Source organism: Oncorhynchus clarkii, chromosome 23 (assembly GCF_045791955.1).
Source record: "Oncorhynchus clarkii lewisi isolate Uvic-CL-2024 chromosome 23, UVic_Ocla_1.0, whole genome shotgun sequence".
NCBI lineage: Eukaryota > Metazoa > Chordata > Actinopteri > Salmoniformes > Salmonidae > Oncorhynchus > Oncorhynchus clarkii.
In genome coordinates, this window is record NC_092169.1 from 7,299,063 (window position 1) to 7,443,090 (window position 144,028).

The 144,028-nt window shown below is 43.1% G+C and overlaps 5 protein-coding genes and 1 long non-coding RNA gene across 9 annotated transcripts; 2 read left to right on the forward strand and 4 right to left on the reverse strand.

Moving 5' to 3' along the window:
• The first annotated feature begins 443 nt into the window (after positions 1-443).
• Positions 444-18,855, forward strand: LOC139381853 (protein delta homolog 2-like). Its single transcript, XM_071125669.1, has 6 exons — positions 444-534; positions 5,283-5,375; positions 16,274-16,331; positions 16,921-17,051; positions 17,150-17,297; positions 18,033-18,855. Exons 1-6 carry the CDS (start codon positions 444-446, stop codon positions 18,853-18,855), a joined length of 1,344 nt encoding a protein of 447 aa, XP_070981770.1.
• Positions 18,856-28,701: 9,846 nt separating this feature from the next.
• LOC139381919 (uncharacterized) lies at positions 28,702-29,709 on the reverse strand. Its single transcript, XR_011628596.1, has 3 exons — positions 29,625-29,709; positions 29,384-29,469; positions 28,702-29,212 (listed from the first exon to the last, which is right to left on the reverse strand). It is a non-coding gene; the product is annotated as an uncharacterized lncRNA (long non-coding RNA).
• A 5,896-nt stretch (positions 29,710-35,605) lies between these two features.
• LOC139381921 (male-enhanced antigen 1-like) lies at positions 35,606-38,353 on the forward strand. Its single transcript, XM_071125782.1, has 4 exons — positions 35,606-36,636; positions 36,965-37,256; positions 37,402-37,498; positions 37,664-38,353. Exons 2-4 carry the CDS (start codon positions 36,993-36,995, stop codon positions 37,825-37,827), a joined length of 525 nt encoding a protein of 174 aa, XP_070981883.1. The 5' UTR covers positions 35,606-36,636; positions 36,965-36,992; the 3' UTR covers positions 37,828-38,353.
• An 809-nt stretch (positions 38,354-39,162) lies between these two features.
• On the reverse strand, positions 39,163-91,315 carry LOC139381920 (serine/threonine-protein phosphatase 2A 56 kDa regulatory subunit delta isoform). Of its 3 annotated transcripts, XM_071125781.1 has the most exons (18): positions 91,017-91,267; positions 88,959-89,042; positions 83,535-83,656; positions 71,686-71,863; positions 55,427-55,626; positions 49,767-49,877; positions 49,562-49,654; positions 48,008-48,138; positions 47,600-47,659; positions 47,390-47,498; positions 47,216-47,269; positions 46,931-47,101; positions 46,530-46,657; positions 46,109-46,210; positions 45,855-45,927; positions 43,513-43,551; positions 43,270-43,386; positions 39,167-42,852 (listed from the first exon to the last, which is right to left on the reverse strand). In XM_071125781.1, exons 5-18 carry the CDS (start codon positions 55,493-55,495, stop codon positions 42,715-42,717), a joined length of 1,395 nt encoding a protein of 464 aa, XP_070981882.1. In that variant the 5' UTR covers positions 55,496-55,626; positions 71,686-71,863; positions 83,535-83,656; positions 88,959-89,042; positions 91,017-91,267; the 3' UTR covers positions 39,167-42,714. The 3 variants fall into 3 exon arrangements, with proteins under 3 accessions (XP_070981880.1, XP_070981882.1, XP_070981881.1); XM_071125779.1 differs by lacking the exon at positions 83,535-83,656 and having other exon boundaries at positions 39,163-42,852; positions 91,017-91,315; XM_071125780.1 differs by lacking the exons at positions 39,167-42,852; positions 43,270-43,386; positions 43,513-43,551; positions 83,535-83,656 and adding an exon at positions 45,293-45,430 and having other exon boundaries at positions 91,017-91,125.
• An 11,813-nt stretch (positions 91,316-103,128) lies between these two features.
• LOC139381947 (zinc finger protein 318-like) lies at positions 103,129-117,659 on the reverse strand. 2 transcript variants are annotated; one of them, XM_071125828.1, is made up of 11 exons: positions 117,187-117,659; positions 115,972-116,799; positions 114,576-115,785; positions 112,311-112,393; positions 112,104-112,203; positions 111,677-111,996; positions 108,839-108,868; positions 108,502-108,684; positions 107,628-107,727; positions 107,097-107,215; positions 103,129-106,359 (listed from the first exon to the last, which is right to left on the reverse strand). In XM_071125828.1, the coding sequence occupies exons 1-11, from the start codon at positions 117,448-117,450 to the stop codon at positions 104,389-104,391; spliced, it is 5,208 nt and encodes a 1,735-aa protein (XP_070981929.1). In that variant the 5' UTR covers positions 117,451-117,659; the 3' UTR covers positions 103,129-104,388. The 2 variants fall into 2 exon arrangements, with proteins under 2 accessions (XP_070981929.1, XP_070981930.1); XM_071125829.1 differs by lacking the exon at positions 108,839-108,868.
• Positions 117,660-124,973: 7,314 nt separating this feature from the next.
• Positions 124,974-138,367, reverse strand: LOC139381946 (uncharacterized). Its single transcript, XM_071125827.1, has 18 exons — positions 137,504-138,367; positions 137,261-137,293; positions 135,405-135,577; positions 135,220-135,265; positions 135,000-135,125; positions 134,776-134,880; positions 134,361-134,579; positions 133,937-134,074; positions 133,630-133,734; positions 133,387-133,512; positions 133,057-133,263; positions 132,771-132,911; positions 131,930-132,034; positions 131,713-131,801; positions 130,831-131,539; positions 128,753-130,615; positions 128,301-128,385; positions 124,974-126,956 (listed from the first exon to the last, which is right to left on the reverse strand). Exons 1-18 carry the CDS (start codon positions 138,062-138,064, stop codon positions 126,325-126,327), a joined length of 5,463 nt encoding a protein of 1,820 aa, XP_070981928.1. The 5' UTR covers positions 138,065-138,367; the 3' UTR covers positions 124,974-126,324.
• Between the last annotated feature and the right edge of the window lie 5,661 nt (positions 138,368-144,028).

Below are 144,028 nucleotides of genomic sequence, written 5' to 3' on the forward strand. Positions count from 1 at the left end.
ACAGCAACAGGCATCCACTGACTAGCTCCACATTTCTAGGAGGTACAGAATACCAAGAAGCACACACAAGGGAGCTTGCTCGACACTCATCTCAAATGTGTTTCTCTAGTCTAGGAGGTTGAGATTCTGAGAAACAGCGACAGAAATCGATCACTCAATCTATGCTTGTGAGTCCATTGTCGAGTAGAAAGAAAGGTGATTATTAGACGTGATGGCTGTCTAATGGATGTAGACATTAATGGTGCCTGTCTCTTTAAGAGTTGGTCCTTGGCAGGTCTGTGCTGATAAGTGGGGAGGTGGATCCCTGCCTGTCTTTATTCTGCCTCTTGTTTCTCTGACAGGCTTTTTGATCAACAAACTCCTCCGTGCTGCCTGCTCCTGAACGTGCAGCCTGCTCCTGAAAGTGCTGCCTGCTCCTGAACGTGTGTCTGTGTAGCTCTAACATGTGTTTTTTACTGTTTGTGAGAGCACGTGTACCTACTCGCTCTATCCGAGGACTCTTATTCAGTGGTGAGGTGACCACCTTCAGCACAGGTGTGTAACATTCGTACAGTGTGTGTGTGTGTGTGTCTATACAATTCTAGGTAATTTTAACCTTCTTTAGGCAATATATTGTATCGTTTAGCAAATAAACCAGAATCAGAATTGCTGATTAGGGTTGTGGCATACAGTACATGAAAATGTGTGTGGGCACCTTGGTGAGTTATCTAATCTTGGTTAGATGGTGATTTTATGTTTATGCTAAATTGTGGCCTGCAATTTGCATATTTAAATTACATCTAGTTATCTTCTTGTTGTACTTAAAACTGGATTAAAAACATGTTTGCCACAAACCTACATGGAAAAGGCACATTTTAAGTACAGTAATGTAATAAGTAAGATCGCAATGACTGAATGAAACAAAACCAAGTGCATCCTTGTTTTGATTCGACGCCAATTTTGATTGAATTCGACACAAAGTGGTGGAGAAGTCAATGACTGTTAGCCTCTGAACATCAACCTCGATGGTCTTGTTATGATTCAATTTACCATGTACGCAATATGGTCAACAATTATCAGTGTTGGATTTGCAGTCAGTATTCTGAATACTGTGAGAGAGGTTCTTTCTGGATGTTTTATCCTAGACACTCCATTGGTGGTTCAGTGACATAAGGACGTACTTCCAAATAACCTATCCCAAATAGCACTTCCAATAAAAGGTTAATTGTGAAGAAAAAATAGGATGGTGACAAGAATATCACAGGAGATCCTGAACTCACACCTCGGTGATTTCCTACAGACCCACCGTAAAGACAATCAGTCATTTACAGTCACCACAGCGATAGAGCAACATTTACCTAAGAATACTATATAGTGAGAACAGGAGCGGGTGAGGTGAAGTACGGGTAAAGTGTTTTGGATTCCTGTGATCGGAAAAATATAATTTAATTCAGCAGTTGATCACAAAACATTTATGTTGTAGCCAAAGGAGAAAAAGGGACAGAAGGTAGGTCTTTATCAAGATAGCTGCACTCAAGTATCTACTTCAAGCAGGTAACAGAGTAATCTTGTGGAAGGTCTATTGAAGTCGGACCTGTATCTGATTGATGAAGAGCCAGGCTGAGACGTGCTGCCTGCTGTTAGAATGTGTCCCCTGCTCTAGCTGTGAGCCCACAGGAAATACCCTCACATCTCTCTGCCAGACTCTATCAATATACTGAGAGAGATGGGCCCTATCCAAATCCCTGTGGGGAAACACATAGGGGACATGTAAAATGCATCTTCAGAAAGGAGAGCAAGTGAGAAATGGAAGGATGGAAGGATCTAATTGTCATAGATGTAGATGTTGTGTCAGAAAGGCCAGTACATGTTACATTTGACGTACACTACCGGTCAAAAGTTTTAGGACACCTACTCATTCAAGGGTTTTTCTTTATTTTTTACTATTTTCCACATTGTAGAATAATAGTGAAGACATCAAAACTATGAAATAACACATACAGAATCATGTAGTAACCAAAGAAGTTTTAAACAAATCAAAATATATTTTATATTAGCCACCCTTTTCCTTGATGACTGCTTTGCACACAATTGGCATTCTCTCAACCAGCTTTATGAGGTAGTCACCTGGAATGCATTTTAATTAACAGGTGTGCCTTCTTAAAAGTTAATTTATGGAATTTATTTTCTTCTTAATGTGTTTGAGCCAATCAGTTGTGTTGTGACAAGGTAGGGTGGTATACAGAAGATAGCCCTATTTGCTAAAGACCAAGTCAATACTATGGCAAGAACAGCTCAAATAAGCAAAGAGAAATCTGTCATTTCATCAATCTGTCATTTCCATCATTATAAGACTTGAAGGTCGGTCAATACGGAACTTTTCTAGAACTTTGAAAAAACCATGAAGTGCTATGATGAAACTGGCTCTCATGAGGACCGCCACAAGAAAGGAAGACCCAGAGTTACCTCTGCTGCAGAGGATAAGTTCATTAGAGTTACACTGCCTGTGATTTATTTAGAATTCAAGGCACACTTAACCAGCATGGCTACCACAGCATTCTGCAGCGATACGCCATCCCATCTGGTTTGGGCTTAGTGGGACTATAATTTGTTTTTCAACAGGACAATGACCCAACACACCTCCAGGCTGTGTAAGGGCTATTTTACCAAGAAGGAGAGTGATGGAGTGCTGTATCAGATGACCTGGCCTCCACAATACCCCAACCTCAACCAAATTGAAATGGTTTGGGATGAGTCTGACCACATAGTGAAGGAAAAGCAGCCAACAAGTGCTCAGCATATGTGGGAACTTCTTCAAGACTGTTGGAAAAGCATTCCAGGTGAAGCTGATTGAGAGAATGCCAAGAGTGTGCAAAGCTGTCATCAATGCAAAAGGTGGCAACTTTGAAGAATCTCAAATATAAAATATATTTTGATTTGTTTAACACTTTTTTGGTTACTACATGATTCCATATGTGTTATTTCATTGTTTTGATGTCTTCACTATTATTTTACAATATATAAAATAGTCAAAATACAGAAAAATACTTGAAAGAGTAGGTGTTCTAAAACTTTTGATCGTTAGTTTAGTCGGTGAGATTTTTGTGAGTGTGGGAAACAAATCCATACGATTCAGTTGTTGGGTTTATATTTACATTTATCACATTCTTGTCAAGACTTGAGCCAGAAGAGACAGCGTACTTGATCATTTACATGGAATCCAGCGCATCAAAGACAATGGACTGTGGCTATTTAATATGGCATGGGGAAATAGCCCTCCTATTATGGAATTAAAACTCCTCTTGGGTTTCCAGTTCAAAGCAGGGCCCGGCCTTCCGAGTGGCGCAGCCGTCTAAGGCACTGCACCGCAGCGCTTGAGGCATCACTACAGACCCGGGTTCAGTCCCGGGCTGTGTTGCAGCCGGCCGCGACCGGGAGACCCATGAGGTGGTGCACAATTGTCCCAGCATCATCCGGGTTAGGGGAGGGTTTGGCCCGCCGGGATGTCCTTGTCCCATTGCGCTCTAGCAGCTCCCGTGTTGGGCCGGGTGAACAGTGCGGCTGGCTTCCGGGTTAAGCGAGCAGTGCGTCAAGAAGCAGTGTGGCTTGGCAGGGTCATGTTTCAGAGGAAGTATGGCTCTCAACCTTCGCCTCTCCCGAGTCCGTACAGGAGTTGCAGTGGTGGGCAAGACTGTAACTACCAATTGGATATCACAAAATTGGGGAGAAAAATGGGTAAAAAATTTAACAAAAAATAATAGGGCCCATGTTGGCTCTCATTAGCAGCTCACAAAGTTCAATTAGGCTATAGCGGGAACAGGGAAAGGGCCAGTTGTTGCCCAGCAGCCACATTCACAACGGCAATTCAATGGAATCCCAGAATGACAATTGGGAGATTACTGAGAAGTATATGAAAACTACAGCCAAGTGTAAGGCTGAAAGGTATAGCTCCCGACCCCTTGCTCTTAGTTTGCTCCATTCCAGGGACAGCTGGAAAGGTCAACTTGCCATTGCATAGAAAAGTGAGAACAGCACCTTCATCTGGATAAGACATTTAGATGGACCTGGATAGGACCTGGATAGGGTCGAGTCGGCTGACTGCCAAGTGGATATCAAAAATGTAAGTTCAAGTGCTGTGTGGCGGCAATGCAAATGTGATATACCGGAGTCACTGCATACTCTAGCCATTTAAATGGTTTAGCAGACTGCTGTAAGCAAAGAGAACACGGTCACATGTCAGATAGGTAACTAATAGCAACGATACAACACGGTTGGAGGAGCAGGTTTATGCAGTAACCTTGGATGCAGTATCACTGCAATAATCTCAAGAAGACATAATGGTAAGTGGGTAGATTCGTATGTTGGGTGGTCTGAGAGAGAGAGAGAGAGAGAGAGAGAGAGAGAGGTGGCACTGGAGTGATGTGGCCTTGTTGTAAATGTCCAGTATTAAAGATTCACACAATGTTGTAAATTATTGAGTGAGTGTCAGTTGCCTGTCGAGGTGATCGGGTTTCTTTCAGTTTGATCTTTGGAGGAGTTGGAGGAGTGTTTCAGCACTCCTGACTAACTCTTGACTAACAGCATGCTTCATTTTGATACGGAGTAAGCAAAGCCCCTCTTCTGAGTTGATAGCTGTTTCTCTCCAGGACCAACACTTGTCCTTGAATGCCATCATGTCTGAGCTGATTTATAACTGGGACACCTGGTTAAGTGTCCTTTATCGAAACGATGACAGCAGAATAAGAGTTATGAGCCAAGATGTAATGAACCTGCAGGCCTCCGCGGCGGAATGTCTCACTCCTGTTTTGTAACCTTCGGAGACCCCTTTGTGGCCACAAAGCATGTTCACCTTATGGTAGAGTTGGGAAGATAAACCGACACCGATCATACTGATCACTTTTTGCAGGCATTTTGCTGATATCGTTCATTACGATAAGTAGCCTATACTAGAGAAGTGTGAACTACACTACAGAAATGTGAACTTTGAAAGGAAACAAGTTTGCTAATATGGGTGATAGTTGATGGGACAATTGATGGCTACGACCATCAAACTAGAAGTAGTGGTTTAAAGGATAAACACTGTGGTGCTCATTAATGTTGTAAACGTATCGTTCTATTTGTCGTTATCGCATCAATTCGGACAATTTATTGGATATGTATTTTTGTCCATATCGCCCAGCTCTACCTTTATGGTAGAGATTTATGTCATGCCAAAGATAGATGTCCCTTCATTCGAGTCCTGTGTATCGGCACAAGGTTAACCTCCTAAAGCCTAAGGAGGAATCTTCTGTGCTCCATTTCAGATCCCCTTTGCACCATGCCTCTGAGAGACTCAGTCACGCTGCTGCTCTGGAGTTGCTGCGTACTACTGCTTGTCCACCAATGCGAGGGTCAAGGTAAGGCATTTGCTGCATGTCAATCGGTGCTCTACATCCTATAGTACATACAGTGGGTTCCGAAAAGGATTGACACCCTTGATGAAGATGAGCAAAAATGACTATGAAATAAATAATTGAAATACTGAGCTATATTGTATGTAATGTTCCTTCTAAGCTGAGCGTGTGCGCGGGGGCGCAGCTCACCGGGGACTGCCATGCAGAAGAAATATCAGTCCACGCAGAGAAGCACGAGATTGAACTTCCCTCAACTTTCTAGAGTTTCCACGTTAGTTAACACTCTCAACGTTGACGCTGGTTGCTCCTATGGGTCACTCTGGATGGGGGCCTGTTAGATGACTGAATGTAATGTAAATGTTGTGCGGCTTCACTGCAGGTAGATTGTATGTTTTAATATTCAATCATTTAAAAAAGCACACACAAAAAAAAAACGTTATCAATGTTTAACTTTACTGTGGGAATTGTGATTGAATCAACATTCAATGCAACATACCAAAAACAAAACGAACTATGCAAGAAAACATTTTGTAGGTAGACCGCATCGGAGTAGGATTCTATTTCATTGACAGGCACAACTCAGGCCTGTACTCTACACAGACCAGAGCGCCATAACCAATCAGAGATGCAGTAGGCCTATAAGCAAATAGACCATAGCCATATATGGATCTGTGCCATTCACTTTGAACTGGACTGTTTTTACAGCATGAGCGGTCATGAGTAGATGCACTTGTTTTGAGATCAAAACGAGAGCTAAATGTAGCGACGTGTGCACATTTGTACACATGTTCATTTCCTTTGCTAGTTAGTGAGTTATTAGCCCAGTTGTAGATCATTTGTTGTCCTCAATGGGGGAGTGATTGTTTCCTACAAGAGCACAACACGTGTACATTTCTAGACAGCTTTGAAAAGTGAGTCAGGTAAAGAGTTGTAATTTTTATTTGATTTTTGTCTTAAAGGGCAGTGTGACTTGAATAAGCTACGTAGCCAATACATAGAGGGTAGCATAAGTTGACTGATTCTCTGTAATAAGTGTATTTGGAATAATGATACATTTACTTTTTGTGAAGTGGTTTCTAGCATCAAACTACACAACCGTCACCTCCTTGTCTGAAGGACAAGTGGATAAACAGGTTAATGTCAAGCCCTGCATGTTTTTTTCAAACGTCTCATGGGCCTACATTGAACATTGGCTGCGTGACATTGGCTGCTACTGTAGGCTGAATGAAAGAACAGCTGTTTCCATGTTAAAATGTTATGTGATGCATTGTTTCCATTGTTTTTGATGGTAGGTCACTCTGGTAGGCCTAGATTATGATCAAATAGTCACAGTAGCCTACCTGACCACTGTTACACTAACTTAAAGCAGATACAACCTCAGTGTTCACAGTAAAGGCGCCCAGAAGTTGCACAGAATATTAGCTCAGTGACAACATTATTTTTGAGAGAACATTGATTGTATGCTAAATCGATTGTCATTTGGCCAAAAAATTACAAAAACATATATCTCAAAAAGATAGGGGTCAAAATGAATCCTGTTTTCAATACCTCACCATGCGAGGGTAACGGCACTGAGCCTTTTTGTAAAATGCTTTATGAGTTTGAGAACACACTAAGAGGGATCTTAGACCATTCCTCCATACAGAATCCTTCCAGATCCTTGATATCCTTCGTCTGGACTGTCCTCTTCAATTCAAACCACGGTTTTCAACGGGTTTGAAGCCTGGGATGACCATTGCAAAATGTTGATTTTGTGGCAAATTAACAATTTCTTTAGTATACAATATAGCTCTCAGTATTTGAATTAATTATTTTATCCAGTAATTTTTTTGCTCATCTTTATCAAGGATGTGAATCATTTCGGACCCCACGGATTATGTACTCCTAGACAGAGAGCCCTGGCAACTGTGCATGTGAGTGCATCTGATACTGTATGCTGGGTAACTATCAGGTTTAAGCCAAAGGATCAATACGATTTCTGCTGATAAAAGTAAACAAAACTCTGTTAAAAACATACATCAGAAGTAGTTTGATATAGAATTATTAAATACATTATTTAAATTTTAAAAAACAAGCACACTTCATAATTTAGAAAAATAAAAACGTTGTGTGCAACAGCGAATGTGAACACTCAATAAAACATTATTTAAAGCATGAAGTACAGAGATTCTTAACTGCATTTCAATTTAAACTTTGAACATTGCTGTCTGTGCATGAAGAATCATGTTCTTGAATCAGTCATAATCTTCCCTCAGTACGGAGCGCAGTATCACAAACAGAGATGCTTTTTCTCTCCTCCCTTCGCTGTGAAATTCCTGTCTGGTTAAAGAATGTGATTCATTTTTGCGTCGCCCCCTGGGGTGAGAAGGGAAGCCGTGATGTGGTAGGAGGCATTGTGACAAAAGGTGTGACACGTGTGTCAGAAGACAGGAATGCCCTCTGTGTTACAGCAGTAGTCAATAGCCATTGGTTTTGCTTTAAGGATAAAGGGTCATAGAGCCTATCCTGGCCTGTCTACGTCTTCAAGCCTCGCCAAGAGCCTCGGGGCCATGGGATAAGGCAGTTGATGCTCCCTGCTCGGCCGTCCTACCTAAATATTTTTCTAGCGGCACAAGCAGCTGGAGTGGATACAGAGATTGAATGATCCTTAATTTCTCAAGGATCTGGTTACAATTCTCTTAGCTCCTTCAGACGCTGGTGCCCCCTCGCACGTCTCTCCTCACCCCCTTCCTCCTTAATCTGGACTTAGAGCACACGTGCGCGTGGGCGGGCGGCCGGCACGCGGCCCGTCTTGGGATCAAAATGGAGGAAACCAAAACCTGTGCTGCGTGTATAACTGGCACCAAAGCGCTTGCTGAGGCATGAGCAGGGGAGGATGGGGGGGGGGATAAAGTTTCATGGCCAGGAGTAAATTTAGATCCCTCTGGTTTTAACATGAAGAGACTCCGTGAGGCCCGGTGTGTAAAGTACCCCTCCAGAAGAGCACTGGGCAGCTTGCAGGCCCTGAGGGCCAGACTGGGGAAGAAAACAGCACCTGTCCCCCCATGATTAGATGGTAAATCAGAAGCTCTTAAAGAACACTGCTCCAAACAAAGGACAGTGTGTTTAACAGTTGGTGGTCCAGTCATTATTTCCCATGATTATCTGGTGATACATAAGCTAGTGACAAGGCCCTGGTCCAAAGCCTGGATACATACGATATCACCACCCAGCATTCTATGAATGACAAGTTGACAACTTAATAAGTTACTACAATACTATAGTATACTGCATACACACAGTTGTCATTGTTAATATTCTGGCAATGTTTATACTGTTTAAAAAAAAGTGTTATCTTGCTCAATAATCAATCAGTCAGGGTACTTCTTACTGATTAGTTTAGGACTATTTTCCCTGATTCCAAGTCTCCCGGGATGTTTTCTGTTGCTGATTCTGAGCCCTGGGTCTAGTTGGGGCATGTGTGTCTTCATGGTTCCAGTCTTAGCAGAGCTGGAGGGAACCTACTACAAACAAACAAAGCCCACCACAGGGACAGGGAATGGGGCTGACCAGACAGGCATCCCTGGCAGACAGTGGATGGGACTAGTCTTCTCTGACTTGCTGCAGGGCCAGCAGCAGGAATGATAGGCAGGCGGGAGGGCTGCTGTACTTTCCTGGACCTCTGAGAGCAGGCTGACTTGTCTCATCAGTCTGTCCACACTCTGCAGTGATCAGACGGCTGTTTGTCCGTCTACCCTGGCATGCTCATTCCCTCCCTACGGACATGTGCATGATATGTGCAGTATGGCTACCCAAGCCTTTGGCGCACGCCCATCCTGCATACTCCTTCTCCTCTCTGTCCCTCTCACTCTTCTCCCTCATTGTGATGCTCACTGTGGTCCAACTCAAACTGCAGGCTAGTTCCACTTCCATCCCCTTAAATTCTCAATATGTCTTTCTTCCTACCAGATATAACACACTTCACACAGCGCTTCAAGAGCCTTTGAAGTTTACTCTAATAAACCATGCAGAAAAAAGTTGGAAAGAAAAAGGCCTCCATGCAACTTTACCACTAGGGATGAGAAATTACAGAAATATTCTCTCAACTAAACCTGAGGCACTGGCAGCATGGGGTAAATAGCACCTGAAGGATTGTTGATGGTGTGTACTGTGGACATCATCTATGCCTTTTAATGACGCGGTACAGAACAAGCAAGTGGCTGGATCAGGGCTCAATTAAATTGTTCTTGCTTTGCGTACACAGTAACATTTGAACATATTTCTTTCCGGTGGTCATATAAAATTGCAAAACGTTCCTAGATAGACACGGATATATAATGGCGGGTTTAATTAAATTCAGCCTTAAGTCATATAAGATGCGACAAGTATGTTGTTATATTCAACGAAACATGCTTTTAAAAAGAGCTCAGTTTCATTTTTGCATGTCCAAAACAGATATTAGGTCTCTGAAAATAACAGCTTACTGCAATATTCCCATTGTCTGTGGGATTTTTTTTTTTAAATGTATAGCTTCCCCGTTTAGAATACATGAGCTAACGCATTTCTTTGTTCAAGGTCCGCTTTGTTGCCACGGACACAGGGCTTACTGCAGCCAACTGTCGTGTTGTTCATGGAAAATGCCTGCAATTCCACATCAATATAATGACTTTCTGCAGCATTGCATGCATTCACAACTGAAGGATATCTCAATTGTCTTGTGGTACATATAACTGCCAAAGCTACACTATTCTAAATGTTGAGATGTGAAGATGCAACAATGATAAGAAACATAGTCAGTTGAGCTGAGAAACTAAACAGACTAGGCTAACAGACTAGGCTATACGAGAAAATGTACTATTGTATATCAAAGAAAGAATTTGTATAAATCACTGCTCAGGTCACAAAGAGAATAGCTGTTTTACTGTAAAAACTCTGCTCTACAAATCTCTCTGTATAGTGACAGGGTTTGGGTACAGTACTACAGGGTGGGAGGTGAGACAAGGAGTGATTGTGAACTCCAGTGGTGTTTGGGCAGAGTTTGTGCGGGCGGAGACATGACTGTACAGCATTCCTTTCCTCCCACCGCACGCGCTCCCCTCGTGCGGCTCACCGCTACCACACGCACCCCACACACCCTACCTGGCAAGCCCCCATTATTTACTATAGCCAAGTACAGACAGTACATAGGTATGCCTAAGGCCGGCCAAATCAACTAGTAACAACAGCTGATGACAATAAGAGATGAATCACATATCCCTTTAGTAGTAAATGCTTGCCAGTTCATGGGGATATTGAATAACTCAGCGATGCAGCTTAAGTTACCTTTCTGAAACCAATAGCATATAATTCATAGTCAGATACAATCATATAAAACCCCAAGTGAAATCAAAGTGTGTGACTCATCATGTGGGCATTCGTCTATCCTCGTCCCCACTCCCAAGGCGTCACGTTTCATTAGTCAAATGTACAGGATACACATGGTATACAATGTCCAACGAAGTCCTTATTGTAGGTTCCTTCTCGACCAGCGAGGTCGAGAGCCGGAGTGAGGGAGCGGGAGTAGACGTGACGGTATGGAACATTTCTGGGATCTTTTATTTCAGCTCATGTAAAGTGTTGGTATCATCTTTCATGTTGAGTTTATATTTTTGTTCAGTGTAAATATATGTATAAACCTGGTGATTTGAGCCCTGAATGCTGATTGGCTGACAGCCATGGCATATCAGACCGTATCCCACGGGTATGACAAAACATTTATTTTTACCGCTATAATTACGTTGGTAACCATTTTATAATAGCAATAAGACACCACGGAAGTTTGTGGTATATCAAATCAAATTTTATTAGTCACATGCGCCAAACACAACTTACTTACAAGCTCCTAACCAACAATGCAGTTTAAAAAGAAATGCCTTAAGAATAAGAAATAAAAGTAACAAATAATTAAAGAGCAGCAATAACAATAGCGAGACTATATACAGGGGGGTACCGGTACAGAGTCAATGTGCAGACGGTTAGTTGAGGTAATATGTACATGTAGGTAGAGTTACTAAAGTGACTATGCATTGATGATAACAACAGAGAGTAGCAGCGGTGTAAAAGAGGGGGAGAGGGGGGGGGGCAATGCAAATAGTCTGGGTAGCCATTTGATTAGGTGTTCAGGAGTCTTATAGCTTGGGGGTAGAAGCTGTTTAGAAGACTCTTGGACCTAGACTTGGCACTCCGGTACCGCTTGCCATGCGGTAGCAGAGAGAACAGTCGATGACTAGGGTGGCTGGAGTCTTTGACAATTTTTTGGGCCTTCCTCTGACACCGCCTGGTATAGAGGTCCCGGATGGCAGGAAACTTGTCCCCAGTGATGTACTGGGTCGTTCGTTCTACCCTCTGTAGTGCCTTGCGGTCGAAGGCCGAGCAGTTGCCATACCAGGCAGTGATGCAACCAGTCAGGATGCTCTCGATGGTGCAGCTTCAGAACTTGAGGATCTGAGAACCCATGCCAAATCTTTTCAGTCTCCTGAGGGGGAATAGGTTTTGTTGTGCCCTCTTCACGACTGTCTTGGTGTGCTTGGACCATGTTAGTTTGTTGGTGATGTGGACACCAGGGAACTTGAAGCTCTCAACCTGCTCCACTACAGCCCCGTCGATGAGAATGGGGGAGTACTCAGTCCTCTTTTTCCTGTAGTCCACAATCATCTTTGTCTTGATCACGTTCAGGGAGAGGTTGTTGTCCTGGCACCACACAGCAAGGTCTCTGACCTCCTCCCTATAGGCTGTCTCGTCGTTGTCAGTGATCAGACCTACCACTGTTGTGTCATTGGCAAACTTCATGATGGTGTTGGTGTCATGCCTGGCCGTGCAGTCATGAGTGAACAGGGAGTACAGGAGGGGACCCTGTGTTGAGGATCAGTGTGGCAGATGTGTTGTTACCTACCTCACCACCTGGGGGCAGCCCGTCAGAAAGTCCAGGATCCAGTTGCAGAGGGAGGTGTTTAGTCCCAGGGTCCTTAGCTTATTGATGAGCTTTGAGGCACTATGTTGAACGCTGAGCTGTAGTCAATGAATAGCATTCTCACATAGTTCCTTTTGTCCAGGTGGGAAAGGGCATTGTGGAGTTTAATAGAGATCTGTGGATCTGTTGGGGCAGTATGCAATACGGCCAATATACCACAGCTAAGGGCTGTATCCAGGCAATCCGCGTTGCGTCGTGTCGTGCGTTAAGAACAACCCTTAGCCGTGATATATTGGCCATATAACACACCCACGTGTGTCTTCCTGCTTAGGGACATGGACCAGGGATGCTGGTCCATGTTAGCTGGATGTCCTTTTGGTGGTGGACCAGAAACTGTTCATTGTGAAAAACCCAGCAGCGTTGCAGTTCTTGACACACTCAAACTGGTGCACCTGGCACCTACTACCCTACCTCATTCAAAGGCAAATATTTTGTCTTGCCCATTCACCCTCTGAATGGCACACATACACAATCCATGTCTCATTTGTCCCAAGTTTGAAAAAATCCTTCATTAACCTGTCTCCTCCACTTCATCTACACTGATTGAAGTGGATTTGAGAAGTGACATCAATAAGGGATCATAGACTGACCAGGTGAAAGCTATGTCATGGAAATAGCAGGTATTCCTAATGTTTTGTACACCAGTGTGTGTGTGTATATATATATACACACACACAACTGTTCAAAACTTTGGGGTCACTTATAAATGTCCTTGTTCTTGAAAGAAAATAAAAAATGTTGTCCATTAAAATAAGATAAAATTGATCAGAAATACAGTGTAGACATTGTTAATGTTGTAAATGACTATTGTAGCTGGCTGATTTTTTATGGAATATCTACATAGGCGTACAGAGGCCCATTATCAGCAACCATCACTCCTGTGTTCCAATGGCACGTTGTGTTAGCTTATCCAAGTTTATCATTTTAAAAGGCTAATTGATCATTAGAAAACCCTTTTGGAATTATCTTAGCACAGCTGAAAAATTGTTCTGATTAAAGAAGCAATAAAACGGGCTTTCTTAATGCTAATTGAGTATCTGGAGCATCAGCATTTGTGGGTTCGATTACAGGCTCAAAATGGCTAGAAACAAAGAACTTTCTTCTGAAAATCTTTAGTCTATTCTTGTTCTGAGAAATGAAGGCTATTCCATGTGAGAAATTGCCAAGAAACTGAAGATCTTGTACAATGCTGTGTTCTACTCCATTCACAGAACAGCACAAACTGGCCCTAACCAGAAAAGAAAGAGGAGTGGGAGGCCCCGGTGCACAACTGAGTAAGAGGACAAGTACATTAGAGTGTCTAGTTTGAGAAACAGACGCCTCACAAGTCCTCAACTGGCAGCTTCATTAAATAGTACCGGCAAAACACAAGTCTCAACATCAACAGTGAAGAGGCGACTCCGGGATGCTGGCCCTCTAGGCAGAGTTCCTATGTCCAGTGTCTGTGTTCTTTTGCACATCTTAATATTTTATTTTTATTGGCCAGTCTGAGATATGGATTTTTCTTTGCAACTCTGCCTAGAAGGCCAGCATCCCGGAGTCGCCTCTTCACTGTTGACGTTGAGACTGGTGTTTTGCGGGTACTATTTCCAGCTACAATAGTCATTTACAACATGAACAATGTCTACACTGTATTTCTGATCAATTTGATTTTAATAGACAGAAAAAAGGTTATTTTCTTTCAAAAACAAGGACATTTCTAAGTGATATATATATATACACACACACACACACATATCGCTGTCGGTGCCATTTAAGATGGAGGATCATTTTTTTCCCCTCATGAACATGGCCTTATTTCTATCACAGCATATTGGATGACTGTCATTCATATTTCTTTCACCCGGTTCAATGTAAACCCAGTTCAATGTATACAATATCGTTCAAAAGTTTGGAGTCACTTAGAAATATCCTTGTTTTTGAAAGAAAAGCAATTTTTTTGTCTATTAAAATAACATCAAATTGATCAGAAATACAGTTGGGGGGTAGGGGGGGCAGGTAGCCTAGTGGTTATAGCGTTGGACTGGTAAACGAAAGGTTGCAAAATCGAATCCCCGAGCTGACAAGGTAGAAATCTGTTGTTCCCTGGCTGTCATTGAAAATAAGAATTTGTTCTTAACTGACTTGCCTAGTTAAATAAAGGTTAAAAAATACAGAAGATAGGACTATTTGGTAAAAGACCAAGTCCATATCATGGCAAAAACAGCTCAAAAAAGCAAAGAGAAACGACAGTACATCATTACTTTAAGACATGAAGGTCAGTCAATCCGGAACATTTCAAGAACTTTTAAAGTTTCCCCAAGGGCAGTCGCAAAAACCATCAAGCACTATGATGAAACTGGCTCTCATGAGGACCGCCACAGGAAAGGAAGACCCAGAGTTACCTCTGCTGCAGAGGATAAGTTCATTAGAGGTACCAGTCTCATAAATTGCAGCCCAAATAAATGCTTTACAGAGTTTAAGTAACAGACACATCTCAACATCAACTGTTCAGAGGAGACTGCGTGAATCAGGCCTTCGTGGTCGAATTGCTGCAAAGAAAGCACTACTAAAGGACACCAATAAGAAGAGACTTGTTTGAGACAAGAAACAAGAGCCCTTTGGTCTGGAGTCCAAATTGGAGAGTTTTGGTTCCAACCGCCGTGTCTTTGTAAGACGCAGAGTAGGTGAACGGATGATCTCTGCATGTGTGGTTCCCAACATGAAGCATGGAGGAGGAGGTGTGATGGTGCTTTTCTGGTGACACTGTCAGTGATTTATTTAGAATTCAAGGCACACTTAACCAGCATGGCTATCAGAGCATTCTGCAGCGATACGCCACCCCATCTGGTTTGCACTTAGTGGGACTATCATTTTTTTCCAACAGGACAATGACCCAACACACCTCCAGGCTGTGTAAGGGCTATTTGACCAAGAAGGAGAGTGATTGAGTGTTGCATCAGATGATCTGGCCTCCACAATCACCCGACCTCAACCCAATTGAGATGGTTTGGGATGAGTTGGACCGCAGAGTGACGGAAAAGCAACCAAAAAGTGCTCAGCACATGTGAGAACTCCTTCAAGAGTGTTGGAAAATAATTCCAGGTGAAGTTGGTTGACAGAATGCCAAGAGTGTGCAAAGCGGTCATCAATGCAAAGGGTGGCAACTTTGAAGAATCTCACATATAAAATATATTTACATTTGTTTAACACTTTTTTGGTTACTACATGATTCCATATGCGTTATTTCATAGTGTTGATGTCTTCACTATTATTCTACAATGTAGAAAATAGTAAAAATAAAGAAAAACCCTTGAATGAGTAGTTGTGCCCAAACTTTTGACTGGTACTGTACATACACACACACAACAAAAATGTTTTTAAAAATGCTTAGGCGGCCCGGCTAAGCATTTCAACGGCAGAAAAATCCATGATGTTGTAAGGAAACACCACACATGTGGACAACCGTCTGCCTAGGGTTGGAGGTCATAGTGCCATTAACATCCCATCGAGCCCCGAAATCCCTCAAATACACAAACGGCTGTCATACAGACATGCTTATATTCTGACTTGACAATTACTGAACCACCAGTATACTTCTCAGCAATTGTGGTAGAATTGTGAGGAATAAACTCCATGAATTAAAACATTCTGTCCACCTGCCTACATCACAAATACTGTTTCAAATACAGCACTGTCACGATCCCAATGAAGCTTTATAGTGCATAACATTTTGTTGTTTCCAACTTGCTGCTGGAGGAATAAAGCTGTGGGGTATATGCTTACAAAAAGTTGAAATATTACAGATGAGGAACATTCATCTGTTCAATGAATAGGCATATGTACTTAATGACAACTATTATGTCTGAATGTCAGGGAATTACTGGTGAATCTTGGATCTGACTCTGAAGCAAGTGTTTGCTTTCTCTTACAGTTCTAAATTGCACGTGTAATGTGACCAACAGTCGGTGTGAGGAGAATGCGGTGTGCAGGTGAGGTGAAACACGACGCTGAACAACATCGGAACAGTGATATGCATCTTACTAAAGCATGTTTCTAAAAATATACATTTGAATATGTTGACAGGGTAAAAGATGGTGCACTGGTAGTGATGACTCCATCGTATTTCAGATATGAATATGTTAACTATGTCAAGCATACAGTATATGACAATACCCTGCTGTGGACAGCTTGGCTGTCGAGACGTTGTTATTCAATTATTGCATCCGAGTTCCTAGAGTGTACGGTTCTCTTTTTCTTGCTCAAGCATATATGACAAACCTATAAAGCCATCATTCAGGCCCACAATTTTCTGGTGTCAAGCCTATGTCCTTATCACTCTCTAGAGAAGGTCACACTCAAAATATATGAGTATTTCTACGAAATAACAGATAAAGTACCGTACAGAGCAAGGCATTGCAGAAGTTGTTTTGTTAAGTATGGGCGCCCTCCTGTGTCCGTCGTGGAGCGGCTCCGCATGATTTGATAATGCCACTGTATATAAGAGTATATCTCCCTTATCATGAGGCTGTGTCGGCTACGGAGTTGAGAGCTGATCTAATTGGCTGTGCTGTATTCCAGCTGTGACCCGGGTTGGGAGGGGCAGCAGTGCGACGTCTGTGTTAGAATGCCAGGCTGTGTCCATGGATCATGTCACCAACCCTGGCAATGCACATGCGAGCCTGGATGGACGGGACGCTTCTGCGACAAAGGTGACAGAAAACATTTGTATGTATCCGACAATCATAATCTTATTTGTTGAGTGAGTGGTAGCGCAGTACTTATTCACCACTTCTCTCCTCTGCTTCAGATATCCATGTGTGCACAAATGAGGCCCCTTGCCAGAACGGTGCCACTTGTTACACGAACATTTCAGGTGAATACTCCTGCCTCTGCCCCAATGGATTTTACGGGAGGAACTGTGAGCACAAGACAGGACCCTGTCATAAGATCGGCAAGTGAGTTCAATTACCAACACACCAGAAAACTATGGAACAATTTTCTCTCAGGCCTACTGCTTCTGTCTTAATCAAAGCAAATCACCGTGAACAACAAGTTCAATCCCAACCAGTGGCTCAAAATACATGTATAGGAATTAGTGGACATTTCAGACTATCACACAGGAAACTAGCTGCACTGTGTGTGTGAATTTCGATTATCAGTATTTCTCTCTGAGCCTGTTCGATGAGTGTGTTTCAGTGTGTGTTAGTGTGTGTGTTTTGACTGTGGCATCCCAGCCGGTCCCCTGATGGCAGTCAAACACATGCAGACTGGCATTGGCTGTGTAGCAGCCTGTTCAATTTGTATCCACTGGAGAGCAATCATGTGAGTTTATGGGCTCATTGTTGGCCAAGTGAGTGGCCTCTAGTACTAACAAACACATTGTAGCAAGTTATCTACACTACAGCCTCCATGGAGTCCCCAAATCACTGGCTAAGCGGTTACCAGGGAAACCATGCAGGCCAAAGGGACAGACTCTGGGGTAGATTTGTCTTAAGGTGCCAAATCAATGCCTGATTGAATGTAAACAGTAATCATCACAGAGTAAGCACCACACATTTACTTACAAATCAGTTGGAGGTCAGGTCCATATGAAAAGGCTTGCATTGAGGAATCAATTCAGCATTGAAAATCTATTCAGTTATTCAGAACATTCCCTCTGGGTTTTTGGTGCTTCTGTCTTTATTTTCCAGGTCTCCATGTAAGAATAGAGGGCAGTGTGAGGACAATAGCGGCTATGCACCAGAACTCTCCTGCCGCTGCCTGGCAGGCTTCAGTGGGCCGCGCTGCGAGACCAACATGGACGACTGTCTGATGCGTCCCTGTGCCAACGGTGCCACCTGCCTGGATGGCATCAACCGCTTCTCCTGTCTCTGTCCCGAGGGCTTCACGGGCCGGTTCTGCACCATCAACCTCGATGACTGTGCCAGTCAGCCCTGCCTCAACGGAGGGCGCTGCCTGGACCGCGCCAGCACCTTCCACTGCCTCTGCAAAGCTGGGTTCACTGGCAGGACCTGCGAGGTTCCCCTACGGAGCCCAGAGAGCCAATCACCCATCAGGAGCTCCCATGGCTGGGCTGGGGGAGGAGAGGGCTGGGGCAGGGTGACTCAGGCCAGGCCAGACCAGATCACAACAGGGGGGAACCATTCTCAGGGCATCAGTAACAGTAATAGTGGAGACAGGCTGCTGAAGATCTCTGTGAAGGAGGTGGTGACCCAGTGGGGGTCGTCTGGCCTGTCAGAGGTGCAGCTCATCACCTTGCTGGTGCTGGGGGGTATGACGCTGGGCGTGGTGGCTCTCACAGCTAGCCTGGTGCTGAGGGGGCATTGGCAGGACCGCTGTGCCAGCTGCCGGTGCGGTCCCATCCTCCGCCTGCACCCGGTGCGACACATAGACTGCCAGCCGACCCCGCAGAGCCACCTAGTCACAGTGGAGCAGGAGTGTAAGATCAGCTTCCTGCACACGCCCACGGCCCCTGAACTGGAGAAGAAGAAACTGAACACTGAGGTGATATAGGCTAGATTTACCATCTCCATAGCCCTGAACACAGGACAGGAGCAGAGAACAGACTGCTTTCAGCAGAGGGAAAGCCATGCTCTAAATCCCAGCCCTGCCTCCATGACTGACTGTCTTCAGTACTGACAGTCAAAATACCGACAACATACCAATCTAGGTATCGATACCTAGAAAGCCGCAGGACCAAGAAGAGACCAGTGGGTATGTTCAAGGAGAAATGGTAGGAGAATGTGTTTGACACTCCTAACAAAAAGAGCATAGTCCTAATATGACAAATTATTGCTTGACCACAGGGGTAAGAGGTGCATAACGATAAAATATACTCAAGTTTTTTGGTGACTTTTGTCACGGAAAATTAATGTGTAATTTGTCCATTCTCAAAATCTGCTGTTGCGGTTACTTGGCATGAACTGCATGTAAGATAGGCGTACTGACAGACAGCTTTGGAATGTTAGCCGAGACAATGCCCTTGCCATGTCAACCAAATTGGTGTACCGGTATTTGTCAATGCTGTTGTAGTCACAATATTAGGCCAAAATGTTAGACTTGAATGCAGATGTGCAATCCGCCCATTTACAGTGGGGAGAACAAGTATTTGATAACCTGCAAAATCGGCAGTGTTTCCTACTTACAAAGCATGTAGAGGTTTGTAATTTTTATCATAGGTACACTTCAACTGTGAGAGACGGAATCTAAAACAAAAATCCAGAAAATCACATTGTATGATTTTTAAGTAAACAATTAGCATTTTATTGCATGACATAAGTATTTGATACATCAGAAAAGCAGAACTTAATATTTGGTACAGAAACCTTTGTTTGCAATTACAGAGATCATACGTTTCCTGTAGTTCTTGACCAGGTTTGCACACACTGCAGCAGGGATTTTGGCCCACTCCTCCATACAGACCTTCAGGTTTCGGGGCTGTCGCTGGGCAATACGGACTTTCAGCTGCCTCCAAAGATGTTCTATTGGGTTCAGGTCTGGAGACTGGCTAGGCCACTCCAGGACCTTGAGATGCTTCTTACGGAGCCACTTCTTAGTTGCCCTGGCTGTGTGTTTCGGGTCATTGTCATGCTGGAAGACCCAGCCACGACCCATCTTCAATGCTCTTACTGAGGGAAGGAGGTTGTTGGCCAAGATCTCGCAATACATGGCCCCATCCATCCTACCCTAAATACGGTGCAGTCGTCCTGTCCCCTTTGCAGAAAAGCATCCCCAAAGAATGATGTTTCCACCTCCATGCTTCACGGTTGGGATGGTGTTCTTGGGGTTGTACTCATCCTTCTTCTTCCTCCAAACACGGCGAGTGGAGATTAGACCAAAAAGCTCTATTTTTGTCTCATCAGACCTCATGACCTTCTCCCATTCCTCCTTTAGATCATCCCGATGGTCCTTGGCAAACTTCAGACGGGCCTGGACATGCGCTGACTTGAGCTGGGGGACCTTGCGTGCGCTGCAGGATTTTAATCCATGACGGCATAGTGTGTTACTAATGGTTTTCTTTGAGGTTTCTTTGTGGTCCCAGCTCTCTTCAGGTCATTGACCAGGTCCTGCCGTGTAGTTCTGGGCTGATCCCTCACCTTCCTCATGATCATTGATGCCCCACGAGGTGAGATCTTGCATGGAGCCCCAGACTGAGGGTGATTGACCGTCATCTTGAACTAATTCCATTTTCTAATAATTGCGCCAACAGTTGTTGCCGCCTCACCAAGCTGCTTGCCTATTGTCCTGTAGCCCATCCCAGCCTTGTGCAGGTCTACAATTTTATCCCTGATGTCCTTACACTGCTGTCTGGTCTTGGCCATTGTGGAGAGGTTGGAGTCTGTTTGATTGAGTGTGTGGACAGGTGTCTTTTATACAGGTAATGAGTTCAAACAGGTGCAGTTAATACAGGTAATGAGTGGAGAACAGGAGGTCTTCTTAATGAAAAACTAACAGGTCTGTGAGAGCCGGAATTCTTACTGGTTGGTATGTGATTCAATACTTATGTCATGCAATAAAATGCAAATTAATTACTTAATGATTGATGATTAATACAATGTGATTTTCTGGATTTTTATTTTAGATTCCATATCTCACAGTTGAAGTGTACCTATGATAGAAATTACAGACCTCTACATGCTTTGTAAGTAGGGAAACCTGCAAAATCGGCAGTGTATCAAATACTTGTTCTCCCCACTGTATTTCCAAATGGGCTCAGACATCACAGCCTCTGAACAAATTCCCTGCTTACAGCTCTGCAGTGTGCAGAATTCAGACAGAAACAAATATTACCTGAGTTCATGTCATGTTTCAACACTGTACTTTTATATGATTGGCTAAAGAAATGCAACATATACTTTGTTAAATTATAATTGTATTATTTTGTAAAAAGTAATGTATATTATGTCAACATTGAAAACTAATTGAGATCTGCTATTGCTGTATGATGGTTAGAGATGTAGGATCTTAATTTGAGCCAGTTTGCTACAAAATAATCCTGCAGCAACAAGAAATGTGAATTATTATGTGGATTATAATTTCTTGGACATTTTTGTCAGGGAAAATCAAGTCTGAAATGACTAAAATGTCAATTAATCTTCAGAAGCCTATTTAAACTTCTAATACACACATTTTACATGTCCTGCGTTGCAGCAAAGTTCCCCCAAAACAGGGTAATCAAATTCCCTTACATTTCCTAAATTAAAATCCTAAATCTGTAATAGCTAATAAGAATATGGATTTGCGCAACTGTATTTTGAAGTTGTAAATGTAATTTATTGTCTGCAATTTATATGTGGAATGTGTATGTGTTCTTTTTTTGCAATGAGTCTTATTTTTTTATACTGAATTGTGTGCAATAAAGTTGTGAACTATTTCCTGTACACAGTGCTGGTATAACTGCCCAAATGCTTCCACTTCAGTTTAGATATGATACAGACAACAGTTACAGAAGATCTAAGAACACGTACCATACCTGCCTTTATCCCTAAATTACATGACCACAGCGTGACAGCTCAATTCAATCAAGCAATTGAAAACCACAAATGTATTGTCCATTTACCTTTGACACAAACCAGGTTTCTATCCAACCCTTTTATGCGAGTAAAGTACATGTAGGATAAAAAAAAAACATGTCACGACAGGAATGATGGGAACAGCTAATTTTGTCGGTAAACTTTCCAAATGTCGACAAACTAAATACGCTAGACAGGGTGGGATGCTGTGTGGTCCTCCCACTACGACTCAGGAAAGCATGCAGTTTATTAGGTTACAGATTAAACAAGTTAAGATGAACTTCACAGGGTGGTGAAACTGCACGGTGGTGAGCTCGATGCTCCTTTCCAATAAATAGCGATGGTCTTATTCTGGTGACATGATAGATGCTTGGCTGCGGTTTCACAAATACAAATCTCGCTCTTTCTGTCCATCACGATCTCATCATGTGTGGGTTATACCCGCAATGTGTCTGCGAGCTGTTGGCTAGAGCGCGCGTGCCAAGACCAGAGCGGGCACATTCACTATATATAATTTGTCACAAACAACATTTGTTTGTGACAAAACCATCAGTAGAGTTGAAAATGAGATTTAACTTGTTTTTATTTAGTACATGGGAATTTAAGCACAAAAGTTATTTTATGTGCACTACAATATTAACGCACAGACTTTTATACACAAGTCAATTTGATGAAAACATTTCTGGTGAGAAAATGCGCATACTGTTTTTGTCGATTTTAGAATATTCACATGAAAATCTGTCGCCAATTGGATGGAAATCTAGCTACTGTCCCTTTGCTACGAAGTGTCAAATATAAAAACTGAATTCTGAAACTCTATTTTCCAGGAGACAACCACCAATGGTTCAGACTCAGCTCTTCATGCCACTACTGTAATAGGTAACCTGCAGTCGTTTTTACATAATTTTCACGACTTACCCATGTAGCTTCCCTGAATCTCAGCGCTCTTATCCCACCATCAACATTTCCTCAACTCCCAAAGCCCTTAATTTGTCAAATCATGACTGGTGGAGGTGAAATGTGACCTGACCCCACCCTGGCATAATATTCAACAGAGGAAGTTATGGAGATCCCAAGAATAACCTGAAACTAGAGTCCTCACTTCCTGCAGGAAAGAGCTCCAGCCAGTTTCCCTCCTCAGGTTCACTACACAAGAGAGTGAGAGCTACTCTGTAACATGCATGTCATTGCAACAGAAGTTACTGTAAAATAGCATTGTTGCAACACACCAAAACGAATCTAATTTTACCAATTGAAAAGTCAGGGATCAACCATTCAAAAATTCTCTAAATAAAAAAATAAAAAATGGAACGACATGAGAATCCCTAAACTAGCAGCCGCACAGGGTAGTGGAGTTGTCCTTACTCTCATTGAGGTTTTCACTGACCTAAGGCCAGATATTCTGTGCCTAATCACCGCTGATGAGGATTCATCCCTGAAGCAGATGGTTTGCTACGTGAGCCTAATGGTGTGCCTCCAACTGGGTACAGCCTCATCACTGTGCTCTGTCAACTGGTACTGATGTGAAACAAATGGGAACTCTGTACTGATGGTCCATAAACAGCCATGGCATTCAGATCCCATAAAATATGAGCGAGTGAATTTGAGAAGACCAATCAAGTTGTTTTAGGAGAGAGGTGCAACATCCCTCCTTGGCTGATATTACTCCTCTAAGGCCTGTTATTGGCAGCGATGAAAATTGATGTCTTAACTTTGTAATAAACACAGACCGTTATGATACTAAAGACTGCCAGAGACGGGCCTAGTGTAAACCAAAAACTATTTATTCTTTCTTTAAAGCCGGCTGGTTCCTTGGTCACCTATCACAGTTTAGGATTGAAACAAGAACTTGGAGAGGATTATGATACATTTACAGAGGTGATGGAAGTGAAGAGTACTGACAACTCTGTGTGGGCAACAATGCTTGTACCACAATGGCAGCTGCCTCTTTAGGGATATATGGCAGAAATGCATTCCCCTGTGTAGAAAGGCCTCTGCCATCCTTCCACAGCTTCGCTGCTTGTTAACATTCAAGTCAAGCTGGCTCCACTCCACTATTAAATCTATCCTTATAGGAATACACAGCTCTAAGGTAGTAGTCTAAATGGAGCCCAAGCTTGAAATACTGAATTAATCATTCACCTGTTCTGGTACTGTTCTGGTACACATTTTCTTGTTGTGTCAGTGAGAAAGAGCTCACAAACTCAATGTGTCAACCATCGGTCCATTTTAGGATATCATGAATTTTTATATGAAGAGCCCAGCTTGGTTTTTTAAAAGGGAGCAAGTGACACCCAGTGGACAAAGTGGTACTCGCATCTACTGATTACCACATGAAGGAAACTACAACGAGCAAAAAAGCCCATGCGTCATGGATGTGAGCTTTATGATTTAGGTTTACAAGCCTTCAACAAAGTGACATGAAATCAGTAAAAAGACAATGATAGAGCCAAACTTCGCTATTCTGAAATCTCTTGAAATTAATACTGACAGAGTAGATCACTAATGCATGCACACTCAATAAAAAAAAGACAGACATTGAAATATTTTCATTTTAGGCAAACTTGTCCTCACCACCAGACATTACAAGTCATTACATATCTTGTTGTGGATCAACTTCTCTCTGTCCTACACAGCATCCTCAGTTAGGACAATCTGGGCGCAAGGTTCAAACAAATGTTCACAAGATCATAACCACCACAGTACACAGTTTAGTCATAATGCAATAAATTAGTCAAAAAATACTTAACTGTCCAGAAAACAACAAGCAAGTTGAGCTCAAGCTGGTAGAAAACTACACAAATTCTTACAGGAAAATAAATAACACATTTCTGTCAGACATTTGTGGCATAGATAATTACGATGTCTTATCTACATAATATGCTCATATGATTGAACTGTTAAACTCTTGTTGTTAGAATGTATCCCTTCGGATTCTGCCGTTGGCAGTTGCACTTCCTCCCTCATATGGGCTTCAGTCACCTGGGGCCCAGAGAGGGGAGAAGTCAGGCTTGTCTTTCACATGTCCCTGGTGATATGCAGAATATCAGAAAGAGAAGAGGACAGGAGGGAACATTGTCTTCATATGTGAATGTGTCTTTACCTATTTTAACCATGTGATTCATGGGGAACCAATTACTTGTCTCCACAATGTCTGTGCGCCATTCACTCCCTCCTTTGGACTTGGGGGAGATGTGGTGGTTAATTTCTTTACTATCAAAATAGGAGAGAGAAACTTATCACACAAGTCAGAGTTAGCCCCGAGACAAAAGTACAAAGGCATTTTATAGCCAAGATACACCCCTTTCAACCTACATGATGAACAACAGATGTATAGAATGGGTCACAAGGTTAAGATTTGTATGAAAGACACTTATAATTCACAGCAGACAGTATCTGCTGTGTCAACAGTTTTATTTCATTGTTCAGACCAGGGAATGGCCCTGGGGTCATCTCTCCCTGGTACCATAGAGAACAGAAACATTAACTCATGCTCTGGAATGCAGTCTCTTTAGGTTTTATCACCCAAAAGACATTGTAAATCTCTTGTCAGTGTTATCTCCCAGAGGCCCATCCTCAGTAAAACACACACACAGATGAGCGTTATAACAAACCCTTATCCTGTAGCATAAAACAACCATTTGATGCAATAAAAGTATTATAACATAATGTTACAATTTTCCACCATAGAGATCAATTCTGATACAAGATGTGTGGGGGAGTGTCTGGAACCATTGTACGTCATCTCGGATGTTGCACCTATCCTGGGATAGTGTATTTTTATCTCATCCATATATTTATATATTCTTATTCCATTCCTTTACTTAGATTAGTGTGTATTAGGGTTCTGTCGTGGAGTTGTTAGATTACTTGTTAGATACTGCTGCACTGTCGGAACTAGAAGCATAATCATTTCGCTACACTCGCAATAACATCTGCTAACCATGTGTATGTGACCAATACAATTTCACAACTGCCTTGGTGTGTTTGGACCATGATAGTTTGTTGGTGATGTGGACAACAAGGAACTAGAAACTCTCGACCCGCTCCACTACAGCCCCGTCGATGTTAAATGGGGGCCTGTTCGGCCCGCCTTTTCCTGTAGTCCACGATCAGCTCCTTGGTCTTGCTCACATTGAGGGAGAGGTTGTTGTCCTTGCACCACTTGCCATGGTCTGACCTACTCCCTATAGGCTATCTCAATCTTTGTCGGTGATCAGGCCTACAACTGTTGTGTCGTCCGCAAACGTATGGTGTTGGAGTCGTGTTTGGCCACGCAGTCGTGGGTGAACAGCGAGTACAGGAGGGGACTAAACACACACCCCTGAGGGGCCCCAGTGTTGTGGATCAGCGTGGCACACGTGTTGTTGCCTACTCTTACCACCTGGGGGGCAGCCCGTCAGGAAGTCCAGGATCCAGTTGCAGAGGGAGGTGTTTACTCCCAGGGTCCTTTGCTTAGGGATGAGCTTTGTGGGCACTATGGTGTTGAACGCTGAGCTGTAGTCAATGAACAGCATTCTCACATAGGTGTTCATTTTGTCCAGGTGGGAAAGGGCATTGTGGAGTGCGATTGAGATTGCGTCATCTGTGGATCTGTTGGGGCGGTATGCGAATTGGAGTGGGTCTCGGGCATCCAGGATGATGCTGTTGATGTGAGCCATACCCAGCTTTTCAAAGCATTTCATGGCTAGCGACGTGAGTGCTACAGGGCGGTAATCATTTAGGCAGGTTACCTTCACCTCCTTGGGCACAGGGACTATGGTGGTCTGCTTGAAACATTACAGACTCAGTCAGGGAGAGGTTGAAAATGTCAGTTTAGACACTTGCCAGTTGGTCTGCGCATGCTTTGAGTACACTTCCTGATAAACCCTTCTGGCACCGCGGCTTTGTGAATGTTGACCTATTTAAAGGTCTAGCTGACATCGACTACCAAGAGCGTTATCACACAGTCGTCCGAACAGTCGGTGCTCTCATGCTTGCTTCAGTGTTGCTTGCCTCGAAGCGTGCATAAAAGGCATTCAGCTCATCTGGTAGGCTCGCGTCCCTGGGCAGCTCGCAGCTGGGTTTCCCTTTGTAGTCTAATGGTTTGCAAGCCCTGCCACATCTGATGAGCGTTAGAGCCGATGTAGTACGATTCAATCTTAGTCCTGTATTGACGCTTTGCCTGTTTGATTGTCCGTCGGAGGGCATAGCGGGATTTCTTATAATCTTCCGGGTTAGAGTCCCGCTCCTTGAAAGCGGCAGCTCTACCCTTTAGCTCAGTGCGTATGTTGCCTGTAATCCATGGGTTCTGGTATGTACGTACGGTCAACGTCCTCAATGCACTTATTGATGAAGCCAGTGACTGATGTGGTGTACTCCTCCATCAGAAGAATCCCGGAACATATTCCAGTCTGTGCTAGCAAAACAGTCCTGTAGCTTAACATCTGCTTCACCTGACTACTTTCTTACTGACCGAGCCACTGGTGCTTCCTGCTTTAGTTGTTTGTTTGTAAGCAGGAATCAGGAGGATAGAATTATGGTCAGATTTGCCAAATGGAGGGCGAGGGAGAGTAGTCTTGTGTGGAGTAGTTTTGTGTGGAGTAAAGATGGTCTAGAGTTGTTTTCCCTCTGGTTGCACAATTAACATGCTGGTAGAAATTTAGTAAAACAGATTTGTTTTCCTGCATTAAAGTCCCCAGGCACTAGGGGCGCCACATCTGGGTGAGCATTTTCCTGTTTACTTATGGCCATATACTGCTCATTGAGTGCGGTCTTAGTGCCAGCATCAGTTTGTGGTGACATGTAGACAGCTCAGAAAAATACAGATGAAAACTCTCTTGGTAAATAGTGTGGTCTACAGCTTATGAGATACTCTACCTCAGGCGATCAAAACCTCGAGACTTCCTTAGATTTTGTGCACCAGTTGTTGTTTACAAATATACATAGACCGCCACCCCTTGTCTTACCGGAGGCCGCTGTTCTGTCCTCCCGAAAAAGCATAAAACCCGCTAGCCGTATGTATTTCTTGTCGACTTTATGCCAAGACTTGGTGAAACATAAGATACAGTTTTTTAATGTCCTGTTGGTAGTATATACACACATGATCATAGTTTGTCTATTTTATTCTGGATTGACTGTACATTGGCTAATAGGACGGATGTTAAAGGTAGATTACCATCTCAGCGGCGGATACTAACAAGGCACCTGGATCTTCGGCCACGATACTTCCGTCTCTTTCTCCTGTGAATTACGGGGATGAGGGCCTTGTGGGGTGTCTGAAGTAAATCGTTCCCTTCAGACTTGTTGAAGAAAAAGTATTCTTCCAGTATGGGGTGAGTAATCACTGTTTTGATATCTAGAAGCTCTTTTTGGTCATAAGACACGGTGGCAGAAACACTATGTACAAAATAACTTTAAAAAGAATGGGAAAAAACATACACAACCGCACAATTGGTTACGGGATCGTAAAACGGCAGCCATCTCCTTCGGCGTCATTTTTTGTCACAAAGGGTGATAAAAAAAAGAAACTCTTGACCAGTTAAATAGGTCCTAAACCAATTTAGAAGTGGACCGTAGAGGCCAACCCATCACTCCAGTCTGTCCAGAAGGACATCATGGTCAACAGTGTCGAATGCGGCACTTAAATCCAAGAGTACAAAGACAGAGATTTGTTTGGGATCTGTGTTGGCTCTAAGATCATTTACCACTTTAATTAAGGCTGTCTCTGTGCTAGGATGGGCCCGAAAACCATTTTGGAATTTTTCCACAACAAAAAATTCAAATACAGTTGGCACTAAAATAATTTTGCTGTTCGTAAACAAATTTCTCCAGAATTTTGCTTAAGAATGTAAGGATGGAGATTGGCTGAAAATTGACAAGAGCTGAAGAATCTAGGTTTCTTTTCTTCAGAAGGGGTTTCCCCATAGCAGTTTTTAGGAAGTGATTAACAAGGGAGTGATTAACAATAGCTTGCACTTCTTCAGGTATGCAATTAAAAACAGTTTTGAAGAAGGTGGTGGGGATAGGATTGAGAAGGCAGGTCGAAAGCTCAAGTTGTGATATCACTTTCCTGAGCATGTTGGTGTCAACCAGTGGTCGGCTAGGGCACATATCAAACTTCACATCAGGTCTTGCTTGACTGTTAACCCGCCTAACGTTGGTTATTTTATCTCTGAAATATGCCACAAACTTAAAAGTTCACATAGGTTTGCGGGGTAGGATTTATCAGGTCATTTACCAGGCTTTTTGGACCGTGAAGACCTTGATCAAGTCTGTTGTCCCCTGTAGAAATTGGACAGTTTGATGAGCTGAGCTGGTGATCCCTCTTCTCTGCATCTGGGGGTATAGTGTCCATAAACAGGGCACATATCATCAGCCTGAGGAAGGAGGAGAATATGGTCAGAGGGAGAGTTACTGGGCGAAAAGGGGTTTCCCTAGACAATTGTGTCAAAATATATTGGATGGGAATTATGACCAGACTACGCCATTGTAAGTCAAACAATTGTGCAACTAGAGAGATAACACATGCATGCATTCAATATGTTTACCTTCTGAGCTGCCTTGTGGAGAGGGTTGAAGGCTCACTTGTCTGTGGCATTCACACATTCGTTGAACTTGATCATGAGGCCATGTGCTGTCGAAGAGACAGAGAAGAGAGGACAGAAGAGACAGGAGAGGAGTGACAGAGAGAAGAGGAGCGAGAGAGAGAGGACATGACAATCACGCCAATGAGAAAGTATGGTAAAAATCATCCCTTTTTGCAGGGCTTCCTCCTGGGCGGCATCCTACCGTTGTCTCTGTTTCCTCCATTCTTATTGCAGATAAGATACCAACCAATTAAAGGCAGCCAGGTGTGTAGGGCTGACATGCTGCATCCGAGTAAGGTCACTTGCGTATAACAAACTATATCAAAACGCAGCACACCCAGTGGCACACAATAACATTAACACTGGAGCAGTATTCATAGTTCCATTCACACCGAATGTCCAATTACTACTCGTGTTGAATAGTTATGTTGCAGCTGCGACAGTCACACCATACAGTAAGTAGTCCAGCAGAAGGGAGAGGGAAAGGGCACACACACACAGGTGGTTATCTGAGCATTTTAAAGAAATGATAAATGAATGTCCTGTCTTGGTTTGAAGCCCACTCACCACGTCAAGGTAAAGGCCATGAGTGGGTCGTTAGTAGACTAAATCAAAATGTTAGTTAAGAACCACAATAGGTTGGTGAGGGGAGGACAGCTCAAAATAATGGCTGGAATGGAGTAAATGGAATGGCATCGAACATGTGGAAACCGTGTGTGTGATGTGTTTGATACCATTCCATTCATTTAACTCCAGCCATTACTAGGAGCCCATCCTCCCAATTAAAAGGTGCCACCGACCTCCTGTGTTAAGAACATTGATGCGTTAAAGCGATTCATCAAATCAAATGTTTCCAGTTTGTCTCCGACTGACCTCAAGTTACACTTGAGTGTTCTGGGTGATTCCATCACAGTGTAGTTGTGTCCAGGAACATAAGGGGTGTCCTGAACGGCATAACCATGATCGATAGTCTGACACCACACTTTACTCACGTGTGTCCACCTTCACAGCTATATCACTGTGATGTAGGCCTACATCTGTATTTAATAGGCTATAAAAGGAAGCAATCCTTTTTCTTATTAGTGGCATAGCCGTTTCAATTTATACTAAACATTTCATGAAGAAAGGCCAACCTCCCTGGTGACAAATTAAACAAACAGTGAACTGGTTACCAGTAGAAGTACCGTGCCTTCAGAAAGTATTCATAGCCCTTGATGTATTCCTAATTTTGTTGTGTTACAGCCTGAATTCAAAATGGATTACATAGATTTTGTCTCACACATTTACACACAATACCTCATAGTTAAAAGGTGAAGGCATGTTTTTAGAAAGGTTTGCAAAAAAAAAAACATGTCATTTACATAAGTATTCACACAAAATCAAATTGTATTGGTCACATACACATTTAGCAGGTGTTTTTGCAGGTGTAGCGAAATGCTTGTGTTCATAGCTCCAACAGTGAAGCAGTATCTAACAATTCATACAAATCTAAAAGTAAAAGAATAGAATTAAGAAATATATATTTCTCAATGTCGGAATGGCAGTAGAATACAGTAGAATTGAATACAGTATATACATATGAGATGACTAAAGCAGTATGTCAACATTATTCAAGTGACTAGTGTTCCATTATTAAAGTGGCCAGTGATTCTAATTATATGTATATAGGGCAGCAGCCTCTAATGTGCTAGTGATGGCTATTTAACAGTCTGATGGCCTTGAGATACAAGCTGTTTTTCAGTCTCTCGGTCCCAGCTTTGATGCACCTGTACTGACCTCGCCTTCTGGATGATAGCGGGGTGAACAGGCCGTGGCTCGGGTGGTTGATGTCCTTGATGATCCTTTTGGCCTTCCTGTGACATCGGATGCTGTAGGTGTCCTGGAGGGCAGGAAGTTTAGCCCCTGTGATGCGTTTGTCAGACTGCACTACCCTCTGGTGAGGGTGATGCAGTTGTTGTATCAGGCGGTGATACAGCCCCACAGGATGCTCTCAATTGTGCATTTGTAAAAGTTTGTGAGGGTTTTAGGGGCCAATACAAATTTCTTTAGCTTCCTAAGGTTGAAGAGGCGCTGTTGCACCTTCTTCACCTCACTGTCTGTGTGTGGACCCTTTTGGATCGTCAGTGATGTGTACGCAGAGGAACTTAAGCTTTCCACCTTCTCCACTGCGGTCCCGTCGATGTGGATAGGGGCGTGCTCCTTCTGCTGTTTCCTGAAGTCCACGATCAGCTCCTTTTGCTTTGTTGACATTGAGTTAAAAGTTATTTTCCTTGCACCATTCTCCCAGGGCCCTCACCTCCTCCCTGTAGGCCGTCTCGTCATTGTTGGTCATCAGGCCTACTACTGTTGTGTCGTCTGCACACTTGATGATTGAGTTGGAGGTGTGCGTGTCCACGCAGTCATGGGTGAACAGGGAGTCCTGGAGGGGGCTGAGCATGCACCCTTGTGGGGCTCCAGTGTTGAGGGTCAGCGAAGTGGAGATGTTATTTCCTACTTTTACCACCTGGGGGCAGCCCATCAGGAAGTCCAGGACCCAGTTGCACAGAGTGGGGTTCAGACCCAGGGCCCCAAGCTTAATGATAAGCTTGAAGGGTACTATGGTGTTGAATGATGAGCTATAGTCAATGTACAACATTCATACATAGGTATTCCTCTTGTCCAGATGGGATAGGGCAGTGTGCAGTGCGATGGCGATTGCATCGTCTGTGGATCTATTGGGGCGGAAAACAAATTGAAGTGGGTCTAGGGTGACAGGTAAGCTAGAGGTGATATGATCCTTAACTAGCCTCTCAAAGCAATTCATAATAACAAAAGTGAGTGCTACAGGGCGATAGTCATTTAGTTCAGTTACCTTTGCTTTCTTGGGTACAGGAACAATGGTGGCCGTCTTGAAGCAAGTGGAGACAGCTGAGTGGGATAGGGAGAGATTGAATATGTCGGTAAACACTCCAGCCAGCTGGTCTGCACATGCTCTGAGGAAGCGACTAGGGATGCCGTCTGGGCCTGCAGCCTTGCGAGGGTTAACACTCTTAAACATCTTACTTACATCAGCCACAGAGAAGGAGAGCCCACAGTTATTGGTAGCAGGCCACGTTGGTGGCACTGTGTTATCCTCAAAGAAGGTGTTTAGCTTGTCCGGAAGCAAGACATCCGTGTCAGCGACATGGCTGGTTTTCCCTTTGTATTCCGTGGTTGTCTGTAGACCCTGCCACATACGTCTCGTGTCTGAGCTGTTGAATTGCGACTCTACTTTGTCTCTGTACTGATGCTTTGCCTTTTTGGTTGCCTTATGGGGGGGGGAATAACTACACCGTTTGTATTCGGCCATATTCCCTGTCACCTTGTCCTGGTTAAATGCGGTGGTTCGCGCTTTCAGTTTTGCGCGAATGCTGCCATCTATCCACGGTTTCTGGTTTGAGTCAATACAATACACCTGAGTCAATACATGTTTGCGATTTACAGCTGTGAGTCTTTCTGAGTACGTCTCCAAGGGCTTTGTACACCTGGATTGTACAATATTTGCACACTTTTAAATATTCTTCCAGCTGATAGTTGATCATTGCTATACAACCATTTTCAAGCAGTCAAAACAGTAACTAAGCCACTCAGAAACATTCAATGTCTTGGAAAGCAACTCCAGTTTTAGGTTATTGTCCTGCTGAAAGGTGAATTTGTCTCCCAGTCTCTGTTGGAAAGCAGACAGAACCAGGTTTTCCTCTAGGATTCTGTTTGTGCTTAGCTCTACTGGGAACTTTTCTGGAATTCCAAGATGGATGACCGTTCTAACCGTTCAGTACAAGCTTGTTTTTTTCCATGTTCCCAGTTGTCTTGAACTCACTAAAGTCTGCGATTTCCCTTATCCGAGTTTCCAGTTGTTTTGAACACAGCAGAAGTCATTCTGGATTGACAGCATGGCCAATGTATAAAATATTTTCTGGCCCATGGTGTTGTGTGTAAATGTTTATACTTTTAAGCTTGGAAAAGAGAGACCCCTTTTAATAACTGTTTTAATAACTGTGACCTTAATTGCCTACAGTCTGTAAGCTGTTAGTGTCTTACCAACGGTTCAACAGGTGCATGTTCATTAATTGTTTCTGGTTTATTGAACACGCATGGGAAACAGTGTTTGAACCATTTACAATGAAGATCTGTGAAGTTATTTGGATTTTTACTAATTATCTTTGAAAGACAGGGTCCTGAAAAAGGGATGTTTCATTCTTTGCTGATTTTAAATATAATTTTTTGCAAAACAAGCCCTGAATGACAGGTCGCCACTGATTGTATAAATGTGCAATAAGCATAAAATGCTGATTTATCTTAAATTGAGTGCACAAATTTGTTTACATCCCTGTTCAAGAACATTTCTCCTACGCCAAGATAATCCATCTACCCGACAGGTGTGGCATATCAGGAAGCTGATTAACAGCATGATCATTACAGAGGTGCACCTTGTGCTGGGGACAATAAAAGGCCACTCTAAAATGTGCAGTTTTGTCACACACACACAATGCCACAGATGTCTCAAGTTGAGGGAGTGTGCAATTGGCTTGCTGACTGCAGGAATGTCCACCAGAGCTGTTGCCAGATTATTGAATGTTCATTTCTCTACCATAAACCACCTTCAACGTCATTTTAGAGAATTGGGCAGTATGTCCAACAGGCCTGACAACGTCAGACCATGTGTGTGGCGTTGTGTCAGCGAGCGGTTTGCTGATGTCAACGTTGTGCCCCATGGTGGCGGTGGGGTTATGGTATGGGCAGGCATATGCTACAGACAATGAACACAATTGCATTTTATCCTTGGCAATTTGAATGCACAGAAATACCTTGACGAGTTCCTGAGGCCCATTTATTTTAAGGTATCTGTGACCAACAGATGCATATCTGTATTCCCAGTCACATGAAATCCATAGATTAGGGCCTAATTAATTTATTTCAATTGACAGATATTCCTCATATGAACTGTAACTCAGTAAAGTCTTTGAAATTGTTACATTTTGTGTTTATATATTTTTTCAGTATAGTATGGTATTTTCATAGACAGACTTGAAGGCCAGATCAGTGATTATTGCAACAAAAAAAAGCAGGATAAAATAATTAGTGGGTCTTATGGTTGTGGGAGGCTTATATTTAGCCTAGGTATAACTTCACAAGCCCTGAATTCATTAGATTATTGCTAACTGTTTGAAATGCAGTGTATTTGACATTTAATTTTACAACACTTATTTCGAGAAAACATAACTGTATGATTTTTAGGCCTTATCGCCCAGCCCTACCTTATCGCCCAACAAAATGTGGAAAAAGTCAAGGGTTGTGAATACTTTCTGAAGGCAGTGTCCAAACATAAAATAATGAAACAAGAGTGTGCATTCTTCAAGTGTAAGAGGTCCTTAATTGACACCAAAAAGCCTATACTAAAAGGCCTATTCTACACCCATTTGAAGAGGAAAAAAAGCCCCCCCACTACATAATTTGTGACCAAGTTTTCATCTGATTTGTCTTAAATAACTTTCCTGTCAAGCAATGTAGACACAATGATCAATGTAGCTAACTACACTCAGCCCAGGTGTCATTAATATTAACGAGCTAGCTCGATAGGAAGATATTAATGGTGCTTACATCGCAAGCTTGTGAAGGCTAACGATATTTATATAATGCAAATTTGAAGTAGGCTACCAGCTAACGTTTTCTAGCTAGCCAGCTATCCTCAATGACATTGAATGTGGACTAACCCTCAGCCCCCCTAGTTATAGCCAATCACAAGGCAAACTGACAAGATGGCTATAACCAACTTCATATTCAAGATGAAGTAGCTAGCTAATTAGTTATGTATTATTAAAATCATAACTACAAATCAATTACCAACTTACTTGAACTGTTAATGTAATGATATAATTGGAATCCATTCATTTCAGTCCGTCTTTGGCTGCATTCCAAACACTAAAAAGACTAATAAAAAAAAACAGATATACAAACAAGAGTACAAAAACCTAACCGACAGGGGAATTACATATCAAGATTCATTTTCAATTTGTTAAATACTTTTATGGTGCGTATTGCTTTTTTGTTTTTACATTTACTGATCATTTCAAAATAGTATTGAAATATGTGAAAAGACACACCCTATACCCTCAGCCCTCAAACTCAGTGGACACTTCTGATGACGTTTCCATGACGTCTGACGCGTATACACTTGTAGCGAAAGGGAGGAATGATTTTTAAATGGACCGCCCTTGCCCGGAATTATAATTGCGTGTCTACTTATATTAACTATATAATTATATATATACGCCGACTGTATGACAGCTAGCAAATTAATTAGTTAACTAACGTTAGCCTGCCTAGCTGAAACTTCTGAATAATGAAACGGTTTTATTTCTACAATTTCCAAAAAAATAAGCATAATTACTTTTACGACACGTGTTTGTGCCGTCATGTGCATTAGAGGCACAATTTCTAACCGTTTTACTTACACTTGTATGTTGATTTATCCATACTGAGGTTGGGGTTCTAAGTGTCGGCAGACTTTTCTTAGCGGATGTACAATTATTGCGAATTGAATTATGGGGCGTATCAGGCCCGAATTGAACATAATTATATACTCGCAAACTCGATCAAAAACGAAGGCTGAGGGGCTTACGTTGCAGACTTCCTTTGTTTGTCTAATCGTTTGGACAGACATCCAAGATGGTGACGGGGATACCCCAACGGCATAAGGCGAGGCTAAACTCAGTGGACAATGGACCTGATCGGACAGCTCAGAGCCTCTGCTCTTTTCTGTCCATAAAACGAGGGTGTGTCTTTTATGAGTTTGAAACAGAGCCAAGGTCACAGGATGACTATACAATGTTAACTTCGGCTGTGAGTGCCTGGGGGGAAAAAATCAACATCTAAGACAGTTCATGGAAACATTCTATTGATATTTTTGGTATAAAGATGATAACGAAAGTGTCGTTTTGGGAATTTTGAAAATGTTCTTCTCAAATGGGGACGTCTATTGGAATTGTCTTTCTGGGCTCGGCGTCAGTTAAAGTGCAGTACCGCCAGTCTCCTATGGGTACATGGGATGGCGTACTTCCCAACCGGAACCCTGACATCAAAACGCGATGACTTCAAATCCGCCTCGATTTCCGTTTCATTGACATACGGGAACAGGAACCACAACAGTAGCTGGCTGGTGGCCCAAAACATTGAGACAAATCTAACTTTCAAAGGTTAGTGAAATGGGGGTTTATAATAATCTCACCTGCAAGTGGTGTGTCCCTCATCGGGCAGTCTGTCATCCTATAGCTAGCTAGCCGGTTAGCTTATGACGTCTAATAAAAGCTATCGTCTTTAGCTTGCAGTCGAGCGAAATCAATCTTACTTAGCTATGCGATAACAGCAGGCAGGTGGAGATGGATTGACAGATAACTTAGATTAGTATCTGTATCCATGCTCGTGCATGATTCCCTTCGAGTCAATAGCCTCAGGTCCGGATTGAGTACTGTATATCACTGCTGTGCAGTGTCACAATGACGTTCTTTACCCCACCACATCCAGGGCTTGTGCCTGAGTCCGACCTCCGTGGATGGAAGTGGAGATTGCGTTCGAGATGGGTCCTGAGAGAATCTTACCGAACTCTGAGGAGGAGCTAGGTCAGGAGCGGCCGTCGGACGCTGGGGTGCCTGAGGTGGGCGGGGAGTGGAGTGGAGAGGAGGAGGATGATAATGGAGGTTACTATTACCAGCCACTAAACCAGGACCCCGATGGACTAAATGCTGCACCAGGGGACCATCCTGAGGATATGCCCCCAGTAGCAGAGCAACTGCAAGAAGTCCAGGAGAGAATAGAGGTACCGAACCCTATATTCTGAATATGATCAGTTTAGTTTTTCAATCAGTGTCATGTTTATCATCTCTATAAAGACAAGTCAGTGAAATGTTAGCTGTCATTTTGCTTGTCAAGACATTTATCAAACTTGATTGACTTCCCCACAGTTGATGGGCTTGCATCTTCCCCAGCCCCCTCCCCCAGATAGTGATGAAGACCCAGAAGGAGCACACAGCAGCGCAGCCTCCATCCCCATGGATGACGGTGAGGACGCAGCCTTGCTTAGTTCATCCATAGTACCCCTACATACAGGGGTCAGGGGGATACTCATAATGCCTTAGGGTTGGCCATAGCTCTTAGAATCATGCAGTTTCAATCAAATGCGCTCTGAATGTAGTGCCTTGTACTGATGTCCATCCCTTCCTTCAGACCACGTGGAGCTGGTGAAGAGGACCATGGCAGCAGTGGCCCTGCCCTCTCTGGCCATCCCGGCCTGGGCTCAGGAGATCTCGGACGACCAGTGGAAGGACATGGTCCAGCAGACGCTCCAGACTCGCCAAAGCTCAGAAGGCCTGAGGCTAGAGCACAAATAAGACTGAATTGCCTCTTTCCTTCAGTCTGTCTTTAACTCTGTCCTGCATTTCACCAACACACTTAACCCAGGGGAGTCTGCACTGAGGTCCTCTCTGAGCAGGTGTTAGGTGTCTCAATTCTCAAGAGATTGTGAACTCCTCTACGTCCAATTCTCATTAGATGATATTTCTGATGAATATTTGTTTTTCAAAGGAGGCTCTTGGTACCTACTACACCTAACCTGCTGCTTAAGGTCATTTGTAGGGTTTGTGAAGGAGTTCGCATGAGTATAGTATATTTTGTCTCTCAGATCAGGCAAACTCTTACCGTTTCTGCTGGAGTACGTATTATGAGGCTCAATGACAGTTTGGCCTTGAGTACAGAAGCACTATTATCCCCCCCCCCCCCCCCCCCCCAATGCTTCCTGAGACATTCCAACTACCCTTTCCAACAACAGATCACCTTTGTTTGTTTTTAATGTGATACTTACTATTGGTTCTGATTACCATATTATAATACTATTAAATCAGTTTTTGTTGAACGTAATATATAAGCTGTCCGGTTTATTAAGTACACCACCCATTCACAAAAATTGAGTTTCTACAGACAGTGAGTCATGTGGCTTGCTATATAAAGCAGGCCTTCAGTTACTGTTCGATTAAATGTTAGAATGGGTAAAATGAGTGACCTAAGCGACTTAGAGCGTGGTATGATCGTCAGTTCCAGTATCTCAAACTGCAGCCTTCATGGGCTTTTCACACAAGTGTTTAGGGCTTCCTGAGAATGGAGTGACAAACAAACATCCAGTCAGCGAAAACATCTCAGAACACACAACTCGTTGATCCTTGTCACGGATGGGCTATTGCAGCAGACGACCGCACCGGGTTCCCCTCATATCAGCTAAAAACAAGAAGTGGCTCCAGTGGGCATGTGATCGCCATCACTGGACAATTGATGATTGGTAGAATATTGCCTGCTCTGACGAAACCTGGTTCCCCATGCTAATAGCAGTCAGGATTTGGCGTAAGCATGAGACCATGGACCTATCCTGCCTGGTGTCAATGGTAAAGGCTGGTGGCGGTGGTGTGCCGCGCCGCCGTCCCAATCTGTAGCGACGGCATGTTGCTATAGCGTAAGCATGGACCAACATCCCTGTGGTACTTTTCCAACTCATAGAATCTACCCCCAGAATAATTCAGGCTGTTCTGGAGAAAAACGGGACTCCGACCGGTACTAGATGGGTATACCTAATAAACTGTCCAGTGAGTATATGGGCATAAATGGACATTTCCGAGTCTTTCTTGTTCAATCAATGATGGATATTGTTTGTGAGGATAACAGATTCCCAAACTCAATGGATGTCCACTATTTTTTACTTTATTTTGTTCTGTACATACATGAACATCTGTACAAAATATGACTTTCATACTATGTAATGCTCTACCTAATTAAAGTACAACATATGTACATATGACCTGGAAAGCAGCTTAAGATTAGTGTCAGACCTGGGGGGGGGGGGGGTGGAGAGAGACCCTTTGTTTAAAAAAAATGTCCTCTTCAGTTTGTGTGTGGCTGCTGGACAAACTGAGCCATTTCATGTCATCAGTCACCACCCAGCCATGGCATTGTAGTGCCCTGGTACAATGCTACCTATCTCTTGTAGTCTGGAATGTCTCAACAGCTACTTTCTGGAAGCATGGCCAATAGGAATGCATGTGCCTTGCTCAGTCAGGTGAGAGAACAGTAATACATTATTTCTATTAAGAATATTTAAAACTATATTGCGACTTATTGATATACTGTTTATAAATACAAATGTCTCATGCACAGGTAACATTTTCAAACCTCACCAGAAGACAATTTAGAGCATAGGTCTTCGGTGCAGACAAGACTTGGCAAATCCAATCTGAGCTGATGAGATTTTTGTTCCACTGAGGGAGAATGTAGAGATTATCGCTACTGTGATTACAAAAAAAGTGTATTTTTATGTGTAAGGATAAACATGTTAGGAATCCAACTCGGATGATATAAAAAGCAGCTCGGATTTAGACTGCTCTAACGTTATGACTGTAAGATCATGTTGAGGGAGGGAACTCTTTGGCAGCCAGCCTCTAAGTATGTGTGCGATGACGACTCACTTTGCCCAGCAGCCTTAGGAGTGAGTAATTCTCCACTGTTTGGTGTGATTGGCAGACAACTCAATAGACGAGACCATACGACAAAGAAATGACCTCACGCAGCAAGTGGAAGAAAACAAACCAGAAACAAAAGGAGTAAGGGGGGTGAGTGGGATTAACCTACAGGACAAGGGGGTGGTAGGGGTGCACCCCTAAGCAATATACATTACAATATACAGTACACATTTGCAACAGTAACCACAGCCTTTCCTTTTTCCCCATATGTGCTAGTAAAGCAATTCTATATTTTTTAATCTGTAGATAGTCCTATGAGGAGGATTGTTTTGCGCACTTCCATACACCAAGTGCATGAGTTTGTTTCAACTAAAAATATTGCTTAGGTTAGGAAAGAGACCTATTGAATCAAGCCGGTTTAGAGGAGAAAGGGGAATATTATATTTTGTAGAGATTCCCTACACTTGAACCGAAATAACCGTTTTCCTTTCCGCAATGAGGCTACCTCAACAGAGGTGCATTTTCATCTTTAAGAAACATAAATCCACAAACACATAAGATACAAAAAGGCCAGAAGATGGCTACAGAGGAATAACTAAAGAGGCAGAGGAGATGTTACCCATTGGGCCAGAAACATTAATAAACACAAATATAATTATGAAGGAAGGAATGGATGTATAACAATCATGACAGAGTCTGGACAGAGCAGAGAGAGAAGGTTATCTTTAAGAAAACGGAGAAAAGGATGGACGGACACTGCAGCAGCTTATGGTTGCCTTTCCTAAAGACCAACAACTTGAGACAATATTACCCTGACATCCTATCTTATTCTTATTGTGTTAATTTAGATTTGAGCCTACTTGGTAAATATGGTCACCCCTTGAACTGCACTGTTTGTTAAAAGCTTGTAAGTAACATTTCACGGTAAAGTTTACACTTGTTGTATTCAGCATTTCACGGTAAAGTTTACACTTGTTGTATTCAGCATTTCACGGTAAAGTCTACACTTGTTGTATTCAGCATTTCACGGTAAAGTCTACACTTGTTGTATTCGGCGCATGTGGCAAATACAGTTTGATTTGATTTAACTGAATTGGTTTCTGAGGTTTCTTTTTGACACAGCGACATGATTTTGTTTTTGAGCTACACCTCTAGTTATAAAAATACAATAAACATTTTTTCAACAGGAGCTCTATTACAAGTTTAGACATTTGTTCAAAACTTATTCTGTATCTTCAAGTGCTTTATAGTGGACTGGCCGGCTAGGAATTAACATATGAAAAGCCTCATCAGTTCTGTGAACAAGTCTCAAAAACCGACCAAAACAAAAACCACTTCTTAGAGCAAGCAGATGATTGCGATTGCTTTCTCACGCCTTTTGGGGGAACTAGGCAAGATATTGGTAGGGGGGGGGGGGCACCTCGCGGGCAAAACTATTTTATAAGTCATTTCACTCTTTTTGCCGTGGGGCAGAGAGAAATGTGCAGTTTTACAGCTAATTTCCTGCAATTCTACACATGTTGCCATGACTTATGCCATGTTAATATGATATCTATAGTTAAATAAATATCTGAGTTAAGTGACTACCTAAATCAATGGGGGGCCCCCTGGAGATCAGGGCCCCTGGGCAAATGCCCTTCATGCCTGGTCCGTAATTTTGCCATGATAACTACAAGTTTAGATAGCTGGCTAGACTAACTTACCCATTTAAAAAATGTTAGCGGACACGGGCTAATTGAGTGACTGTCAGTGACTGACAAGCGGGAAACTGCTGACGCACAACCAAATATCTCAATTCCACCGTGTGTATTCTACTATTCTAACACTCAACAGTAAATTGAGACACGGACTGACTGCCCTGCATACACCAATTATCTAGGCTTACAATCATGCTATTAGCTTACGACTAATAAACAGGGAGAATGTAATTCAACAGATGCTGTAAGGCCATGATTTAAGGATGCAAAGAGGTGACTTCATGAAGCTACAACTAAAGAGTGAGAAAAACTGGTTTCATGGAAGAGACTGACATACATGAATTAAATTAAGATAAAGGCAGCCATCTTGATTCCTAGTCCTCTCATGTCATTGCTTTGCCTTGTAAGCTTTGTGTCCCAGACTTGGCTTCCCCAAAATGTACTATGCTGCCTGGACATGAACTTACAGCAAGTTTTTTTAAAGTTTTTTTTTAACAGAGCAGAATCACTACTTCCACCGGACATCCAGCTAGACTAGAGCATGGCCCTATTTTCCACCAAACCAATCAGATAACCCACACCCCCTCACTCCAGACAAGCTAGCGGGACCGCCACTCACTCGACTGCCCTCTATAGGTAATGCTTTGGTCGTTCCCTTTCAGCACAGCAGATCACAGTAGGAGGGAGGAACATGAGGACAACCAAAACCAATCCAAAAGGAAACAGAAACAAAACAAAGAAACATGCTTCACGGATGCTTACACTTAATACTACTGTTGTATAATGGTTGTCCTCGTGCAACCTAACAATCAGCCCACTGTAGTCAAGTATATGTGAGTATTTGGAAGTTGGAACAATTTGTACGTCTGTGTGTATGTTCCTATGTGTGCATATAGGAGTGTGTGTTCTTGTCTAACTCTGATGGCCCTGGTTTTCTGCAGATGGGGATCTCCGGCAGAGATGGAGGGGGAGGAGAAGCGGAGGCGAAGAGGGGGCTATCAGGTGTACAGTAGGCGACTGTTTGGATGAGAGACGGACAGGAGGGGAGTTAGGCATGGAGGGTGCCACTGCTCCCTGGTCAGAGGGCCTCCTCGTTGGCCGTCAGGTACTCCTCTGCTCGCTTGTGTTGCTCCAGGGCTTTTATAGTGTACACGTCCTGCGGCAGCTCCGACTTCCGCCGCATCAACACCTTGTCTTTCTTGATGTCCTTCATCCCCTATGGAAGAATATACGTAGAGCAAAGTGAGACTGTTAGTTCAAGGCCATATCCAACACAGCAAGGAAACTTTTCAAATGGACAGACGGGGACTGGTGAATTCTGAAACTGACATGAGTTGAAGAATTAGTTTACAACTTTAAAAACGTAGAAAGACAAAAATAAATGAACATGTGATTCAAAAGTGTTGATTTTTCTTGATTCATTGATTGGCTGGTAGGTGTATTAATACTAGGCTGGGACAACAGCCTGCAGGGTGTACTGTATGTGGCTACGGGGGGTGCGAGTACATACCTGTGATTCAACAAATTATGGCCTTGACGATCAATTGATTAGTAAGTTACTAGGCTGGGAAAAAAGCCTGCAGGTGGGCGTATGTAGAGAGTGGTGTACCTTGACGTGTGCTGGTAGTTGTACCTGTGTGGCCTCTGTCTCGACAGTCTTCTTCAGCAGCTGAATGTCCTCAGCAGTGGGCGTCTCCGTCTCCATGGAGTACAAGGGCACCCCTCCCGGACTCTCATTGTACATCATGTACTGGAAAATTACAGATAGAAACAAATGAGTTGGATCTGGTCTGGATACCGACTGTGAAACACACACACGAAGGTACCAAGATCAACATCAGACAGCCCATTGAATTCAGTAAGAAAAGAAGCAGACCTCTTCTTGTGGGTGGAGACCAGGTCGGAGTTTGGTAACCTGCAGATAAAGCATAGGTTAAAAGACAGATATTTGCTCTCTCTCAGTCAGACACTAGGCAGGTTTCCATTGACCCAGGTTTAATTTGACAAACGCAATGTCGCAACAACAAAGAAACATTGCGACGTGTAAGTCGTGTAAGACGTGTAAGTCGTGTAAGACGTGTAAGTCGTGTAAGACGTGTAAGTCGTGTAAGTCGTGTAAGACGTGTAAGTCGTGTAAGACGTGTAAGTCGTGTAAGACGTGTAAGTCGTGTAAGACGTGTAAGTCGTGTAAGTCGTGTAAGAGGTGTAAGACGTGTAAGTCGTGTAAGTCGTGTAAGACGTGTAAGTCGTGTAAGACGTGTAAGACGTGTAAGTCGTGTAAGACGTGTAAGTCGTGTACACGTAAGACGTGTAAGACGTGTAAGTCGTGTAAGACGTGTAAGTCGTGTAAGTCGTGTAAGACGTGTAAGTCGTGTAAGACGTGTAAGACGTGTAAGTCGTGTACACGTAAGACGTGTAAGACGTGTAAGACGTGTAAGACGTGTAAGACGTGTACACGTAAGACGTGTAAGACGTGTAAGTCGTGTAAGACGTGTAAGTCGTGTAAGTCGTGTAAGTCGTGTAAGTCGTGTAAGACGTGTAAGACGTGTAAGTCGTGTAAGACGTGTAAGTCGTGTAAGACGTGTAAGTCGTGTAAGACGTGTAAGTCGTGTAAGACGTGTAAGTCGTGTAAGACGTGTAAGTCGTGTAAGACGTGTAAGTCGTGTAAGACGTGTACACGTAAGACGTGTAAGACGTGTAAGTCGTGTAAGACGTGTACACGTAAGACGTGTAAGACGTGTAAGTCGTGTAAGACGTGTAAGTCGTGTAAGTCGTGTACACGTAAGACGTCTAAGACGTGTAAGACGTGCAAGACGTGTAAGACGTGTAAGACGTGTAAGTCGTGTAAGACGTGTAAGTCGTGTAAGTCGTGTAAGACGTGTAAGACGTGTAAGTCGTGTAAGTTGTGTAAGTCGTGTAAGTCGTGTAAGACGTGTAATGCAAACAGCTGCTATCGGAGAAATGTTCTATCCGTTTTTATCTTTTGTCAAACCTTCTTGCGACAAATTGATGGAAAGAGTTTTTTTTAAATGATGATTGCTGAATCATTTTTGAAGGGACGCAGGGCACGTCAGCACGTGACTAGAAAGCCCCACTCCACATTTATTTTCTAAACGCCTACTGCTTTCTAAATCTACATTTCAACTCTAAAAATGACGTTTCTATGCAGGACAACGATTGTCCTGACTTTCAAGAATGCCCAAATTGCTTTGCCTTGCTTTTCTGGTTGGCAGGATGCACGTTTCACCATATAATTATATCAGATGTACAGTAGTCTCACCATGCCACGGACCGATGCCATACGCTGGCACATTAGAACCATTACAATATGGAAAATATGAGTCAATTCTTGCTTTCTATCCATGCTGGCTTTTGTGGACTACGTGACATGAAACAGAAAGGTGGAAGGGCATACAGGCTGTTGACAATTTATTCATTGCCTAAATGGATAATAGAAACACTTCAACCATCATTTTGTATTTGAAAATCTGGGTTTTTGCAGATTTTGTTGTTGTTGTTGTGGGGGTGACGTCATTACATCCAGCTGTTTTTAATAAACACAAGACAGTTAAATGGAAACACACCGTTGCAGGCAATTGTGGCATCTATTTCCTATGCAAACTTTCTAAAATGTTAATGGAAACATAGCTACTGACACACACACACACACACACATCTAGGCTACATTCACTAAAGCACAATTCCTCTTAATTAAATCTTCAGCTCTTTGTTCCTGAGCCCTTGGAGCTGGGAATCAGTCACGAGAGACGATCAATGGTGATAATTAGATGTGTCTGGAACAAAAGGACTTTATAAAGTCAAATTAATTCAAGCATAACCCTGTTTAAACCCCCCCCCAAAATCCCCTCTACCGCTTACTGTACAGACAATTCCACACACAACCATAGCAACATAATTACTGAGGACTGGAGTTTTTTGTCCCTTTCGGTTGCTCCTGGCGACAGTGATATTATGGAATGCATTTGGAGAATAATGAGACAGGAAGCGTGTTACTAGGGACCATTAATTTGATACTACATACAACACACTTAAAAAAAAAAAACTATTACGCAGTGTCCATCTACAAATGTCTAATGTGGAAATAAATAGCACAGCCTCGTTTCCTGAGCCTACTCCCTGGAACAGTGTGATGTGAATGTTCCATAATGGACGGGGATGGGGTTGTGGTGTTTTTTGGCATCCTGCAGTAGGGATCACCTGAGGGTTATGCTTGGCCAGCTCCTCGATCTTGTGCCAGACCTCCTCACGCTCCTTCAGCTTGTACTTCTCTCTGAAAACACATCAGCAACAAAAACAACTTTGAGTTGGAGCCAACCAGGAAATTAGCTGGCTTGGCATTTTACTGTGCTTTGAGGGAGAGGATCAATAGTTCTACATGGGGGGAAAAAAAAGAGAAGTGGCTGATTTAATAGAGGACCATGCAGATCTAGGAGCATGCCCAGTGGACTCACTTCTGTTTCTCAGCCTTGTACTGCTGGGTGCAGTCATCAAACAGCTTCTGGTTCATCTCCATGAAGAGCTTCAGGGCGTTGTAGATCAGCCCATGGATTGTCCTAGACATAGGAAGGGCATTTAGCACAATATGTGCAGGTTAACATACAATGAATCATTGAAATGCATTTTTCAGCGAGTGCTGGACATCAATTGTTTTCTGGATTATATTCAAAAGGATCCAGTATCCCATTTTTTTAAGGGGAGAAAAATATTTCTGCACAAAGCGCATTATCTGTTCTTCCCTTACAACAATGAATTGATTTATTCTCTCAAAATGCGAACCCAGCTATGACAAATAGTTGCCAGGCTTGTTTTGGAGGCACATCAGTTTAGCAGGAGCATTGATCTTTTAAATTGACTTGGATGCAGGGGTCATACTTGTTCCAGTGGCTCTTGGAGTTCTTGTAGAGAGCAGGGAACATGATGGGGAGGATCTTGGCGGCGTTGTCACTGATCAGACTCATGATGTACTCGTTGTTCCAGTAGTACAGCGCCCTCTCTGCCACCTTGAGCACCCAAAAAAGGAGGCCATCAGACAATACGCCCCTTGTAATCTACCAAGGCAGTCTTCTTCCATTGTGGGTACGGTATAGTTCCTGTGCTTGTTCACTCTGTCCACGACAGAATATCGCACATGATTCTAAGACAAATTACTTTAAATTGGCATGATGTTATTTCTTCCTTCCTGAAGCCAATGCCATATTCTGTTATGTTTGGGCCAGTGAAGCTGAATGAGTAAATACAGCAGTGTGAGTGAGCTTGAGGCAGGCGTAGAGTACCTGGAAGTGTGGACTGGAAACACACTTGGCCAGCTGTCTGAACAGCGGCTCCATGACCTTGACGAACTCAGACGGCTCGATGACGTCCAGGATCTCCTCCAGCTCGTTGAGGAACATCACCTCTTTGGGGCTGTGGGTCTTAGGCCAGAACTTCAGCAAGCCCATGATCACCTGGGGGGGTCAAATCATTTACACAACATTAAAATTCACTCTGTATAAAACCATTTATTACCCAGCTAAGAACCTTTGGCTGACAATTCCCAGTTGAAGACATGCCAAACTCACTGGTTCAGTTAGACTACTGTCCTTTTCCAAGAACTGCACGACGCAATACGCCAGCTGTGGAGAGAGATAGACAAGTTGTGCGAGTGAGAGCATTTCAGCAGGAGCTGATATAGGAGAGTCATGTCTGAGCCTCACACTGTGTAAGGGAGGGGGCCTTTCAGAGCACTATGGTACCTGTGGGTGGTAGACGCTGAGTGACTTCACTTTGTGAAGCGGCAGCAGCACTCGAATCAAGAACATCTTGTGCTCCTCTTTCAATGGCAGGGCAAAGCCGTTGATTATGCTGGGGACGAGGGACAAGGGGAGACTTGTTTTTAGATTCATCTTGTTTTTTTAATTGTAAAAGAGATGATGTGTTGACGGGATAGTACACCCTGCACTCACCTTCCTAAGATTTCTAAGAGCTCGGCGATTCCATTGTGATGCTCGGTTTCATATATAAACCTGCAATATGAGAGCAGGCCAAGGTCAACTAAAAGGGCACAGACAACAGATATACTGACACATTTTCTACACGCAACCTCAACATTCGACAACCTTGCAGGTCTTCTGTGTTGCAGTTACATTATCTATTCTCCACAAGAACTGACAGACTCTCTCGAACTCTGAATAGATTTCAATGGCGAGACAGACACATAGAAATAGAATAACTAAAAACAGGCATCCCACCCATAAACAAGTCAACGTCCTATGTCAGGTGGACCGCCAGCCACATGGAGTGTCCCTCTAATTCTATTTCTATAGACCGACTTACCTGGTGTGGAAGGGGGTATAAAAATCCATCTCTCTCACCTGTAGAATATGTTGTTGATCTGTCTGCGGATGTAGGCCCGAAGACCCAGGAACTTGCCGTAGATCCTGTGGAGGATGGTCTTCAGGAAGTCCCGCTCCCTGGGGTCTTCACTGTCAAACAGCTCCAGTAGCTGTGGGGAGGAATGGGGGGGGGGGGGGGGGGGGGTTGGCATGATCAGACATCTAATGTGTCAAACATCAATGCATATTTGAGAAACTAGCACCGTATTCAATACAAAAGATACAAATGGGATGCTTGCAATTGTAGGAGTAAAAATACTTGGAAAATCAGGCAAAGGTCGAAAATACTCATCATCAGACAAAACACACACGACTTTCATTGACCAACACGCTGAAGTGTTCAAGACAACGTGGCACACAGTATCAGGTGGTGCGGTGAAAACAAAACTCGATATCTATGAGATGTCATAGCGGCTGGGTTTCCCCATAACATAATGCAAAGCAATGCGTGTCTGGAGCCCAGGCCAGCACTCACAGTGATTAGGCTGACTAAAGTCATTATTAAAATTCATTCCCAGCAGCGGTGGATGGGAAGCATCATGTGGTCAGATGGAGAAGAGTGACCCCTGCTAATTCCCTCTCAGCTCTCATGTCTCGCTACTGTGTGGGAGGGAGACGGAAGCAGGCCAGGGTATGAGTAAACACGCATACACAGACATAGAAATTCTACACACACACACACACACACACACACACATCACTAGATGGCTACCACCCGGTTCCTCAACCCTGCACCTTAGAGGCTGCTGCCCTATATACATAGAATCACTGGTAACTTTAATAAATGGAACACTGGTAACTTTAATAAATGGAACACTGGTAACTTTAATAAATGGAACACTGGTAACTTTAATAAATGGAACACTGGTAACTTTAATAAATGGAACACTTGTAACTTTAATAAATGGAACACTGGTAACTTTAATAAATGGAACACTGGTAACTTTAATAAATGGAACACTGGTAACTTTAATAAATGGAACACCAGTCACTTTAATAATGTTTACATACTGCTTTACTCATTTCATGTGTGTATGCTGTATTATATTGTTCTGTATTTTAGTCAATGCCACTCCGACATTGCTCGTCCTAATATTTCTACATTTCTTGTATCGTTGTGAATTATAAATACTACTGCACTGTTGGAGCTAGCCTTTCACTCAAAGCCTTGTCATTATTTTGTCTTATGTTGCACCTACCCAACATTTCCTAGGAATAGTCGTATATTACTGAATGTATCCAGAGTATTTTCAGTAAGTGCAGTAAATGTAAAATGCACATAAAATCAACAGTGTAATGTTTGGGTTCCCTGTTGTGTCCTCACAACTTTGGTCTAATAATTTCCCCATCATCTCCAAACTGTTCCCTTTCAATTGTTAACATGCATATGCATTTCATATTTATTTTGTAAAAAACATTTCAATTTAGCCCTATCCATATAGGTCAAGACCCACAAGTGTAAAGGGTTAGATATTTCAACAGCTCAGCAGTTACAGGGAGCACAGTTTGTGTTGTAACCAGAGGGATACTTACAGACAGTACAAACTTTTGGTCAATGTATTTTTTGGCGACATTAGGCTGGAAATCGGGGGACTCTAGGAATCGTAAGAAGAATTCATACACCAGCTGGAGAGAAGAAGCAAAAGAGGACAAACGTTGGTGTGATTTAAGGCGGACAATACTGCTTTTTTCTAGTCTTAAAATTCCAAATTCAAGAAGAGAAATAAAAAACCGTCACCTGTAGGTGTGGCCAAGCAGCCTCCAGAGTCGGCTCGTCCTCTTCTGGGTCAAACTCAGCCCCCGTGGGGTTGGAGGATGGTGGCAGGGTCCTGAACAGGTTGATTGAAAACTGAACAAGGCAGAGGAGAGGTGTCAGTCAACATGGCAACAAATCAACAATGCTAAAACTATCCTCCAATTTGCACATTTAGGAAAACACAGCACAATCCATCCGATAGTCTTATACCACACAAAAGGAATGACTTTCACTAGATCAGAGCACAAATCATTTAACAAACGGGTGGTGTCGAGAGAGGACCCAAGTGGGTCCTGGTAAAAGCCGTTTAGGTTAGCCCTGCTAACACGGCCACTGGGAGAGCTGCAGCTGACATAAAGCAACACTTCCCCAGCACCTAGTTCCTGTCTGGGCCTGAGGCTGCCACCGCACAGAGCCCCTCTGGCACTGAGGAAAGAGAGATGCTGGAAATAGCCTGCCTGGCTCCACAGCTCCAGAGACGCACCTCAGCATCGTTACAGAACACTCACAACGGGAGAGAGAGGGAGAGACGACAGCAGCAAGATGAAAGGGAGAAGGTGGTGGATAATTGATCACTTATTACTCGTTGAGCACAGCGCAAAAATGTGTCACAAGCGGAGAGGGAGAGAGGGCCTCCGAGGTAGACAGGGCTCTAACTCCTCTAGCTCCACAATGAGATAGGGTGCAGGCCAGGCAGCAGGCTGTGACCCAAAATTGACCTCCCTGGAAGCCTGTGTTTCAGACATAAGGAAGTGGGTGGCGGCAAATGTTTTACTTTTAAACTGGGAGAAAACAGAGAGGCTAGTTCTAGGTCCCAAGAAAAAAAGAGATATCATCTTGATAGTTGTACAGTCGTCTCAAACGAAACCGTGAAGGACCTCGGCGTTACTCTGGACCCTGATCTCTCTTTTGACGAACATATCAAGACTGATTCAAGGACAGCTTTTTTCCATCTACGTAACATTACAAAAATCAGAAACTTTGTCCCAAAAATTATGCAGGAAAATGAATCCATGCTTTTGTCACTTCTAGATTAGACTACTGCAATGCTCTACTATCCAGGCTAACTGGATAAAGCACTAAATAAACTTCAGTTTGTGCTAAACACAGCTGCTTGAATCTTGACTAGAACCAAAAAATGGATCATATTACTCCAATGCTAGCCTCTGGCTTCCTGTTAAGGCTACGGCTGATTTCAATGTTTTATTGCTAAGCTACAAAGCATTACATGGGCTTGCTCCTACCTATCTTCCCAATTTGGTCCTGCCGTACATACCTACACATACACTACGGTCACAAGACGCAGGCCTCATTGTCCCTAGAATTTCTCAGCAAACAGCTGGAGGCAGGGCTTTCTCCTATAGAGCTACATTTTTATGGAATGGTCTGCCTATCCATGTCAGAGACGCAGATTCGGTCTCGACCTTTAAGTCTTTATTGAAGACTCATCTCTTCAGTAGGTCCTATGATTGAGTGTAGTCTGGCCCAGGAGTGTGAAGGTGAACGGAAAGGCACTGGAGCAACGAACCGCCCTTGCTGTCTCTGCCTGGCCGGTTCCCCTCTCTCTACTGGGATTCTCTGCCTCTAACCCTATTACAGGGGCTGAGTCACTGGCTTACTGGTGCTCTTCCATGCCGTCCCTAGGAGGGGTGCGTCACTTGAGTGGGTTGAGTCACTGACGTGATCATCCTGTCCGGGTTGGCGCCCCCCCCTCAGGTTCGTGCCGTGGGGGAGATCGTTGTGGGCTATACTCGGTCTTGTTTCTTGGTAGTAAGTGTGATTATTATTATTTGACCCTGCTGATCATCTATGAATGTTGAACATCTTGGCCATGTATTGTTATAATCTCCACCCGGCACAGCCAGAAGAGGACTGGCCCACCACTCATAGCCTGGTTCCTCTCTAGGTTTCTTCCTAGCTTCCGGCCTTACTAGTGAGTTTTTCCTAGCCACCGTGCTTCTACATCTGCATTGCTTGCTGTTTGGGGTTTTAGGCTGGGTTTCTGTATGGCACTTTGTGACATCGGCTGATGCAAAAATGGCTTTATAAATGCATTTGATTGACTGATTGAGGAGGAGAGGAGAGGAGAGAACTACAAGGGGAAGGAGGGATTTAGAAAATACCCCAGGAGGCAGGAGAGAGGGAGAATACCTCAGGAGGCAGGAGAGAGGGAGAATACCCCAGGAGGCAGGAGAGAGGGAGAATACCCCAGGAGGCAGGAGAGAGCGAGAATACCCCAGGGGGCAGGAGAGAGGGAGAATACCCCAGGGGGCAGGAGAGAGGGAGAATACCCCAGGGGGCAGGAGAGAGGGAGAATACCCCAGGAGGCAGGAGAGAGGGAGAATACCCCAGGAGGCAGGAGAGAGCGAGAATACCCCAGGAGGCAGGAGAGAGCGAGAATACCCCAGGGGGCAGGAGAGAGCGAGAATACCCCAGGGGGCAGGAGAGAGGGAGAATACCCCAGGGGGCAGGAGAGAGGGAGAATACCCCAGGAGGCAGGAGAGAGGGAGAATACCCCAGGGGGCAGGAGAGAGGGAGAATACCCCAGGGGGCAGGAGAGAGGGAGAATACCCCAGGGGGCAGGAGAGAGGGAGAATACCCCAGGGGGCAGGAGAGAGGGAGAATACCCCAGGGGGCAGGAAAGAGGGAGAATACCCCAGGGGGCAGGAGAGAGGGAGAATACCCCAGGAGGCAGGAGAGAGGGAGAATACCCCAGGGGGCAGGAGAGAGGGAGAATACCCCAGGGGGCAGGAGAGAGGGAGAATACCCCAGGAGGCAGGAGAGAGGGAGAATACCCCAGGGGGCAGGAGAGAGGGAGAATACCCCAGGGGGCAGGAGAGAGGGAGAATACCCCAGGAGGCAGGAGAGAAGGAGAATACCCCAGGGGGCAGGAGAGAGGGAGAATACCCCAGGGGGCAGGAGAGAGGGAGAATACCCCAGGGGGCAGGAGAGAGGGAGAATACCCCAGGGGGCAGGAGAGAGAATACCCCAGGAGGCAGGGAGAATACCCCAGGGGGCAGGAGAGAGGGAGAATACCCCAGGGGGCAGGAGAGAGGGGGGGAGAATACCCCAGGGGGCAGGAGAGAGCGAGAATACCCCAGGGGGCAGGAGAGAGGGAGAATACCCCAGGGGGCAGGAGAGAGGGAGAATACCCCAGGAGGCAGGAGAGAGGGAGAATACCCCAGGGGGCAGGAGAGAGGGAGAATACCCCAGGGGGCAGGAGAGAGGGAGAATACCCCAGGAGGCAGGAGAGAGCGAGAATACCCCAGGGGGCAGGAGAGAGGGAGAATACCCCAGGGGGCAGGAGAGAGGGAGAATACCCCAGGAGGCAGGAGAGAGGGAGAATACCCCAGGGGGCAGGAGAGAGGGAGAATACCCAGGGGGCAGGAGAGAGGGAGAATACCCCAGGAGGCAGGAGAGAGGGAGAATACCCCAGGGGGCAGGAGAGAGGGAGAATACCCCAGGGGGCAGGAGAGGGGGCAGGAGGAGAGGGAGAATACCCCAGGGGGCAGGAGAGAGGGAGAATACCCCAGGGGGCAGGAGAGAGGGAGAATACCCCAGGAGGCAGGAGAGAGGGAGAATACCCCAGGGGGCAGGAGAGGGAGAATACCCCAGGAGGCAGGAGAGAGGGAGAATACCCCAGGGGGCAGGAGAGAGGGGAGAATACCCCAGGGGGCAGGAGAGAGGGAGAATACCCCAGGGGGCAGGAGAGAGGGAGAATACCCCAGGGGGCAGGAGAGAGGGAGAATACCCCAGGGGGCAGGAGAGAGGGAGAATACCCCAGGGGGCAGGAGAGAGGGAGAATACCCCAGGGGGCAGGAGAGAGGGAGAATACCCCAGGGGGCAGGAGAGAGGGAGAATACCCCAGGGGGCAGGAGAGAGGGAGAATACCCCAGGGGGCAGGAGAGAGGGAGAATACCCCAGGGGGCAGGAGAGAGGGAGAATACCCCAGGGGGCAGGAGAGAGGGAGAATACCCCAGGGGGCAGGAGAGAGGGAGAATACCCCAGGGGGCAGGAGAGAGGGAGAATACCCCAGGGGGCAGGAGAGAGGGAGAATACCCCAGGGGGCAGGAGAGAGGGAGAATACCCCAGGGGGCAGGAGAGAGGGAGAATACCCCAGGAGGCAGGAGAGAGGGAGAATACCCCAGGAGGCAGGAGAGAGGGAGAATACCCCAGGAGGCAGGAGAGAGGGAGAATACCCCAGGAGGCAGGAGAGAGGGAGAATAACCCAGGAGGCAGGAGAGAGGGAGAATACCCCAGGAGGCAGGAGGTAGGAAAGAATACTCCAGGAGGCAGGAGAGAGGGAGAATACCCCAGGAGGCGGGAGGTAGGAAAGAATACTCCAGGAGGCAGGAGAGAGGGAGAATACCCCAGGAGGCAGGAGAGGGGGAGAATACCCCAGGAGGCAGGAGAGGGGGAGAATACCCCAGGAGGCAGGAGAGAGGGTAGGTGTAACTCAGAGGGGAGGAGAGAGTAAGAGCGTATGACAAGGGGAGGAAAGAGGGAGAGATGTCGGGTTAAAAGGCTTCCGGAGGGATTTGGCTCGATCGGACTCATCACCAAAATAAATAATGGACTTTGGAAGCTCCTCAAGGGTTTGATGTTGATTCTCTCCCCCCACTGTGCTGGGTGGAATCCTGAGCGAGGCCAGGCAGAAGTCATTAGAGAGTCAGGATGTAGCATGGTGAGGTGACGGCATGTTTACACCCACATGTGATTAAAATGTTGGCCCTTCCACATTGTGTCAAGAGTGCACAGTGTATTGGGAAAGTATTCAGACCCCTTCCCCACATTTTGTTACGTTACAGCCTCATTCATAATGGATTAAATGCATGTTTTCCCCTCATCCATTTACACACAATACCCCATAATGACAAAGCGAAAACAGGTTTTTAGACATTTTTGATAATTAATACAAAATGTAAAAAACGGAAATATCACAGTATTAAGACTCTTTACTCAGTACTTTGTTGAAGCACCGTTACAGCCTTGAGTCTTTTTTATTTTACCTTTATTTAACTAGGTGAGTCAGTTAAGTACAAATTCTTATTTTCAATGACGGCCTAGGAACAGTGGGTTAACTGCCTGTTCAGGGGCAGAATGACAGATTTGTACCTTGTCAGCTCGGGGTTTTGAACTTGCAACCTTCCGGTTACTAGTCCAACGCTCTAAGCACTAGGCTACCCTGCTGTCTTCTCGGGTATGACGCTACAGGCTTGGCACACCTGTATTTGGGAAGTTCTCATATTCTTCTCTGCAGATCAGGTTCACCTTCCAACAGGACAACAACCCTAAGCACACAGCCAAGACAGCGTAGGAGTGGCTTCAGTACAAGTCTCTGAATGTCCTTGAGTGGCCCAGACAGAGCCCGGACTTGAACCCGATCAAACATCTCTGGACAGACCTGAAAATAGTTGTGCAGTGACCCTCCCCATCCAACCTGACAGAGCTTGAGAGTTTTGGCTTTGTCATTATCCGGTATTGCATGTAGTCAATTAAATAAATATATATTTTAGAATAAGGCTGTAACATAACAAAATGTGGAAAAAGCCAAGGGGTTTGAATACTTTCCGAATGCTCTTGTGACTGTGGTGCGACTGCATGCATGTTCACTAGAGTTTGTGTGTGTGTTCTCCTCTTACCATGATGACACCCTCGGGATAGATGGACTCGGTGACCACTTCGCGGTTGTGCGTGATGTACTCCACCATCTCATTCAGACCGGCACGCTTCACCTCCTTGTACTTCAGGTCGCTTAGGGGGTCCGTGACAAAGTCAAAGAGTACGCAGCACTGGCGCAGCTTCTGCACAAACAGTTCTTCCCGGTCGATAAGAGGTGCATCTGAGGATGAGAGAGAGAGAGAGAGAGAGAGAGAGAGAGAGAGAGCAGGGGGGTAGATCAATGGTATGCTGCATGTCTGGGGGTTAGGCTCGATCAGGGCTCTCCAACCCTGTTCCTCGAGAGCTACCGTCGTGTAGGTTTTCGCTCCAACCCTAATTTAGCACACCTGATTCTAATAATTAGCTGGTTGATAAGCTAATTCAGGTTAGTCACAACTGGGGTTGGATCGAAAACCTACAGGAGGGTAGCGCTCCAGGAATGGGGTTGGGGAGCCCTGGGCTAGCTAGTGATTTCAGAAAACATTATACACTTGGTCTGTCATCTTGTGATCCCATCCTTTTGTTCATGGCTAACATTGAGGATAAAGTGTCAGAGTCATACACCGAGACCCAACTCTGTTCGTTGGGCTCTTAACTCTGCACCATTGAGTGATTGTTAACCGCTCCATTTTTGCAAATCGTATAATAAAGTTGTTGTTTGAAGAATATACAGTCTCTCTTCCACAACAATCCGCTCGTAAGGCGCTACAGAGGGGAGTGCGTACGCCCAGTACATCACTTGGGCCAAGCTTCCTGCCATCCGGGACCTATATACTAGGCGGTGTCAGAGGAAGGCCCCAAAAAATTGTCAAAGACTCCAGTTACCCAAGTCATAGATTGTTCTCTCTGCTACAGCACCCCAAGTGGTACCGGAGCGCCAAGTCTAGGTCCAAAAGGATCCTTAACAGCTTCTTCCCCCAAGCTATAAGACTTAGCAAATTAGACTTAGCTTAACAAATTAATTACACAAATTAATCAAATGGCCACCCAGACAAATTACATTGACCCCCCCCCTTTTATTTTTACAGTCTTGCTACTCGCTGTTAATTATCTATGCATAGTCACTTTACCCCAACCTACATGTATAAATGACCTTGACTAACCTGTACCCCGCACATTGACTCCCCGATACCCCCTGAATATAGCCTCGTTATTGTTATTGTGTTACATTCTATTACATGTTTTACTTTAGTTTATTTAGTAAATATTTTCTTAACTATTTCTTGAACTGCATTGTTGGTTAAGGGCTTGTAAGTAAGAAAGCATTTCACGGTAAGGTCTACACACCTGTTGTATACAGCACACGTGACAAATAAAATGTGATTTGATTTTAAGTAGAAAAACATGTTTGATTCCCCCTACTTGTAGAGAAAGTCAACACCATCCTCCTCTCTTTCATGTTGATGAAACGGTCTATCACTGTCATACCATACACACTTAAAGAATGTTGATGTCCGATGTCTACCTGGCTAAAATGCTTGCTCGCTAGCCTAACTTCCGTTCATGGGCAAAGTTAGCAAGTGAACATTAGCCTTCTACATCAAGCTACATATGGAACTTCCATCCTCTAAGGCCAGGGGCACAACAATGTATGAATTCATGGTTGGATCAGAATTGCCGTTATAATCATTGGCCAGTAAGGAGAATGAAGTAAAAACAAATATTTTAGCTACCTGGTTAACTAGCCACCGGAGGACAACACAACAAGATGCAACAACTCAAGTTTTTCTGTCAAATGACGAACGCTGTCAATGGGATTTGAAAGTAGTGACGCCAAATCCAAGCTGACTTCCTTTGACACTTTCTTCAGTTGAGCTCACTCAGTTTAGCTCAAAGCCGATACAAATAATTGCCTATACATGTTTTGACAAAGGACGCCAGATGTTCGCTGGCTTCACTTGCCTTAATAAATGCTACAGGCTGCAACAAATGTCAAACTCGTTTAGACTAGGCAGCATCAGATAGATGGCCTAAACGTAGAGAGACAGAGGGGCGCCGTTTCGCTCACTCTTGATTCTTTCTCCTGGGAGATACCGTGCATTCGGAATGTTTTTAATTTATTTTCACCTTTATTTAACCAGGTAAGCCAGTTGAGAAGAAGTTCTCATATTCAACTGCAACCTGACCAAGATAAAGCAAAGCAGTGCGACAAAAAAACAACAACACAGAGTTACACATGGGATAAACAAAAGTACAGTCAACAACACAATAGAAAAATCTATATACAGTATGTGCAAATGGAGTAAGGAGGTAAGGCCATAGTAGCGAAGTAATTACAATTTAGCAAATTAATTCAGACCCATTTACTTTTTCCTCATTTTGTTACATTATAGCCTTATTCTAAAATTGATGAAAACAAATTTTTACCTCATCAATCTACACACAAATCCCCATAATGACAAAGGGAAAACAGCTTTTTAGAAATGTTCTCAAATGTATAAAAAAACAAAAACAGAAATACCTTATTTACATAAGTATTCAGACACCTTGCTATGAGACTCGAAATTGAGCTCAGGTGCATCCTGTTTACAATGTTCTTCCTTGAGATGTTTCGACAACTTGATAGGAGTCCACTTGTGGTAAATTCAATTGGTTGGACATGATTTGGATGACATACCCCTGTCTATATAAGGTCCCACAGTTGACAGTGCATGTCAGAGCAAAAACCAAGCCATGAGGTCGAAGGAATTGTCGGTAGAGCTCAGAGACAAGATTGTGTCGAGACACAGATCTGGGGAAGGGTACCAAAACATTTCAGCAGCATTGAAGGTCCCCAAGAACACAGTGGCCTCCATCATTCTTAAATGGAAGAAGTTTGGAAACACCAAGACTCTTCCTATAGATGGCCGCCTGGCCAAACATCAGTGGAAGACGGCCTTGGTCAGGGAGAAACTGATGGTCACTCTGACAGAGTTACAGAGTTCCTCTGTGGCAATGGGAGAACCTTCCAGAAGGACAACCATCTCTGCAGCACTCCACCAATCAGGCCTTTATGGTAGAGTGAACAGACAGAAGCCAATCCCCTCAGAAAAAAGGTACATGACAGCCTGCATGGAATTTGCCAAAAGGAACATAAAGGACTCTCAGACAATGAGAAACAAGATTCTCTGGTCTGATGAAGGTTGAACTGGAGGAAACCTGGTACCATCCCTACGGTGAAGCATGGTGGTGGCAGCATCATGCTGTGGGGATGTTTTTCAGCATCAGGGACTGGGAGACCAGTCAGGATTGAGGGAAAGATGAACAGAGCAAAGTACAGAGAGATCCTTGATGAAAACCTGCTCCAAAGCGTTCAGGACCTCTGACTGGGGTGAAGGTTCACCTTCCAGCAGGACAACAACCCTAAGCACACAGCCAAGACAAGGCAGAAGTGGCTTCGGGACAAGTCTCTGAATGTCCATGAGTGGCCCATCCACAGACTGGACTTGAACCCAAGCGAACATCTCTGGAGAGACCTGAAAATAGCTGTGCAGCAACGCTCATCCAGCCAACCTGACAAAGCTTGAGAGGATCTGCAGAGAAGAATGGGAGAACAAATACAGGTGTGCCAAGCTTGTATTGTCATACCCAAGAAGACTCGAGGCTGTAATCGCTGCCAAATATGCTTCAACAAAATACTGAGTAAAGGGTCTGAATACTTATGTAAATGTGATATTTAATTTTATTTTTTTAAACATTTGCAAACATTTCTAAAAACCAGTTTTTCTTTGTCATTATGGGGTAGTGTGCATAGATTGATGAGGTGAATAAGCAATTTAAATCAATTTTAGAATACGGCTGTAACGTAACAAAATTATGCGGTCGACTCCAAAGTGGGGGCTTTTCCTGGCAGCCGGAAGATGCAATCGAAGGAGGATGCAGTGAGTGAGTTGACTGTATAGGTCTATTGGCCTTGAATTTAGCCAAGCTTGCTCTGTATGGGATTGACGCTTCTAATTGCACATTTTAAATAAACATTTTATCCTGTAGATTATACGGTAAAATATAATCTATGGCGGATTGAAATGTACTTTTTTCAAAGCATTCATTTGATAGGCCTAACTTGAATGATTGTCCCTCTTTCTTCAAATTAAAGGCCTCGTCTATGATAGGCCTATTTATATTTGTATAATATTTTGATCTAGCCTATAGGCCAGGGATGATCAACTAGATTCAGCCGCGGGATGATTTTGTCTTGAGAGGATGGTCGGGGGGATGGGCCAGAAAATATTTATTAATAATTTGTAGACTGCAAATTGACAACAAGAAGCCCAAACAGAAATAACGTTAGACTAAAACATAATAATTTACATCCTTGCTTACATTTGTATACAATCACACGTCTCTCGATTATGCGTAGGAATACTTGAACAGATTTCTTTAATAAAAATCACTTGGAGCTGATTTCCTGGTGTTTTTTATTTTTTATTTTTTATAATAAGTAGATTTATGGGGCTCAGGAACGCTTGTGGGGCCAAACATGGAAACCTAGCTATAGGCTATAGGATACAGTCAGGTAATGAACACATTATTACATCAGAGTCCCTGGGTTCGCGCCCAGGCTCTGTCGTAACCGGCCGCGACCGGGAGGTCCGTGGGGCGACGCACAATCTGGGTTAGGGAGGGATTGGTCGGTAGGGATCTCCTTGTCTCCTCGCGCACCAGCGACTCCTGTGGCGGGCCGGGCGCAGTGCGCGCTAGCCAAGGTTGCCAGGTGTAGCCTCCGACACATTGGTGCGGCTGGCTTCCGGGTTGGATGCGAGCTGTGTTAAGAAGCAGTACGGCTGGTTGGGTTGTGTATCGGAGGACGCATGACATTCAGCATTCGTCTCTCCCGAGCCCGTACGGGAGTTGTAGCAATGAGACAAGATAGTAGCTACTACAACAATTGGATACCACGAAATTGGGGAGAAAAAGGGGTAAAATTCACAAAATGTAAAAAAAATAAAATAAATTGTCCCCAATTTTGGGAGAGACGAAGACTGAATGTCATGCGTCCTCCGATACACAACCCAACCAGCCGTACTGCTTCTTAACACAGCGCGCATCCAACCCGGAAGCCAGCCGCACCAATGTGTCGGAGGCTACACCGTGCACCTGGCAACCTTTTCATATTAGCTAATATTGTGTTAAAGCTTAGTTAAGGCAATACATTTAAGTAATTAACTGATTATACATGTAGTACTTTTTTTGTTAATAATGCTGTTATGTTTGTTAATCAGTAAAATGTTCAGTAAAAAAAAAACTGACAAGATAGTGCCCATGATTATAATAATTAACATTATCCACATTCTTTCTCCAAATTACACAGGAAGGATTTCCTAGCGTAGGTTTTCACTTGGATTAATATAACTATTGAAGCACACGAAGCCCAGAGCTTGCACAGGTGCGTATTACAATGTGGTAAAGTGCTCCTTCTTCACTATTTATGAAAAACCCTCTCACTTGGTATCAATTTGGAGTCAATTCTGTTTGAGGGGGGGGGGGGGGTTATTTGTCAATTTTTTTGATCACCTCACTTTTCTAGAAAATAAATAAATCAGTGAAACAGTAAATAAACTTTGTTCCGGCTTTAGAAATAGAAATCTAGCCAAAAGCCCAAAATACACAAAGATGTCGGCAAATTCTCTGAAGAGCCCAATTTTTTTTTTATAATTCTGGATCCTATTTTGACAGGTTGCACATCAAAATATCAAATCATGCATTCCCTGGATATGTTAGATGAAATTGCATACTATTTCTGCGTTGTATTTATTGTCCATATAGCAAAAAATGTATCACAATATGGGTTTATATGGGTTTTTCCCATATCGCCCAGCTCTAACACAAAATACACACGCACGCACGGGCTCTGGGGAGGAATGTAGCATAACACACCAATGTGACCTCTGACCTATATGGGCTGAGATCTCAGGTGCTCTGAGAGATCAGGAGTATGGCTCAGTTATTGTATCATAAGTAATCCTAGTTCACTCCCTATTCTTTCACAGAATTCTCTCAAACGCATAATGCACTCCAAGTGGCTAGCTAAAACAACCAATAGGACCTATCATTTATTCACTGCATCCATTTGCGTCCAAGCTTCAAATCCTCTGTGATCTTTGAAATACAACTGCAGACTTTAACATGCATGCCATGGGAAGCTGCGATCTACTCTTCCCTTAAACATATAATTAAAACATTCAATTATAATCCGTCTTATCCTATAGCAGCACTTCAACACTTGGCAGCACACAGTTCATCCAATAGGGTTAATCCCACTTCCCAGAATATTCAAATTTGAACATTCCCAGAAAAACCGAGCTGCTGCCGAGGGTCGACGGGTCACATACCAGAGACATTCAACAGAATGTGCTGATCACGAGCAGAGGGGAAGAGAGAGAGGGAGAGTCTATAGGGACATGTGTAACACAGCCTCAGGCACTAGACAGACACACACAGCAGCACAGAGCCACTGGACAAAAATCACTGTCTGTTGGGAAAAATAGTCCTAATGCAAAACCCATGGTGGAAATCGCCCTGGCGAGGAACAGCAAACAAACACGGACCTTTCTCTGTGCGATTACTGTCACAACACTGCAGTGTAAAGCCGATGTTTGGGATTAATAAAGAAAACCAATAGTGCTTATGAAGGACTAAAGCAACACATAACGCTACAGCAATAAAGTCTCTACTGTACATGCATTATCACCATTTCTTTGACTACAGCTATTAGTGAATTCATCACCAGCCCGAGGCCGATGTTGACTGCAGTGTGTATGGAACAGGGAAATGTCTGCAGTCACATCCAAATAACAAATCTTAGACTGAGAAACAAGCATCTACTACAGGGTTAAAACATAATAATAAAAAAATAACAATGCATTTATTTAAAAAAAAAATGTTTTACTTCATTTTTATTTCTCAGTTTAACTGTTGCGAGGAAGAATACACAAGGTGCAATTTCAAAATGTGGTTTTGCAGTCACTGATAGCAGACAGGCTAATGGAGTGACTAACATTTGGGTTGAGGCCAGGTGATTGTGGAGGCCAGGTGATTGTGGAGGCCAGGTCATCTGAATGAGTAGGTGTGTCCAAACGTTTTACTGGTACTGTGTGTCCTAGTCTACCTTTCAGGTAATAGATTCAATGCAGTATTAGCCTTATATTTAGCTAAGTAATGATGGGTTATGCATAATAAGCTTCTAACTTATAGCCTCTGTCTCTTGAGCAATATGCAAGCACCTGTGCTCCGCTGGCCTCTCCTTAAAAAAACGCTCCTAAGCTCTTGGGAGTCCCATGCAGGAAATATCTTGCTAGACATAATTTTGTTTTGAATTTCTTACACCAATAGACTATTCAAAGAGGAACGCAAGCTCTTTATTGCTGAATGTTAAATACAGCAGCCAATAGAACTCAGGTAGTTTGAAAGAAGAGCGAACGCACGATGTCGGTAGGCTATAGCAGTTATTTATTCAGACCCATAACCAATCAATCTTCGTGAAGAGCAGTGCTTTCTGCATCTAATTCTAGTCCAACATTATTCAAGGATGTCATTAGAATGATGAAGATAAGGACAACTAAAAATATTTAATCTAACTGTAGAAAGCAAAGGAAGGAAGCAACAATAAAGAAATAGAGGAGGTAGGCAAATAACATTAGGGGAACTATTATGAAAGGTATATATATGCATCAGCCTACTAAATTATACAAATATGCGCTATTATATTTAAAAATGTTAATCTAATTCAATTGCCAATACTTGTAACTTAGTAGGATGAATGTGCTGCACCAGAATTGCATGTTCTCTTCTGCTTTATCACAGTTTGAACGATGTGCATAATTCCAGGCCATAATATCACATTTTATTTGTCAAATGTGCAAAATACAACAACCTTAGAGCGAAATGCTTACTTTATATTAAAGAGCAGCAGTAAAATAACAAGAGAGAGGATATTAAAGAGCAGCAGTAAAATAACAAGAGAGAGGATATTAAAGAGCAGCAGTAAAATAACAATAGAGAGGATATTAAAGAGCAGCAGTAAAATAACAAGAGAAAGGATATTAAAGAGCAGCAGTAAAATAACAAGAGAGAGGATATTAAAGAGCAGCAGTAAAATAACAAGAGAGAGGATATTAAAGAGCAGCAGTAAAATAACAAGAGAGAGGATATTAAAGAGCAGCAGTAAAATAACAAGAGAGAGGATATTAAAGAGTAGCAGTAAAATAACAATAGAGAGGATATTAAAGAGCAGCAGTAAAATAACAAGAGAGAGGATATTAAAGAGCAGCAGTAAAATAACGAGAGAGGATATTAAAGAGCAGCAGTAAAATAACAACAGAGAGGATATTAAAGAGCAGCAGTAAAATAACAAGAGAGAGGATATTAAAGAGTAGCAGTAAAATAACAATAGAGAGGATATTAAAGAGCAGCAGTAAAATAACAAGAGAAAGGATATTAAAGAGCAGCAGTAAAATAACAAGAGAGGATATTAAAGAGTAGCAGTAAAATAACAAGAGAGAGGATATTAAAGAGCAGCAGTAAAATAACAATAGAGAGGATATTAAAGAGCAGCAGTAAAATAACAATAGAGAGGATATTAAAGAGCAGCAGTAAAATAACAAGAGAAAGGATATTAAAGAGCAGCAGTAAAATAACAAGAGAGGATATTAAAGAGTAGCAGTAAAATAACAAGAGAGAGGATATTAAAGAGCAGCAGTAAAATAACAATAGAGAGGATATTAAAGAGCAGCAGTAAAATAACAAGAGAGAGGATATTAAAGAGCAGCAGTAAAATAACAAGAGAGAGGATATTAAAGAGCAGCAGTAAAATAACAATAGAGAGGATATACACATGGGGTACCGGTACAAGTCAATGTGCAGGTACACCGATTAGTCAAGGTAATTGAGGTAATATGTACATGTAGGTAGAGTTATTAAAAATGACCTTACATAGATAAAAATAAATAGAGAGTAGCAGCAGCGTAAAAGGGGGGGCAATTCAAATAGTCTGGGTAGCCATTTGATTAGATGTTCAGGGGTCTTATGACTTATGGGGGTAGAAGCGGTTTAGAAGCCTCTTGGACCTAGACTTGATGCTCCGGTACCGCTTGCCGTGTGGTAGCAGAGAGAACAGTCTATGGTTTTGGTGGCTGGAGTCTTTGACCATTTTTAGGGCCTTCCTTTGACACCGCCTGGTATAGAGGTCGTGGATGGCAGGAAGCTTGGCCCCAGGGATGTACTGGGCCGTACGCACTGCCCTCTGTAGTGCCTTGTGGTTGGATTGGCCGAGCAGTTGCCATACCAGGCAGGGATGCAACCAGTCTCTCGATGGTGCAGCTGTTGAACCTTTTGAGGATCTGAGGACCCACGCCAAATCTTTTCAGTCTGCTGCGGGGGAATAGGTTTTTTTGTGTCCTCTTCACAGCTGCCTTTGTGTGCTTGGACCATGTTAGTTTGTTAGTGATGTGGACACCAAGGAACTTGAAGCTCTCAACCTGTTCCACTACAACCCCATCGATGAGAATGGGGGCGTGCTCAGACCTCCTTTTCCTGTAGTCCACAATCATCTCCTTTGTCTTGATCACATTGAGGGAGAGGTTGTTGTCCTGGCACTACAGTGCAAGGTCTCTGACCTCCTCCCTATAGGCTATCTCGTTGTCAACGGCTAACTTAATAATGGTGTTGGAGTCATGGCTGGCCATGCAGTCATGGCTGGCCATGCAGTCATGAGTAAACAAGGAGTACAGGAGGGGACTGAGCACGCACCGGAGTGGCCCCTGTGTTGGGATCAGCGTAGCGCATGTGTTGTTACCTACCCTTACCACCTGGGGGCGGCCCATCAAGAAGTCCAGGATCCAGTTGCAGAGGGAGGTGTTTAGGCCCAGGATCCTTCGCTTAGTGATACGCTTTGAGGGCACTATGGTGTTGAACACTAAGCTGTAGTCAATGAATAGCATTCTCACATAGGTGTTCCTTTTGTCCAGATGTGAAAGGGCAGTGTGGGGTGCAATAGAGATTGCATCATCTGTGGATCTGTTGGGACGGTATGGAAATTGGAGTAGGTCTAGGGTTTCTGGGATAATGGTGTTGATGTGAGCCATGAACAACCTTTCAAAGCACTTAATGGCTACAGATGTGAGTGCTATGGGTTGGTAGTCATTTAGGCAGGTTATACCGTAGTGTTCTTGGACAGAGGGACTATGGTGGTCTGTTTGAAACATGTTGGTACTACAGACTCTGACAGGGAGAGGGTGAAAATGTCAGTGAAGACACTTGCCAGTTGGTCAGCGCATGCTCGGAGTACACATCCTGGTAATCCGTCTGGCCCTGCGGCTTTGTGAATGTTAACCTGTTTCAAGGTCTTACTCACAAGGGGCTCCCGATTGGCGCAGTGGTGTAAGGCAGTGCCACTAGAGATTCTGGGTTCGTTCCAGGCTCTGTCACAGCCGGCCGCGACCGGGAGACCCATTGGGCGGCGAACAATTGGCTCAGAGTCGTCTGGGATAGGGGAGGGTTTGCCCGGCAGGGATGTCCTTGTCCCATTGCGCACAAGCGACTCCTGTGGCGGGCCGGGTGCAGTGCACGGTGCGTCCTCCGACCCATTGGTGCGGATGGCTTCCGGGTTAAGTGGGCATTGTGTCAAGAAACAGTGTGGCTTGTTTGGGGTTTCGGAGGACGCGCAACCTTGTTGTAGCGATGAGGCAAGACTGTAACTACCAATTGGTGCAGTACACGGTGCTTCCTCCAACACATTGGTGCGGCTGGCTTCCGGGTCAAGTGGGCATTGTGTCAAGAAACAGTGTGGCTTGTTTGGGGTTTCGGAGGACGCGCAACCTTGTTGTAGCGATGAGGCAAGGGGGGGGATAAAAATATATAAAATCACAACAAAAAAAAAGGTCTTACTCACATTGGCTACGGAGAGCATGATCAAACAGTCGTCCGGAACAGCTGATGTTCTTGTGCATGTTTCAGTGTTACTTGCCTCGAAGTGAGCATAGAAGTAATTTAACTCGTCTGGTAGGTTCGTGTCACTGGGGAGCTCGCGATTGTGCTTCCGTTTTGCATTATGTAATAGTTTGCAAGCTTTGCCACATCCGACTAGCGTGGTTCGTCGGAGGGCATAGCAGGATTTCTTATAAGCTTCTGGGTTAGTCCCGCTCCTTGAAAGCGGCAGCTCTACCCCTCTACCCCTCCATTTTAGCTTTTAGCTCAGTGTGGATGTTGCCTGATAAAGGGTTCTTAAATACTAAGTGGAATGTTCCATTGTGGACTAAAATGGAGGCTTGTCTTCTTCATGGCTTTTGGTTGGGGTTTGTACGTACAGTCACTGTGGGGACGACGTCATCAATGCACTTATTGATGAAGCCAGTGACTGATGTGGTGTACTCCTCAATGCCATCGGAAGAATCCCGGAACATATTCCAGTCTGTGCTAGCAAAACAGTGCTGCAGCTTACCATCTGCTTCATCTGACCACTTTTTTTATTGACCAAGTGGCTGGTGCTTCCTGCTTAAATTTTTAGCTTGTACGCAAGAATCAGGAGGATAGAATTGTGGTCCGATTTGTCAAATGGAGGGCGAGGGAGAGCTTTGTACACATCTCTGTGTGTGGAGTAAAGGTGGTCTAGAGTTTTTTTCCCTCTGGTTTCACATTTAACATGCTTGTAGAATTAGAATTATTAGGTTAAAAAAATGTAAATTTCCCTGCATTAAAGTCCCTGTCCACTAGGAGCGCTGCCTCTGGATGAGCGTTTTCCTGTTTGATTATGGCCGTATACAGCTCATTGAGAGCGGTCTTAGTGCCAGCATCGGTTTGTGGTGATAAATAGACAGCTAATAGACAAAAACTATTTTGGTAGATATGATAAGCTGTAGACTACATTGAAATACTCTACCTCAGGCAAGCAAAACCTTAGATATCGTGCACCAGCTGTTGTTTACAAATATACATAGACTGCCATGTACAATACAGTAATACAGTTCACACTCAAAAAGTTTAGCCTCTGGAGCTAGTTTAATTTATTTACACAAGAGAGCATAGGCTATAGCTAGCTACATCTATGGGCTTTTATGTCTTTCTGCCGTGCCTAATGTGCAGTAGCCTATATCATACTGTATATGCATTGGATAATGGCACAATCATTTGGGCTTTTTGGGTTCATTAAATGTGATTATTGTAGAGCTCATAAAATGTATTTAATATATGGCTAATCAGGCTCAGGTAGCGTCAATGTTAATTACGCATAATTAGTTCAATAAAGTCCACCTGTGTGCAATCTAGTGTCACATGATCTCAGGATTATACACCTGTTCTGAAAGGCCCCAGAGTCTGCAACACCACTAAGCAAGGGGCACCACCAAGCAAGCAGCACCATAAAGACCAAGGAGCTCTCCAAACAGGTCAGGGACAAAGTTGTGGAGAAGAACAGATCAGGGTTGGGTTATAAAAAATATATCAGAAACTTTGAACATCCCACGGAGCACCATTAAATCCATTATTCAAAATGGAAAGAATATGGAACCACAACAAACCTGCCAAGAGAGGGCTGCCCACTAAAACTCACAGACCAGGCAAGGAGGGCATTAATCAGAGAGGCAACAAAGAGACCAAAGATAACCCTGAAGGAGCTGCAAAAATCCACAGCGGAGATTGGACTATCTGTCCATAGGACCACTTTAAGCCGTATACTCCACAGAGCTGGTCTTTATGGAAGAGTGGCCAGAAAAAAAGGTATTGCTTTAAAAACAAAATAAGCAAACCCATTTGGTGTTCGCTAAAAGGCATGTGGGAGACTCCCGAAACATATGGAAGAAGGTACTCTGGTTAGATTAAACTAGATTAAACCTTTAAACTTAAAGGTTACTGTACACCAGCGGAACCCATCCAACTTGAAGGAGCTGGAGCAGTTTTGCCTTGAAGAATGGGCAACAATCCCAGTGTCTAGATGTGCCAAGCTTTTTGAGACATACCCCAAGAGACTTGCAGCTATAATTTCTGCAAAAGGTGGCTCTACAAAGTATTGACTTTCAGGGGGTGAATAGTTATGCACGCTCAAGTTTCCAGTTTTTTTGTCTTATTTATTTTTTGTTTCACCCCCAAAAATATTTAGCATCTTCAAAGTGGTATGTTTTTTAAATCAAATGATACAAACCCCCAAAAATCTATTTTAATTCCAGGTTGTAAGGCAACAAAATAGGAAAAATGCCAAAGGGGGGGTGAATACTTTCGCAAGCCACTGTATATGCTTTATAATGCGAGAAACACCGACTTACCCGGGAGAAAAGTGATTTATTCTCAAGATGGAACATTTGTAAAATACCGGGAAAATATTAAACCCTAGTCTGCATGGTGTGTTATGGCGAGGTTTCACTGTCCGACTTAGTGCAGGCACTGCTGATCCAATTGTAGAGCTGTGACGATACCTGTATTGCAATATTTTTTCGATGGCAAAAAATGAAAACATGAAGCAGACAACTTTTTGATCTTTTAAAACCCTGCTGTATGTAAAAAGAAAAGTGTGTTCCATATCTTGGGAAATAAATAAATGTGACTATGAATGGCAGCATAATGATGTTTGTTTCCAACATTAGGGCTGTCTTTCTAAAGAAGCAAAATCTCCTTCGTGTTTTGTTTCCTTGCCACGGTACTAACGAGTATCGCGATACTGGCATCGTCCCGGTCCTATGCAATTAATGCCTGCAATGTGTCATGTGGTACCTCTGCTGTACCTCTGTCTGGCCAGACAAGGGGAGACTCTCAATGAGAGGAGAGCCCAGAGCCACAACAGGAGGGAGAGCGAAAGAGACTGAGCAACAAAACACAAGAATGAGAGTGACAGAGAAGGAAATGGATGTGGTCATTGAGAACCTGGGTTTTAGAGTAGGTTATGTGCTAGTTCAACAGTATAACTTTAGACCGTCCCCTCGCCCATACCCGGGCGCGAACCAGGGACCCTCTGCACACATCAACAACTGACACCCACGAAGCATCGTTACCCATCGCTCCACAAAAGCCGCGGCCCTTGCAGAGCAAGGGGAACTACTACTTCAAGGTCTCAGAGCAAGTGACGTCACCGATTGAAACGCTATTTAGCGCGAACACCGCTAACTAGCTAGCCATTTCACATCCGTTACACTAGCACCTTGGCCTTTGCCTGTACTAAGTAACCACGCTTAACATAAAGGCAATACGGCAGCTATCTTCATTTAATCAATACCATACCTTATGAGTTATATGAGTTGAAGAGGCATTTGAGTCTCGAATCCCATTGTTTTCCAATAATAACCAACTTCTTACACAATAACCTAACATTTCATGAACATTCTGGTGAAAATAGGCTGACGTACAGTGCCTTCGGAAAGTATTCATACACCTTGACTTATTCCACATTTTGTTGTGTTACAGCCAGAATTCAAAACAGATAAAACTTTTTATTTTTTATTTATTATTTATTTTTTAAATCTCACCCATCTACACACAATACCCCATAATGACAAGTGAAAACATGTATTTAGAAATATTTGTGAATTTATTGAAAATGAAAATACAGAAATCTCTCATTTACATGAGTCTTTATACCCGAGTCAATACATGTTAGAATTACCTTCGGCAGCGATTACAGCTGGGAGTCTGTGTAAGTCTCTAAGAGCTCTCCACACCTGGATTGTACATTATTTGCACATTCTTTCTAAGATTCTTCAAACTCTAGAAAGTTGGTTGTTGATCATTGCAATACAGCCATAGATTTTGCCATAGATTTTCAACCAGATTTCAGTCAAATCAAAACTAGGCCACTCAGAAACATTAAATGTTATCGTGGTAAGCAACTCCAGTGTATATTTGGCCTATTGAAAGGTAAATTAGTCTCTCAGCGTCTGTTGGAAAGCAGACAGAGCCATGTTTTCCTCTAGTGCTTAGCTTTAATAAAAATTAAAAATATCCTAAAAACACCCGAGTCCTTGCCAATGACAAGCATACCCATAACATGATGCAGCCACCACCATGCTTGAAAATATGTAGAGTGGTATTCAGTGAGGTTGTATGTGCCACAACATTATGCTTTGTATTCAGGACATAAAATTATTTTTTTTGCAGTTTTACTTTAGTGCCTTATTGGAAACAGGATGCACGTTTTAGAATGTATTTTTATTCTGTACAGGCTTCCTTCTTCTCCCTCTGTTACTTAGGTTAGTATTGTTGAGTAACTACAATGTTGATCCATCCTTAGTTTTCTCCTATCACAGTCAATAAACTCTGTAAAAGTTTTAAAGTAACCATTGGCCTCAAGTTGAAATCCCTGAGCGGTTTCCTTCCTCTCCAGCAACTGAGTTAGGAAGGACGCCTGTATCTTTGCAGTGACTTGGTGCATTGACACACCACCCAAAGTGTAATTAATAACTTCACCATGCTCAAAGGGAAATCCAATGTCTGCTTTTTTATTTAAATTTAACCCATTTACCAATATGTACCCTTTGATAGGCATTGGATAACCTCCCTGGTCTTTGTGGTTGTATCCGCTCGACTGAGAAACCTTACAGATAATTGTATGTGTGGGGTATTATTTTACTCCTTAACTTATTTAGACTTGCCATAGGAAAGGGGTTGAATACTTATTGACTCAAGACATTTCAGCTTTAAATTTTTTATTAATTTGTAAAAAACAAATATTCTCAAAACACATTTACATTATGGGGTATTGTGTGTAGGACAGTGACCAAAAACACTCAATTGAATCCATTTTAAATTCAGTCTGTAACAACAAAATGTGGCCAAAGTTAAGGGATGTGAATGCTTTCTGAGGCACTATCCGTGTGATTAATTCGAGGGAAGACATACAGTCCTGCCTTTTGAAGTACTGGTAAGGGCCTACATCCATGTACATCATCATACTCCATGACTGATGCAAGTGGTAGGGATCTGACGAAAATATGCAGATAAAAGCTATTGCCAGTAAGTATTCACAGAGATGCTAAACGATCAACATTGCTTATGTGTACCTCCCTGATCATCAAAGCCACCACAGGTGGAACAATAAGTTCTGGATGGAGTGAGGGCAGAGGATGTAGGATATGTGGGTGTCTATGAATAGGACACAGTGATTGTGTCTCCAAGCTTGCACTTCTACACTTCCCATCATGAATTTAAAAATGGTGGAAACCTCCTCCAGCCAATGTTTAGACCAAGCCAATGCTTTTAAATCTGTAAAGGGAACAGCACAATTGAGGAGAAAGGTGGAGAATCAGGATGCAGCTAGAGAAGCTGGTGGGTTAGTTGGTGATACCTTTGAGGGCAGGAAGTTTCTGCAGCTCACGGTTCTTGGCAAGGTTGAATCGTGATGAACTCTGGCGACGCTCCTTCTTGACGATCTGGGGACCGCTAGAGTACTTGATCTTGTTGAGCTGAGTGGGTGGAGGGGTGCTATTGCTGGGACGCTTGCTGGCAGTCTGCTGCTGCGCCGCCTGTGGACAAGAGACAGAAAAATCACAATGAGCTCGTTGAAGTATGTTGAGACTTGGAAAAGTTTAAACCACTGAAAATGAAATGAAAGATGGTTTATGCCAACTAAATACGTAATATTGTCCTCCTGAAACCGAGTAAACATCACTGCCATTTCTTGGGAGTGACAATTACTATCAAAGTAGCTCAATCTAGTAGATTCTTTTTTAAATACATTAAATCTGGTATAGTGGTTCTCACTAGCTGCTTGCCCATATTACAGTCACCATGCAGAGAACAGTAAATGACTCCACAGAGACTCATTGGCTTGGTCTAATGATGCCATTATCCTGGAGTTCTAAAGCGTGCACACAGAGAGACGACTCGAACATGTGACTAGTCATGCTGTTGAGAATGAGAGTGATGAACTAGTGTCAAATAAGACTCATGTAGTATAGTAGTATACAAATACTACAATTCCATGTCCAAAAGGTGTAACTTTTCTCTACAGCTGTCCTCTAGGATATTATTGATTAGAAGGAATACAGTAGTACAGTCAATGATGTCCAGATTTAATTCAATCAAATTTGAAAATGCTTTCTTTATGTCCATGATTCCATGAATAGAAGTTCATCACAAACCTCAAGGGCACAGGAGAAACTCCCCTGACATAACTGCAGTCCTCCTCGAGGATTGTATTGAATTTACAAAAATCTTAATTTGACCAGTATTGTCACAACAAAAGAATCCTGCAGCGACAGAACGTTTAATCCAGACTTTTCCAACATTGAAATTATGCTTTATCTGTGGTTAGGCTATTAGCTGGCCAAAATTAGGTTTCATAAAAAGTACAATACTGCGTCTTAGTGCAGGTTCAGTGAATTTATGTAATTCCTGCGGTGAAAGAAAATTCTCAGTGACAACAGAGTGATCAAATTAAGATCCTACAACTGTACATGTGTGGAATCACAGGCCATTTTCCCCTCTATAATGCCCAGGTCATAAAATGCTCTTTTTGGTCCACCAGCCACTGTGGCAGGTAGATAAAAAAGACATTGACCAGCCACTGTGGCAGGTAGATAAAAAAGACATTGACCAGCCACTGTGGCAGGTAGATAAAAAAGACATTGACCAGCCACTGTGGCAGGTAGATAAAAAAGACATTGACCAGCCACTGTGGCAGGTAGATAAAAAAGACATTGACCAGCCACTGTGGCAGGTAGATAAAAAAGACATTGACCAGCCACTGTGGCAGGTAGATAAAAAAGACATTGACCAGCCACTGTGGCAGGTAGATAAAAAAGACATTGACCAGCCACTGTGGCAGGTAGATAAAAAAGACATTGACCAGCCACTGTGGCAGGTAGATAAAAAAAGACATTGACCAGCCACTGTGGCAGGTAGATAAAAAAAGACATTGACCAGCCACTGTGGCAGGTAGATAAAAAAAGACATTGACCAGCCACTGTGGCAGGTAGATAAAAAAAGACATTGACCAGCCACTGTGGCAGGTAGATAAAAAAAGACATTGACCAGCCACTGTGGCAGGTAGATAAAAAAAGACATTGACCAGCCACTGTGGCAGGTAGATAAAAAAAGACATTGACCAGCCACTGTGGCAGGTAGATAAAAAAAAGACATTGACCAGCCACTGTGGCAGGTAGATAAAAAAAGACATTGACCAGCCACTGTGGCAGGTAGATAAAAAAAGACATTGACCAGCCACTGTGGCAGGTAGATAAAAAAAGACATTGACCAGCCACTGTGGCAGGTAGATAAAAAAAGACATTGACCAGCCACTGTGGCAGGTAGATAAAAAAAGACATTGACCAGCCACTGTGGCAGGTAGATAAAAAAAGACATTGACCAGCCACTGTGGCAGGTAGATAAAAAAAGACATTGACCAGCCACTGTGGCAGGTAGATAAAAAAAGACATTGACCAGCCACTGTGGCAGGTAGATAAAAAAAGACATTGACCAGCCACTGTGGCAGGTAGATAAAAAAAGACATTGACCAGCCACTGTGGCAGGTAGATAAAAAAAGACATTGACCAGCCACTGTGGCAGGTAGATAAAAAAAGACATTGACCAGCCACTGTGGCAGGTAGATAAAAAAAGACATTGACCAGCCACTGTGGCAGGTAGATAAAAAAAGACATTGACCAGCCACTGTGGCAGGTAGATAAAAAAAGACATTGACCAGCCACTGTGGCAGGTAGATAAAAAAGACATTGACCAGCCACTGTGGCAGGTAGATAAAAAAGACATTGACCAGCCACTGTGGCAGGTAGATAAAAAAGACATTGACCAGCCACTGTGGCAGGTAGATAAAAAAGACATTGACCAGCCACTGTGGCAGGTAGATAAAAAAGACATTGACCAGCCACTGTGGCAGGTAGATAAAAAAGACATTGACCAGCCACTCAGATTTATTCCCCTGGTAAAATTTCACAAACAAATCACACAAGAAAACAATAAATGTATTACTAGTAGAAGTAATGTGGTATATTGTTTAACCCTTGTGTGGTGTTCAGGTCTGTGGGAGCCATTTTCAATATTTCCTAAAAGAAAAATTATACAATTAATTATTTTTTTTCAACCTGAGACTCATTAGCCTTGGCTCATTTTCTGTGAAGAACATGTAAAAGAACACATTTCATTAGGTGCTCTCTGTGCACCCCCCTACACATTTATATTACATACAGTGGGGCAAAAAAGTATTTAGTCAGCCACCAATTGTGCAAGTTCTCCCACTTAAAAAGATGAGAGGCCTGTAATTTTCATCATAGGTACACCACAACTATGACAGAGTAGGCAGCACTACTAAAAATGAATATTTCACCCCAGGCAGGCAGTGTTGCAGCGCGAAGTGGAATAGGCTATATAGGATTCGTAGTTTTGACTTTGTGCGATTAATTTACCAGCTATGAAGGGAAGTGGCAAAATACTTTGAAAACAGCAACTGCTGCATTTATTTTACTATAAAATGTATTCATACTTGACTTTTTTTTTAATTAACAAATGCAAGTGAAATGCTCACGCTGTGGATCCCTGACCACCCGCCAACGTGGCTGGTAAAAATAGACATCTTACCCCAAAATATACCCCCATTTGGCTGGTAACAGGTGTTACTTTTAACCCTAATTTTAACACAATCTTGGGATTTTAGGCCCTGATAATGCGTCTTAAAAATTGTAGTTCTATGCTAACCTAAAATTCTCTATTCGCATATCATTCTTAGACAATCTTGCCATTGGATATGCAGGTGCTCTTGTAAAGGGCTCCATTCAGGAGTAACATCAGCAGCTCCTTTGTAATATTAAAACAGGTATGTGGAGTAGAGGTCAACCGATTAAATCGGAATGGCCGATTAATTAGGGCCGATTTCAAGTTTTCATAACATTCGGAAATCGGTATTTCTGGACACCGATTTGGCAGATACATTTTTTTAATATTATTATTATTTATTTATTTTACACCTTTATTTAATCTTTATAACTAAGCAAGTCAGTTAAGAATACATTGTTATTTTCAATGACGGCCTAGGAAAGGTGGGTTAACTGCCTCGTCCAGGGGCAGAACGACAGATTTTTACCTTGTCAGCTCGGGGGATTCACTCTTGCAACCTTACAGTTAACTAGTCCAACGCTCTAACCACCTGATTACATTACACTCCACGAGGAGTCTGCCTGTTACGCGAATGCAGTAAACCAAGGTAAGTAGCTAGCTAGCATTAAACGTATCTTATAAAAAAACAATCTATCAATCATAATCACTAGTTAACTACACATGGTTGATGATATTACTAGTTTATCTAGCGTGTCCTGCGTTGCATATAATCATTGTGGTGTGTATCGTTGCTCCAATGTGTACCTAACCATAAACATCAATGCCTTTCTTAAAATCAATATACAGAAGTATATATTTTTAAACCTGCATATTTAGCTAAAAGAAATCCAGGTTAGCAGGCAATATTAACCAGGTGAAATTGTGTCACTTCTCTTGCGTTCATTGCACGCAGAGTCAGGGTATATGAAACAGTTTGGGCACCCTAATTTGCCAGAATTTTACGTAATTATGACATAACATTGAAGGTTGTGCAATGTAAAAGGAATATTTAGACTTATGGATGCCTCCCGTTAGATAAAATTGTAACGGTTCCGTATTTCACTGAAAGAATAAACGTCTTGTTTTCGAGATGATAGTTTCCGGATTCGACCATATTAATGACCTAAGGCTCGTATTTCTGTGTGTTATTATGTTAGACTTAGTTATATGATTTGATAGAGCAGTCTGACTGAGCGGTGGTAGGCAGCAGCAGGCTCGTAAGCATTCATTCAAACAACTTTCGTGCGTTTTGCCAGCAGCTCTTTGTTGTGCTTCAAGCATTGCACTGTTTATGACTTCAAGCCTATCAACTTCCGAGATGAGGCTGGTGTAACCGATGTGAAATGACTAGCTAGTTAGCGGGGTGTGCGCTAATAGCGTTTCAAACATCACTCGCTCTGAGACTTGGAGTGGTAATTCCCCTTGCTCTGCATGGGTAATGCTGCTTCGAGGGTGGCTGTTGTCGATGTGTTCCTGGTTTGAGCCCAGGTAGGAGCGAGGAGAGGGACAGAAGCTATACTGTTACACTGGCAATACTAAAGTGCCTACAAGAACATCCAATAGTCAAAGGTTCATGAAATACAAATGGTATAGAGAGAAATAGTCCTATAATTCCTATAATAACTACAACCTAAAACTTCTTAACTGGGAATATTGAAGATTCATGTTAAAGGGAACTTTCATATGTTCTGAGCAAGGAACTTAAACGTTAGCTTTTTTACATGGCACATATTGCACTTTTACTTTCTTCTCCAACACTTGGTTTTTGCATTATTTAAACCAAATTGAACATGTTTCATTATCTACTTGAGGCTAAATTGATTTTATTGATGTATTATATTAAGTTAAAATAAGTGTTCATTCAGTATTGTTGTAATTGTCATTATTACAAATAAATAAATAAATAACTATATATAGATATATATATATATATATATATATATATATATATATATTCTTAAAATCGGCATCAGCTTTTTTTTTTGTCCTCCAATAATCGGCATCGGCGTTGAAAAATCATTAAATCGGTCGACCTCTAATGTGGAGGTTAAACTGTAAGTCTCTTGGCTTTACAAACCACTTGCAAGGCCCCTGTTCTCATAAAGGCCAGTTCTCCATCCCTTACATCCTTGCTAAGCCTGCCCAGTGGTTGTGCCATGAGCGTTAAACACTCTCCCTCTGCCATCAGGCTCAGACTTAGTGGCATTTCCTGTCTAGTTGAGACCAGGAGGGATTCCCTGAGGAAGTTACCTCTACGCTTAAAAAGGTCATCCCATTGAATAAATTCACTGTAGTATCCTGTTGAAATAGAAACGCATTCAGTTTCAAAAAGGTCCCATGTTGAAGGTAAAAGCGGTCTCAATAGTTGAGTCAAATGACAGTCCATTCGATTGGTCTGGGTAAAAAATAATAATAATTTTTTTAAAAAGAGTTAATGCACTATAAAATGGTGCAGGTAACATTATTCAAGCAACTGCAGTACTCTCATTGAAGTACAGTAAAGGGATCTGTACTATTGAGTAGCTTCTGAAACGGCTACCCCCTTCTTACGAGACCATGGGAACGGATCAATCCAGAAGTGAATAACAACAACCATCAAAGGGGAGTTCTTCATACTCAAGACAGTGTAAAATACCTATCCAACTGAGCAACCCATGTTATATATTGGCCTGCCAACATCAAGTATGGTAATTGAGCTGGATTTATACATTTTAAATTACAACTGTGCATGGTTTCATTTAGGCCTACATCTATTGATTTATCTCCATCATGACCAGACAGACATGTAGACAAATTCTAAACAGCCAATACAACAATAATGGTATCTGGGTCTGTCTTCCAATACTCCAACATGGCATCCTTTTCCTCAGCTCTTTACTCACATTACCTTTTGACAGGTGGAGATACTGAATACGTTTTCACTATGGCATGCGCCTACCAAGATCAACGATGCAGACAGAAAGGAAATGGAAAAAGGTTGCCTTCTAAACAATTGTCCCAGCCTTCATCATTGCATACTGTATATGTTAGAGAGTGCAAAGTCTGCATGCAGTGCATTCACACATCTGGGCATGTTTTTGAAAACCTGGGTAGTGATTGTTGTATGTTATGGACCATTCCCATCAGACACAGGTTGGCGCTTGCCCAAGGCATGACATAGATGGCCTGAATAGGCGGGTTTGCATGACTGAGCCGATCTCAAAATAGACCCAATCAATAGCCTTTCATCCCACGCAAAGTCAAGCCCTAAGCGCCCCGAGTTTCCTGTCATCAACACCGTTCTCTGGACTGTGGGATGTTTTGAAAGCGCAAACACTATCGTTTGTTAAGGTACACATGCTTATACGAGAGGTTAACAAACCACAGCAACTAATGGAGTGTATCCAGTGTCTAGCCAATGTTAATGAGGTGTAAAGTTCCAGGACATGGTGATACAATACTTGTTTATAGTATACAGCCGTGTTTTTCAACCCTTTTCCTGCGGACCCAAGTTAGTGCTCGTTTAGAAGAAAAATGTGAGCACAAACACATGATTCAACTTATCAACTAATTACAAAGCCCTGGATTTGTTGAATCAGGAAATGGAATAGTTCAATCGGGTGTGGGTCATCCTATATGATTTCAATCCCTTTCTGCACCCCTTTTGATTTGAACGGAACCTTTCATACATGTTTTCCCATGGTGGAAGTCCTCAGAAGGTGACTTTTTGGAACTGAATGACAAAACATTCAGGAGATAAGTGATCAAAGTTTACCCATATTGTATACCGCACCCTACCATGAGACACCCATGTCTTAAACCACTGAAAAAGATAAATGGTTGAGTTTGATATCATTTGAAATCTTACAAAACAGGTTTGTCAAACTATTCTATGATTTCTTGAGAATGTTTATTTGAATGTCATTTTTTAAGCTTTAACATCAACTATCTAAACATATCAATTGGGTTGAGGTAGGTAGGGTGATTGTGGAGGCCAGGTCATCTGATGCAGCACTCCATCACTCTCCTTCTTGGTAACACAGCCTGGAGGTGTGTTTTAGGTCACTGTCCTTTTGAAAAACAAATGATAGTCCCACTAAGCCCAAACCAGATGGGATGGCGTATCGCTGCAGAATTCTGTGGTAGCCATGCTAGTTAAGGGTGCCTTGAATTCTAAATAAATCAGACAGTGTCACCAGCAAAGCACCCCCACACCACCTCCTCCATGCTTCACAGTGAGAACCACACATGCCTTAGATCACCCGTTCACCTACTCTGCATCTCACAAAGACACAGTGGTTGGAACAAAAAAAACTCAACATTTGGACTCATCAGACAAGTTTCCTCCGGTCTAATGTCCATTGCTCATGTTTCTTGGCCCAAGTAAGTCTCTTCTTCTTATTGGTGTCCTTTAGTAGTGGTTTCTTTGCCGCAATCCAACCATGATGGCCTGATTCACACGGTCTCCTCTGAACAGTTGAGGTTGAGATGTGTCTGTTTCTTGAACTCTGTGAAGCACTTATTTGGGCTGCAATCTGAGGCTGGTATCTCTAATTAACTTATCCTCTGCAGCAGAGGTAACTCTGGGTCTTCCTTTCCTGTAGCGGTCCTCATGAGAGCCAGTTTCATCATAGCAGTTCATGGTTTTTGCGACTGCAATTAAAGAAACGTTAAAAGTGGACTGATCTTCATGTCATAAAGTATTGATGGACTATCGTTTCTCTTTGCTTATTTGAGCTGTTCTTGCCATAATATGGTCTTGGGTCTTTTACCAAATAGGGCTATCTTCTGTATACCACCCATACCTTGTCACAACACAACTGACTGGCTCAAATGCATTAAAAAGGAAATGAACAAATGAACAAGACACACCTGTTAATTGAAATGCATTCCAGGTGACTACCTCATGAAGCTTGTTCAGAGAATGCCAAGAGTGTGCAAAGCTGTCATCAAGGCAAAGGGTGGCTACTTTGAAGAATCTGAAATATATTTTGATTAGTTTAACACTTTTGGTTACTACATAACTCCATGTGTGTTATTTGATAGTTTTGATGTCTTCACTATTATTCTACAATGTAGAAAATTGTTTAAAAAAAATAAAGTATACCCTGGAATAATTAGGTGTCCAAACTTTTGACTGATACTGTATGTTGACTTTCATGTGCCTTAATAACAAACTTGTATGCCATCTGAAAATACAAATAGTTAAATTACGAGCCTAGTAGGTTTAGCCACATAAAAATACACGGAGGGGTTGGACATGCTGACAGATTAATTTCAGACTGCCTTGTAACATGCTTCTGTGTACAACATGAGCTGCTCAGTACTTTTTTTGCCCCACTGTATGTGCATAATCCTGTCTACCGCAGATTTTTTATTTAAAGATATCATGAAGACCTGAAAAAAAAGTTTTGCTACTGCTCTCAACATTGCTGCCTTAATAGCACTTCGACAAAGCTCATTCGGAAAAAGTTGTGATGGACTACTTTCTGGAGGATGATTGTGCCATGCTGACGTTGAAAATGAAATCAGACAATGAAAAAATCCTTGATTTAGGGAAATACATTTTAATTGAACTAGACATTGTAGAGTCTTCTGATGACAATGGTGGGGAAGAAATGGTGTCGTTGTCACGGAAGAAGTTGACCGAGGATTGAAATCAGTGGAATGCCTGGTGGAAGCAGAGAGATGACTGCCAAATGCAGAGAGTCCAAAAAGAGAACACAGAAATAAGGATGTTGTAATCCGGAGACAGGTGTTTCATACATCTTCAAACTAAGGGAAACCATGGCATCCAGGTCAGAGGGAGAGAAACATTCATCCATGTATACGGGTAAGAGTCTCGCTACATTTTCAGATATAGGTTTCTGATTTAGTCAGTCATTTTCATTGAAAACCAAAGTGCACTGTTAGCGAGCTCGCTAACTTTACGTGTATGATCTGTAATATTATTTGCATCTCAGAAAGCCCTTTTCATTGCTAGCAAGCTAACATTGAAACTAGTTGGTTAGCTTTAGCTACCTGCAGATTTATGCATTGGTAGTTTTGTCGCGTTCAAAACCACTGGGAACTCTGAAATATACGAGGTCAAATCATGACGTCAGAATTCTTCAGGTCGGAAAGATCCCAAAGTTGGAATTCCGAGTTGGATGACCGTTCAAAGCGATTTTCCCCAGTTGGAGCTAGTTTTTTTTCTAATTCCCAGTTGTTTTGACTCAGCATTAGAGTTGGGATTATGGTTCATTGTCAGCTAGCTAGCTACAGTTGAAGTCGGAAGTTTACATACACCTTAGCCAAATACATTTGAACTCAGTTTTTCACAATTCCTGGCATTTAATCCGAGTAAAAGTTCCCTGTCTTAGGTCAGTTAGGATGACCACTTTATTTTAAGAATGTGAAATGTCAGAATAATAGTAGAGAGAATGATTTATTTAAGCTTTTATTTATTTATTCACATTCCCAGTGGGTCAGAAGTTTGCATACACTCAATTTGTATTTGGTAGCATTGGCTTTAAATGGTTTAACTTGGGTCAAATGTTTTGGGTAGCCTTCCACAATAATTTTGGCCCATTCCTCCTGACAGAGCTGTTGTAACTGAGTCAGGATTGTAGGCCTCCTTGCTCGCACACACTTTTTCATTTCTGCCCACCAATTGTCTATAGGACTGAGGTCAGGGCTTTGTGATGGCCACTCCAATACATTCACTTGGTTGCCATTTTGCCACAACTTTGGAAGTATGCTTGGGGTCAATGTCCATTTGGAAGACCCATTTGCGACCAAGATTTAACTTCCTGACTGATGTCTTGAGATGTTGCTTCAATATATCCACATAGTTTTCCTACCTCATGATTTCATCTATTTTGAGAAGTCCATCAGTCCCTCCTGCAGCAAAGCAACCCCACAACATGATGCTGCCACCCCCCTGCTTCACGGTTGGGATGGTGTTCTTCGGCTTGCAAGCCTCCCCCTTTTTCTCTAAACATAAAGACGGTCATTATGGCCAAACATTTCTATTTTTGTTTCATCAGACCAGAGGACATTCCTCCAAAAAGTACAATATTTGTCCCCATGTGCAGTTGCAAACCGTAGTCTGGCTTTTTATGGCGGCTTAGGAGCAGTGGCTTCTTCCTTGCTGAGCGGCCGTTCAGGTTATGTCTATAGAGGACTCGTTTTACTGTGGATATAGATACTTTTGTACCTGTTTCTTCCAGCATCTTCACAAGGTCCTTTGCTGTTCTGGGATTGATTTTCATTTTTTGCACCAAAGTACGTTCATCTCTAGGAGACAGAATGCGTCTCCTTCCTGAACAGTATGGCGGCTGCGTGGTCCCATGGTGTTTATACTTGCGTACTATTATTTGTACAGATGAACGTGGTACCTTGAGGCATTTGTAAATTGCTCCCAAGGATAAACAAGACTTGTGGAGGTCTACAATTTTTTTCTGAGGTCTTGGCTGATTTCTTTTGATTTCCCCATGTTGTCAAGGAAAGAGGCACAAAGTTTGAAGGTAGGCCTTGAAATACATCCACAAATACACCTCCAATTGACTCAAATGATGTCAATTAGCCTATCAGAAGCTTCTAAAGCCATGACATAATTTTCTGGAATTTTCCAAGCTGTTTAAAGTCCCAGTCAATTTAGTAGATGTAAACTTCTGACCCACTGGAATTTTGATAAAGTGAATTAGAAATGAAATAATCTGTAAACAAGTCTGTAAACAATTGTTGGAAAAATTACTTGTGTCATGCACAAAGTAGATGTCCTAACCGACTTGCCAAAACTATAGATTGTTAACAAGAAATTTGTGGAGTGGATGAAAAACGAGATTTAATGACTCCAACCTGAGTGTATGTAAATTTCGACTTCAACTGTACATATCCTAACAAAAGATTCCACTATGCAAGTAACCATTTCACTGTACCGTTTAAAGCTTCTGTATCCTGCACGTGACAAATAAACCTAGATTTTATTTGATGTTGCATGTGTTTACGAGAGACGGTAATGTGAAGAACAACATTACCTGCACCAAAGTCAGATTAGGATAACGGCCAAGGACTAGACAAAGTGTATTTTTAGTACAACTTTCAGTCTTGAAATCTTTGGTTGTTTACTACACTGTGAATCCACAAAGTGATGGGTGGGGCTAAGGCTTAAGCGGGTGTGAACGATGCTGAATGGGTAGAGCATGAACCTGCAGGAGCGGGTGTTGGGTGTTGTCCAAGGTCACGCAAAGGTTCTTTGCGCTCTGGGAGGGAGACACTGTGGAGTTGTCAACCGTGCTGGAGAGGCCTTTGAGCGGGCAGGCCTTCCCCAGGAGGAAGAGCAGTTCAGTCTTGTCGAGGTTGAGCTTGAGGTGGTGGGCCGACATCCACGTTGCGATATCTGCCAGGCGCGCAGAGATGCGTATTTTCACCTGGGTGTCAGAAAGGGGGGAAGGAGAAAAGTAGTTGAGTGTCATCCGCATAGCATGATAAGAGAGACCATGTGAGGATAAGACGGAGCCAAGTGACCTGGTGTATAGAGAGAAGATGAGAGGGCCTTGAACCGAGCCCTGGGGGACACCTGTAGTGAGTATGTGGTGCAGACACAGATCCTCTCCATGTCACCTGGTAGGAGTGGCCTGCCAGGTAGGATGCAATCCAAGAGTGTGCAGAGCCTGAGACGCCCAGCCCTGAGAGGGTGGAGAGGAAGATCTGACGGGTCACAGTGTCGAAGGCAGCAGATAGATCTAGGAGGATGAGAACAGAGGAGAAACAGTCAGCTTTGGCAGCGCTGAGAGCCACCGTGACACAGAGAAGAGCAGTCTCGGTTGAGTGACCCGTCTTGGATTAGGGTCATGAAGTTTGTTTTGAGGGAGACAATAAGAAAGTTAAGAGACAGCACGCTCAAGTGTTTTGGAAAGAAAAGAAAGAAGGGATACAGGTCTATCGTTTTTGATGTCAGATGAGTCGAGTGTTGGTTTCTTGAAGAGGGAAGCAACTCAGGCCATCTTGAATTCAGAGGGGAAGCAGGCAGTGGCCAGGGAGGAGTTGATGAGGGAAGTGAGGAATGGGAGAAGGTCTCCCGAGATGGTCCGGAGAAGGGAGGAGGGGATGGGTTCAAGTGGGCAGCTTTTCGGGCGGCCGAACCTCACTAGTCGTAAGATGTCATCTGAAAGAGGTCAAGGCGTAGGGGAGTTCTGTGTGAGTGGGACCAGTAGACTCAGTAGGCTGAGTGAATGAGTAGCGCATAGCCTATAGAAATGGTGTGCAACATAAGCTCCTGGGCTCTCATGAAGTGTATGATTAGATTTTTGAATACATTTGCATTGATGTCAGGGTGATTAGAGGGACAATAGAGTGCCGAGTACCAGGCAGTTAGCAAGTTTGGTAGGCTACTAATGACCAGCAGCAGCAGCAGAGCTTAGAGAAGCCGAATTACCATGACTAAACGGTCACAGGGAATTTGACTGCTGTCATGACTTGTGACCACCAGTGTGGCGGTAATATGGTCCCCGTAACAGCCCTAGCTGGAACTGTCAGTGAAAAGTAGAGCGGCCCAGTCAGGCATATCGCAATATTTCTAATTTAAATTGCTGGAAGACATAGTTTGGAAAGCAAATGGCTATTGTAAAGGGAAGACAACGAAAATACGAATCCGTCTTTTAGTTATCAAAATTCTCAACTTAAATTGGGCTTATGGCCCATCTTACTGGTACCAGCGGAGAGCATTGGCCATATCCCCGGTGAGTGCGCACATTCACTCTTTATATTTGGGTCAGTGCCACATAAAAGTTTGTTTTGGGACAATAATTTCTTCCTCCAGTTTAGATGGATGTCATTCTATTTGGGGTCCCCTTCTAGTAGACCTATTATATGGACAGCATTGTTTTTATTGCTCTGTTTGTCAGTGTCAACAGAGTAGGCTAACTTGTAATTTGTCGTACTCAAAAGTATTATGCCTCCAGTCACATAGTGTAGTAGAATTGCATGAAATATGTTTTTCCAGGCAAAGAAAAAAACGTATAGGATATAGCCTACAGCCCAGGACACTACACGCGCTCAGCAATGAAGACCTTTTTACGATTAGTCTAATCGTATAACTCAAATTATGACCATCCAATCTACTCATCACATTACGAGTAGTAGGCTATCTTACATAAGTCTGCAAATCCAATGAGGCCTGGAATGTTTTATTATAAAAGGTGCATTTTCATGGTCAAAATTTGCTTCTCCTAAATTGAAACTCACGCACCACATATGCGTAGGTTAGGAATTATGCTGCTCGTTACTCATCTTGTTTGCTGAGGAAAATGTATCGTGGACAGTTATTCTAACAACTTCAAAGTGCATGGTAAGGACACACTTCATTGCATTCTCGACTTGCATGTTCTGTTAAGATGAATTACCATAATCTAAATGTGATTTCTGTCATTCTGAGCACCGTGGGTGGACACCCTAATCAGGTTACACACCCAACACATATGGGTCCGGTACATTTTTTTAAATGTCTGGTAAATTCGAATGGTGCCGGTCAAATGTCCGGTGCCATATTTTCATAATGGAAACCCTGGCCTCATGGTAGGGTAGGCAAAATGGGTCAACTTTGAGCACCTCTATGCCCTGAATGTTTTGTCATTCAGGTCACTTTTTGACCACTTCTACCATGGGCAAACATGTATGCAAGGTTTCATTCTAATCAAAAGGGGTGCCTTTAGAAAGTGCTTGAAATGATATGGTGTGTTAGGGCTGCACTGAGAAATAATTTTATATTTTTTTAAACACTGCAAGATCAAAGTAATACACAGTGCCTTCGGAAAGTATTCAGACCCCTTAATTTTTTCACATTTTGTTGTTAAAGCCTTTTTCTAAAATTGATTAAATGAATTTTTTTTAAATCCTAAACACAATACCCTATAATGACAAAGCAAAAAGTTGTATTTTATTTCAGCAAATACCTTATTTACATAAGTAAATAATTGAGCTCAGGTGCATCCTGTTTCCATTTATCATCCTTGAGATGTTTCTACAACTTTATTGGAGTCCACCTGTGATAAATTCAATTGGTTGGACATGATTTGGAAAGGCACACACCTGTCTATAAGGTCCCACAGTTGACAGTACATGTCTGAGCAAAAACCAAGCCATGAGGTCAAAGGAATTGTCAGTAGAGCTCCGAGACAGGATTGTGTTGAGGCACAGATCTGGGGAAGGGTACAAAAAAAGTTCTGCAGCATTGAAGGTCCCCAAGAACACATTGGCCTCCATCATTCTTAAAAATGGAAGAAGTTTGGAACCAATAAAGACTTTTCCTAGAGATGGCCGCCCGGCCCAACTGAGCAATCCGTGGAGTAGAGGGGAGGTGACCAAGACAGCGCTCTAGAGTTCCTCTGTGGAGATGGGAGAAACTTCAAGAAGGACAACCATCTCTGCAACACTCCACCAATCAGGCCTTTATGGTAGAGTGGCCAGACGGAGTGGCCACTCCACAGTAAAAGGCAACGACAGCCCGCTTGGAGTTTGCCAAAAGGCACCTAAAGACTCTCAGACCATGAGAAACAAGATTCTCTGGTCTGATAAAAGCAAGATTAAACTATTTGGCCTGAATGCCAAGCGTCACGTCTGGAAGAAATCTGGCACCATCCCTACGGTGAAGCCTGGTGGTGGCAGATGTGCCAAGCTTGTAGCATCATACCCAAGAAGACGCTGCAGTCGCTGCTAAAGATGCAAAGTACTGAGTTAAGGGTTTGAAAATGTATGTAAATGTCATATTTCTGTTTATGTAATAAAAGTGGAACATTTTCTATAAACCTGTTTTTGCTTAGTCATTATGGGGTAATGAATGTAAATTGAGGGGGGATACATTTTAGAATAAGGCTGTAATGTAACAAAATGTGGAAAAAGTCAAGGGGTCTGAATACTTTCCGAAGGCACTGTATCTAGTTTAAACTAAAAGCTACATTTGTTTCTGTAGGGACACAGGTGGCCATAAAGCATGTGCCTACATTGTTATCTAGGAGTTATCTGTGGGCACTATATCCTAGAAACCTGCTGTCACAACAGTGATCGTTTGCACACTGAGTGCAAGGCAAACAGGTCAGTGTTTGTCTACAAAGATGAATGATCTTATTTATCTGGCTATACCAAATCAGATACAAACAGTCAGATCAATTATATTCTGAGGTAGCCTCTCCTGACAGTTTTTCCATCTCAGAACATGTTGGCTGACCGATTAATCGGAATTGCTGATTAATTAGGGACGATTTCAAGTTCTCACAATCGGTAATCAGCATTTTTGGATGCCGATTACAGCCGATTATATAGCAATCCATGAGGAGACTGCATAATCACTAGTTAACTACACATTGTTGATGATATCACTAGTTTAACTAGCTTGTCCTACGTTGCATCAATGCAGTGCCTGAAATTGTGTCACTTCTCTTGCGTTCAGTGTAAGCTGAGTCAAGGTACATGCAGCAGGTTGGGTTACCTGGCTCGTTGCGAACTATGTGAAGACCATTTCTTCCTAACACAGACTGTCATTAATTTGCCAGAATTTTACATAATTATGACATAACATTGAAGGTTCTGCAATGTAACAGCAATATTTAGACTTAGGGTTTCCACCCGTTCGATAAAATACGGAACGGTTCCGTATTACACTGAAAGAATAAACGTTTTGTTTTCGAAAGGATAAGATTTGAACATATTAATGACCTAAGACTCGTATTTCCGTGCATTTATTATAATTAAGTCTATGATTTGATATTTGATAGAGCAGTCAATCAAACTGAACTTTTCTCAGTTTGCCAGCAGCTCTTTGCAATGCTTGAAGCACAGCGCTGTTTATGACATCAAGCCTATCAACTCCAGAGATTAGGCTGGCAATACTATAGTGCCTATAAGAACATCCAATAGTCAAAGGTATATGCAATACAAATGGTATGGAGAGAAATAGTCCTATAATAACTACAACCTAAAACTTCTTAACTGGGAATATTGAAGACTCATGTTAAAAAGGAACCACTAGCTTTCATAGGTTCTCATGTTCTGAGCAAGGAACTGAAACGTTAGCTTTCTACATGGCACATAATGCACTCTTACCTTCTTCTCCAACACTGAGTTTTTGCATTATTTAAACCAAATTGAACACGTTTCATGATTTATTTGAGACTAAATGTATTTTATTTATGTATTATATTAAGTTAAAATAAGTGTTTGTTGTTCATTCAGTATTGTTGTAATCGCCATTATTACAAATAAATATATAAATACATATTATTATTATTTATAAAATTGGCCGATTAATTGGTAGCGGCTTTTTTTGGTGCCCCAATAATCGGTATCGGCATTGAAAAATCATAATCGGTCAACCTTTAGTTGAGATTCAAGGATGTTTATTTAGATTTATCAAACCAAATTTAAAATAGGAAGGTCTAACTTCTACTTTGATAGGACACTTTATTGGGCCGTAAACAATGGACAAGTCACAGCCTCTATGGCGTTCTATGCAAAGAGCTCAGCTGCATACAGAGAGGTCTGTCCACAGAGGACAGTCGCTCCCTTCCTGATAAAACGTCTGGAGTCTGGATCCAACACAAGCGCCATAATAAATAGCCCCCCTTAACAATGCTCCAAAGGAACTCAACTGTGAGCTCAACCAGCAGGCCTATATGGCTGAACAGACATCGGCCATGTGCCATTATGCAAAGGCATAACATTATGTTTAGCTCCTCTCTGTTATGTTGGCCAAACCAAGATGAAGGAAAAATATGGACACTGATGCAATATTATCTATGTAGCATTGAAGAAAATAAACACGATTAAGAAACAGGCAATAGCGTGTCAAATACAATTACGTTGGGAGCATGCATAGACCCCTGATCCACATAGACAGTTTATAATAACTCAAAATAAACCCTAATTATAAGTTGATAGACATTAATAAATCTGAAAAATCCATCTTCACAAATAAACTGCAGGCTACAAATTAAAAAATAAATACTGTCAAACAACCATTTGGATCTGTCATGTTAATCAAAGATATCTTACCTCATCTGCATTTTCAGTTCCTGTGTCTTTCCCACTGGTGGCATTACTGTTTTTAGTGCTGCTTTTGGCAGATTTGGTTGGTTCCTGTGAATGACAACAAGCCATAGTCATCTTACCATATTCACAACAAACACAATTGTCGTAGGATCATACTCAACTCACATCCTCTGTTCTATGGAGTTATTGTACACTACACATACATGTAATTTCCGTGGTTAAACAGGTCCCGTTGGTAGGGTGCCTACAATTACCGTAATTGCGCTACCTTAAAAAAAAACTGTTGGAATGCATTCTTGTGGCCTTGACTGCCGCATTTGTAAGACAGACTGTATGGAACGAGACTTAAATCCCCCCTTAGTGGAAAAAGACAGAAATTACAGTCTGGTCAGGCAACGATTAGGCACAAGCGAGAGACGATCTTAAAACATTGCAGCAAGCTATTTGACAAGAGTGTAGTAGTATCTTATGAAGAACGAGACTAAATTTAACTTGTAACTATCAACTTGATAATCTTACGTTTATTAATTAAATAATGTAGTTAACTCACTATCAGTGAGAACCGCCTAGGCTCACGCTCGTGCATGTTCGCAGTTCATATTCTCACAACACATTCATTATTAAACAATACGCCATTTCTAAAAATCAACACTATTTTACGACATCAACAGATTTGAGAATATAAATAATGTAAAAGTTCAAAAGCATTGTTGCTGTATAAGGCTAGTCTATCGGTAGCGCTCAAGAACCCAAGTAAGGTATACCCAGTTTACAGGCGGCCCTCATTGTGTTCTCAGCTGATGGTAGGCTTCTTCTGATCACAGCTGTCTCCCTCATGAATAGCTAGCTACATATTGTATGCCACATATGTGATAACCATGTTTGCATTACTGGTCGTTACAGGTTAGCTTGTACAAAAAAGCTGCCATGGATGTTTCAATTTACCTGCTCTTGGCGAGTCTTCGTACTCGATTCGGGAAAAAATTTATCTTAGAAAATGTCCGCGTCAAGTTGCAGGTGGTTCTACAAAAACCAGACAAAACTCAACGGTAGTACACCCCTTTGGTCACACTGTGTGATGCACTGTCATCTACAAGTGGCCGCGTCGCATAGAAACATTAGTTCCTGCAAAGATTATGGAAAATCCTAAATGTGCGGTAGCTAAAATGGCAAGAAACATTGAGTTTTGTCTGTTTTTTTGTAGAACCACCTGCAACTGGACACAAACATTTCAGATACATTTCCACCAGATCGAGAACCAAGACAGTATCGCCATGAGCAGGTTAGTTGAAACATCTATTGCGCCTTTTTCTATAAACTAACTTGTAACGCCCAGTAACGGAAACATAGTTATCACATTTGTTTTACAATCACAACCCTGTTTAATCCCGACACTTTGTCTGAATTTAAATTAAAGTACACCTCACATCCGATACGGTTTGGGAAATCTTTGGAATTTAACATTCATAAGTGAGAAAGAAGCTTTAAAATACTAAAGATACACATATTGTGTGCAGTTTAGCAAAGTTGCACCTGACTTTTTTCTACACTCACCACCTCGGCTATGACATCCCCTTACCTTGCGCTCAATTCCATTGCGACCATTCCACATGCCCTGTGTTACTCAACATACATCTGGGTGCAACTTTCCTAAACTGTGTATACAGTAAGTGTATCTTTTGGATTTGAACTGTATCGCGTATTTGCGTTTAGACAGAGCATGTGGGCAGAGTCGAAACATCCGCGAAATCCCCTCAGGCGGCAAACAGCTTTGTCAATAGACGGTATAACGTTAAGATTTACCGTCTATTTTAATGGGCTTGTCTATCGTTATTAAATCAATTTAAGAATGTAATATACAGGGTAATGTAAACAATGATACGATCACATATGTTGTTGGCTGCTGATGTCTTTGCATAGTCTGAAAATGCATCTGCTCTGCTAGGCCTTACGATAATAGTACAACATCTAGTTGGCGTATTAGAATACAATTACGAGATACGGTCTACTTCCTCTGAATATTTGGCAACAATATTTGCATTGTTGCGATCAGTACGTTACCTTTTCCTTTTTAGTTTTATTCGGCATGTTGTGGCTGTTGATCTTTTTCACGGTGACTCCGTGACAGATTTCCCCGGGACTCGATCGCTGCCACTCGGTTAGCTTCAGCTCCCTGCACCCTTCTAGGCCAAGAAAAAGATAATTGGCCAGCCACACGTTATACTGCCTAGTGACGGGCCACTGTAATTATTTCATTGGGTGGTTATAGGATGGGCGGATTGCACTCCTCGTTTAGGCTGGAGGCGTTGAATGATGCACTTTCGCCCTAGCAACAATTCATGAATGAAGCTCTTCTTCTTCTTCAGTATCATGGTGGTCCGCAAACAAATGTTATAGGTTAATGCCGCCACCTACTGTACAATCCATTATACTTGGTGATACAAAAAAGGGAACATTGAATGCCTAGTACCACACGTTATGTAGCACTATATTGGATCATTGAATCAAACATTTCTGCAGCATTTAAGGTCCCCAAGAACACAGTGGCCTCCATCATTCATAAATGGAAGCATTTTGGAACCACCAAGACTCTTCCTAGAGCTGACCGCCCAGCCAAACTGAGCAATCAGGGGAGAAGGGGCTTTGTCAGGGTGGTGACCAAGAACCCGATGGTCACTCTGACCGAGCTACAGAGTTCCTCTGTGGAGATGCGTGTCCTTCTGGAAGGCAGCACTCCATCAATCAGGCCGTTATGGTAGAGTGGCCAGACGGAAGCCACTCCTCAGTAAAAGGCACACGACAGCCCGCTTGGAGTTTGTCAAAAGGCACCTAAAGGACTCTTAGATCATGAGAAACAAGATTCGCTGGTCTGATGAAACCAAGATTGAAGTCTTTGGCCTGAATGTCAAGCGTCATGTCTGGAGGAAACCTGGCTACGGTGAAGCATGGAGGTGGCAGCATAATTCTGTGGAGATGTTTTTCAGCGGCAGGGACTGGGAGACTAGTCAGGATCAAGGCAAAGATGAACAGAGCAAAGTACATACATAGAGATCCTTGATGAAAACCTGCTCCAGAGCGCTCAGGACCTCAGACTGGGGTGAAGGTTCACCTTCCAACAGGACAATGACCCTATGCACACAGCCAAGAAAACACAGAAATGGCTTCGGGACAAGTCTCTGAATTTCCTTGAGTGGCCCAGCCAGAGCCCGGACTTGAACCCAATCGAACATCTCTGGCGAGACCTGAAAATAGCTGTGCAGCAACACTCCCCATCCAACCTGGCAGAGCTTGAGAGGATCTGCAGAGAAGAATGGGAGAAACTCCCCAAATACAGGTGTGCCAAGCTTGTAGTGTCATACACAAGAAGACTCAAGGCTGTAATCGCTGTCAAAGGTGGTTCAAGGAAGTACTGAGTAAAGGGTCTGAATACTTATGTAAATGTGACATTTCATTTTCTCTCGCTCTCTCTCTCTCTGTGTATATAATGAAACAGGCAGGGAGCAGGTCTCGAGCCCCAGGTCCGGAGCACTATCGACTGTGCTGCAAAAGCATGCTCGTGCGGCAGAGTTGATTTCCGCGCTTATAAACCCAGGGTCGTTACACTACTCCCTCCTTTCAAAGAGCGCGTCCTCGCGCTAGCTTGCGGCTCTACGTCTTACAGGAACGCGCTCACCGGCCAAGCACACTCACTGTCGTGGATGCAAGGTCCAATCACTTCTGATCTTTGTGTAGATCAGGATTATATATTTTTTTATCCATTTTACAATAAGGCTCTAACGTAACAAAATGTTGAAAAACTGAAGGGGTCTGAATACTTTCCGGATGCACTGTAAGTATATCATATTGTGTGGTCTCTGGCAATTCCCAGACCTAGCAGTTAAGGTTATGTAACCTTATTTAGTCCTACCTGCTATGGTGGGTTTTAAATTAATTGGTATTCACTTTAGTTTTTCGGTAGAATTACTGTCATGGGCATCCTGAGTGGCGCAGCGATCTAAGGCACTGTATCGCAGGGGCTCAATCCCAGGCTTTGACCGGGAGTACCATAGGGCAGTGCACAATTGGCCCAGCATCGTCTGGGTAAGGGGAGGGTTTGGCCAGGGGGGGCCTTACTTGGCTCATCGCGCTCTAGCGACTCCTTGTGGCGGGCCAGGCGCCTGCAGGCTGACTTCGCCTCTCCCAAGCCCGTTGGGGAGTTGCAGCAATGAGACAAGATCGTAATCACGAAAAAGGGGGTACAAATTTAAACAAAATAAATCATTACTGTTATTGATGCCAAATTGCAAACCTTATTTGCACCGTTTGTATTCCAAAACCAATGGGTGTGCCTGAGTCTTATCACCTCTCAACTTGGTAAACTATTTCAACCTCGAACACTATTCTTTGGTCTGGTTCAGTCATTGCAGGAAGTCCTGAAGTGCCGGAGTTTGAAGGCTTTTGTCCCAGCCCAGCTCTAACACTTGATCAACATAGTCCATTGACCATAATGTCAGTGGGATGAGGGCAATTCATTTTGATTGTATTGATATATAACGCATGCTCCACTCTCAAGTTGGACTTGTTGACTGATGCCAAGGCGGTGGTTACTAAGAAGAAAGGAGCATCTGTGAAACAGAAGATTGCAGCCAAGGCAGCACTGGTTCACACCTGCCTTGTCTGTCGGGTGAGTAGTATTGGTTGGTACTGTATGTGCCTTTTCCTCTCCATGTGTAGGGTATTGTTCTGGCCTGTGGTACAGTTTTTCATATGTGTAGTAGTTTGTTGCATCGTATTATTTAGTTTATTATTTGTGTCAACTTTGAATTCAATTCTAAGCCACAGATTTCCTCCATTTTGTACTTAACCTTTTATAGATGCAGACCCGAAGACATTCAAGCAGCACTTTGAGCGCAAGCATCCCATGTCTCCAATGGCTCAGTACCGGTTGATGTGTAGACATAAGTGACCACACACACTCAAATGGACCTATAGCTGGGGTAGATTCTTCCATCATTCACACAGAGTAGCTATTGTGTAAAGCACCATGTTGTCAACAAAAAGCAGTCCTCAATGCTTAAGTGGTATTGTCTATGGCTTAATTTGTGGAAATGCTGTGATCACTCATCGCCTTTAATGTTGTGATTCACAGACACACGGTGACCACGATTTGAATGCTTACAACTGACACGGAATGACGTGACCCCGAGAATGACTGGACATGGGCTGGATATTTATGACAACATCCTAAAAGGGGTGCAGACGCACACTAGCACCCCATTTTATGTTTATTCCATAGCCAATCATATCTCTAGCTAACCCCTTATTCCACACTATGCCTTTTATGCCCTGTGGTCCCTCAACTTCTGACACTTTGTAACTCTCCATCTTATAAACCCACGCTACCTTCACCCATTTTCCCTATGCTGCTTATTAACGTATTATTCTCCTGATTTGATAACATTTAGACTCAATAACATGTTTCAAGGTGCTTACACATGGGCGGTGGTAAGCGGCAATTGAACCACGAGAAAATCTGCCTACCGTGTGTAGAGACCAGTGATCCAGGTTGTTGTCAGCTTGAAAGTTGTCATTAAAACATTGTTTGATTGGTTGACAAGATGAACTCTGCTCATTGGTCAACCATGCGCGGCGGCAGCTCAGGCCTTCAGCTAATGACATCTTTTGGTGCCTCAGGCTCCGAGCCAGCTTCGCCTCTCATGGGAGCGAGCACCACGAACAGGGCCGCTTGCAAAACTGCTTGCATTTTGCCGCCAGCCGCTCTACCCCAATTGAAGTCTGTAAACTTTGCCGCTTACCGGCCTGTTATCTTTTTGCGGTGTACTGTTTTTAATACCTTCAGACTGAATGCAGTGGTAAATGTGTTGCTCACAATTGACAGCCGCAACATGGACCTGTTAAATTGACATGGGTGTTGATATAGTTGAGTTTAGGCATGGCTTCCTTGTTTTGAGTCTGTTAAGTTTGTTTCTCATTGACCTAGTATTTTATATCAAATTTATTTATAAAGCCCTTCTTACATCAGCTGATATCTCAAAGTGCTGTACAGAAATCCAGCCTAAAACCCCAAACACAAGCAATGCAGGTGTAGAAGCACGGTGGCTAGGAAAAACTCCCTAGAAAGGCCAGAACCAAGGAAGAAACCTAGAGAGGAACCAGGCTATGAGGGGTGGCGGGTGGAGATTATAACAGAACATGGCCAAGATGTTCAAATGTTCATAGATGACCAGCAGGGTCAAATAATAAGTTGTGCTTTTCATCGCCGATCATTCAGAGTATCTCTACCGCCCCTGCTGTCTCTAGAGAGTTGAAAACAGCAGGTCTGGGACAGGTAGCACGTCCGGTGAACAGGCCAGGGTTCAGTAGCCGCAGGCAGAACAGTTGAAACTGGAGCAGCAGCACGGCCAGGTGGACTGGGGACAGCAAGGAGTCATCAGGCAAGGTAGTCCTGAGGCATGGTTCTCAGGACTATATATCAAACCTACAGTACCTTGCACATCCAGTTGTTTCTCTATTTGTAAGTCACCTACCAAATATCACAATATGCTGTTTTACATGTGTTATTTGTGCTGGTCTAATTCCTAAAATGGAAAAAGCAGAAGAATCTGTCCTCTATCGGTTAGTAATAATAGTTAATATGGTGCCCTTCGATGTCCCAGGTTTGTGGCATTGATGAATAAATTATGTAATCTTTACAGATGTTTACAGTTGTGACCTGTCATTCAGTGCAGGTGGGTTTTGAGCCCCACCTGTTTAGCTAAAAAAATAAAGATGTATAACTTTTTTTTGCCTGTTTTGCATGTTATTCTGACATTAATACAGTACGTGTCACATATCAGTTTGCAAACAATGAAAAAAATACATGAAAATCATTGAGTTAATAAAGCCGCATACGAACATTCTCTTTTTTGCTTTCTTTAGTAAGGCAGCACCAAAATGGAGGTGTTTCAGGCTAGCTCAGTGCTTTCTGTGGTGGTGGGGCAAATACGTGGAAAATACGGAGTGTAAAGGTTGGTAATGTTCTCTAGTTGCGCTGTGATTGGCTCAGTGTTCTGTCACTCATGGGGACACTACGTCACCACAAAGCCTACGGGGAGAGCTTGAAAATTGAAGACCGCTGGGTGCTGCCATAGAGTTACATTAGAAGTGCCCATCCAAGAAGGCTCAAGGTCATTGGCCACAGATAAAATTACGTAAAATAACGTTATATCTACAGTGGCTTTGATTTGACTGATCATGTCAACATCATACTTTCAAAATCTTAGCTAGCGAACTAGCAGTCATCATCATGAATCAAGTCGACAATCTACTGGCAAATCCTTTTCAATCCTTCTCATGAAGAGAAATTATAGATAAAATGTATCGGTGCTCATTGGCCATTGGACATAAACATTACACAAGTTGGAAATCCGCAAATTCAACGATGAGTGGTTTGGAAGGAATCCGTGGCTAACCGCAAGCATTGCAAAGCAATCACAAGCCTTCTATTCAGTGGAGTGGATGTCCAAGTCTGGGCTTAATGGTCTTTTTTCCAAGCTTAAAAGGATAAACATTCAACATTGGCCATGCTGTCAATCCAGCATGACTTCTACCGCTTTCAAAACAACTGGAAACTCGGAACTGGGAAATCTCAGACTTCAGTGAGTTCAAGACAACTGGGAACTCTGGGGGGGAAAAAGAGCTCAGATTGGGAAAATACATTTTGAATGGTCATCCAACTCGGAATTCCAAGTCGGGAACTCTGCCTCTTTCTAGAGCTCCGACCTGAAGAACACTAACGTCATGATTCCACCCTGTTTTTTTCTGAGTTCCTTAGAGGAAAACCTGGTTGTCTGCTTTTCACCAGACACTGGAAGATACATTCACCTTTCAGCAGGACAATAACCTAAAACACAAGGCAGTAGCGATTTTAGCATTTAAATCTTGGTGGAGCAAAATCCCCCAAAATGTTTTAGATGCATGCCAGCAAAGCCATTACACAACACAACACTAAACAATACATGAATTACACTATAACATTGAAAACCCACAAACTGTTAGGGCCGACATAAAGCTGTCTCAAGAGCAGAGTTCCAACAACACCTTACCACTGCTACACCTGGCTATCAGCGGAGCCTAGTCTGGCAGCGAAACAGTTAATTCAGCCTCATTTACTGCCTTTCTAAAAAACATAGCTGATATGGCTGACTTTCTTAAACAAATGTAGTTTCTACTGACAATTGAGATGTACAAACTATGGCATAAGGGGACAACAAGCGGTTGAGGCAATCCGTAATTTCGATTAAGACATTAATGAGCGAGCTAGGATGGACGTTGTCAATATAACTACTTGTTCAGCACTTTGAAATGTACAGTGACATAATTCAGATCATGGGCCGTTCTTACAGTATTCTCCCTGTACACCAAGTCAGAACAGTAGGATAAATAAAGGGGGCCTATAAGGAGACAATGAAAGCTCTTTCTCTAAAACATGCTATAGGCTACATGTGCGCTACCAAGTCAGAACAGTAGGCTAAATTGAGGGGATAAGACACCAAATTATTAGGGTGGGGCACATGGGCTACTAACAGCTTACTACACAACATACTTAGTATTACTTTCTTAGCTACAGAATACATCTCCATGGCATATTACATAATTTATGCAGCAGCATACAAGACATTTTTAGACTCACCTTGTTGTGCTCATTTGAACAGGAAGGTGGCGTGGCGACTTTGTGGGCAAATTTTGTCAACAAACTTTGTCATCAAAGACTGGCATTCTCTGGATTTATGGTGCTTTCAAGACAACTAGGAACTAAAAAAAACAAGGTTGAATCATGACGTCAGTGATCTTCCGGTCGGAGCTCTAGAAAGAGGACTGAGTTTACAACTTGGAATTCTGAGTTGGATGAGTTCAGAGTTCCCGGTTATCTGAGATTTCCCAGTTCTGAGTTTCCGAGTTGTTTTTTAACACGTAAGAAGTCATGCTGGATTGACAGCATGGCCAATGTTGAATGCTTATCCTTTTAAGCTAAGAAAAAATACCCTTACACCCAGACTTGGACAACACACCCACTCCGCTGAGTAGAAGGCTAGTGATTACTTTGCAATGCTTAGCCACTGATTCCTTCCAAACCACTCATTGTTGAATTTGTGATATCTAACTTGTTGTGTAATGGCCGATGAGCACCGATACGTTTAATCTATAATTTCCCTTTATATGACAAGGATTGAAAAGGATTTGCCAGTAGATTGTCAACTTGATTCATGATGATGACTGCTAGTTCGCTAGCTAAGATTTTGAAAGTATGATATTGACATGATCAGTCAAATCAAAGCCACTGTAGATATAACGTTATTTTACGCAATTTTACCTATGGCCAATGACCTTGAGCCTTCTTGGATGGGCACTTCTAATTTAACTCTATGGCAGTACCCAAGGGTCTTCAATTTTCTAGCTCTCCTCATAGATTTTACAGAGACATAGTGTCCCCATGAGTGACAGAACACTGAGCCAATCACAGCGCAACTAGAGAACATTACCAACCCCTATGCTCTGTATTTTCCACTGGCTGCCTCACCACCACAGAAAGGACTGAGCTAGGCTGAAACACCTGCATTTTGGAGCTGCCTTAATCAAGAAACCTAAAAAGAGACCATGTTGCATGCAGCTTTATAAACTCAATGATTATAGATTTTTTTTACATTGTTTGCAAACTGATACGTGACACGTGTTAATGCCAAAATAACATGCAAAACAGGAAATAACAAATATGGAATCATGTAGTAACCAAAAAAAGTGTTAAACAAATCCAAATATATTTTATATTTAAGAATCTTCAAAGTAGCCACTCTTTGCCTTGATGACAGCTTTGCACACTCTTGGCATTCTCTCAACCAGCTTCATGAGGTAGTCACCTGGAATGCATTTCAATTAACATGTGCCTTGTTAAAAGTTAAATTGTGGCATTTTTTCCTTCTTAATGCATTTGAGCCAATCAGTTGTGTTGTGAAAAGGTAGGGGGTGGTATACAGAAGATAGCCCTATTTGGTAAAAGACCAAGTCCATGTTATGGCAAGAACAGCTCAAATAAGCAAAGAGAAACGACAGTCCGTCATTACTTTCAGACATGAAGGTCACTCAATACGGAAAATTTCAAGAACTTTCAAAGTTTCTTCAAGTGCAGTTGCAAAAACCATCAAGTGCTATGATGAAACGGGCTCTCATGAGGACCGCCACAGGAAAGGGAGACCCAGAGTTACCTCTGCTGCAGGGGATAAGTTATAGTTACCAGCCTCAGAAATGCAGGCCAAATAAGTACTTCATAGAGTTCAAGTAACAAGACACATCTCAACATCAACTAACTGTTCAGAGGAGACTACTAAAGGACATCGATAACAAGACAAGACTTGCTTGAGCAAAGAAACACAAGCAATGGACATTAGACTGGTGGAAATCAGTCCTTTGGTCTGATGAGTCCACATTTGAGATTTTGTCTTTTTGAGATGCAGAGTAGGTGAATGGATGATCTCCGCATGTGTGGTTCCCACCGTGAAGCATGGAGGAGATGGTGTTTTGCTGGTGATACTGTTAGTGATTTATTTCGAATTCAAGGCACACTTAACCAGCATGGCTACCACAGCATTCTGCAGCGATACACCATCCCAGCTGGTTTGGGCTTAGTGGGACTAACATTTGTTTTTCAACAGGTCAATGACCCAAAACACACCTCCAGGTGTGTAGAGCTATTTGACCAAGTAGAAGAGTAAGGAGTGCTGCATCAGATGACCTGGCCTCCACAATCACCCGACCTCAAACCAATTGAGATGGTTTGGGATGAGTTGGACCGCAGAGTGAAGGAAAAGCAGCCAACAAGTGCTCAGCATATGTGGGAACTCCTTCAAGATTTTTAGAAAAGCATTCCAGGTGAAGCTGGTTGAGAGAATGCCAAGATTGTACAAAGCTGTCATCAAATGTATTTTGATTTGTTTAACACTTTTTTGGTTACTACATGATTCCATATGTGTTATTTCATAGTTTTGATGCCTTCACTATTATTCTACAATGTAGAAAATTGTAAAAATAAATAAAGAAAAACTATTTAATGAGTAGGTGTGCCCAAACTTTTGACTGGTACTGAATATTTAATCAATTTTTAATTTAGGATGTAACACAAGAAAATGTGGAATAAGTCAAACAGTATGAATACTTAGAGAAGGCACTGTATTTGATGGGAACATCCATCATGACAATTTATTTAAGATGTGTTGTTCATGACATACAAATACTCCGACTTTGCAAAGCATTGGAAGCCATTTGTGCTGAGATACTCCAATTTATTCAAGGGGAATTTAGCCACCCTCAAGTCTGTCATGATAAAAGCACTTCATCCAAGACAAATCTGTTTTTCTGTCAAATAAAATAGTTTTGTCATATTCTGAATCAAAAGTCCTACTGAGAAAAGCTGGATGCTTTAAACCACCTCAATCTGTAGCGTTCTATTGAACACAAACTTTACTTACTGACAATGTGTTACACATCATACAACTATAGTCAAGTTAGAGATTTCAACAAGTTAGTGAGACATTAACAATTTCACCAAATGCTTTAGAAAGTGTGTATCATAAGAAACATGAATCATCTTCAATAAACTGTCATCATCGATTCCGAGTTTACATACTGTATGCAGGCAGCTCTGGAATGGAAAATAATCCATAGTAGCTGCAGTTCATAATCTCTAGAATATTATGTTGTTCTGAAATGGAGGATTAAAGTTAAGACTATCCATTACCTTTATTATAAATAATATTGGGTCTATAGGAAGATTTAGGGTTTACCAGAGTAATCCAATACTGTATATGAGGAAAGTTTGCCATGCATATTGGACATTTGTGCATGTCTGTGCAGCACACCACTGGAAATAAGGCACAAACAAGGTTTCAGACCGTGGCAAGCTATGCAGCCTACAAAACTATAGCCACAACTTATGTAACCACTTACTACAATGTACTTTTACTTGTCAGAAAACCTACTGGTAAAAGGCTAAGTGATCTCAGGGTCTGTAGTCTCAATGCACTTGACCAGCACCACCTACGGGACATGTTCCATACTTCCTTCGGGGCTAAAGAGGAATCACATGTCTGTGCTTGGGAAAGGATGTCAAAATGTGCCTAATTTGTAAAAGGTTCGTAAGCACGTTATTGGCATTGATCAGTATACTTTTTTCACACGTGACATTATCAATATGACAATGGGTTTGCCTTCAAAATATTTTATTTGGCAAATGAAATGACATTGGTTTGTGCAAGGTTTAAATCAAATACATACAGGTAAATAAACCAAACATTTGAGGCCATGTTTCCGTAGACCAGACAATGAGCAATTATTCACATATGGTATCATTGGCGATAGAGTGAAACACAGTCAGTGTAATAAATGAATAGAAATGGGCATTTCAGTACAGCTGAATAATTCAGTGACATTGTAGACCATATTATGAGACAGAACAGCAACATCCTCTGATATCCTGTCCCTGGATTAGCATAGCAAGTACATCAATTCACTTTATGTATAGGTTGTATTGCCTTAAATTCTATCCACCTTCCACAGCACATTTACAGGAACATCATATCTTCATTGTTTTGATGCAAGTGGCCTTACCTTTTCTGAAGTGAAGACTGATGTCCCAGCAGGCTTTGTTGAAAATTACATTTAGTAGAAACTTCAGATGTTTTTTGCCAGACATCTATCTGATCAAGGCCAATCACTGGCACTCAGAATTATATCATTCTTAAAGTAGCAAACAGCATAACTAGACTGCTCTCACCTTTGCTATGTTACTTATATAGGTTCTGCAGAAGAAAAAAACCGAAGGAAAATAAAGAAATCGCTGTCAGGTCAGACTAATTGGACACAATGACGTCCATCATTAATTTAATAGTGCCTTTGCAAATTATTCAGACCCTTTGACTTTCCACATTTTGTCAGGTTAAAGCCTTATTCTAAAATTGATTAAATATTATTTGTTTTAGCAATCTACACAATACCCCATAACGACAAAGTGAAAACAGGTTTACATATTTTTTACAAATGTATATATAAAATAAAAACCTTATTTATGTAAGTATTCAGATCCTTTGCTATGATACGAAATTGAGCTCAGGTGCATCCTGTTTCCATTGATCATCTTTGGGGTGTTGCTACAACTTGGGAGTCCACTTGGGGTAAATGCAATTGATTGGACATAATTTGGAAAGGTACACACTTGTCTATTTAAAAAGGTCCCACAGTTGACACTGCATGTCCAAGCAAAAACTAAGCCATGAGGTCGAAGCATGGGTATCAAAACATTTCTGCAGCATTGAAGGTCCCCAAGAACACAGTGGACTCCATCTTTCTTAAATGGAAGACGTTTGGAACCACCAAGACTCTTTATAGAGCTGGCTGCCTGGTCAAACTGAGCAATCGGGGGAGAAGGGCCTTGGTCAGGTAGGTGACCAAGAGCCCGATGGTCACTGACAGAGTTCTAGAGTTCCTCTGTGGAGGACAACCATCTCTGCAGCACTCTACCAATGAGGCATTTATGGTAGAGTGGCCAGACGGAAGCCACATGACAGCCTGCTTGGAGTTTGCCAAAAGGCACCTAAAGGACTCTCAGACCATGAGAAACAAGATTCTCTGGTCTGATGAAACCACGATTGAACTCTTTGGCCCGAATGCCAAGCTTCACGACTTGAGGAAACCTGGCACCATCCCTACAGTGAAGCATGGTACTGGCAGCATCATGCTGTGGGGATGTTTTTCAGCATCAGGGACTTGGAGACCAGTCAGGATCGAGGGAACGATGAACGGAGCAAAGTACAGAGAGATCTTTGATGAAAACCTCCTCCAGAGCGCTCAGGACCTCAGACTGGGGTGAAGGTTCACCTTCCAACAGGACAACGATCCTAAGCACACAGCCAAGACAACGCAGGAGTGGCTTCGGGACAAGTCTCTGAATGTCATTGAGTGGCCCAGCCAGAGCCTTGACTTGAACCCGATCAAACATCTCTGGAGAGACCTGAAAATACCTGTGCAGCAACGCTCCCCATCCAAACTGACAGAGCTTGAGGGGATCTGCAGAGAAGAATGGGAGAAACTGTGCCAAGCTTGTCAAAGGTGAGGGTCTGAATACTTATGTAAATTTCACTTTTTTTTTTTTATAAATTAGAAAAAAATTCTAATAACCTGTTTTTGCTTTGTCATTATGGGGTAGTGTGTGTAGATTGAAAAAAAATATATTGAATCAATTTTAGAATAAGGCAAAATGTAGAAAAAGTCAAAGGGTCTGAATACTTTCCTAAGCCACTGTATATTAACATTGTCCTGTTCATTTCAGAGTTGCTCGTTGCAGACACTCATAGTGAGGTTTTTCTTCAGAATTCCTTTCGACTGCAAGGGGCATACCATAGTGATGCTTTATGGTTACAGGGTCCGACTACAAGGTCTGAGAAATAAGAGAAAATGTTGTGGTCACTGACATTTATTTGAATTCTACTTTAGCAACAACAGTTAAAAGGGACAACCAGTTTGATTATTTTCACTAACTAACACAGAATAGCATTGCGCATAGTACAGTCAGTGAACCAATGGAAAGTTCAATTTTTTTTTTAAAAGGAGCAACAATTCCAAGGTTATGTTCATGAGTATATATATATATATATTCCACATCTTCTTTTCTGGAGGGTGCTGTAAAGAGTGACAGATATTACATGGCACAATTGTAAAAGAAAACATTGTTCAGGTATTTTGGTCCATGCTGCACTACCTTACCAAATGCTGTTTTCTTTGAACTTTTTCTCTTGTTCCTGTATTAAAATACCATTCAATCATTTAAAGAGAAAATAACTACTTGCTTAAGAGGCTGAACATGGATACACACAAAAGTATAGTAATCAATAAGCATGGTACTGTACGTTACCTTAAGTAAAGAAAAGTTGAGATGAATGAAGAAATTATTCAACACAAAAAGAACTGCAGCACAAGCTTCAACATTTCTGAAGATTCATCACTTAAGAACGTCTCATATCTTTCAGTGGAAGTTTGATTTCCTTATCCATTCAAGTTCTGCCACTATATTACGCAGGTTGGCATTTATTGGGATGATTTATGTACTGGAGGCAACTCTGCAGTGGTCACTAGGTGGCACAGCCACAAAGTCATAATATATAACCTTACATTTTTACGATATAGCCAATTATGACTTTGCAGTTGGCCCATCTAACGGAAATCACTCAGTTCTGCCTCCAGGGCAAGATTCATGACAATAAACATCAACCTGCCCAAGGCAACAGGGCTTAGTTTTCTAATCAGAGGGATGTGTTGGTTACTATTTGTTCCCCTCTAATGTACACCCTAATCCCATCAACTACCTAAAATACCCACCCTCCAATGGCCTGCGTTCTAGTGGGATCTGTTAATCAAAATTTAAATCAAACAGCTCTAAGCCCAGCACTTCTGTTGGGAGATCCAGGGTCTCTGTTGAGATACCCAGAGTATCTGATGGGTTATCCAATTGTATGGGGGCATTCTCAGGCGCATCTTCCTTGGGCTGTGGGTCAGACCCACGCTCAGTCTCCATTGACTCCTTTGTGTCCGTTTCAATGGTGTTACTGTTGTCAAGAGCTGGGAGCTCCGTTTGGATTTGCTCTGTTTGTGGGGCCGTAGCCTCCAATGTTTCGCTGCTCTTTAAGTAATTCGGAGCAGCTTTGGACTCTATGACTGCTTTAGTGGACATGGCAGTGCTGGTGGTGGATGTGGTACTGCTGCTATAAAATATGTCAAATAAATCTTGTGCTTTTGCGGCAGCTAGGCTAGACTTCGGTTTTTCTGATTTCTTCATCACCTCACTTGGGGGTCTCTGCATGAAAGGAGGGGGTGTGACCATCACTGGGACATTCTGCTCACTCTCAGGGACTCCTGGTGCAGATACATCCGACTCCATGGTCATCATTATCAGGACAGGTGGGGGAGGCAGGGGAGTCTTGAACTCCGACATCACTGCTGAAGGAGTGGACGTGGGGGCTTGACTAACAGACTCCATTGTGGAAACTTTCTTTTTGTCTGGTGTAAAATGGGGACCTGGCTTCCAGGTGCCATCTGCTGACTCCAGTTCCTCACCACAGAACGCCTTGGAAATGATGTCTGCTGCCAGTACAGGGTCCTTTATAGGCTGGTTCTGTATGACAGGCAGAGGCGTCTCTCCACTGGCACCGGGGGGTTTGATAGAGGGGAAGGTGTTGAGAGGGGCCGGTTTAGCATAGACCCAGGGCCCAAGTCCGGAGGACTTTCTCAGGACCACGGAGGGAGCAGGAAGGTTTGGGCGTATTTTCCCAGAGTTGAAGGGTACCCATGTGTTAGTTGGGGGGATGACTGTCTTTCCTGACAGCTTGATAGCAATGCTCTTGGCTGCGGCCACAGACTTTGAAAACGCATCCGGGTCGTCATCCTCTTCAGCGTCTGCCTCATCTTCCTTCAGGAACTCAGCAGCCACTCTCTCGGCCTCCTTCGCAAGCTCATTTTCTAGTTTTTTCTTCCAACTGAACTTGCCAAAAGCAGACGGAGCCTTTGGCTCTACTTTGGTTGTTTCCTCACTTTTCTTGCGCAGCTTTGCTCTCAATGCTGGATTAGGCCCACAGAACACTTTGGGAGGCTCACCGGGTTTCTCAGGCTCAGACTGCTTTCTAGATCCTGACTTCTCATCTTCCCTTTGACGCTCACCCTGGTCTTTCCTTGATTGTCTTTCCTCCTTTTCATTCTTAGGTTTCCCATCCTCCCTCTCTGATCTACACCTCGCCTCCTCTTTCTTGCTATATTTGGGGTTGGGCTCTTTCCCCTTACCATATCTGGACCGGTCTTCCTCCTCCTCATTATGCCTCCAACTAAACTTGGGTCTCTCCTCTACCCTGCTAGACCTAGGCCTCTCTTCCTCCTCCCTGCGATTTTTTAACCACTCCTCCTCCTCGCTATGCTTGTATCTCTCTTCATCCTTCTTACTGTACTTGGGCCACTCTTCCCCCTCCTTGCTATGTTTATATCTCTCCTCTTTCTTGCTGTACAAAGACCTCTCGTCTTCCTCCTTTTTGCTATACTTGGCCCTCTCTTCTTCCTCCTCCTCCTCCCTCTTGTAATATTTGTACTTCTCCTTTTTGCTGTGCTTCGCCTTCCCCTCTTTCACCATGTGTTTGAACTTCTCATTGTCCTTTCCCTTGTCCTTTTTGCTGTGTTTATGTTTCCCTTCCTCCTTCTCTTTGCTCTTTTTGGATTCTTCCTCTTCGTGTTTGCGTTTGAGCTCAGAGTGCTTTTTGTCACCAACTTCCAACGTGAGTCCAGCCTGACGATCCAGGTTCCTTCTCTGTTCGTAGAGTGGATACTCATACATTCGTTTCTAGCAGAAGGACCAAACACATAGGTAAATCATTAAAGTTAAAAATAATAATAATACAAAATAAAAACTGTCCCTAAAATTAGACTTAAAGGGACAGTTCATCCAAGAGTTCTTACCTTGTTGGCAGTGTATGGACAAGGACAGAGTGCAATCCACAATGAGTTTGTTTACCTAGCCACCAACACCAAACACTAACAGAATTTTCTAACCAAAAAACAACGTTAATCAATGTACCCAATATTAGCATGTATGAAATTTCATGCCCAAATCATCTCATAAATTCAAACCAAGTCATTGAACTTTAGACTTTAAATGATTTTAGAAAATGCTTAAATTAGCAGTTGGTGACAGTGGCTAGGTGAACATACTTAAACTTGTATTGCAACCTCTACTGTAGGAAAACATAGTTCACCTAAATTACAAAATGATACATGTCTAAGTTATCCAAAGTAGCAGACCAGGGTTCAAATAGTATTTTAAATACTTTGCTTGAGGCTGCCTGGGGTGTCAAATGAGGTACTATTTTATGATTTCTATTGCACCAGGCAAGCTCCTTTTAAACATTTCAGATACTATTTGATCATAGGCCTGCAAAGTAGACAAAAGACTACTGTGTGCACAAAGCAATAACAAAACGCAGCAGGAAACCGAACCAGGTTTCCGAATTTCAAATTTGTAAACATCCTTAATGTAGCCCTAGTGAAATAATATCCTACTCCCAACTAGTAATGGCCTACCTTGTATTTCTCATTGTGAGTATGACTCGTGGCATGATCTTCAGCACAAATTGCATCCCCGTAAAACTCCTCGCACAGCTGGCAATAATATCCCCTCACAGGCACCAAAAACTCAGATCCTATGAGAGAAAAAGAGAGAGGTTTTTAAAAATACCTAATGGTCACAGGAAACAATCATTGATTATTACCTTTACTGTGCTCTCCATGGAAGAACCTGTTATAAAAGTAGATTGTTATAAAATGTAGGTCCGTTACTTGGAGAGTATAAGTACATTCAGTAAACATGGACATATAAACATCAACATTTGTAATTGACTAACGGTTGCCCAAAATGACCCCCTTTACATTGCATATAGAAATCAATGTTTATTTCTTACTTCTTATGCATAGTTTTGTATTCAGTGACTGCAAACTGTGGCAGTGATCCAGCACAAAGAGCCTAAAAGTAAAAGATTGCTAACAACATTTAACAGTACATTACAAATATTTAGAAAAAGGGAAATGTATAAAAACAGAAATTCAAGTTTGTACCTTTAGCAGGTTTAGTCATTTTCTCCCCTGAAGAGTAAATCTTATTAATCTCATTGTTGGAGGAACTTGACGTCCATGGTCGATTGTAAGGATCCTGAGTCTGCACAGTGCCAATGAAAAAAGAATGCATAAACAATTTGCTGTAAAAATACAAGACTGCACAATTCAAAAAAACAAAAAATGCCACGTTGGAAAGGTAAAGGAAATTCAACCAGATATGGGGACAAAGAACAAAAACAGGAGACCGCATTTTCATGATAGTAAACAAAAGCTCTTCAAGTCACTGACTGAACGACCAAGAAGGGTCCAGCTGCAGCCAATAAGTCCTTAGCAGAGAGCACAAGAATCCTTGCCGATTTCCACATCACATCTGCTGCGTTCATTTCAAGGTAGCTAACTAGCTAGCTAGCGGACTTCATAGCTAACAGGGCCTGTAAAGAGATGTGTCCATCCAAGTGTTTAATAAATAGCAATTTAATTATTAAGTTAAATGTAAACTTCACTATCTAGCTAGCTAGACAGGATTAACTGAAGTGTTGAATTGGATGATGATACCTTTCCCAAAACAATGACACAATGCTAGGTCATAATTCATTATTAAATATTAGTTCCGGCCATGCAATTTAATTGATTATCTTGAGCTCCAGCTGTGCTGGTAAAGGCATGAACAGCACGACTACCTGACCACTCAATCGCAAATGTATGATTAAAGACTTGTACATTAAGCAACACTGTCTAGCTAACACATTTCTTTATTGCATAGCCTTTTGCTTGTTCTCTGTAGTCTGTACGTTATGTGACAAGTTCCACAGCAAGACTCCGGAACTGCTGGAGCTGGAGTCTTATTGGAACATTCTATAAATGGTACACAAACCTTTCGGTGCGATTTGCTGTGCAAGTGTGTGAAAAAATCGAACATGGAACCACAAGTGACATTGCAGCTTTTGCACCAGTGGTTCCCAGCGTCATAGTATTCAAACAGGTCTGCTGGATGCTCAGGAGGCTGGGTACTGGCTGGGGATTTCTTAGTAGAGGCTCTTATGGACAATGATGCTGCCTAATGAAGAACAGAAGTTACACAAGTCAGCAAAAGAGCTAAATAAGCCTAGAGGAAGCAGGCAAAAAAAATACTGAAACACGGTATTAAAACGACAAAACACAAAGAGAATTTTACGATGTTCCCCAAACATTGAAATTTCAAAAACGCTCACCTTGACAACATAGGAGATCTGTGTTCCAGCCTTGAGGGAGTTACTCAGGTTATGTCAGAGAATCCTGTTTTTAAGGCTAATATTTGACTCGCATTGTCATATTCTTGTACGCTTATCTCCTCCAATTAATGGTCAAAATTACATTTTAAATACTGATCTGTGAGTTGAGCAAAAAAAGTTGTGAGAAATGAGTGCACGATGAGTTGTTCAGAGACCATGAGTGGAGTGGAAAAACATCAAATAGGATATTTCAGGAGATTTACTCCTCGCAACAAAACAGCTACAATTCAGAGTTGAGTTTCCAATGAGATCCATTTGACTTTCGTGTATTCTCATCTTCAAATATTGGATATGGAAAATATGTAACAACAATTATTTTAATTGAATACCCATGTTTAAGTGTTCTAATAAATTAGAGATACACCATCACCCTATTAACAAATTAGAAATAATTTGATCCAGTGGAAAGGATTAAAACAGTCCACATTATTGGGATCCCTCTCTGTATGCAAAGTATTCATCCCAACTAATCGCTGATCTCCTAGCTAGCCTACATGTTGATGGTGAAAATGCTCTTATGAAATGACAGTTAAACTACAAAGAATGATGTTAATCTTTCAATCCATGAAAGTAAATACCCTACATCCAAGCTTCTAACAAACATCTTACCTGACTGTGGCATCTCCAGAAACTCTTTCAGAGAAAAAGTTTGACATGGTGGTGGTCTTTCATAAACAAATACTGTGAGGGTGAGACATCAGAGAAGATGTAACCCTATGCTTAAATCACAACTGTTTGCCATATGAAACTGAACAGGTTTCCACATAAGTTGCAGGTTTAAAACATGATCATTTGTAAACATGCAGGCATTTGTAGACCAATTTTGAGATTAGTTGGGTCAGACATTGGCATACAAAGAGGGAACTTTTAAACCGAGGAGTCAAACTCTGCCTCTTGGACAACAACAACAGATGACATAGCACACGGTCTGTCCAGGTAAGCCTGAGCAGTATGTGCACCACACATTGTTTAACCCCATATATGATGTATAAGCAAAAAGGCTGAATGCCAGGTATTCAAAGTACACTTTATATACAAAAGTATGTGGACACACTTCAAATTAGAGGATCAACGTGGCACTGTCATAGGATGCCACCTTTCCAACTAGTCAGTTCATAAAACTTCTGCCCTGCTAGAGCTACCCCAACCAACTGTATGTGCTGCTATTGTGAAGTGGAAAAGTCTAGGAGCAACAACGGCTCAGCCGCAAAGTGGTAGGCCACACAAGCTCTGTCCTCAGTTGCAATACTCACTACCGAGGTCCAAACTGCCTCTGGAAGCAACGTCAGCAAAAATGAAAAAAATAAATAAATTAAATCCGTTATTTTACCAGGTAAATTGACTGAGAACACGTTCTCATTTGCAGCAACGACCTGGGGAATAGTTACAGGGGAGAGGAGGGGGATGAATGAGCCAATTGTAAACTGGGGATTATTAGGTGACCGTGATGGTTTGAGGGCCAGATTGGGAATTTAGCCAGGACACCAGGGTTAAGACCCCTACTCTTACGATAAGTGCCATGGGATCTTAAATGACCTCAGAGAATCAGGACATCCGTTTAACATCCCATCCGAAAGACGGCACCCTACACAGGGCAATGTCCCAAATCACTGCCCTGGGGCATTGGGATATATTTTTAGACCAGAGGAAAGAGTGCCTACTACTGGCCCTCCAACACCACTTCCAGCAGCATCTGGTCTCCCATCCAGGAACTGACCAGAACCAACCCTGCTTAGCTTCAGAAGCAAGCCAGCAGTGGTATGCAGGGTGGTATGCTGCTGGCTAAATAACTGTTCGTCAGCAGCTTCATGAAATGGGTTTCCATGGCCTAAGATCACCATGCACAATGCCAAGCGTCAGCTGGAGTGGTGTAAAGCTCGACACCATTGGACTCGGGAGCAGTGGAAACTCGTTCTCTGGAGTGATGAATCACGCTTCACCATCTGGCAGTCCGACAGACAAATATGGGTTTGGCAGATGCCAGGAGGACGCAACCTGCCTCAATGTATAGTGCCCACTGTAAAGTTTGGTGGATGAGGAATAATGGTCTGAGGCTGTTAATGATTTGGGCTAGTCCCCTTAGTTCTTAAATCTTGGCATACAATGACATTCTAGATGACTCTGTGCTTCCAACTTTGGGCCAACAGTTTGGGGAAGGCCCTTTCCTGTTTCAGCATGATAATGCCCCCATGCACAAAGCGAGGTCCATACAGAAATGGTTTGTCAAGATCGGTGTGGATGAACTTGACTGGCCTGCAGAGCCCTGACCTCAACCCCATCGAACATATTTGTGATGAATTGGAACACCAACTGCAAGTCAGGCCTAATCGACCATCATCAGTGACCAACCTCACTAATGCTTGTGGCTGAATGGAACCAAGTCCCCGCATCAATGTTCCAACATCTAGTGGCAAGCCATCCCAGAAGAGTGGAGGTTGTTATAGCAGCAAAAGGGGGATCAACTCCATATGAATGCCCATGATTTTGGAATAAGATGTTCAACGAGAAGGTGTCCACATACTTTTGGTCATGTAGCGCAATTACTGCTTACTGGTATTTAATGAATCAGACAAGGGCAAGTATACATTTAAATCAAAACCGTACCTTTTGAATAGTTACTTATGTCATTTAGACTCATATCATGAAATAAAGCAACGTTGACCTGTCACTTTCTGCAGAATAATTACATTTCTGCAGCAACAATGTACATGTTTTTCTAAGGTTTTACCAGTACTTCAGCTCTCTGGCTTGTGCCTGGAGCAGCTTACGGAATTCTACCTTGACAGAGGCCTGGACCCCAGGTGATACCTCTCGGCTGCGAGCGTGCTCCTGTTTCTTCTCCTTGTCTGGAGGTGGTGGGTGTGTTGGATGCTCAAGGTCTCCGGAAGCCCTACCCTCTCGCCGGGGCTTGTCAGTTGGTTGTAGACCGAGAATAAGAGCCACTTTGTCAAGCTCGCATCGTTTCTTCTCTGCTACCTCGTGCTCGTTGCGGAGCACAGCGATCTGAGACATGACCTCTTCCTGGAGCCGACTGATCTCTGACAGTAACGGGTCCTTATGGCCATCCTTTTCACGCCGCTTTTTGCGCAGCAGTTCCCCTACAAAGTCAACAATGAAAAATGTATCCAACTGTGCAACAACCTTCTGAATACATTTTTAAATGTAATTAACAAATATAGAAAAGGCTTTGAGATGATTGAAGTACCTTGCTGTTTTCGCAATCTCTCCAGTTCCTTCATGAGATAATCTTTCTTCTTCATGCGGATGTCTCGGTCTCTTCTCAGTTTTTCACGTTCTTCAAGAACCTACAGAATGCAGGAGAATCATTAGAGAACTAGTGTATGCCAAAACAGCATCAAATGACAATACTGTAGGCTTCATTTGAATTTAAGTGGATAGCTGAATACTCCACCTTTTGTTTTTGGCTTTCATTATTTATCTCTTCTAAAACCCTCCTGTCCTTGCCATTATCCTGAGCGGCCATCTTTGATGATGCTATACAGGAATAATGTACAAAATTAGACAGGAGTTACATCATTAAAACTACAGCTTACAGTATTTTCAGAAAGTATTCAGACCACTTGACTTTTCACATTGTTACATTACAGCCCTATTCTAAGAGTACTTATTTTCTCATCAAATCGACAAATTCCCCCATTATGACAAAGCAAAAACAGGTTTAGAACTTTTTGCAAATGTATTAAAATACATTTTTTTAAATTAAATATCACATTTACATAAGTATTCAGACCCTGTACTCAGTACTTTGTAAAGGGTCTGCACCATTGGCAGCGATTACAGCCTTGAGTGTTCCTGGGTATGACGCTACAAGCTTGGCACACCTGTATTTGGAGAGTTTCTCCCATTCCTCTCTGCAGATCCTCTCAAGCTCTGTCAGGTTGGATGGGGAGTGTTGCTGCAAAGTTATTTTCAAGTCTCTCCAGAGATGTCAAATCAAATCAAATGTATTTGTCACATACACATGGTTAGCAGATGTTAATGTGAGTGTAGTGAAATGCTTGTGTTCGATCAGGTTCAAGTCTGGGCTTTGGCTGGGCCACTCAAGGACATTCAGACTTGTCCCGAAGCCACTCCTGCATTGTCTTGGCTGTGTGCTTAGGATCGTTTTCCTGTTGGAAGGTGAACCTTCGCCCCAGTCTGAGGTACTGAGCACTCTGGAGCAGGTTTCCATCAAGGATCTCTCTATACCTTGCTCCGTTCATCTTTAGCTTGATCCTGACTAGTCTCCCAGTCCCTGCAGTTGAAAAATATCCCCCGCAGCATGCTTCTGCCACCACCATGCTTTACAGTAGGGATGGTTCCAGGTTTCCTCCAGACGTGACGCTTGATATTCAGGCTAAAGAGTTCAATCTTCATCAGACCAAATAATCATGTTTCTCATGGTCAGAGTCCTTTAGGTGCCTTTTGGCAAACTCCAAGCGGGCTCTCATGTGCCACTACCATAAAGGCCTGATTGGTGGAATGCTGCAGAGATGGTTGTCCTTCTGGAAGGTTCTCCTATCTCCACAGAGGAACTCTGGAGCTTGGTCAGAGTAACCATTGAGTTCTTGGTCACCTCCCTGACCAAGACCCTTCTTCCTCGATTGCCCAGTTTGGCCAGCTCTAGGAAGAGTCTTGGTGGCTCCAAACTTCTTCCATTTATGAATGATGGAGGCCACTGTGTTCTTGGGGACCTTCAATGCTGCAGAAATGTTTTGGTACCCTTCCCCAGATCTGTGCCTCGACACAATCCTGTCTAGGAGCTCTACGGACAATTTCTTCGACCTCGTGGCTTGGTTTTTGCTCTGACATGCACTGTCAACTATGGGATCTTATCTGGAAAGGTGTGTACCTTTCTAAATCATGTCCAATCAATTAAATTTACCACAGGTGGACTCAATGGACACAAAGTCTTGTAGCAAAGGGTCTGAATAGTTATGACAATAAGGTAGTTCTGTTTTTATTTTCAATACATCTGTCTAAAAAGGGGCCTCCCGAGTGGCGCAGAGGTTCTAAGTCACTGCATCGCAGTGCTAGCTGTGCCACTAGAGATCCTGGTTCGAGTCCAGGCTCTGTCGTGCGGCTGGGTGACCCATGGGGTGGCGCACAATTGGCCCAGCGTCGTCCGGGTTAGGGGAGGGTTTGGCCAGCAGGGATGTTCTTGTCCCATCACGCATTAGCGACTCCGGTGGCGGGCCGGGAGCAATACTGACACGGTCACCAGGTGTACAGTGTTTCCTCTGACACAATGGTGTGGCTGGCTTTCGGATTAAGAAGACATTGTGTCAAGAAGCAGTGCGGCTTGGTTGGGTTGTGTTTCAGAGGATGCAAGGCTCTAGACCGTCGCCTCTCCCGAGTCCGTACGGGAGTTTCAGCAATGGGACAAGACTAACTACCAATTGGTTACCACAAAATTGGGGAAAATGAAAACATGCTTAAAAAACTGTTTTCGCTTTGTTATTATGGTGTATTGTGTGTAGATTGATGAGGAACATTTGATTTAATCCATTTTAGAATAAGGCTGTAACATAACAAAATGTGGAGAAAGAGAAGGGGTCTGAATACTTTCCGAAAGCACCGTACGTGCTGCAGTTTCATTGATCACCAACCAAATGTATTTATTGAAGAGGAATGAACAAGTAATTAAACATCCACTTATTCAATGGTTTGTTCTCACCTTGTCTTTCACCCCCCTGGTGTAACTCTGGCTGGATGACGTTCAAGTATGGTCTGTCAAACGACGGGGCTTTCGGAAAATCTTCAATGGGAGATTGAGGAAGCATGCCCATAGATGGAGGTGGGTACATCGGCCACTGTTGGGGCATGTACGGCCAGTTCCCATACTGCCCAAAGCCATGAGGTGGATAGTTGGGTGGTACCAGACCACGTGTCTGGGCTTGGGCGTAGGCAGGAATGGAGATAGAAGGGTGGGTGGGTGTCACTGGAGTAGTTTCAGTCTTCACCTCTCCGCCGCCTCGAGTCTTCCCATGGGTGCTGCGTCTGTCAGATGGGGGTGACTTCTTCTGGCTCCTTCTGTTATCAAGGCTGCTGCTCAGGCTCCTGCTACGACTCGGGCTGTTGCTTTCGCTATGACTGCTACCACTGCTGGAGCTGCTCCCACTGTGGCTATTATGCATGCCCCTGCTCCTGCCTGAGCTTCTTGAAGAGTCACGGTGACCCCGCCTCCTCCCAGGATAAGGGGAAGGGGGTTTCGAAGGGGGCCTCGTTCCATGCAGACGCTCCTGAGTCCTGGCAGCCATCTTGCTGATCTCCGTCACCCCCAGATCCAGCCCAATGGTTTTGAGGAGGTCCTGGATCTTCTCGTACTCCTCCACGTCTTGCTTCTCCTTCCCTTCCAGTGGTCCTGTTCCTAGTGGGTAGTCATTAGGCTCTTCAACCTTGATATTATGGTCAGGGGTGGCAGAGGACCTGCTTTGATGCTGATACCTCATGTCCACCTGTTGCTGACGAGAGCTTCTCTGATCGACAATACCAGGATGGGCCTCTAGGTGCTGTGAGGCGCCATAGCTTGCCGGCTCACTCATAATATCACCATAGAGCTCTGACAGACTGTGTTGTTGACGGGGAACTCCTGCTGGAGTCTGAGACCTGCCCTTCTCTAGATCATCTTCATCGCCATAAAGGAACTTCTCCTCATCATCAATGTCTGGTACCCTCTTCCTTTTCTCCTCTTGCGGTGCAGATGCACCTCCCAACAAGCCAAGGATCCCTGCAATCCCACTGGGATCAAGTCTGCCCTGGGCCATGCGTGGGTCCTCTCTCAGTTCTCCCAGCATGGTGGCCAACATGTTAGGGTCCATGCCTTTCATAGCTGAGAGGAGACGCTCTGCCTCAGCACCAGGGGTAACTCTTGGAGAATCACTGTTCTGCAAAACAAAAAACGAAAGAACAATATATGTTGAACAAATTAATCATGATAATCATTTAGATAAAAGAAAAAAGGTAATTGTGGGATGACAGGGTTAGAATGAGTATGAAGATCGGTAATACACGACACAGCTATATACTACATAATTAATTTAACACACAATAAAATGGCATATGTCCCCTACCTGCACAAATGGGGGGGAGTCAGTCTCCGAGTCCATGCGCCTCTTCAGGATGGACTTTGTGGGCATGTTCATGTCTTCCATCTCTTTGTGGCGACGGGCCAACTCCAGCTCCTTGAACCTGCTCATCTTCTTTATCTTATTACCGCCTCCCTTGCTGCTCCTGCTACTGTTGCTACTGCTACTACTGCTAATGCTGGTACTGACACTGCGGCTCCTACTCTTGTGTGGACCAACACTCTTTGCTCTGCTTATACTGCGGGCCTGTCCATAGCTCTGGCCACGACTCCCGCTCCTGCTTCGGGACCTGCTTGGCAGACGGCTCTTGCTCCGTCCCCCCATTTCAGGGCTGCGGCTTCGGGCCCGGCTTTTACTCTGTCCCCCGAATTCAGGGCTGCGGCTTCGGGCATGGCTTTTGCTCCGTCCTACCATTGCAGGGCTGCGACTTCGGGCACGGCTTTTACTCCGTCCCCCCAATGCAGGGCTGCGACTTCGGGCACGGCTTTTATTCCTTCCCCCCATTGCAGGGCTGCGAGTTCTGGCACGGCTTTTACTATGTCCCCCCATTGTAGGGCTGCGACTACGAGGACGGCTCTTGCTCCGTCCCCTGATTCCCGGGCTGCGACTACGATGTCGGCTTCTCCCTCTGCTGGGACTCTGCCTCCTGGGGCCACGGTCGTCAGGGCCATCGTAACTGGACCTCTTTGGCAGGTAAGGAGGGTAGTCTCTTGAGGGTAGCCCTGCCCCAGGTGGTCCAGTCAATTCATTGCCCACAGTGATTACCAGACTGTGGTCTGTGGGGATGCCACCACGGGGAGAAGAATGAGAGCTCTATTGACAGAAACAGATTTGTAATCAAATCCCTTAACTGTAATCAGTTTCATTACAATAAATAGTTTGACAGGATTTTGAAGTTATTAGACACAGCATTTCGGCAAATTAATGCATTGCTCCAGTGAAAAGGAAATAGGAGCCAATGCAAGGGACAGGGCAACTTCCAGTTTCACTGTAAATTAAAATTGTACCTGCGCTGTAAGCTGGTTAACAATAAACAGTGACAAATAGTAATGATAACTAGCCTAGTTAGCTAGCTAACCAATGCGCTATGCAAACAGACAACATGCACGATTTTTTTTTAAAAGCTACATTTACCAATGTAATTAGCAAGTGGCAGACTAGTCGGCTAGACAGTATCCCGCACTTGATTATTGCACTTACTTCTCTTGGGGGAGGGCCGCTGCCCCAATATTCACCGCCTGGACCTCTGTGACTTACTGAATCGGGAGAAGGATACCTCCTGAGCGGTGGAGAACGCCTGTACGGGTCTGGAGGCCCGTCATGGTAACCCTGAAAAGGAGGTCTGGGCCTGCCTCTTTCTTCTCTAAACGGTGGCCCAGGATAAGGCCGGACAGGAGTAGGACCACGGCCCTCGCACTGCTGCGGGTACCCTCCTCGAGGTGGAAGAGGCCGACCACGATACATATTTCACTGTTAAATTGGCCCTTTTCTATCAATTACAGCTACTTGCTACCGCAGTGATTTCATGCACATTTACTTTTTTTTATTACTTACAGTCTGCAGTTGGTGATAACAAATGCAAGCTACCATGTAGCTATTTGAATTTGAGTGTTGAACGAACAACTCAGCGCTCAATTTGTTGTGATTTCCGGCCTGCTTGAACCTTCTTCTTTGGTATTACTGGCGGTCGGCAAAACAACGTGAAAGATGCATGTCGCCACCTACCGTGCTGAAGTGTGTGGTTGAAAAAGGTTTACATACTGTAAATCCTCCTACCCAATCCCGTACTACTAAGAAAATGGCAAGAGCCATACTAATTCCATCCATCGCCGTAAAATAACACGCCCCAAATCCATCTCAATATCTCTACACCTCATTGCATTGGTCTGAATAATATGCGTCTAAAGTAAACCCAGACAAATTGATACAAGCAAGTAAGATGTTTTTATTTTTGGCTGAAAAGGGGTTACAATTTTGTTTAAAGTGAAAACACTTGGTTTGAGTTGTATTCTATTTGTGTAATCATCAAAACCTCTAACTTTTATCTAACTGGCTTGCTTCTGAAGCTAGTTTAGCAGGGTTGGTCCTGGTCAGTCCCTGGATGGGAGACCAGATGCTGCTGGAAGTGGTGTTGGAGGGCCAGTAGGAGGAACCCTTTACTCTGGTCTAAAAAATTATCCCAATATCCCAGGGCAGTTATTGGAGACATTGCAAAAATAGTTTTTTAGAAACGTTTGAAAATGTGTTAAAACTGAAATATTACATTTACATTGTTATGCAGACCCTTTACTCAGTACTTTGTAAAGGGTCTGCACCTTTGGCAGCGATTACAGCCTTAAGTCATCTTGGGTATAATGCCACAACCTTGGCACACCTGTATTTGGGAAGTTTCTCCCATTCCTCTCTGCAGATCCTCTCAAGCTCTGTCAGGTTGGATGGGGAGCGTCACTCCACAGCTCTTTCCAGGTCTCTCCTGAGATGTTCGACCGGGTTCAAGCCCGGGCTCTGGCTGGGCCACTCAAGGACATTCAGAGACTTGTCCCGAAGCCACTCCTGCATTGTCTTGGAAGTTTGCTTAGGGTCGCTGTACTATTGGAAGGTGAACCTTTGTCCCAGTGTGAGGTCCTGAGCGATATGGAGCAGGTTTTGATCAAGGATCTCTCTGTACTTTACTCCGTTCATCTTTCCCTCTATCCTGACTAGTTTCTCAGTCCCTGCCGGTGAAAAAACATCCCTAAAGCATGATGCTCCCACCACCATGCTTCACCGTAGGGATGGTGCCAGGTTTACTCCAGACGTGACGCTTGGCATTCAGGCCAAAGAGTTCAATCTTTGTTTCATCAGACCAGATAATCTTCTTTCTCATGGTCTGAGAGTCTTTAGGTGCCTTTTGGCAAACTCCAAGAGAGCTGTCATGTGCCTTTTACTGAAGAGTGCCTTCCGTCTGACCACCCTACCATAAAGCCCTGATTGGTGGAGTGCTGCAGAGATGATTGTCCTTCTGGAAGGTTCTCCCATCTCCACAGAGGAACTCTGGAGCTCTGTCAGAGTTACCATTGGGTTCTTGGTCACCTCCCTGACCAAGGCCCTTCTCCACCATTTGCTGTGTTTGGCTGGGCGGGCAGCTCTAGGAAGTCTTTGTGGTTCCAAACTTCTTCCATTTATGAATGATGGAGGCCACTGTGTTCTTGGGGACCTTCAATGCCGCAGAACATTTTTGGAACCCTTCCCCAGATCTATGCCTTGACACAATCCTGTCTCTGAGCTCTATGGACAATTCTTCCGACCTCATGGCTTGGTTTCTGCTCTGACAGGCGCTGTCAACTGTGGGACCTTATATAGACAGGTGTGTGCCTTTCCAAATCATGTCCAATCAATTGAATTTACCACAGGTGGACTTACATTTGCAAAAATGTATGAAAAATGTTTTTTCGCTTTGTCATTATGGGGTATTGTGTGCAGATTGAGGAAAAAAAGTGTATTTAATCCATTTTAGAATAAGGCTGATCATCACTGATCCTCCACCAAATTTCACAGTGGGTGCGAGACCTGGAGAGGCCTACAAGCCACAGTGTCTCGCACCCACTGTGAAATTTGGTGGAGGATCGGTGATGATCTGGGGGTGCTTCAGCAAGGCTGGAATTGGTCAGATTTGTCTTTGTGAAGAACGCATGAATCAAGCCACATACAAGGTTGTCCTGGAAGAAAACTTGCTTCCTTCTGCTCAGACAATGTTCCCCAACTCTGAAGATTTTTTTTAAAAAACAGGACAATGCTCCATGCCACACAGTCAGGTCAATCAAGGTGTGGATGGAGGACCACCAGATCAAGACCCTGTCATGGTCAGCCCAATCTCCAGACCTGAACCCCATTGAAAATCTCTGGAATGTGATCAAGAGGAAGATGGATGGTCACAAGCCATCAAACAAAGCCGAGCTGCTTGAATGTTTGCGCCAGGAGTGGCATAAAGTCATCCAACATCAATGTGAAAGACTGGTGGAGAACATGCCAAGACGCATGAAAGCTGTGATTGAAAATCAGGGTTATTCCACCAAAATATTGATTTCTGAACTCTTCCTAAGTTAAAACATCGGCATTGTGTTGTTTAAAAATAAATATCAACTTAATTTCATTGCATTATTCAAGGTCTGATAACACTGCATGTTTTCCACAAATCAATGCTCTAAAGGATAATATTTTTATTTGGAATTTGGAATTTGGAATTTGAATTAGTTTCGAGAATAAAACAAAATGTTTCATTTTACCCAAACATATACAGTTGAAGTCAGACGTTTACCTTAGCCAAATACATTTAAACTCAGTTAACAATTTCTGACATATAATCCAAATTCAAATTCCCTGTCTTAGGTCAGTTAGACCACCACTTTATTTTAAGAAAGTGAAATGTCAGAATAATAGTAGAGAATGATTTATTTCAGCTTTCATTACTTTCATCACATTCCCAGTGGGTCAGAAGTTTACATACACTCAATTAGTATTTGGTAGAATTGCCTTTCAATTGTTTAACGTGGGTCAAACGTTTCAGGTAGCCTTCCACAAGCTTCTCACAATAAGTTGGGTGAATATTGGCCCATTCCTCCTGACAGATCTGGTGTAACTGAGTCAGGTTTGTAGGCCTCCTTGCTCGCACACGCTTTCTCAGTTCTGCCCACAAATGTTCTATTGGATTGAGGTCAGGGCTTTGTGATGGCCACTCCAATACCTTGACTTTGTTGTCCTTAAGCCATTTTGCCACAACTTTGGAAGTATGTGTCATGACGTTGCCCTCTTTGGGTATAGCAAGCCCCATCCCCCTCTCCCTGCCTCCCCCTTGCCTCCTTCAACTAGGCTGCTGTGGTCAGAGAGAGGTCGTAAATTCCTGAGAAGACCCTGCCACGTGGCCCCACAGTATAAGAGGCAGAGTACATTTTCATAGAGCACAAAGGAATTTCTTCCACCTCACAGAAATTGAGGTACGAACAAATTTCATGTTCCAGAGAAAGTATAAAAGATCGGTGAAGAATCCAGCTACGATCTGGTCCGTTTGTTAACCCTTGGGGAAGCTCATGGGAGGCGGTGTGGCCACATTACCATAACTCTGTTTATATACTAGCCTCAGATATGAGGTTTACATCTAATTGTTGTATAAGATGAATGAGTGAGTATGATACTGTTTGTAAAATTGTGTAATATGATTTTGGACTGTTTAATGAAGGAAAATATAATTCCCTTTTGATTTGAACTAAATCAGAGGACCGCCCCTGAGGGTCAGGCATCCTGGGACAGCCCCTTTTCTGCAATTCCGAATAAAACCCAAATTTGAGAAATTATCACCAGACCATGTTTTTCTCCATTAGGAGAGGATGAAGGTTGTAGACCATTGCTGAATATTTTAACCATACCACGTGGTTAAAACTCTTAGACTATCGATACCGACAGAATGAGAACAAGTCTTTGATATTAATTACTAGTCTGCAGCTAGGAATTCAGTATCATTGAATGCGACGAACGACAACCGCCGAAACATTAATTCTATAACAAATGAATGTCACTCTGAACTATCCCCTCTAACCAAGACAGAGAGGGAGAGAGAGGACGAAACTCTCCAACAGAAACAAACTTTTCAACAGCGATCAAGACGACACACTTAGCGTAAATATACACTGCTCAAAAAAATAAAGGGAACACTAAAATAACACATCCTAGATCTGAATTAATGAAATATTCTTATTAAATACTTTTTTCTTTACATAGTTGAATATGCTGACAACAATATCACACAAAAATTGTCAATGGAAATCAAATTTATCAACCCGTGGAGGTCTGGATTTTGAGTCACACTCAAAATTAAAGTGGAAAACCACACTACAGGCTGATCCAACTTTGATGAAATGTCCTTAAAACAAGTCAAAATGAGGCTCAGTAGTGTGTGTGGCCTCCACGTGCCTGTATGACCTCCCTACAACGCCTGGGCATGCTCCTGATGAGGTGGCGGATGGTCTCCTGAGGGATCTCCTCCCAGACCTGGACTAAAGCATCCGCCAACTCCTGGACAGTCTGTGGTGCAACGTGGCGTTGGTGGATGGAGCGAGACATGATGTCCCAGATGTGCTCAATTGGATTTAGGTCTGGGGAACGTGCGGGCCAGTCCATAGCATCAATGGCTTCCTCTTGCAGGAACTGCTGACACACTCCAGCCACATGAGGTCTAGCATTGTCTTGTATTAGGAGGAACCGAGGGCCAACCGCACCAGCATATGGTCTCACAAGGGGTCTGAGGATCTCATCTCGGTACCTAATAGCAGTCAGGCTACCTCTGGCGAGCACATGGAGGCCCAAAGAAATGCCACCCCACACCATGACTGACCCACCGCCAAACCGGTCATGCTGGAGGATGTTGCAGGCAGCAGAACGTTCTCTACGGCGTCTCCAGACTCTGTCACGTGCTCAGTGTGAACCTGCTTTCATCTGTGAAGAGCAGAGGGCGCCAGTGGCGAATTTGCCAATCTTGATGTTCTCTGGCAAATGCCAAACGTCCTGCACGGTGTTGGGCTGTAAGCACAACCCCCACCTGTGGACGTCGGGCCCTCATACCACCCTCATGGAGTCTGTTTCTGACCGTTTGAGCAGACACATGCACATTTGTGGCCTGCTGGAGGTCATTTTGCAGGGCTCTGGCAGTGCTCCTCCTGCTCCTCCTTGCACAAAGGCAGAGGTAGCGGTCCTGCTGCTGGGTTGTTGCCCTCCTCCACGTCTCCTGATGTACTGGCCTGTCTCCTGGTAGCGCCTGTTGTTCTGGGATTGATTTGCACTTTTTGCACCAAAGTACGTTCATCTCTAGGAGACAGAACGCGTCTCCTTCCTGAGCGGAATGATGGCTGCGTGGTCCCATGAAGTTTATACTTGAGTACTATTGTTTGTACAGATGAACGTGGTACCTTCAAGCGTTTGGAAATTGCTCCCAAGGATGAACCAGACTTGTGGTCTACAATGTTTTTCTGAGGTCTTTGCTTATTTCTTTTGATTTTCCCATTATGTCAAGCAAAGAGGCACTAAGTTTGAAGGTAGTCCTTGAAATATATCCACAGGTACACCTCCAATTGGCTCAAATTATGTCAATTAGCCTATTAAAGCCATGACATAATTTTCTGGAATTTTCCAAGTTGTTTACAAGCAGTCAACTTAGTGGATGTAAACTTCTGACCCACTGGAATTGTGATACAGTGAATTATAAATTAATTAAATAATCTGTCTGTAAACAATTGTTGGGAAAATTACTTGTCATGCACAAAGTAATGTCCTAACGACTTGTCAAAACTATAGTTTGTTAGTAAGACATTTGTGGAGTGGTTGAAAAACAAGTTTTAATGACTCCAACCTAAGTGTATGTAAACTTCTGACTTCAACTGTACCTATAAACAGTAAAACCAAAGAAACTGATACTTTTGCAGTGGTCTCATATTTTTTTACAGAGCTGTATATATACACGCACAGTACCAGTCCAAAGTTTGGACACACCTACTTAAAGGATTTTTAGTTTTTCTGATTATAACATTTTAGAATAGTGAAGACATCAAAACTATGAAATAACACATGTAGTAACCAAAGTGTTACACAAATCAAAACGTATTTTACATTTGAGATTCTTCAAACTAGCCACCCTTTTCATTGAAGACAGTTTTGCACACTCTTGGCATTCTCTCAACCAGCTTCATGAGGTAGTCACCTGGAATTAACCTTTCAAGGTGACTTTCACCTTTCAATTAACAGGTGTGCCTTGTTAAAAGTTAGTTTGTGGAATTCATTTCCTTCTTAATTTGTTTGAGCCAATCAGTTGTGTTGTGACAAGGTGGGGGTGGTATACAGAAGATTGTATTTTACCAAATAGGGCTAAGTCCATATTATTGCAAGAACAGCTCAAATAAGCAAAGAGAAACAACAGTCCGTCATTTCTTTGAAGACCTGATGGTCAGTCAATCTCCTCTGCAGTCTCCTCTGAACAGTTGATGTTGAGATGTGTCTGTTACTTAAACTCTGTGAAGCATTTATTTGGGCTGCAATTTCTGAGGCTGGTAACTCTAATGAACTTCTCCTCTGCAAAAGAGGTAACTCTGGGTCTTCCTTTCCTTTGGTGGTCCTCATTTAGAGCCAGTTTCATCACAGCACTTGATGGTTTTTGCAACTGAACTAGTAAACTTTCAAAGTTATCGAAATTTCCCGGATTGACAGACCTTCATGTCTTAAAGTAATGATGGACTGTAGTTTCTCTTTGCTTATTTGAGCTTTTCTTGCCATAATATGGACTTAGTCTTTTACCAAATAGAGATATCTTCTGGCACTTTTACTGAAACGTTGATTAATGTGCACGGTCTCTGTAAAAAATAAACTCAAACTCACATAAGGAAATCAGTCAATTGAAATGAATTCATTAGGCCCTAATCTATGGATTTCACATGACTGGGCAGGGGCGCAGCCATGGGTCGGCCTGGTCTGATTTAGCAGCCAGATCCAGCCAATCAGAATTAGTTTCCCCCCCCCCCAAAAGGGCTTTTTGGAATATCGCTGTCCATCAATGATTCCCAACCAAATTTATGAGTTTGTGCAATTTTGACAAAAACAATGTCTATACTGTGTTGCCCTAAGAGTTGTGCAATGTTGGTAGAATTTTATTCCAAATTAGTCACAGCTGTAATGACTGTCAACGGCACTTCCACCAAGTATTAACTCAGGGGGGTGGAGACTTATCCAATTATATCAGTATTTTAGATTTTCTTCATTTGTAGGTTGCGTAGATCTGTAGGGGTAAAATAATCAAATTGCATCCCTTTTGGATGTTAAGGCAGCAAACTGATTTTTTTAAGGGGTGTAGACTTTCCAATGTATTAGCCAGGCTACACTGAAAACGTACTGTGTCGAAGTAGTACCAACATGGAATAGGTTCAAGTAGCCTGCCAATCGAATGTATAATTAAAGACACAAGTCATATCTTCATAATAGTCTGGTGTTTATTGTCACACCATAGAAAGATGATCTTTCAGGATTGAAACGATGAAAATAGCAGTACGTTTAGTAACAAGCCTTATGACAGGTGTACATTTATTTTTAAGAAACATTCTTTCAGCGACTAAACACACAACAACAAAAAACTTACCCAGATGCAATTTTTTTTTTTTAGTTCTGAAAATAATCTTTAGGGTGCATTTTCATCGATCTTGACGCTCTGTGCACTACATGTTAATCTCAACAACGTCAGATGTCACAACATGCACACCTCACGGTCACCTATGTACGTCATTTTATATTTCGATCGAAATAATACAGAAACATCACAGAAAAGTATGGTGACAGAACTTCCAAAATTACTACACTGTACATCAACACTGGATTGCACAGATCTTTGTTATTGAATGCTGTATCATTTCCAAAAAGTGACAACAAATTAAAAATGTTCTCTTTTTAAAATCTAATTCAGCTGAACTTGTGTTACCTTTGCTATGTTGGATGTTCAAAACCTAGTCCTGAGACCATCCTAGAAAATGGATAAAGGTAAAGAGACTCCTAGGTAGGTAGGAGGGATAGAAAACTTGGCGCTGGTCAGCAACAAGCAACCTTACAGCTTGGATAGTGAACAAAAAAAAGAGAACATTAAGTTACAGAAATAAAAGGTAAAGTAATACATAAGAGAACCCTGGAGTGGCCAATCTGCTAGCTAACTACTACACTAGAAAAGCTCTAGCAACAGTGTACAAACAAAAGTTACCTCTTGTATACCTGTAGAATTTCCGTTGGATATTTGTGTACTTTGGACAATAAAGTCATCTTCCTTCTTCTTCTTCTGCAGTTAACTTAAAAATTGAGTGAGTATATGTTTTGACAAGAAAGAGACAATGTTAGAATTTCCACTTAACTAACAGACCTTCACTTTTACCGCCATAATTTACAGACAACCTAGTTTGAATGCCTCTTCTATCACAAGTTTTATATCTCAGAGGCTTCAGAGCTGAATGAAATGCCAAGCACATGATATTTTCCAATTATCTAGTTTATTTGTTTCTGTCCAACAAAATTCATACAATAAGTAAAATTCTAGCATTTTATGGATAAACAACATGCTAATCATCAGTATGCTAAAACTTAAAAAAAGAAAAGATTACATACAGCATTTAATCAAAGTGGATACTACCATAACAGAATGTATTATTTGCAATGAAGTAACATTACATCTAAAATCAACCCGTAGGTTGGTATCCAGCGCTCCAGCACAGTAAGGTAACTATGACAACAGAGAAATGAAAATAAAACCACCCTCAATAAAAAAACAAATTCATTGGGCATTTCTTAACTCATCTCAGGACCATTGCTTGCCTCGGTCTCCCACTTCTCCAAAAAGTCCTGCAAGTTCAAGTTGAAAGTATCAATACCTTTACCGGACAGATGAACACCATCTGGCCTGTACAGGCCTGCGTCTGAGCCACACATGATGTTGTCATGGGTCAGAGCAGTGCCACCTAGCTCAGCGATGATGGTGTGAACTCTTCTGTTGATGGCAGCCCTAACATTGTCCACTGCGTCGCTGTCCTCTGTGTGCCTCCAGGAAATCCGGGGCAAGATGTCAGACCAGACCAACAGGCATTGTGGGAAAATGCTCCTCATGGAGGTCAGGTCCTTCTTCACAGATGCCAGAAGGGCCTCAGGGTTGTGGGTGCCCAGGTCATTCCCACCCAGGTGCAGGATGACCACGTCTGGGCTGGGCCACTTGATCTTCAGCTGGTCAAGCTGGGGCAGCAGCTGGGCCCACGTCATGCCCTGTGTGCCCTTCCACCACACCCGCACACTGCTGGGGTCCATGCCCAGCTGCATGCCAATCTCGGGCGACTTGGCCCTCATCTCTGCCCAATATATAAGGGAGTGGCCACAGATCCACACGTTCCTAGGCTCTGTGTTTGCAAAGGTAACTTTGGGAACTTTCCCTGTAAAAACGCAACAATAACACAGGGTACATGTGTGGGTTATCATCACAGGGGCTCTGCGAGGTTGACGTTACTGACGCTCCGGCTCTTGGGACTCTGCAGGCTGCTGGTTGGCTGTTAATCTTCCACCTTTGGCTCAGAACTGATGGAGCTGACACTCAAGACTATGTAGTTAGTTAACCTAGTCTAGTACTATAAAAACAATTATCATAATGAACTGAGGTATGATAAATATTTGACACTAAAGATAGCTTATACACTGAAGCTAAATAGCAAATGACACCATCTGCAGTCTGACCTAGCTTACTCTTCTTAACGTAACACTACCACACCCTCATTTCCTCATTATTCAGGCCCTAGCTAGTTGTCAGATTGACAGCAGTCCCAATATTTATCCCTGTTTTGGAGTAAAAATAACACTAACAAGTCCCCCCAAGTAAAGGTTTCTCCCTAGCAGTAGAAATTGGAACACCCACTCCCCTAATCAAGAAACGTATAGTAATTCTAATATTGCCAAAAAGTCCTAACACTTTTGCGGACTTCCTACAGCTTACCAGATCCCTGTTTCTGTACTACACATAAACAATAATGCAATTCAACAGCTTAAGACCTGTTGACGCAAACTCTGCTAAAATACTTACCTTTATCTGTTGGAGAAAACATTACATGTTAAAGCTAGCTAACATTAATATCTGTCTTTAGAGCAACTCCTGTCCAGAGTAAAGGAACATGGGAGTATATGCCTATCTATTGTTTCTGTTAGTATTAGTTTATCTGAGCAAAAGCACTTGAGTCTTGAAGACCACATGCTTAAAAATCTGAATTGCATGCACAACAAATAAACATATTTATTAATACTTCATTATGAGCGTAAACCAAGTATGGGAACTCATTTTCCTACTAGAACATACTCGCATTACACAATTCAAGACAAGTGCCAAGCTGGTAAATCGTTACAGGGCCAGGCCTTTCAAAGCAAATATATAGGAACACTTAAAAACCTAGCCCTAACACAAGGATAAAAACAGAAAATGTACATCTAGGAAATTTAATAGCTAAAGCTATCTAAGATATCACTGAAACCTGATTAACTATGGCTGGAATAAGAGGAAGTAAAACCTCCATTAAACCTGTCTAAATGAAGCCTCAAATCTATCTGTGTTCCCTCCATGGCTGGTTCTTGACATCTACAGTATGGTATCATCACATCCTGTACATTAAATGTGTGTTTAGTGCCCAGTATCAATTAAGTTGGCTATAGCTCTTGACTAGTTCTGGTATGACCTAATCTTAACCAATGTGTGGCTGGACACCTCTCTACACTTCAACCTCACTAAGGGTTACCTGTTGCGTTCTTCTTCCTACTGTCACGAGTATCGTTCATTCTTTGCTGATTCTTCTGTCTCATCCGCAGGTTAAACTGCTCCAGCTACAAAGCGACACACACACACACACTGTAAATACAGTCATTTCCTGAATGCAGCAGCTTTGGACTGACTTGCCAGTGTGCACTAAATCCAGAATATTAAGTTAACAGAAGCAATTTAATATTGGGAATACAAAAAAAGTGTGTACACGCACTGAACCTTTCCAAAATGCACTATCAGGAATTTACAATTTCAGACAAATAACCCAAAAGCTTTAAAAAATGGCCTATAATGCAATTCAAATGTCAACAACACCAAGGACTGAAGGTGGGTTGCTGGCTTGTAGATTATACACAAACTTAACATGATCAGACGGGTACAACTTTTTCTTATTTCTACAAATGGAATGAACAAAAACATAAAACATACCCTTTTCTTCTGTTTGGCCTTGATATCGTCTTCCGTCACTGGTGGACCCGGAGTCTCTGGTGATAGAGGGGGAGGCGAGGGCTGTCCAGCTGCAGCATCGGGGCTTTGTGTGTTGATCTGGAGAGGTATGGTGATATTATGTCTTGGCGAATCCTGCTGTGCACCGGACCCACTTTTGACTGTTTCAATCACCTTGAGGCATCTAGACTGGCTGTTGACTTGGAGGATTTGACTTAAGACATCCATTGTGGGATTCGATACAGTCACCTGATTCAATATATTCACTTGTTGTGTGAGCTGAGTCTTTGCAAATGGTATCATGGGGGCACCAGGATGCCCATAATAAGCGGTGGGCAAGGCCGTGGGTAGGCCAGGGGATTGTCCCACAGGCGAAGCATAAGTATACACCCCAGCTGCTTGTTGACCAGCTGGAACATGAGGTGTGTTTGTCAAGGATGGGACAGGGGAAATATTTTGGGGGGGGCTTAAGGGACCGGGCAGCAGTGATGAGAGATAGTTGGTACTACACCCCTTGCTAGGCCAACCCTTAGGGGCAATGGGCTGTCTCTTGTCAGGGAAGTTCCACTTTGTGGTGGAATAGGATGTGCCAGGATGTGAGGAGGAGGTGGGAGAGGTGGTGGGGGGCGAGACGCTCACTTTCTTGGTGAGGCTCTGCATCTGCCTTGCCTTCTCCAAGGCAGCCTCCTCTTCCGGGTCAAGGAACCCTCCATATTCCGGGGTGTCTTGGGGGCTGAGGTACACCTCCTGCTGGGAAGACCTGGAGGGCGAGGCCGACCGGAGGCGTTCGGAATCAGATGAGTCGGTGTTGCGTCGCCGATGCCGATCTCCCCGCCTAGATGAGTGCTTCGTCTCTCTCTCAGAGGAATCTGATGAGTGTTTGGATGACTTTGTCCCGTAGAGGCGCTCCTGGGTCCTGTCTGCCAGCTTGGTGACCTCGGAGGTGTTTAGGTTCAGGCCGATGGCCTGGAGCAGGCTCTTGATCTTGTCAAAGTGCTGTGTCTTGTCCTGACTCTCCTGCTTCTTGGTCTCCTCCACCGGGGCTGGGCTGGACCTCCCGTCATCCCTGGATCTGTCTGTGCGCCCAGGTTTCTCATAGCGCTCCTCCTCAGCCGCTGCTGCTTTACCCCCATAGAGGAAGTCATCCTCTTCTTCCACACGTTCAGGTTCTCTCAGGAACTGGGTGTGGGACGTCATTCCTAGAATCCCGGAAAAGCCACCACTGTCCTGGATTGCTCTCTCGTGAGGCAGCAGCCTGTCTTCGTCTCTGGGGTCATCTTTAGCCTCAGAGGTCTTCACTCGCTCCATGTCGAAGGCCCTGTGTGGCCGCTCTGGCTCCTCCTCTCTTCCCCTGTAGGCATCCTTGTACTGATCTTCATCCCCACGTTCACGCGACCCACGATAACACTTTTGAGGGAGGGAACTATCCTCCTGAATACCAGCAATCTCCTCTCGAGACTCCTTGACGACAGTGGACAGCAGACCGGCATCCACACCTTTGTTGAGGATGTTGAGGAAACGGGCGAGCTGGGTGTTCAAGTTAGGGTTCTTTTCCTGAGACTCTCGGCTGGGAGGAGGTCGTTTTGAAGAATGAGGGTCAAGAGGTGTTTGGCAAACTGGAGAAGGTTGTGATGGGTGCTCTCTAGAAGTCTGCTCATATGGATCATACTTTGCAGATAGGTCAGGAGCAGGATGTCCAGCAGGTGAACCTTCATAATAGGACTTCTGACTGGATGTTTGGGTGAAGGGTGGTTGGGCAGAGTGTGGTTTATAGGGCGTCTCAACGTCATAACCGTATTGTTCCACAAGCCTTTGATCAAGAGGTTGAGCTTTAGGGGGTTCAGTCTGCAAAGAAACAAAACATTTTCCCACCACGTCATACAAATCAAAATAGTCTCATGTCGCGCTGATCACAATAATATTGACTGTAATAGGTTTCTTATATCGATATATGAAAACTATGTAAAGCACCAGCACCCCATGGAATATAACCAGCTCTTGAAATTCCTAAGAACAAATGATTTTCTAACTGAAAAAGAAGTTTAGAAATAACAACTGACCTGAATTGGGAAAAGTGGCCCTGTGACATGGTCTGGGCGCTTCTTCAGAATGGACTTGGGTTTGATGTCAGTGGGTGGTTTAGGTTGTGGAGGAAGCTCTGGCATTCCATGATTGTAGTCAAAGCAGGTCTTCTCCATAGGCTTCCCTTCTGGCAGGAAATTGGGAACTCCACCATGTTGCTCCATGGCGACCATGGCTCTCTTGCGGTATATCAACTCATTGAGCTCATCTAGTTCCCTCTTCTTTCTTTCTAGCTCATCGTTCATTCTATCTGGAGGTTTACTTCCCGAGCTTGAACCGTTCTTGGAGCTCCTCTGACTGCTTCCATCTCGCTCCTTGCTGTGGCTCCTTTTCGAGGATGTCCTCTCCTTGCTGCTGCTCCTGTGCTTGGAATCTTTTCTCTCCAGACTGTGGCTTCGCCTCCTGCTCCCACGGCTGCTCCTCTCTCTGCTCCGACTCCTGCTGCGACTGCGACTGCTCCTGTACCTGTTGCTACCATCCTGCTCTTTGCGCTCCCTGCTGGTGCTCCGCCTTTTCTTCACCCGGCCAAACTGGTCTAGGCTGGGGCTCCGGCTTCGGCTTCTGCGCCCGTATCGCCGCCGGCTGCTGTCCGAGTCCTTGCCACCAGATCCAGAGCCAGCAGTTTTTGACCGCAGAGTTTTTACGACAGCTTTCATCTTATCCGACTCCAAGGCAGGTTTGTCGTTGCTGGGGCACAAAATAATGAGGGAAATGACTTAGAGCACATCTGTTAAAACGTTTAGATTTCAGGGTACCTGTGGCTTGAGCTAACAAATGCCATCCAAAATCGTCACACAATGATACTTTACCCTTGACTTCACGTTGGAACCAATACTACTACTAATCACAATCAAACTCACGTAAGATCATCATCTTTGTGCTCTACTTTGACACCTGCACCCTTGATGAGCAGTTTTGAGTCTCTCATCAGTTTGATGGTCATCTTCTTCTGTAAGACAATAGGCAATTTAATATAACATAGACAGCAACATGTCTATCCTATAGGTCAATATGACATCCCCCAGCACTAAACATCATGGAACAAAAGCCTGTGACTTTGGTCAATCATAAACCAACCTTTTCTTTTGTTGCCACGCCCACAAGCTTGGGCACACGGGTGAAGACACTGTCGATAAAGCGTTTGATCCTGATCGCTTGGTTACCTCCTTCAGCTGTTTCAAGCTAAGAGAAAATGGAAAGCGTTCAAATGCCCAGCGCAGCTGTTTTTATCTCAAAATCAATTCTGGGTAACAATTAGCTAAGTAACAGTTTGTAACAGTTTTCCATTAAAAATTGTTAAAAAGCAACAAAAATAGCTTGAAAACCTTGAGGGGAGTGGGGAAGGACACCAAAGCGCTGCATTAACCAGTTAGGATTGTGGCGCGGGAATCACAATCCACCAGAGTGGAGGGGCTTAAAGGGAGGGATATGTAACTTGAAACTGTTATTTGCAGAGAGGTTTTGAACTTGCTTTGTTAATCGTCTATTAACTTAGATTGCCAACGTTGCAAAACCTGCTGATTAGAAGGTCCTGTGGTGATTGTATTTTCAACCAGCAAGTATAGGGAAATAAAACGGATCACATTCTGTCATACTTTTACAGTGTTAGTTTAATCAGCTGTTGTACAAGTATGATACAAAACACAGGATAAAATCATTTTGACTGTTACTGGGCCTTTAACGTTGCTCTTTCTTTTGAAAATAATCATCATGTCAACCAGACTCAGTGGAGGACAGTATTTAAATCGATCCATGTGACAGCAGCAGTGTGGGTTATATCGAAATGTAACCGCATGATCCTCAAGTTGGAAACTGGTCAAAATAACTACATTTCTCTAAATAGCTACTTGCACGTACAGTATACCAATAGATATTAATTTCCCCATGCCAATCGGATCACAGCTCCAGGGAAACTTACCGGAATGACACTAAACTCCACCTTCTCTGAGATGTCCAGTTTCGTCTCCTCCATGACCTCGGTCAGATGGAAGAAGAGCAGCTGGGGGCTCTGATGGCACTTAATGGTCCCAGACAGCTCCCCAGCTTGCACCACCACACCCTAGAAGGGAAAACACTTCACTTAGACATACTGTGCAAATCCATTAAGGCATTACATAAAACATCCCATCCTTCTTTAGTGTGGAAAGACCTAGCCAGCCTCAGACTTAAAGACATCATGTACCACATGCTAAACATGATCTTACAGTTCTGCGTTGCTCTGTTGACTCCTCAAACGTCTCGGAGAGAATCTCCACGTTGACGGCACGCTCCTCCTTGGTCTCACGGTTGGTGGAGATGTTAAAGTGAACCTTGTCTCCGTCGAACATGGTGGCGTCAGTCAGAACGTCAGCGGCTTCAAACGATAACGGTTTCTGTGTGCCACCCACCCACACCTCCAAAAGGCCCTGCTCCTGGAAGGAAAAGGAGATAACATATTCTAAAATCCATGATTTGACAACCCAAACATTCTCCAACAAGAACACATAATAAAACTGTCTGATTTATACGTTCAATCTCTTAGTAATACACCGTACCTGCTTCTTGTCGGACACCTTGGGGACAGCCTTAATGACCGTTCCTGCATGCTGCACAGTGCTAACGTCCTCAAACACCACAGTCCTCTGGGGCAACACCATCTCCACTGGGGCCACTGGCTTCCACTGGAGAGACAGTAATAAGGACATGATTGGGTATGTCACAGATGAAAGTACTCAACTCTGAATGACAGGAGATTTTCCACCACCTATCAGATTTTGCACTGAACTGTGCCCCCCCACCTTGTCTTTTCCTGCAGTGTCTTCAACCTTCTTCTCCATGGTATCTTCCAGTGTCACCAAGCACTTCAGCTTCCTTACTCTGATGGCCTTCTCCTTCCCTTTGATCTAATGAAAACAATGACGACATGTTAATGTAACATGTATCAGTCAATCAACAAATCATTTATACATTGCTATACTTAGGATCAAAACCTTCACATTTACAGGGTACTAACATCATTCCCAGGTACAAACGGGTCCTAATTCAGTGTCAACAAACTCAATTTGCCATACAATTATGTGGATGGGAAAGAAACAGTATGCTCACTGTGACGACTGTGAAGTCCACCTCATCCATAACAGCGAACTCAGTTAGACTCATGTTCTCTGTGGTCTCAAAGGGCAGGTTGTTCTGGTTCGCTGCCATTATGGTGCCAGAGCCACCCTTTACGCTCATTATCACACCCTGGTTAAGAGAGCAAAAACTATATCAACAGCTAGCTACAATAGGGATGGCCAACTCTGGTCCCACTGGGCCACTTTGTTTGCAGTAGTTTCTTCCAGCCCAGCTCTAACACACTTGATGTAAATAATTGTGGTCTCAATTGAAGATCTTGAATAGATTATTATTTGACTCGGGTGTAGTCATACTGCGCTACATGGAGGCGTGCAGCTCTCCAGGACCAGAGTTAACGTCCACATTTTTTAACAAAATTAAAGTGTAAGAATATAGGTGTGCCACTCAGACTTACCACCTCCCTCTTCTCTCCAGTGATCTTAAAAGTCTGTGGTGTCTTTGGCCGAATACTAGTGGCTCTAACGTTTTGGGAAACTATGTCGGTTAACAAATTGAACGTCACATGGTCCCCTTGCAACAGGGTGATGGTGCTGTCCTTCTCTGAGTAAAGCAGCGCTCTTGTCTTGCCATCGATGTTGGCCTCAATTTGGCCAGGTTTCTGCTTTGCACCAGGCTGTGTGGGGGCACATACATTCAGTTAATACCAACTGGGACATTTTTAAAAGAGATGCCAAGTATTAGTCATAACAAGCCAAGCATAGAATCAAATATACTTACAATAATCAAAACATCTCATTGTGGCAGTGATGAAAATGTTCATAAAGTCAAGAATTAATATAGTTTTTCTTTGTGCTACAGAGTTCTCTCACCTGCTGCTCCGGGATAGCATTGCAGACAAAACCTTCAATAATGGTGGAGTCAATCTCCTCAGTCCCCCCTGGAGGTACAGATACATCGGTGGCACACTCCCCTGCCTGGGTTTACAATACAGGGAAGTATAAAAAAGGCAAATACAATGAAAACCAATGGCTCAAACTCCTCCGAATGTTTTCCTTTTAACAGTATCTAGCAAAATGTTTCTAAAGTGACCCACCTTCTCCTTATAGGCTGTAAAATGCACCCTGACTCCAGGTATCATGTTCTTGGGGACTCCCAGAAAAGCATCAAAAGTGAAGGAATATTTTTTGAGATCGTCTCTTTCGATGTAGCCATAAGTTGGCTGTGGACAGGAGAGCACAATTTGAGAATGCAATGTTTACTAGTGGAGATGTAGAACCTTCCATTCAAGCAGGATTCTCAGCATTTGGACTTACCCCAATGAACGAGATGACCCCCTTGGATCTTCCAGGTGGAGGAGGCCTATGAGTTATAAGTGTTGAGAGGAAAAAAAACATATGCGTATAAACAGAACTTCCTGAACAACTAATGTAACGTATGGAATCAAACATTAATCGCACAGTGATGATGACACCCAATTTGTTGACATAATGACCATTACTTGTCATTGTAGCTCTTCTTCCCTGATGATTTTTTGTCCTTCTTGGGCACTTTGGTCTTCTGTTCATCAGGCTGGGGTGGATCAGGCTGAGGGACCTCGGAGCCCCGGCAGAGTCCCCACACATCAGGCACTACAGTTGTCTCAGTCGGAAGGAGGGCTGTTGTCGGAACGGGCTGTTGTCGGGAAGAGAAAAGGAGCCAGTGAAAAGTTGAAAGTAAGTAGCAAAATGTTATTGAAATTGTACACTGCTCAAAAAAATAAAGGGAACACTTAAACAACACAATGTAACTCCAAGTCAATCACACTTCTGTGAAATCAAACTGTCCACTTAGGAAGCAACACTGATTGACAATACATTTCACATGCTGTTGTGCAAATGGAATAGACAACAGGTGGAAATTATAGGCAATTAGCAAGACACCCCCAATAAAGGAGTGGTTCTGCAGGTGAGAACCACAGACCACTTCTCAGTTCCTATGCTTCCTGGCTGATGTTTTGGTCACTTTTGAATGCTGGCGGTGCTTTCACTCTAGTGGTAGCATGAGACGGAGTCTACAACCCACACAAGTGGCTCAGGTAGTGCAGCTTATCCAGGATGGCACATCAATAAGAGCTATGGCAAGAAGGTTTGCTGTGTCTGTCAGCGTAGTGTCCAGAGCATGGAGGCGCTACCAGGAGACAGGCCAGTACATCAGGAGATGTGGAGAAGGCCGTAGGAGGGCAACAACCCAGCAGCAGGACCGCTACCTCTGCCTTTGTGCAAGGAGGAGCAGGAGGAGCCCTGCAAAATGACCTCCAGCAGGCCACAAATGTGCATGTGTCTGCTCAAACGGTCAGAAACAGACTCCATGAGGGTGGTATGAGGGCCCAACGTCCACAGGTGGGGGTTGTGCTTACAGCTCAACACCGTGCAGGATGTTTTTCATTTGCCAGAGAACACCAAGATTGGCAAATTCGCCACTGGCGCCCTGTGCTCTTCACAGATGAAAGCAGGTTCACACTGAGCACGTGACAGACGTGACAGTCTGGAGACGCCGTGGAGAACGTTCTGCTGCCTGCAACATCCTCCAGCATGACCGGTTTGTCAGTGGGTCAGTCATGGTGTGGGTTGGCATTTCTTTGGGGGGCCGCACAGGCCTCCATGTGCTCGCCAGAGGTAGCCTGACTGCCATTAGGTACCGAGATGAGATCCTCAGACCCCTTGTGAGACCATATGCTGGTGCGGTTGGCCCTGGGTTCCTCCTAATGCAAGACAATGCTAGACCTCATGTGGCTGGAGTGTGTCAGCAGTTCTTACAAGAGGAAGGCATTGATGCTATGGACTGGCCCGCCCGTTCCCCAGACCTGAATCCAATTGAGCACATCTGGGACATCATGTCTCTCTCCATCTACCAATGCCACGTTGCACCACAGACTGTCCAGGAGTTGGCGGATGCTTTAGTCCAGGTCTGGGAGGAGATCCCTCAGGAGACCATCCGCCACCTCATCAGGAGCATGCCCAGGCGTTGTAGGGAGGTCATACAGGCACGTGGAGGCCACACACACTATTGAGCCTCATTTTGACTTGTTTTAATTAAGGACATTTCATCAAAGTTGGATCAGGCTGTAGTGTGGTTTTCCACTTTAATTTTGAGTGTGACTCCAAATCCAGACCTCCGTGGGTTGATACATTTGATTTCCATTGATAACTTTTGTGTGATTTTGTTGTCAGCACATTCAACTATGTAAAGAAAAAAGTATTTAATAAGAATATTTCATTCATTCAGATCTAGGAGGTGTTATTTTTGTGTTCCCTTTATTTTTTTGAGCAGTGTATCATAGAGATGACAAGACAGAACAGACACAGTGGCACTTACCCACGACGGCGGAGGAACAGCATAAGGGTTTACCTAAAGGAGGCAGACCTGATGTTAGGGATGATTTTTTATTTTAATATTTTAATCATGAAGAACAAACGAATTGTTCTTGATTGCACATTCAAACCATGTCATGTTATTATAACACCAAGACAGTTTAAACATTTTTTTTTTAAATTACAAGTATAACATTGAGAATTTGCCATATGCAGAAAGCACTACAAGTTGTCTAGCTAACATTACCTCGCTTTGCCAGGGTGGAGGAAAGCCAGAGTTGTCCACCAGAGGCGGGACCATGGGTGGCATACCTGGGGGAAGAATACCAGGGGGTGGAATACCTGGGGGGGGCATAACTGGCGGGGCCATGACTGGGGGGGGCATTGGTCCTGGTACATTGCCCATCATTGGATCATATGGTCCGGGCATACCTGGACCATACCCGAATCCTGGCCCATCCATCGGTGGCCCATCAAAACATCCATCCATAGGTCCACCTGGACCCATTGGCCCATACCCATCCATGGGGCCTCTTGGCCCGTATCCATCCATGGGGCCACCTGGACCCATTGGCCCATAGCCTGGCCCATATCCGTGATAATCTGGGGGCATGGGGCCTTGCATCATTGGATCTCCCATAAAGTTAGGATGTGGACCGGGGCCACCGTGAAAAGGACCAAAAGGTCCAGGCGGCCCACACCAACCTGGTCCTGGGCCCATGTCAAATGGATGAGGCCGCCTTGGTCCCATGTCAAATGGAGGAGGTCCATTGCCTTTTCCACGCTTCCGACCACCTCCTCGTCCCATTTCGAAATGTTTTATGAAAGCTAGCTAGCTCGCAAGCTAACGTAAGCAGAAAGAACTCTTCAAAGGGGATGCGAACGTTGAAATGCTGGCTAGATTACCATCCTAGCTGGGTACATATCTCTGATATTGCTATATATGAAGGTGCACGTATTCACTATTGCAAGTTTGTGGTTTAATTGGTAAATGTTCGGTTAACGTTATATGGAAACTCAAACAACTCACGTTAGCGGGATAGCTATATAGCTAGCTATATAACCTCACACCACCAGATCCGAGCGAACTTGTTGCGGATATTGTGGCTGTGGAGACATGACGTATATCCGTGGTAGATAGCGCCAATCCATAGACTGTGAAAAAAAATCGATGAAATCATATGAAAGGGTCGCCACTATTTTATACAATGTATCTTCTTAAAATTTGATTTTAAACATAACCCAAACCACACTGATAACCTTATGCCAAAAATGTACCTTAAATTAAGACCAAAAAGCACATTGGTAACTAGTCACAACCCCCCTGTCCTGACCAACCAAATATCCCCCCCCCCCCCTCACTGCAACTGCATTGAACTATTCTCTAGCACTCTATGCTGATATTACGACGTTAATAATAGCTATATAGCAGATACCTTTTCAGGACACAGACGCTGACATTCGAGCTCAGAAAGGTCGAATATCGCCACTAACAGCACAGGTGAAATCACATTTGAAATGAGAAGTTAGGTACTGGCAAAGACAGTACAGTATGTACTAGGTTTAGAATCTCTGTGTCCACAGTTTAGCAGATATTAAAGCGGGTGCAGCGAAATGCTTATAGTAGTGTGGACTACAACTAGCTAGTGTGTATTTAAATCTGTCCAATTTCACACATGTACCAGTGTATTAATATGCTTGTGTGAATCGGAAATGTGTTTTTCCATATCCCACTCTCCCTAAGACAACCTCTAAGAGTGTGGTGAGGGTCACGGCCAGGGTCTGCCACATCCTGGTCTATTATTATTCTGAACATAAAACCAAGACACTCCATCAGCCATGGACCTTAGAGGCTGCTGCCCTATGTACATAGACATGGAACACAGGTCACTTTAATAATGAAACACGGGTCCCTTTAATAATGTTTACATACTGTTTTACAATTTCATTTGTACAGTTGAAGTCAGAAGTTTACATACACCTTAGCCAAATACATTTAAACTCCGTTTTTCACAATTCCTGACATTTAATCCTAGTAAAAATGTCCTGTCTTAGGTCAGTTAGGATCACCATTTTATTTTAAGAATGTGAAATGTCAGAATAATAGTAGAGAGAATGATTTATTTCAGCTTTTATTTCTTTCATCACATTCCCAGTGGGTCAGAAGTTTACATAATTAGTATTTGGTAGCATTGCCTTTCAATTGTTTAACTTGGTTCAAATGTTTTGGGTAGCCTTCCACAAGCTTCCCACAATAAGTTGGATGAAATTGCTCCCAAGGATGAATCAGACTTGTGGAGGTCTACAATTTATTTTCTGAGGTCATGGCTGATTTCTTTGGATTTTCCCATGATGTCAAGCAAAGAGGAACTTAGTTTGGAGGTAGGCCTTGAAATACATCCACAGGTACACCTCCAATTTACTCAATAATGTCAATTAGCCTTTCAGAAGCTTTTAAAGCCATGACATCATTTTCAGGAATTTTCCAAGCTGTTTAAAAGCACAGTCAACTTAGTATATGTAAACTTCTGACCCACTGGAATTGTGATGCAGTAAATTATAAGTGAAATAATCTGTCTGTAAACAATTGTTGGAACAATTACTTGTGTCATGCACAAAGTAGATGTCCTAACTAACTCTACAATGAGATAGTTTGTTAACAAGAAATTTGTGGAGTGGTTGAAAAACGAGTTTTAATGACTCCAACCTAAGTGTTTGTAAACTTCCAACTTCAACTGTATATACTGGATTCTAGTCAAGGTCATTGTATTCAACTACTACTGTACATATGCTATTCTATCCTGCGTATTCTTCAGATATACTACATATTCTATCCACATACTGTCCATAATGTTTATACATCCCATTACACACACACATATATAAACACACATTATATACAGTACCAGTCAAAAGTCTGGACACACTTACTCATTCAAGGGTTTTTCTTTATTTGTACTATTTTCTAAATTGTAGAATACTAGTGAAGACATCAAAACTAAGAAATAACACATATGGAATCATGTAGTAACCAAAAAAGTGTTTGTTAAATCATTTTTAATAGCTGTGCAGCGACGCTCCCCATCCAACCTGACAGAGCATGAGAGGATCTGCAGAGAAGAATGGGAGAAACTCCCTAAATGCAGGTGTGCCAAGCTTGTAGCATCATACCCAAGAAGAATCGAGGCTGTAATCACTGCCAAAGGTGCTTCAACAAAGTACTTAGTACAGGGTCTGAATACTTATGTAAATGTGATATTTTCTAGTATGTGAACTACGTGGAATATTTTTGGACCATTAGCTTCCCTGAAAACAGGTACTAACAGGAGGGGCAATATGAGTCTGCCAGAGGTCTTTACCCTGATGGGGATAGTGATGGAGGCTTTGGTGGTCCACACAACAAAGAGGCAGGTGTCCCTTCCAGTGATGTGGAGCTGCCTTTGGACCTCATGGAGGCTGTAAGACCATCCCTCCATGATATAGAAATATATAAATCCTTCGACTTCACTACCTCTTCAATGGTGTGGTCCCTTTTGCACCATAGGGACACTTGATCTCCACCACTGCTGTGGTGCCCACCAGACCATCCGGTAAGCCACCCTGGATCCCAGACTCCGTGATCCAAAGCCCTGACTCATGCACATCCATCTCTGTAGCCATTTGATGCCCCCCTCTTCGTTATCTGTGCCCCACTTTACAGACAACACCCAATCCAACGACTGAACACTTTGAAATGCAGTCGTTGTAAGAAATGTGCCATTTAAATCAAGTTTGATTTGATTGATGACATTACAGCTATAGAATATTTAAGTGCAGTTTTTACATAAACGTTTAATTGATAACTTGGGGTATTACCACTTGACAATTCTATAGTGGAAAGGATCCTATAAATCAAGACTGTGTGAATGCATGACTCTGGTCATTACATTTACATTTCAGTCATTTAGTGACTAACAGTTGGTGCATTAATTTTAAGATAGCTAGATGGGACAGCCACATATCACAGGCATAGAAAGTACATTTTCCCCCAACAAAGTAGCTATCAGTAGATTCATTTGCATCAATGACAACCTTCTAGAACTGAGTTATCGCTCATAGAAGTCTAGTATCCGGGGTAATCTGGTTAATGATGATATAATTGATCAAGTGGCTCTTTCCATGTAGAATGTTGACAGTGGTATAGAACACATTGTATTGCTAGATGCTAAAACTTAACTTAATAGCTACACTCACTGACACGGGATAAACTTTATCCCTCATGCTGGCCCTGACCAAACCGGTAAATTGACCCTCACAATGGCTGCACTACTTCACATGGCCAGACTTCTAGTGGTCTTCTCCCCTTTTAATGCTCATATACTCATCCTTGAAAAACGCTATAATATCTGAAATAGCCACCAAATACGACATACAGTACAAAACAATTATCTAGTCTAAGTAAAACAAACAAATGTTTTATATTTATACTGCTCTGCTAAACTACCTATCTAAAAAGTGTAGCCAGTGGCTAGCTAAGACAGAGAAAGTGGATGTAAATTCATGGATAGGGCACAAAGGTCTCCGATCGCGCTGTTGAATGCTCCCGAGTGACACAGTGGTCTAAGGCACTGCATCTCAGAGCTAGAGGAGTCACTACAGACCCTGGTTCGATTCCAGGTTGTATCACAAACGGCTGTGATTGGGAGTCCCATAGGGCGGCGCACAATTGGCCCAGCGTCATCCGGTTTAGGGTTTGGCCGGGGTAGGCCGTCATTGTAATCTTAACCGATTTGCCTAGTTAAATAAAGCTTACATTTTTTTTATATATATATAAAACGATAGCTGACGTCGGCTAGAGATGACGTGAGGAGCTTCCTGCAGGAATTTGTTGTCAACTACCGTTGTAGCACTGATAGAACAATGAGACAGATATTTCACCAGATGTATAAATGTGAAGCATCTGGGGTTTCCACTCACTACCAAATGTGGTAGCGAGAAGAAGCCAAGTGGCCGGCAGAAACGAGATGGATTTTGGCCAACATTCTGCTAATTTACTCATCGATGAAACATTTGATCCCAATGCAGTTCTGGTCACAAAACTAGAATCTATTATGCACAGAGTGGACGAAGTTATGTGGACTTTACCATTTGACAAAGTAAAAAAAAAAATGCGTTTAGGTGAGCAAAGGCGAATTGAATTATTGCACACGCGCACTTCAGAGTAGGCGTTCCCCAACGGAAATATGCAAATATAGGCTACAGGATCTCGGTGGCTCGTGCTTGGCCCTCGTCATCCTCCTCTGCCTAATATTCCCATTTCAAACGACAGGTGGACTCTTGGTTTAGTTATACACATCTTTGGTCGTATTTTAGGTGTTATCTGTTGCTAATTAGCATTTTGTTGAGTACATTTCGGCCAATATATTGAGAAAACTCACCTTGTCCAAGAGATAATTTACATGGCTATCAAAACGTCACATCAGCCTACACGAAACACAGACTATATGAAGTAGTTCTAAAATCCCAGATGTAAAATTAATGGGGGAAAAACGATTGAAACCACTACCGGATTTTACCGCAAGATTGTATGGGTATTATGACGCGTCCACTTCGCGGTGCTATTGAGAGGCTTTCGAGACACCATTCGGCCATATTGGTATTGCCCATTCGGAGCAGTCCTCCATGGGAATGAATGGAATTCTACATTTTTCAATTACATGTTTCAAGGACAAAATGACATGCATTTGAGTATTTTGTTGTAGTGGGGACAATAACATTAGTCATCTCAAAAAAGTGTACTTTAAGGAAAAAGTGTTATTTAATTTGTATATTTATCTCATGTAATATAATTTAAAAGTATGTTTTAAGGTGTCTTTAATAGAATAAATGCGGCAAAAACGAATGTAGACATTGGTAAATGCATTTATATGGTCTGTCAACGTCACGAAAACGATGTGTGCGCTTCCATGGAGAAGTTAGCTTGTGATTCTGGATGGCCAGATTGCTAGCAATAATGACAAGAAACTGACACGTGGGGAATGGTCAATAGCTCCATTCAGCTTGTTTCATAAAATAAAATACACATATTTAGCAGATGTTATTGCAGGTCTATCGAAATGCTTGTGTTCTTAGCTCCAACAGTGCAGTAGTATCGATTCACAAATATCTAAAAGTAAAATAAAGGAATTCATATATAAATATTAGATCAAGCAATGTCAGAGTGGCATTGACTGAAACACAGTAGAATATATAGTTTTTACATATGAAAAGAGTAAAGCAGTTTGTAAACATTAAAGTGACTAGCTTGCCATTATTAAAGTGGCCAGTGATTCCAAGCAGCCTCTAGGGTGCAGGGTTGAGTAACCGGGTGGAAGCGGACTAGTGATGGCTATTTAACAGTCAGATGGTCTTGTTTTGCAGTCCCTCGGACTCAGCTTTGATGCAGCTGTACTTACCTCGCCTTCTGGATGATAGCGGGATGAATAGGCCCGTGGCACAGGTGGTTGATGTCCTTGACATTTTTTTGCCTTCCTGTGACATGATGTGCTGTAAGTGTCCTGAAGGGGAGGTAGTCTTAGGGCAGGTCATCCATTTGATACCATGTCTTGTGTGTTATGACGGATTTCATATTAATGCTAATATGGCTAAAATTCGTTAGCTAGCTGACCAACAACTGCAACGATGTATTTGAGAGAAGTGGTCATTGTGCAAATGTATGTTTTCAATAAATATTGCAGACGAAATATAGCTTACATGTCAACTATCTAAAACTAATCACATCGGTTTTGCCCGT

Coding starts and splice junctions, on each gene's coding strand:
- LOC139381947 (XM_071125828.1), bottom strand. CDS start 117,450: ATGTATCGTGGTCGGCCTCTTCCACCTCGAGGAGGGTACCCGCAGCAG. Junction 112,394..114,575: donor CCAGGGGGGTGAAAGACAAG/GTGAGAACAAAC, acceptor ATTCCTGTATAG/CATCATCAAAGATGGCCGCT. Junction 107,728..108,501: donor ACAGCAAATCGCACCGAAAG/GTTTGTGTACCA, acceptor GGCACTGTGCAG/ACTCAGGATCCTTACAATCG.
- LOC139381946 (XM_071125827.1), bottom strand. CDS start 138,064: ATGGGACGAGGAGGTGGTCGGAAGCGTGGAAAAGGCAATGGACCTCCT. Junction 134,075..134,360: donor CTGGAGAGAAGAGGGAGGTG/GTAAGTCTGAGT, acceptor TCTCTTAACCAG/GGTGTGATAATGAGCGTAAA. Junction 128,386..128,752: donor AGGCCAAACAGAAGAAAAGG/GTATGTTTTATG, acceptor GTCGCTTTGTAG/CTGGAGCAGTTTAACCTGCG.
- LOC139381853 (XM_071125669.1), top strand. CDS start 444: ATGTGTTTTTTACTGTTTGTGAGAGCACGTGTACCTACTCGCTCTATC. Junction 5,376..16,273: donor CCACCAATGCGAGGGTCAAG/GTAAGGCATTTG, acceptor TTTCTCTTACAG/TTCTAAATTGCACGTGTAAT. Junction 17,298..18,032: donor CCCTGTCATAAGATCGGCAA/GTGAGTTCAATT, acceptor TTTATTTTCCAG/GTCTCCATGTAAGAATAGAG.
- LOC139381921 (XM_071125782.1), top strand. CDS start 36,993: ATGGAAGTGGAGATTGCGTTCGAGATGGGTCCTGAGAGAATCTTACCG. Junction 37,257..37,401: donor AAGTCCAGGAGAGAATAGAG/GTACCGAACCCT, acceptor ACTTCCCCACAG/TTGATGGGCTTGCATCTTCC. Junction 37,499..37,663: donor CTCCATCCCCATGGATGACG/GTGAGGACGCAG, acceptor CCCTTCCTTCAG/ACCACGTGGAGCTGGTGAAG.
- LOC139381920 (XM_071125779.1), bottom strand. CDS start 91,043: ATGCCGAATAAAACTAAAAAGGAAAAG. Junction 71,864..88,958: donor GAACTGAAAATGCAGATGAG/GTAAGATATCTT, acceptor TCTTGTCCACAG/GCGGCGCAGCAGCAGACTGC. Junction 49,878..55,426: donor ATCCCGAGGGTGTCATCATG/GTAAGAGGAGAA, acceptor TGCCTTGTTCAG/TTTTCAATCAACCTGTTCAG.